Raw genomic sequence first — 144179 nt, 5'->3', positions numbered from 1 at the left:
GCGTGGAGTTGAGAATAGAAAGTGTGGCGAGCACAGCGAGCCACCGAGCCCGAAGCGTGGTGAGCGCCTCGAGGGGACGCGGAACACGAGCCCGAAGAGTGGCGAGCACAGCGCGCCCCGCGAGGGGACGCGGAATACACGTTAAGTAATCCGTGTCCCCTCGCGGGGCTCGCTGCGCTCGCCACGCTTCGGGAGCGTGTTCCGCGTCCCCTCGCCGGGCTCGTAACGCTCGCCACGCTTTGGGCTCGGTGGCTCGCTGCACTCGCCACACTTTCTATTCTCAACTCCACACCGACGTGGATAGTGGGGGTATGAAAAGGTCGGAGGATGCGTACCGCCGCCCCTCGCGGGCTCGCTGTGCCCACCACGCTTCGGGTTGACGTTGATCGTGGGGTGGCGTTAACAATTGGGGGGGCCATTTCACACTTCAGGGTGGGTATTTGGGGTCTGTGGGCCATTTAACATTGTTCCCTATGTGAAATCGGGTCAATTGGGCCATTTAACATTGTTCCCTATGTAAAATCGCGGTAATCGTGTCGGTCGCAACGCATGCGATTTTTTGGGCGCATGTGATGCGACCGACGCAATTTTTTTCCTTGCGATGCCTAAGATCAAAATCGTGGGCGCCGTTCTAGGAAACAAGTACCAAGTTTAGCGCTGGACATTCGAGTGAAGTGACACTTTGTACACTTACAATCTACTCTGTTCTCTTAAGTATGATACAGTATATATAGTAATAGAACCCAAATCTGTTACCCTTGTTGGATTTGCTTCCCTGTCATGCAGCATATTATATGTATTGGTGTAAATAGCCTTTCCATGCATGGTATGGAGAAGCTTATTTTACAAGGACAGAGGCAGTATGGTATACAGTATGTACTGATGGCTTTTCCTATCTCTTAGCAACAGCCAAGATGAAGCACCAACCAATCAGCTTCAATCAACTCCTGTCAACCAATCAGCTCCTGTCAACCAACTGTCATTTCAGACATAGCCTGTGGACTGACAGTTGGGAGCTGCTATGGCAGTATGTTATGTCTCTCCAAGATTAGATATCTCTGCCCCCAAGTTTGAGAACCTCAATGTTTATCTCAGCAGAAGAAGAATTGAACTAAGATTGACAAATACTGGAGTCAGATCGTGTATCATCATTACCATCCTCGCCGATTGAGAAGATGGCGCGGTTCTTGTAAAAGCCTGAAGCAAGCTAAGTAAGTCACATTACTTTTTTGACCTATGCAGACTATACACATTGGGGTAGATGTATGAAGCAGTGATAAAGTGGAGAAGTGAGCCAGGGGAGAAGTTGCCTATGGCAACCAATTAGCTGCTCAGTATAATTTTATAGCATGTTATGTCAATGCTGATTGGTTGCCATGGGCAACTTCTACACATGCTCACTTCTCCGCTCTTATCACTGCTTCATACATCTGCTCCATTGTGAGTTGTGATAATGCTATATACCATTTATTATGTGCTGTAAAATTATGTTGAATTTGGTGTGCATATTGGGCCTAATTCAGCTTGAGTTGTAGTTTTGCGATTACTTGTGGCACCCGGCAAAGGGCAAGGCTGGTCAGCATGCTGGGTTGCCTCCGTGCGATATAATTGCTACACTTTATGATTGCATTGCTAGTATGAGAGTGCTTAGCTAGACAGTGAAGCGTTCGCATGGTAAGGGTAGCTTCCTGGCTGCGCGGTCTACCTGGGAAGCCAGTCGCCAGGCTGCCATGTTTCAAGTCGCAAAGGCTGTTTGTGATATCCTGCAGCCGCAGAGGTCCATCCCAGAAATGGTCCGTAAACACCACTTCATGGCTTGCACATGCGCGCACCCACAGTTTAGCAAATATCTCTAAATAGCGATTTTTGATAATCTACAATTGAACATGAATAAGGCCCATTATACATTGAAGACCAAAATGTATTGCCTTGGACCTAGCTAGGCCTAAATGTCTTGTCCTTGCTTACAGTGTAAGTGTTTTTTGTGTGTGTTTATTTCAAGGTTGCTGACATTAATTATATTCTTATCTCTATGTTCCCAGTATGTTGCATGGGGAGATATACCATATTTGGAGGACAGAGGAGAAGTTGCCCATAGGAACCAATCAGCTTCCAAGTGTCATTTTGCAGGCTGTGCTGTAAAAAATGCCAGAAGATGATAGGGTACTATGAACAATTTCTCCACTTTCTCACCAGAATTGATCATTCTTCCTCTATTGGTTTTCCCATTTGTAAGCAATGTGCCACTGGCGTACGGGTAGGCCTTGCTCTGTGCTGGGCGGCACCTGCAGCATACCACCATTGGTTGTATATTTGCAAATTAGGCCCTATGTGCTCTAATTTTCTGCACTGTAAAAATGGCCTATTTTGCCCAATAAAACTATCGGGATGTCTAATTACAACCAGTTTTCAGAGTCCAGTTTCTCTTGCAGGTTTGGGTTCGGTTAACTAGATTAGAGCGCGCCGTGTTTGGATTCTGCAATGGTTAGGCACCAGGAAAAGGTAAGGTAGCACCTGCTACATTTGCATAGTACATGGCCCTACCCCCAAAAGGAGGTACAGTGGGAATTGGGAGGGAGGAACCTCTTCTTGGGGGCACGGCATGTTTTTCCATCTTGTCTGGAACACCTTAAAATGTTTTGTGCAGTTTCTCTTGCAGGTACGGGCCCAGTAAACTGGATTAGATTGCTTTGTATTTAGATTTTGAATAGGTTTTACACCAGGAAAAGGTAAGGTAGCACCTGCTACACTTTCATAGTACATAGCCCTGCCCCCCCAAAAAGGTACAGTCGGCATTGGGAGGGTGGAACCTCTTTTGGGGGTCATGGCATTTTTCCCACCGTGATTAGAACACCCTAAAACCTTTTGTGCAGTTTCTCTTGCAGGTATTTGTCCAGTTATCTGGATTAAAGCGTTCCTATGTTGGATGTTTCAATGGTTGGGCACCAGGAAAAGGTAAGGTAGCACCTGCTACACTTGCATAGTACATGTCCCTACCCCCAAAAAGAGGTAGAGTGGGAATTGGGAGGGAGGAACCTCTTCTTGGGGGCACGGCATGTTTTTCCATCTTGTCTGGAACACCTTAATACGTTTTGTGCAGTTTCTCTTGCAGGTACGGGCCAAGATAACTGGATCGGAGTGCTTCGTATTTAGATTTTGCATAGGTTGTACACCAGGAAAAGGTAACGTAGCACCTGCTACACTTTCATAGTACATAGCCTTGCCCCAAAAAAAGAGGTACAGTGGGAATTGGGAGGGAGAGACCTCTTCTTGGGGGCAAGGCATGTTTTTCATATAATGTGTAGAACAACTAAAATTATTTTGTGCAGTTTCTCTTGCAGGTATGGTCCTGTTAACCAGATTAGAGCGCGCCGTGTTTCGATTCTGCAATGGTTAGGCAACAGTAGAAGGTAAGGTAGCAACTGCTACACTTTCGTAGTACATAGCCCTGCCCCCCAAAAAAGGTACAGTCGGCATTAGGAGGGTGGAACCTCTTTTGGGGGTCATGGCATTTTTTCTCACCATGATTAAAACACCATAAAACCTTTTGTGCAGTTTCTCTTGCAGGTATTTGTCCAGTTATCTGGATTAAAGCGTGCCTATGTTGGATTTTGCAATGGTTTGGTGCCAGGAAAAGGTAAGGTAGCACCTGCTACACTTGCATAGTACATGGCCCTACCCCCCAAAAAAAGGTACTGTGGGAATTGGGAGGGAGGAACCTCTTCTTGGGCGCAGTGCATTTTTTTCCATTATGTCAGGAATACCTTAAAAACTTTTGTGCAGTTTCTCTTGCAGGTATTTGTCCAGTTATCTGGATTAAAGCGTGCCTATGTTGGATTTTGCAATGGTTGGGTGCCAGGAAAAGCTAAGGTAGCACCTGCTACACTTGCATAGTACATGTCCCTACCCCCAAAAAGAGGTGGAGTTGGAATTGGGAGGGAGGAACCTCTTCTTGGGGGCACGGCATGTTTTTCCATCTTGTCTGGAACACCTTAATACGTTTTGTGCAGTTTCTCTTGCAGGTACAGGCCAAGATAACTGGATCGGAGCGCTTCGTATTTAGATTTTGCATAGGTTGTACACCAGGAAAAGGTAAGGTAGCACCTGCTACACTTTCATAGTACATAGCCCTGCCCCAAAATAAGAGGTACAGTGGGAATTGGGAGGGAGAGACCTCTTCTTGGGGGCAAGGCATGTTTTTCATATAATGTGTAGAACAACCAAAATTATTTTGTGCAGTTTCTCTTGCAGGTATGGGTCCTGTTAACCAAATTAGAGCGCGCCGTGTTTCGATTCTGCAATGGTTAGGCAACAGTAAAAGGTAAGGTAGCAACTGCTACACTTTCGTAGTACATAGCCCTGCCCCCCAAAAAAGGTACAGTCAGCATTAGGAGGGTGGAACCTCTTTTGGGGGTCATGGCATTTTTTCTCACCATGATTAAAACACCATAAAACCTTTTGTGCAGTTTCTCTTGCAGGTATTTGTCCAGTTATCTGGATTAAAGCGTGCCTATGTTGGATTTTGCAATGGTTTGGTGCCAGGAAAAGGTAAGGTAGCACCTGCTACACTTGCATAGTACATGGCCCTACCCCCAAAAGGAGGTACAGTGGGAATTGGGAGGAAGGAAACCTCTTCTTGGGGGCACGGCATGTTTTTCCATCTTGTCTGGAACACCTTAAAATGTTTTGTGCAGTTTCTCTTGCAGGTACGGGCCCAGTAAACTGGATTAGATTGCTTTGTATTTAGATTTTGAATAGGTTTTACACCAGGAAAAGGTAAGGTAGCACCTGCTACACTTTCATAGTACATAGCCCTGCCCCCCCAAAAAGGTACAGTCGGCATTGGGAGGGTGGAACCTCTTTTGGGGGTCATGGCATTTTTCCCACCATGATTAGAACACCCTAAAACCTTTTGTGCAGTTTCTCTTGCAGGTATTTGTCCAGTTATCTGGATTAAAGCGTGCCTATGTTGGATTTTGCAATGGTTGGGCGCCAGGAATAGGTAAGGTAGCACCTGCTACACTTGCATAGTACATGTCCCTACCCCCAAAAAGAGGTAGAGTGGGAATTGGGAGGGAGGAACCTCTTCTTGGGGGCACGGCATGTTTTTCCATCTTGTCTGGAACACCTTAATACGTTTTGTGCAGTTTCTCTTGCAGGTACGGGCCAAGATAACTGGATCGGAGTGCTTTGTATTTAGATTTTGCATAGGTTGTACACCAGGAAAAGGTAACGTAGCACCTGCTACACTTTCATAGTACATAGCCTTTCTCCAAAAAAAGAGGTACAGTGGGAATTGGGAGGGAGAGACCTCTTCTTGGGGGCAAGGCATGTTTTTCATATAATGTGTAGAACAACTAAAATTATTTTGTGCAGTTTCTCTTGCAGGTATGGGTCCTGTTAACCAGATTAGAGCGCGCCGTGTTTCGATTCTGCAATGGTTAGGCAACAGTAGAAGGTAAGGTAGCAACTGCTACACTTTCGTAGTACATAGCCCTGCCCCCCAAAAAAGGTACAGTCGGCATTAGGAGGGTGGAACCTCTTTTGGGGGTCATGGCATTTTTTCTCACCATGATTAAAACACCATAAAACCTTTTGTGCAGTTTCTCTTGCAGGTATTTGTCCAGTTATCTGGATTAAAGCGTGCCTATGTTGGATTTTGCAATGGTTTGGTGCCAGGAAAAGGTAAGGTAGCACCTGCTACACTTGCATAGTACATGGCCCTACCCCCCAAAAAAAGGTACTGTGGGAATTGGGAGGGAGGAACCTCTTCTTGGGCGCAGTGCATTTTTTTCCATTATGTCAGGAATACCTTAAAACCTTTTGTGCAGTTTCTCTTGCAGATATTTGTCCAGTTATCTGTATTAAAGCGTGCCTATGTTGGATTTTGCAATGGTTGGGTGCCAGGAAAAGCTAAGGTAGCACCTGCTACACTTGCATAGTACATGTCCCTACCCCCAAAAAGAGGTGGAGTGGGAATTGGGAGGGAGGAACCTCTTCTTGGGGGCACGGCATGTTTTTCCATCTTGTCTGGAACACCTTAATACGTTTTGTGCAGTTTCTCTTGCAGGTACAGGCCAAGATAACTGGATCGGAGCGCTTCGTATTTAGATTTTGCATAGGTTGTACACCAGGAAAAGGTAAGGTAGCACCTGCTACACTTTCATAGTACATAGCCCTGCCCCAAAATAAGAGGTACAGTGGGAATTGGGAGGGAGAGACCTCTTCTTGGGGGCAAGGAATGTTTTTCATATAATGTGTAGAACAACTAAAATCCTTTTGTGCAGTTTCTCTTGCTGGTATGGGTCCTGTTAACCAGATTAGAGCGCGCAGTGTTTCGATTCTGCAATGGTTAGGCACCGGGAAAAGGTAAGGTAGCACCTTCTACACTTGCATATTACATAGCCCTGCCACCAAAAAGAGGTAAAGTAAGCATTGGGAGGGTGGAATCTCTTTTGGGGGCATGGCATTTTCCCCCACCATGATTTTGTCCAGTTTCTCTTGCAGGTACGGGCCAAGTTAACTGGATTCAAGCGCTTCGTATTTAGATTTTGCATAGGTTGTACACCAGGTAAAGGTAAGGTATCACCTGCTACACTTTCATAGTACATAGCCCTGCCCCAAAAAAGAAATACAGTGGGAATTGGGAGGGAGAAACCTCTTCTTGGGGGCAGTGCATTTTTTTCTATCTTGTCTGGAACACCTTAAATCCTTTTGTGAAGTTTCACTTGCAGGTAAGGGTCCTGTTATCTAGATTAGTGCACGCCTTGTTTGTATTCTGCATAGATTGTACACCAGGAAAAGGTAAGGTAGCACCTGCTACACTTGCATATTACATAGCCCTCCCCCAAAAAGAGGTAAAGTGGAATTGGGAGGGTGGATTCTCTTCTTGGGGGCAAGGCATGTTTTTCATATAATGTGTAGAACAATTTAAATCCTTTTGTGCATTTTCTCTTGCAGGTATCGGTCCTGTTAACTAAATTAGAGTGCGCCCTGTTTCGATTCTGCAATGGTTAGGCAACAGTAGAAGGTAAGGTAGCACCTGCTACACTTTCGTAGTACATCGCCCTGCCCCCCATAAAAGGTACAGTCGGCATTGGGAGGGTGGAACCTCTTTTGGGGGTCATGGCATTTTTTTTCACCATGATTAGAACACCCTAAAACCTTTTGTGCAGTTTCCCTTGCAGGTATTTGTCCAGTTATCTGGATTAAAGCGTGCCTATGTTGGATTTTGCAATGGTTGGGTGCCAGGAAAAGGTAAAGTAGCACCTGCTACACTTGCATAGTACATAGCCCTGCCCCAAAAAGAGGTACAGTGGGAATTGGGAGGGGGGAACCTCTTCTTGAGGGCAAGGCATGTTTTTCCATCTTGTCTGGAACACCTTAATACGTTTTGTGCAGTTTCTCTTGCAGGTACGGGCCAAGTTAACTGGATTGGAGCACTTCGTATTTAGGTTTTTCATAGGTTGTACACCAGGAAAAGGTAAGGTATCACCTGCTACACTTGCATAGTACATATCCGTGCCCCAATAAAGAGGTACAGTGGAATTGGGAGAGTGGAACCTCTTCTTGAGGGCAAGGCATGATTTTTTCCATCATGTCTGAAACACCTTAAATCCTTTTGTGAAGTTTCACTTGCAGGTATGGGTCCTGTTAACTAGATTAGAGCGTGCCATGTTTGTATGTTGCAATGGTTAGGCACCAGGAGAAGGTAAGGTAGCACCTGCTACACTTGCATATTACATAGCCCTGCCACAAAAAATAGGTAAAGTAAGCATTGGGAGGGTGGAATCTCTTTGGGGGGGCATGGCATTTTTTTCCACCACGATTAGAACACCCTAAAACCCATCGTGCAGATTCTCTTGCAGGTATTTGTCCAGTTATCTAGATTAAAGCGTTTCTATGTTGGATTTTGCAATGGTTGGGCGCCAGGAAAAGGTAAGGTAGCACCTGCTACACTTGCATAGTACATGGCCCTACCCCCCCAAAAAAGTACAGTGGGAATTGGGAGGGAGGAACCTTTTCTTGGGGGCAGAGCATTTTTTTCCATCTTTTCTGGAATACCTTAAAAATTTTGTGCAGTTTCTCCTGCAGGTACGGGCCCAGTGAACTGGATTAGAGCTCATCGCATTTAGGTTTTGCATAGGTTGTACACTCGGAAAAGGTAAGGTAGCACCTGCTACACTAGCATAGTACATAGCCCTACCCCAAAAAGTGGTACAGTGGGAATTGGGAGGGCGGAACCTCTTCTTGAGGGCAAGGCATGGTTTTTCCATCATGTCTGGAACACCTTACATCCTTTTGTGTAGTTTCTCTTGCAGGTAAGTGTCCTGTGAACTAGATTAGAGCGTGCCGTGTTTGTTAGGAACCGGGAAAAGGTAAGGTAGCACCTGCTACACTTGCATAGTACATAGCCCTGCCCCAAAAAGACGTACAGTGGGAATTGGGAGGGAGGAACCTCTTCTTGGGGGCAGTGCTTTTTTTCCATTTTGTCTGGAACACCTTAAATCCTTTTGTGCAGTTTCTCTTGCAGGTAAGGGTCCTGTGTACTGGATTAGAGGGAGCCGGGTTTCGATTTTGCAATGGTACGGCACCAGGAGAAGGTAAGGTAGCTCCTGCTACATTTTCATAGCACATATTGCTACCTCCCAATAAAGGTACAGTGGGCATTGGGAGGGTGGAACCTCTTTTGGGGGGTCATGGCATTTTTTTCCACCGTTATTGGAACAACCTAAAACCTTTTGTGCAGTTTCTCTTGCAGGTATTTGTCCAGTTATCTGGATTAAAGCGTGCCTATGTTGGATTTTTCAATGGTTGGGCACCAGGAGAAGGTAAGGTAGCACCTGCTACATTTGCATAGTACATGGGCCTACTCCCAAAAAGAGGTACAGTCGGAATTGGGAGGAAGGAACCTCTTCTTGGGGGCACGGCATGTTTTTCCATCTTGTCTGGAACACCTTAAATCCTTTTGTGAAGTTTCTCTTGCAGGTAAGGGTCCTGTTAACTAGATTAGAGCATGCCTTGTTTGTATTCTGCATAGATTGTACACCAGGATGATACATAACAGACAGAATTAAAACTGGACATAAAATAAGATTATATATCTTAATAAATATTTTATTGTGGAGTATTGTATAAAAACTGTGACATAGTGCCAAACCTGTGGCCAAATCACACTAGAGGAACGCTTACATTATATCCCCCCGGAAAATAAGATATATACCTGTGTAACAACAACAAAGTGTAATACAAGGCAAAATATAAGGCCAATAATAACCACAGAGACCTATAAAAACTGGGTGTGAGATAGAGCCAGAATTAAGGCCATATCACAAATCCAAACTCATCATCGATGTGGAAAAATCTACAATATATACACTATAGGGCACACTTATTAAAGGCAAAATAATTGTGACATAGAGCCAATTTCCTGGCCAAATCACAAAATAAAATTGCCAACAAAAGTGTAACATAAGGCCAAGCGTAAGGCCAAAAATGACCACTAAGACATAAAAACTGGATGTGAAATAGAGCCAAAATTAAGGCCATATCACAAAATCATCTAAGTGGAATAATTTACTAAATATACACTATAAGACCCATTTATCAGGGGCAAACAACTGTGACATAGAGCCAATGTACTGGCCAAATCACAGATAAAATTGCCAAAAAGCCTCCCGTGGGGAATTAATTACAAGTGTGACATAGAGCCGAACCTTCGGCCAAATCACACCAAAAAAGAAAAAGTATATTCCCATAACAGTAAATCAATTAAAGCCACGAGAAACTTGGCCAACACACAGGAATTTTAAAGACCTGAAAGCTGTATGTAAAATAATAGATTGAAATATTCACGTATATTCTGATCTAAACCTAGGGCAGACAATTGAGCTGCCACCATCTATTTAAGCGGTGTGATATGGAACACAAACCAACACACAAGGTATAAGGGAATACTACCCAAACAATACCTAAGTTATAAGGGAATACCACCCGAAAAAGTATTGAAATAAAACATCATCCTATTAGATTCTGCCTACACGTTTTAAACTCTTTCCAACACAAATCTTTATTCTTCCTCACTTTATGTACGTCTGTATGTTGGGATATTTTAACCTCTAATTTTCGCAACTCTTGTGGGTCAATTCCTTGTCAATGAACCAATTAAATAAAGACAACAGGAACCCCCACGGTTTTATTTGAATGAAACAATTTATTTTAACTAATATTGATCCGTGAGGATCAGGAGTGCATCCACAAATAACTGACCTTTTTTCTTCCCCTCCCATTTTTTGATCACTGACCCTCAGTTGGTCAGGATAGCACCCCCGCTACACAACAAATTGAAATAGCGGTTCAAAGCCCGATAATACAGGGCAGAAAGTGTAATAACTGAGTGCAGAACCCCTAAAACCTTTCCTGTCCAGAAGGTAAGGTAGCACCTGCTACATTTGCATAGTACATGGGCCTACTCCCAAAAAGAGGTACAGTGGGAATTGGGAGGGAGGAACCTCTTCTTGGGGGCAGGGCATGTTTTTCGATCTTGTCTGGAACACCTTAATACGTTTTGTGCAGTTTCTCTTGCAGATACGGGCCCAGTGAACTGGATTAGAGCTCATCGCATTTAGGTTTTGCATAGGTTGTACACCCGGAAAAGGTAAGGTAGAACCTTCTACACTTGCATAGTACATAGCCCTGCCCCAAAAAGAGGTACAGTGGGAATTGAGATGGAGGAACCTCTTCTTGGGGGCAGTGCTTTTTTTCCATTTTGTCTGGAACACCTTAAATCCTTTTGTGTAGTTTCTTTTGCAGGTAAGGGTCCTGTGAACTAGATTAGAGCATAGCCCTGCCTTCCACCCCCCCCCCCTTCCTAAAAAAAAAAAGGTGCAGTGGGCATTGGGAGGGTAGAACCTCTTTTGGGGGTCATGGCATTTTTTTCCACCATGATTAGAACATCCTAAAACCTTTTGTGCAGTTTCTCTTTCAGGTATTTGTCCAGTTATCTGGATTAAAGCGTGCCTATGTTGGATTTTGCAATGGTTGGGCGCCAGGAAAAGGTAAGGTAGCACCTGCTACACTTGCATAGTACATAGCCCTGCCCCAAAAAGAGGTATAGTGGGAATTGGGAGGGCTGAACCTCTTCTTGAGGGCAAGGCATGATTTTACCATCATGTCTGGAACACCTTAAATCCTTTTGTGCCGTTTCTCTTGCAGGAAAGGGTCTTGTGAACTAGATTAGAGCATGCCGTGTTTGTATTCTCCAATGGTTAGGAACCGGGAAAAGGTAAGGTAGCACCTGCTACACTTGCATGTTACATAGCCCTGCCACCAAAAAGAGGTAAATTAAGCATTGGGAGGGTGGAATCTCTTTTGGGGGGCATGGCATTTGTTCCCACCATGATTAGAACACCCTAAAACCTTTTGTGCAGTTTCTCTTGCAGGTATTTATCCAGTTATCTAGATTAAAGCGTGCCTACGTTGGATTTTGCAATAGTTGGGCGCCAGGAGAAGGTAAGGTAGCACCTGCTACATTTTCATAGCACATAGTGCTGCCTCCCAATAAATGTACAGTGGGCATTGGGAGGGTGGAACCTCTTTTGGGGGTCATGGCATTTTTTTCCACCATGATTAGAACATCCTAAAACCTTTTGTGCAGTTTCTCTTGCAGGTATTTGTCCAGTTATCTGGATTAAAGCGTGCCTATGTTGGATTTTGCAATGGTTGGGCACCAGGAGAAGGTAAGGTAGCACCTGCTACATTTTCATAGCACATAGTGCTGCCTCCCAATAAATGTACAGTGGGCATTGGGAGGGTGGAACCTCTTTTGGGGGGTCATGGCATTTTTTTCCACCATGATTAGAACACCCTAAAACTTTTTATGCAGTTTCTCTTGCAGGTATTGGTCTAGTTATCTGGATTAAAGCGTGCCGGAGTTCGATTTTGCAATGGTTGGGCGCCAGGAAAAGGTAAGGTAGCACCTGCTACATTTGCATAGTACATGGGCCTACTCCCAAAAAGAGGTACAGTCGGAATTGGGAGGAAGGAACCTCTTCTTGGGGGCACGGCATGTTTTTCCATCTTGTCTGGAACACCTTAATACGTTTTGTGCAGTTTCTCTTGCAGGTACGGGCCAATTTAACTGGATTCAAGCGCTTCGTATTTAGATTTTGCATAGGTTGTACAACAGGAAAAGGTAAGGTAGCACCCGCTACACTTGCATAGTAAATAGCCCTGCCCCAAAAAAGAGGTACAGTGGGAATTGGGAGGGAGAAACCTCTTTTTGGGGGCAGTGCATTTTTTTCCATCTTGTCTGGAACACCTTAAATCCTTTTGTGAAGTTTCTCTTGCAGGTAAGGGTCCTGTTAACTAGATTAGAGCATGCCTTGTTTGTATTCTGCATAGATTGTACACCAGGAAAAGGTAAGGCAGCACCTGCTACACTTGCATATTACATAGCCCTACCCCCAAAAAGAGGTACAGTGGAATTGGGAGGGTGGAACCTCTTCTTGAGGGCAAGGCATGATTTTTCCATCATGTCTGGAACACCTTAAATCCGTTTGTGCAGTTTCTCTTGCAGGTATGGGTCCTGTTAACTAGATTAGAGCGTGCCGTGTTTGTATGTTGCAATGGTTAGGCACCAGGAGAAGGTAAGGTAGCACCTGCTACACTTGCATATTACATAGCCCTGCCAACAAACATAGGTAAAGTAAGTATTGGGAGGGTGGAATCTCTTTTAGGGGGCATGGCATTTTTTTCCACCATGATTAGAACACCCTAAAACCGATTGTGCAGATTCTCTTGCAGGTATTTGTCCAGTTATATAGATTAAAGCGTTCCTATGTTGGATTTTGCAATGGTTGGGCGCCAGGAAAAGGTAAGGTAGCACCTGCTACACTTGCATAGTACATGGCCCTACCCCCCAAAAAAAGTACAGTGGGAATTGGGAGGGAGGAACCTTTTCTTGGGGGCAGAGCATTTTTTTCCATCTTTTATGGAATACCTTAAAACATTTTGTGCAGTTTCTCCTGCAGGTACGGGCCCAAGGAATTGGATTAGAGCTCATTGCATTTAGGTTTTGCATAGGTTGTACACCCGGAAAAGGTAAGGTAGAACCTTCTACACTTGCATAGTACATAGCCCTGCCCCAAAAAGAGGTGCAGTGGGAATTGGGAGGGCGGAACCTCTTCTTGAGGGCAAGGCATGATTTTTCCATCATGTCTGGAACACCTTAAATCCTTTTGTGTAGTTTCTTTTGCAGGTAAGGGTCCTGTGAACTAGATTAGAGTGTGTCGTGTTTTTTAGGAACCGGGAAAAGGTAAGGTAGCACCTGCTACACTTTCCTAGCACATAACCCTGCCACCAAAAAGAGGTAAAGTAAGCATCGGGAGGGTGGAATCTCATTTGAGGGACATGGCATTTTTTCCCACCATGATTAGAACACCCTAAAACCCATTGTGTAGATTCTCTTGCAGGTTCCAGTTATCTAGACTAAAGCGTGCCTATGTTGGATTTTTCAATAGTTGGGCGCCAGGAAAAGGTAAGGTAGCACCTGCTACACTTTCATAGCACATAGCCCTGCCCCCCCCCCCCCCCCCCTAAAAAAAAAGGTGCAGTGGGCATTGGGAGGGTAGAACCTCTTTTGGGGGTCATGGCATTTTTTTCCACCATGATTAGAACATCCTAAAACCTTTTGTGCATTTTCTCTTGCAGGTATTTGTCCAGTTATCTTGATTAAAGCGTGCCTATGTTGGATTTTGCAATAGTTGGGCGCCAGGAAAAGGTAAGGTAGCACCTGCTACACTTGCATAGTACATAGCCCTGCCCCAAAAGGAGGTATAGTGGGAATTGGGAGGGCGGAACCTCTTCTTGAGGGCAAGGCATGATTTTTCCATCATGTCTGGAATACCTTAAATCCGTTTGTGCAGTTTCTCTTGCAGGTATGGGTCCTGTTAACTAGATTAGAGCGTGCCGTGTTTGTATGTTGCAATGGTTAGGCACCAGGAGAAGGTAAGGTAGCACCTGCTACACTTGCATATTACATAGCCCTGCCACCAAACATAGGTAAAGTAAGCATTGGGAGGGTGGAATCTCTTTTGGTGGGCATGGCATTTTTTTCCACCATGATTAGAACACCCTAAAACCGATTGTGCAGATTATCTTGCAGGTATTTGTCCAGTTATATAGATTAAAGCGTTCCTATGTTGGATTTTGCAATGGTTGGGCGCCAGGAAAAGGTAAGGTAGCACCTGCTACACTTGCATAGTACATGGCCCTACCCCCCAAAAAAAGTACAGTGGGAATTGGGAGGGAGGAACCTTTTCTTGGGGGCAGAGCATTTTTTTCCATCTTTTCTGGAATACCTTAAAACATTTTGTGCAGTTTATCCTGCAGGTACGGGCCCAGTGAACTGGATTAGAGCTCATCGCATTTAGGTTTTGCATAGGTTGTACACCCGGAAAATGTAAGGTAGCACCTTCTACACTTGCATAGTACATAGCCCTGCCCCAAAAAGAGGTACAGTGGGAATTGGGATGGAGCAACCTCTTCTTGGGGGCAGTGCTTTTTTTCCATTTTGTCTGGAACACCTTAACTCCTTTTGTGCAGTTTCTCTTGCAGGTAAGGGTCCTGTGAACTGGATTAGAGCGAGCCGGGTTTCGATTTTGCAATGGTATGGCACCCGGAGAAGGTAAGGTAGCACCTGCTACATTTTCATAGCACATAGTGCTGCCTCCCAATAAAGGTACAGTGGGCATTGGGAGGGTGGAACCTCTTTTGAGGGGTCATGGCATTTTTTTCCACCGTGATTGGAACAACCTAAAACCTTTTGTGCAGTTTCTCTTGCCGGTATTTGTCCAGTTATCTGGATTAAAGCGTGTCTATGTTGGATTTTTCAATGGTTGGGCACCAAGAAAAGGTAAGGTAGCACCTGCTACATTTGCATAGTACATGGGCCTACTCCCAAAAAGAGGTACAGTCGTAATTGGGAGGAAGGAACCTCTTCTTGGGGGCACGGCATGTTTTTCCATCTTGTCTGGAATACCTTAATACGTTTTGTGCAGTTTCTCTTGCAGATACGGGCCAAGTTAACTGGATTCAAGCGCTTCGTATTTAGATTTTGCATAGGTTGTACAACAGGAAAAGGTAAGGTAGCACCTGCTACACTTGCATAGTACATAGCCCTGCCCCAAAAAAGAGGTACAGTGGGAATTGGGAGGGAGAAACCTCTTCTTGGGGGCAGTGCATTTTTTTCCATCTTGTCTGGAACACCTTAAATCCGTTTGTGCAGTTTCTCTTGCAGGTATGGGTCCTGTTAACTAGATTAGAGCGTGCCGTGTTTGTATGTTGCAATGGTTAGGCACCAGGAGAAGGTAAGGTAGCACCTGCTACACTTGCATATTACATAGCCCTGCCACCAAACATAGGTAAAGTAAGCATTGGGAGGGTGGAATCTCTTTTGGGGGCATGGCATTTTTTTCCACCATGATTAGAACACCCTAAAACCGATTGTGCAGATTCTCTTGCAGGTATTTGTCCAGTTATATAGATTAAAGCGTTCCTATGTAGGATTTTGCAATGGTTGGGCACCAGGAAAAGGTAAGGTAGCACCTGCTACACTTGCATAGTACATGGCCCTACTCCCAAAAAAAAGTACAGTGGCAATTGGGAGGGAGGAACCTTTTCTTGGTGGCAGAGCATTTTTTTCCATCTTTTCTGGAATACCTTAAAACATTTTGTGCAGTTTCTCCTGCAGGTACGGGCCCAGTGAACTGGATTAGAGCTCATCGCATTTAGGTTTTGCATAGGTTGTACACCCGGAAAATGTAAGGTAGCACCTTCTACACTTGCATAGTACATAGTCCTGCCCCAAAAAGAGGTACAGTGGGAATTGGGATGGAGGAACCTCTTCTTGGGGGCAGTGCTTTTTTTCCATTTTGTCTGGAACACCTTAACTCCTTTTGTGCAGTTTCTCTTGCAGGTAAGGGTCCTGTGAACTGGATTAGAGCGAGCCGGGTTTCGATTTTGCAATGGTATGGCACCCGGAGACGGTAAGGTAGCACCTGCTACATTTTCATAGCACATAGTGCTGCCTCCCAATAAAGGTACAGTGGGCATTGGGAGGGTGGAACCTCTTTTGAGGGGTCATGGCATTTTTTTCCACCGTGATTGGAACAACCTAAAACCTTTTGTGCAGTTTCTCTTGCAGGTATTTGTCCAGTTATCTGGATTAAAGCGTGCCTATGTTGGATTTTTCAATGGTTGGGCACCAGGAAAAGGTAAGGTAGCACCTGCTACATTTGCATAGTACATGGGCCTACTCCCAAAAAGAGGTACAGTCGGAATTGGGAGGAAGGAACCTCTTCTTGGGGGCACGGCATGTTTTTCCATCTTGTCTGGAACACCTTAATACGTTTTGTGCAGTTTCTCTTGCAGATACGGGCCAAGTTAACTGGATTCAAGCGCTTCGTATTTAGATTTTGCATAGGTTGTACAACAGGAAAAGGTAAGGTAGCACCTGCTACACTTGCATAGTACATAGCCCTGCCCCAAAAAAGAGGTACAGTGGGAATTGGGAGGGAGAAACCTCTTTTTGGGGGCAGTGCATTTTTTTCCATCTTGTCTGGAACACTTTAAATCATTTTGTGAAGTTTCTCTTGCAGGTAAGGGTCCTGTTAACTAGATTAGAGCACGCCTTCAGGGGCGTAACTATAGCACCGCAGCCCCCGCCACCGCGGGGGGGGGGGGGGGGCGCTGTGCATGTGGGGGCACCGGGGGCTTCGGTGCTATAGTTACCCCCCCACCCCCCAATCCCCCGCAGACTTACGTATTTTGCTGGTCCCGGCGGCTCCGTTCTTCTGATGAGGACCACCACAAAATGGCCACCCCCATATAGCACACTGTTCTCTGAAACTGTCTGCTGTATGGGGGCGGCCATTTTGTGGTGGTCCTCAGCAGAAGAACGGAGCCGCCGGGACCAGCGCGATAGGTAAGACTGCGGGGGAGGGGGTTAGCATGGGCGGCAGGGCGGCGGGGGGGTACTTGACGGGGCGGCGGCGGGGGGTGGGTATGGGCGCCCCCCCCCCTAACGGCGGGGGGGCACCCAAAACGTAGCTACGCCACTGCACGCCTTGTTTGTATTCTGCATAGATTGTACACCAGGAAAAGGTAAGGCAGCACCTGCTACACTTGCCTATTACATAGCCTTGCCCCCAAAAAGAGGTACAGTGGAATTGGGAGGGTGGAACCTCTTCTTGAGGGCAAGGCATGATTTTTCCATCATGTCTGGAACACCTTAAATCCGTTTGTGCAGTTTCTCTTGCAGGTAAGGGTCTTGTGAACTAGATTAGAGCGTGCCGTGTTTGTATTCTCCAATGGTTAGGAACCGGGAAAAGGTAAGGTAGCACCTGCTACACTTGCATATTACATAGCCCTGCCACCAAAAAGAGGTAAAGTAAGCATTGGGAGGTTGGAATCTCTTTTGGGGGGCATGGCATTTGTTCCCACCATGATTAGAACACCCTAAAACCTTTTGTGCAGTTTCTCTTGCAGGTATTTATCCAGTTATCTAGATTAAAGTGTGCCTATGTTGGATTTTGCAATTGTTGGGCGCCAGGAAAAGGTAAGGTAGCACCTGCTACATTTTCATAGCACCTAGTGCTGCCTCCCAATAAAGGTACAGTGGGCATTGGGAGGGTAGAACCTCTTTTGGGGGTCATGGCATTTTTTTCCACCATGATTAGAACATCCTAAAACCTTTTGTGCAGTTTCTCTTGCAGGTATTTGTCCAGTTATCTGGATTAAAGCGTGCCTATGTTGGATTTTGCAATGGTTGGGCACCAGGAGAAAGTAAGGTAGCACCTGCTACATTTTCATAGCACATAGTGCTGCCTCCCAATAAATGTACAGTGGGCATTGGGAGGGTGGAACCTCTTTTGGGGGGGTCATGGCATTTTTTTCCACCATGATTAGAACACCCTAAAACCTTTTGTGCAGTTTCTCTTGCAGGTATTGGTCCAGTTATCTGGATTAAAGCGTGCCGGTGTTCGATTTTGCAATGGTTGGGCGCCAGGAAAAGGTAAGGTAGCACCTGCTACACTTGCATAGTACATAGCCCTGCCTCAAAAAGAGGTACAGTGGGAATTGGGAGGGCGGAACCTCTTCTTGAGGGCAAGGCATGATTTTACCATCATGTCTGGAACAACTTAAATCCTTTTGTGCCGTTTCTCTTGCAGGTAAGGGTCCTGTGAACTAGATTAGAGCGTGCCGTGTTTGTATTCTCCAATGGTTAGGAACCGGGAAAAGGTAAGGTAGCACCTGCTGCACTTGCATATTACATAGCCCTGCCACCAAAAAGAGGTAAAGTAAGCATTGGGAGGGTGGAATCTCTTTTGGGGGGCATGGCATTTGTTCCCACCATGATTAGAACACCCTAAAACCTTTTGTGCAGTTTCTCTTGCAGGTATTTGTCCAGTTATCTGGATTAAAGCGTGCCTATGTTGGATTTTACAATGGTTGGGCACCAGGAAAAGGTAAGGTAGCACCTGCTACATTTGCATAGTACATGGGCCTACTCCCAAAAAGAGGTACAGTGGGAATTGGGAGGGAGGAACCTCTTCTTGGGGGCACGGCATGTTTTGCCATCTTGTCTGGAAGACCTTAATACGTTTTGTGCAGTTTCTCTTGCAGGTACGGGCCCAGTGAACTGCATTAGAGCTTATCACATTTAGGTTTGCATAGGTTGTACACCCGAACAATGTAAGGTAGCACCTGCTACACTTGCATAGTACATAGCCCTGCCCCAAAAAGAGGTACAGTGGGAATTGGGAGGGCGTAACCTCTTCTTGAGGGCAAGGCATGATTTTTCCATCATGTCTGGAATGGGATGCAGTTGATTTGCCGGCGGTCGGGATCCCGGCGGTCGGAATCCCGACACTGGAATCCCGACCGCCGAAATCCCGAAACTTTCTCCCTCCGTGGGTGTCCACGACACCCATAGAGGGAGAATAAAATAGCGTGCCGAGCGTAGCGAGGCCCCGGGCCCGCTGCGTGGCGAGCTCAGCGAGCCCGCAAGGGGGGGGCGATCCATGTCCCCCCCTTGTCGGGATTTCGGCGGTCGGGATTCCAGTGTCGGGATTCCGACCGCCGGGATCCCGACCGCCGGGAAATCGTATCGGATCCGTCTGGAACACCTTAAATCCTTTTGTGCCGTTTCTCTTGCAGTTAAGGGTCCTGTGAACTAGATTAGAGCGTGCCGTGTTTGTATTCTCCAATGGTTAGGCACCGGGAAAAGGTAAGGTAGCACCTGCTACACTTGCATAGTACATAGCCCTGCCCCAAAAAGAGGTACAGTGGGAATTGGGATGGAGGAACCTCTTCTTGGGGGCAGTGCTTTTTTTCCATTTTGTCTGGAACACCTTAAATCCTTTTGTGCAGTTTCTCTTGCAGGTAAGGGTCCTGTGAACTGGATTAGAGCGAGCCGGGTTTCGATTTTGCAATGGTATGGCACCAGGAGAAGGTAAGGTAGCACCTGCTACATTTTCATAGCACATAGTGCTGCCTCCCAATAAAGGTACAGTGGGCATTGGGAGGGTGGAACCTCTTTTGAGGGGTCATGGCATTTTTTTCCACCGTGATTGGAACAACCTAAAACCTTTTGTGCAGTTTCTCTTGCAGGTATTTGTCCAGTTATCTGGATTAAAGCGTGCCTATGTTGGATTTTTCAATGGTTGGGCACCAGGAAAAGGTAAGGTAGCACCTGCTACATTTGCATAGTACATGGGCCTACTCCCAAAAAGAGGTACAGTCGGAATTGGGAGGAAGGAACCTCTTCTTGGGGGCACGGCATGTTTTTCCATCTTGTCTGGAACACCTTAATACGTTTTGTGCAGTTTCTCTTGCAGGTACGGGCCAAGTTAACTGGATTCAAGCGCTTCGTATTTAGATTTTGCATAGGTTGTACAACAGGAAAAGGTAAGGTAGCACCTGCTACACTTGCATAGTAAATAGCCCTGCCCCAAAAAAGAGGTACAGTGGGAATTGGGAGGGAGAAACCTCTTCTTGGGGGCAGTGCATTTTTTTCCATCTTGTCTGGAACACCTTAAATCCTTTTGTGAAGTTTCTCTTGCAGGTAAGGGTCCTGTTAACTAGATTAGAGCATGCCTTGTTTGTATTCTGCATAGATTGTACACCAGGAAAAGGTAAGGCAGCACCTGCTACACTTGCATATTACATAGCCCTGCCCCCAAAAAGAGGTACAGTGGAATTGGGAGGGTGGAACCTCTTCTTGAGGGCAAGGCATGATTTTTCCATCATGTCTGGAACACCTTAAATCCGTTTGTGCAGTTTCTCTTGCAGGTATGGGTCCTGTTAACTAGATTAGAGCGTGCCGTGTTTGTATGTTGCAATGGTTAGGCACCAGGAGAAGGTAAGGTAGCACCTGCTACACTTGCATATTACATAGCCCTGCCACCAAACATAGGTAAAGTAAGCATTGGGAGGGTGGAATCTCTTTTGGGGGCATGGCATTTTTTTCCACCATGATTAGAACACCCTAAAACCGATTGTGCAGATTCTCTTGCAGGTATTTGTCCAGTTATATAGATTAAAGCGTTCCTATGTTGGATTTTGCAATGGTTGGGCGCCAGGAAAAGGTAAGGTAGCACCTGCTACACTTGCATAGTACATGGCCCTACCCCCCAAAAAAATACAGTGGGAATTGGGAGGGAGGAACCTTTTCTTGGGGGCAGAGCATTTTTTTCCATCTTTTCTGGAATACCTTAAAACATTTTGTGCAGTTTCTCCTGCAGGTACGGGCCCAGTGAACTGGATTAGAGCTCATCGCATTTAGGTTTTGCATAGGTTGTACACCCGGAAAAGGTAAGGTAGAACCTTCTACACTTGCATAGTACATAGCCCTGCCCCAAAAAGAGGTACAGTGGGAATTGGGAGGGCGGAACCTCTTCTTGAGGGCAAGGCATGATTTTTCCATCATGTCTGGAACACCTTAAATCCTTTTGTGTAGTTTCTCTTGCAGGTAAGGGTCCTGTGAACTAGATTAGAGCATGTCGTGTTTGTTAGGAACCGGGAAAAGGTAAGGTAGCACCTGCTACACTTTCATAGCACATAGCCCTGCCACCAAAAAGAGGTAAAGTAAGCATTGGGAGGGTGGAATCTCATTGGAGGGACATGGCATTTTTTCCCACCATTATTAAAACACCCTAAAACCCATTGTGCAGATTCTCTTGCAGGTTCCAGTTATCTAGACTAAAGCGTGCCTATGTTGGATTTTGCAATAGTTGGGCGCCAGGAAAAGGTAAGGTAGCACCTGCTACACTTTCATAGCACATAGCCCTGCCCCCCCCCCCCCTTCCTAAAAAAAAAGGTGCAGTGGGCATTGGGAGGGTAGAACCTCTTTTGGGGGTCATGGCATTTTTTTCCACCATGATTAGAACATCCTAAAACCTTTTGTGCAGTTTCTCTTGCAGGTATTTGTCCAGTTATCTGGATTAAAGCGTGCCTATGTTGGATTTTGCAATGGTTGGGCGCCACGAAAAGGTAAGGTAGCACCTGCTACACTTGCATAGTACATAGCCCTGCCCCAAAAAGAGGTATATTGGGAATTGGGAGGGCGGAACCTCTTCTTGAGGGCAAGGCATGATTTTACCATCATGTCTGGAACACCTTAAATCCTTTTGTGCCGTTTCTCTTGCAGGTAAGGGTCTTGTGAACTAGATTAGAGCGTGCCGTGTTTGTATTCTCCAATGGTTAGGAACCGGGAAAAGGTAAGGTAGCACCTGCTACACTTGCATGTTACATAGCCCTGACACCAAAAAGAGGTAAATTAAGCATTGGGAGGGTGGAATCTCTTTTGGGGGGCATGGCATTTGTTCCCACCATGATTAGAACACCCTAAAACCTTTTGTGCAGTTTCTCTTGCAGGTATTTATCCAGTTATCTAGATTAAAGCGTGCCTATGTTGGATTTTGCAATACTTGGGCGCCAGGAGAAGGTAAGGTAGCACCTGCTACATTTTCATAGCACATAGTGCTGCCTCCCAATAAAGGTACAGTGGGCATTGGGAGGGTAGAACCTCTTTTGGGGGTCATGGCATTTTTTTCCACCATGATCCTAAAACCTTTTGTGCAGTTTCTCTTGCAGGTATTTGTCCAGTTATCTGGATTAAAGCGTGCCTATGTTGGATTTTGCAATGGTTGGGCACCAGGAGAAGGTAAGGTAGCACCTGCTACATTTTCATAGCACATAGTGCTGCCTCCCAATAAATATACAGTGGGCTTTGGGAGGGTGGAACCTCTTTTGGGGGGTCATGGCATTTTTTTCCACCATGATTAGAACACCCTAAAACCTTTTGTGCAGTTTCTCTTGCAGGTATTGGTCCAGTTATCTGGATTAAAGCGTGCCGGTGTTCGATTTTGCAATGGTTGGGCGCCAGGAAAAGGTAAGGTAGCACCTGCTACACTTGCATAGTACATAGCCCTGCCCCAAAAAGAGGTATAGTGGGAATTGGGAGGGCGGAACCTCTTCTTGAGGGCAAGGCATGATTTTACCATCATGTCTGGAACACCTTAAATCATTTTGTGCCGTTTCTCTTGCAGGTAAGAAGGATCTTGTGAACTAGATTAGAGCGTGCAGTGTTTGTATTCTCCAATGGTTAGGAACCGGGAAAAGGTAAGTTAGCACCTGCTACACTTGCATATTACATAGCCCTGCCACCAAAAAGAGGTAAAGTAAGCATTTGGAGGGTGGAATCTCTTTTGGGGGGCATGGCATTTGTTCCACCATTATTAGAACACCCTAAAACCTTTTGTGCAGTTTCTCTTGCAGGTATTTGTCCAGTTATCTGGATTAAAGCGTGCCTATGTTGGATTTTGCAATGGTTGGGCACCAGGAAAAGGTAAGGTAGCACCTGCTACATTTGCATAGTACATGGGCCTACTCCCAAAAAGAGGTACAGTGGGAATTGGGAGGGAGGAACCTCTTCTTGGGGGCACGGCATGTTTTGCCATCTTGTCTGGAACACCTTAATACGTTTTGTGCAGTTTCTCTTGCAGACACGGGCCCAGTGAACTGCATTAGAGCTTATCACATTTAGGTTTGCATAGGTTGTACACCTGAACAATGTAAGGTAGCACCTGCTACACTTACATCGTACATAGCCCTGCCCCAAAAAGAGGTACAGTGGGAATTGGGAGGGCGTAACCTCTTCTTGAGGGCAAGGCATGATTTTTCCATCATGTCTGGAACACCTTAAATCCTTTTGTGCCGTTTCTCTTGCAGTTAAGGGTCCTGTGAACTAGATTAGAGCGTGCCGTGTTTGTATTCTCCAATGGTTAGGCACCGGGAAAAGGTAAGGTAGCACCTGCTACACTTGCATAGTACATAGCCCTGCCACCAAAAAGAGGTAAAGTAAGCATTTGGAGGGTGGAATCTCTTTAGGGGGGCATGGCATTTGTTCCCACCATGATTAGAACACCCTAAAACCTTTTGTGCAATTTCTCTTGCAGGTATTTGTCCAGTTATCTGGATTAAAGCGTGCCTATGTTGGATTTTTCAATGGTTGGGCACCAGGAAAAGGTAAGGTAGCACCTGCTACATTTGCATAGTACATGGGCCTACTCCCAAAAAGAGGTACTGTCGGAATTGGGAGGAAGGAACCTCTTCTTGGGGGCACGGCATGTTTTTCCATCTTGTCTGGAACACCTTAATACGTTTTGTGCAGTTTCTCTTGCAGGTACGGGCCAAGTTAACTGGATTCAAGCGCTTCGTATTTAGATTTTGCATAGGTTGTACAACAGGAAAAGGTAAGGTAGCACCTGCTACACTTGCATAGTAATTAGCCCTGCCCCAAAAAAGAGGTACAGTGGGAATTGGGAGGGAGAAACCTCTTCTTGGGGGCAGTGCATTTTTTTCCATCTGGTCTGGAACACCTTAAATCCTTTTGTGAAGTTTCTCTTGCAGGTAAGGGTCCTGTTAACTAGATTAGAGCATGCCTTGTTTGTATTCTGCATAGATTGTACACCAGGAAAAGGTAAGGCAGCACCTGCTACACTTGCATATTACAAAGCCCTGCCCCCAAAAAGAGGTACAGTGGAATTGGGAGGGTGGAACCTCTTCTTGAGGGCAAGGCATGATTTTTCCATCATGTCTGGAACACCTTAAATCCGTTTGTGCAGTTTCTCTTGCAGGTATGGGTCCTGTTAACTAGATTAGAGCGTGCCGTGTTTGTATGTTGCAATGGTTAGGCACCAGGAGAAGGTAAGGTAGCACCTGCTACACTTGCATATTACATAGCCCTGCCACCAAACATAGGTAAAGTAAGCATTGGGAGGGTGGAATCTCTTTTGGGGGGCATGGCATTTTTTTCCACCATGATTAGAACACCCTAAAACCGATTGTGCAGATTCTCTTGCAGGTATTTGTCCAGTTATATAGATTAAAGCGTTCCTATGTTGGATTTTGCAATGGTTGGGTGCCAGGAAAAGGTAAGGTAGCACCTGCTACACTTGCATAGTACATGGCCCTACCCCCCAAAAAAAGTACAGTGGGAGTTGGGAGGGAGGAACCTTTTCTTGGGGGCAGAGCATTTTTTTCCATCTTTTCTGGAATACCTTAAAACATTTTGTGCAGTTTCTCCTGCAGGTACGGGCCCAGTGAACTGGATTAGAGCTCATCGCATTTAGGTTTTGCATAGGTTGTACACCCGGAAAAGGTAAGGTAGAACCTTCTACACTTGCATAGTACATAGCCCTGCCCCAAAAAGAGGTACAGATGGGTCTGTTCCCATCTTTGCAGGGGATGGCGCTGGCGTCGCCAGCCGCCATCCCCCGCCAGCGCCATGGCGATCGTGAGAAGGGGACGCGCGCGCACGAGAGGCGCGCGCGCCCCCTTCCGACGGCGCTTCCAAACGTTTCCCCGGGTCCCCGCCGGCTTGCCGGCGGTAACCCGGGGTCCCCGCCGCCTGCCCGCATCCCCCCTAACCCCCCCCTAACCCCGTCCGTCTCCCTGAGGCGGAGACGGACAGGGTTTCCGCCACGCTAGCGACGGAGACTGAGGCACGCGCGTCTCAGTCTCCTCGCTGGCGAGGCTGCTGGCGGGTCGCCAGCGCGTACGTTCTGGCGACCCGCCAGCAAGGATGTGCATAGGCACATACTGTACAGTGGGAATTGGGAGGGCGGAACCTCTTCTTGAGGGCAAGGCATGATTTTTCCATCATGTCTGGAACACCTTAAATCCTTTTGTGCCGTTTCTCTTGCAGGTAAGGGTCCTGTGAACTAGATTAGAGCGTGCCGTGTTTGTATTCTCCATTGGTTAGGAACCGGGAAAAGGTAAGGTACTGTAGCACCTGCTACACTTGCATATTACATAGCCCTGCCACCAAAAAGAGGTAAAGTAAGCATTGGGAGGGTGGAATCTCTTTTGGAGGGCATGGCATTTGTTCCCACCATGATTAGAACACCCTAAAACCTTTTGTCCAGTTTCTCTTGCAGGTATTTATCCAGCTATCTGGATTAAAGCGTGCCTATTTTGGATTTTGCAATGGTTGGGCACCAGGAAAAGGTAAGGTAGCACCTGCTACATTTGCATAGTACATGGGCCTACTCCCAAAAAGAGGTACAGTGGGAATTGGGAGGGAGGAACCTCTTCTTGGGGGCACGGCATGTTTTGCCATCTTGTCTGGAACACCTTAATACGTTTTGTGCAGTTTCTCTTGCAGGTACGGGCCCAGTGAACTGCATTAGAGCTTATCACATTTAGGTTTGCATAGGTTGTACACCCGAACAATGTAAGGTAGCACCTGCTACACTTGCATAGTACATAGCCCTGCCCCAAAAAGAGGTACAGTGGGAATTGGGAGGGCGTAACCTCTTCTTGAGGGCAAGGCATGATTTTTCCATCATGTCTGGAACACCTTAAATCCTTTTGTGCCGTTTCTCTTGCAGTTAAGGGTCCTGTGAACTAGATTAGAGCGTGCCGTGTTTGTATTCTCCAATGGTTAGGCACCGGGAAAAGGTAAGGTAGCACCTGCTACACTTGCATATTACATAGCCCTGCCACCAAAAAGAGGTAAAGTAAGCATTGGGAGGGTGGAATCTCTTTTGGGGGGCATGGCATTTTTCCCACCATGATTAGAACACCCTAAAACCTTTTGTGCAGTTTCTCTTGCAGGTATTTATCCAGTTATCTGGATTAAAGCGTGCCTATGTTGGATTTTGCAATGGTTGGGCGCACATTTTGTGCAGTTTCTCTTGCAGGTACGGGCCCAGTGAACTGGATTAGAGCATTTAGGCTTTGCATAGGTTGTAGACCAGGAGAAGGTAAGGTAGCACCTGCTACACTTTCGTAGTACATAGCCCTGCCTCCCCAAAAAAGGTACATTCGGCATTGGGAGGGTGGAACCTCTTTTGGGGGTCATGGCATTTTTTTCCACCATGATTAGAACACCCTAAAACCTTTTTTTCAGTTTCTCTTGCAGTTATTTGTCCAGTTATCTGGATTAAAGTGTGCCTATGTTGGATTTTGCAATGGTTGGGCGCCAGGAAAAGGTAAGGTAGCATCTGCTACACTTGCATAGTGCATAGCCCTGCCCCAAAAAGAGGTACAGTGGGAATTGGGAGGGCGGAACCTCTTCTTGAGGGAAAGGCATGATTTTTCCATCATGTCTGGAACACCTTAAATCCTTTTGTGTAGTTTCTCTTGCAGGTAAGGGTCCTGTGAACTAGATTAGAGCGTGCCGTGTTTGTATTCTCCAATGGTTAGGAACCGGGAATAGGTAAGGTAGCACCTGCTACTCTTCCATATCACATACTGTAGCCCTGCCACCAAAAAGAGGTAAAGTAAGCATTGGGAGGGTGGATTCTCTTTTGGGGGGCATGGCATTTTTTCCCACCATGATTAGAACACCCTAAAACCTTTTGTGCAGTTTCTCTTGCAGGTATTTTTCCAGTTATCTGGATTAAAGCGTGCCTATGTTGGATTTTGCAATGGTTGGGCACCAGGAAAAGGTAAGGTAGCACCTGCTACACTTGCACAGTACATGGCCCTACCCCGCAAAAAAGGTACAGTGGGAATTGGGAGGGAGGAACCTCTTCTTGGGGGCAGATCATTTTTTTCCATTATGTCTGGAATACCTTAAAACATTTTGTGCAGTTTCTCTTGCAGATACGGGCCCAGTGAACTGCATTAGAGCTCATCACATTCGGGCCCAGTGAACTGCATTAGAGCTCATCACATTTAGGTTTTGCATAGGTTGCACACCCGAACAATGTAAGGTAGCACCTGCTACACTTGCATAGTACATAGCCCTGCCCCAAAAAGAGTTACAGTGGGAATTGGGAGGGCGGAACCTCTTCTTGAGGACAAGGCATGCTTTTTCTATCATGTCTGGAACACTTTAAATCCTTTTGTGCTGTTTCTCTTGCAGTTAAGGGTCCTGTGAACTAGATTAGAGCGCGCCGTGTTTGTATTCTCCAATGGTTAGGCACCGGGAAAAGGTAAGGTAGCACCAGCTACACTTTCATATTACATAACCCTGCCCCCCAAAAAAGGTACAGTCGGCATTAGGAGGGTGGAACCTCTTTTGGGAGGCATGGCATTTTTTTCCACCATGATTAGAACACCCTAAAACCTTTTGTGCAGTTTCTCTTGCAGGTATTTGTCCAGTTATCTGGATTAAAGCGTACCTATGTTGGATTTTACAATGGTTGGGCGGCAGGAAAAGGTAAGGTAGCACCTGCTACATTTGCATAGTACATGGCCCTACCCCCAAAAAAGGTACAGTGGGAATTGGGAGGGAGGAACCTCTCCTGGGGGGCTCGGCATGTTTTTCCATTATGTCTGGAATACCTTAAAACATTTTGTGCAGGTTATCTTGCAGGTAAGGGTCCTGTTAACTAGATTAGTGCACACCTTGTTTGTATTCTGCATAGATTGTACACCAGTAAAAGGTAAGGTAGAACCTGCTACACTTGCATATTACATATCCCCGCCCCCAAAAACAGGTACAGTGGAATTGGGAGAGTGGAACCTCTTTTGGGGGTCATGGCATTTTTTTCCACCATGATTAGAACACCCTAAAACCTTTTGTTTAGTTTCTCTCGCAGGTATTTGTCCAGTTATCTGGATTAAAGCGTTCTGGTGTTGGATTTTGCAATGGTTGGGCTCCAGGAAAAGGTAAGGTAGCACCTGCTACACTTGCAAAGTACATGGCCCTACCCCCAAAAAAGGTACAGTGGGAATTGGGAGGGTGGAACCTCTTCTTGTGGGCAAATAATTTTTTTCCATTATGTCTGGAACACCTTAAAACATTTTGTGCAGTTTCTCTTGTAGGTACAGGCCCAGTGAACTGCATTAGAGCTCATCGCATTTAGGTTTTCTTTTTGTTTTTTTTCCATTTGTATCTCAGCTTATATTCATATGCAGAAGTAATACTGTTATACTGTATACGCCCATTGAAGTTTAGGGTACTTGTTTCCTAGAACGGCGCCCATCGCGGGCATCGCATGTACATCGCATGCCATTATAATGGCATGCGATGCGACCGATGCGATGTCCGCGATTTTACATAGAAATGCATGGTAAAATGTAAATCGTGTCGGTCGCATCGCATGCGGCCAAAAAATCGCATGCGATGCGACCAACGCGATTACCGATTTTACATAGGGAACAATGTTAAATGGCCCACAGACCCCAAATAGCCACCCTGAAGTGTGAAATGGCCCCCCCAATTTTTAACGTCACCCCACGATCAACGTCAAGGGCGGTACGCGTCCTCCAACCTTTTCATACCCCCACTATCCACGTCGGCGTGGAGATGAGAATAGAAAGTGTGGCGAGCACAGCGAGCCACCGAGCCCGAAGCGTGTTGTGCGCCGCAAGGGGACGCGGAACACGAGCCCGAAGCGTGGCGAGCGCAGCGCGCCCCGCGCCCCGCGAGGGGACGCGGAATACATGTTAAGTAATCCGTTTCCCCTTGCGGGGCTCGCTGCGCTCGCCACGCTTCGGGAGAGTGTTCCGCGTCCGCTCGCCACGCTTCGGGCTCGCCACACTTTCTGTTCTCAACTCCACACCGATGTGGATAGTGGGGGTATGAAAAGGTCGGAGGATGCGTACCGCCGCCCCTCGCGGGCTCGCTGCGCTCACCACGCTTCGGGTTGACGTTGATCGTGGGGTGGCGTTAACAATTGGGGGGGCCATTTCACACTTTAGGGTGGGTATTTGGGGTCTGTGGGCCATTTAACATTGTTCCCTATGTGAAATCGGGTCAATTGGGCCATTTAACATTGTTCCCTATGTAAAATCGCGGTAATCACGTCGGTCGCATCGCATGCGATTTTTTGGGCACATGCGATGCGACCGAAGCAATTTTTTTCCTTGCGATGCCTAAGATCAAAATCGTGGGCGCCGTTCTAGGAAACAAGTACCAAGTTTAGCGCTGGACATTCGAGTGAAGTGACACTTTGTACACTTACAATCTACTCTGTTCTCTTAAGTATGATACAGTATATACAGTAATAGAACCCAAATCTGTTACCCTTGTTGGATTTGCTGCCCTGTCATGCAGCATATTATATGTATTGGTGTAAATAGCCTTTCCATGCATGGTATGGAGAAGCTTATTTTACAAGGACAGAGGCAGTATGGTATACAGTATGTACTGATGGCTTTTCCTATCTGTTAGCAATAGCCAATATGAAATACCAACCAATCCGCTTCAATCAACTCCTGTCAACCAATCAGCTCCTGTCAACCAACTGTCATTTCAGACATAGCCTGTGGACTGACAGTTGGGAGCTGCTATGGCAGTATGTTATGTCTCTCCAAGATTAGATATCTCTGCCCCCAAGTTTGAGAACCCCAATGTTTATCTCTCAGCAGAACAAGAATTGAACTAAGATTGACAAATACTGGAGTCAGATCGTGTATCATCATTACCATCCTCGTGGATTAAGAAGATGGCGCGGTTCTTGTAAAAGCCTGAAGCAAGCTAAGTAAGTCACATTACTTTTTCGACCTATGCAGACTATACACATTGGGGTAGATGTATGAAGCAGTGATAAAGTGGAGAAGTGAGCCAGGGGAGAAGTTGCCTATGGCAACCAATTAGCTGCTCAGTATAATTTTATAGAATGTTATGCCAATGCTGATTGGTTGCCATGGCAACTTCTATACTTGCTCACTTCTCCGCTCTTATCACTGCTTAATACATCTACCCCATTGTGAGTTGTGATAATGCTATATACCATTTATTATGTGCTGTAAAATTATGTTAAATTTGTTGTGCATATTGGGCCTAATTCAGCTTGAGTTGTAGTTTTGCGATTGCTTGTGCCAGAATGTGTGTGTGTGTGTGTGTGTGGAGGGGTGTGTGGTGGGGTGAGGATGGGGGCACCCGGCACAGGGCTGGTCAGCATGCTGGGTTGCCTCCGTGCGATATAATTGCTACACTTTATGATTGCATTGCTAGTATGAGAGTGCTTAGCTAGACAGTGAAGCGTTCGCATGGTAAGGGTAGCTTCCCGGCTGCGCGGTCTACCTGGGAAGCCAGTCGCCAGGCTGCCATGTTTCAGGTCGCAGAGGCTGTTTGTGATATCCTGCAGCCACAGGGGTCCGTCCCAGAAATGGTCAGTAAACACCACTTCATGGCTTGCACATGCGCGCACCCACAGTTTAGCAAATATTGGCAAATAGTGATTTTTTCTAATCTACAATTGGACATGAATAAGGCCCATTATACAATGAAGACCAAAATGTATTGCCTTGGACCCAGCTAGGCCTAAATATCTTGTCCTTGCTTACAGTGCAAATGTTTTTTGTGTGTGTTGTTGTTCACATTAATTCAATTCTTATCTCAATGTTCCCAGTATGTTGCATGAAGTGGTGTAGCTAGGTGCCATGGTGCCCGGAGCAAGGGCATGTTTTGCGCCCCCCCCCCCCCCCCCCTCCCCCGATTTGTATAAGGCGGGCTCTTGCGGCAGTATATATGTATATACAGTGTGTATATATACTGTGTGTATATATATATATATATATATATATATATATACATACACACACACATATATATATATATATATATATATATATATATATATATATAGGGGGGCACAGGGCAGGGAAACCAGGACTAGGGGGCCACAGGGAAGCAAGGACAGGGCAAGGGGGGGCATAGAGCAGGGAAAGCAGGGCTAGGGGAGCACAGGGAAGGAAGGAAAAGGCTAGGGGGGCACAGGGCAGGGAAGGCAGGGCTAGGGGGGCACAGAGAAGGGAAGACAGGGCTAGGGGGCACAGGGCAGGGAAGGCAGGGTTAGGGGGGCACAGAGAAGAGAAGGCAGGACTAGGGGGCACAGAGAAGGCAGGGCTATTGGGCAGGGAAGGCAGGGCTAGGGGGGCACAGAGAAGGGAAGGCAGGGCTAGGGGGCACAGGGCAAGGAAGGCAGGGTTAGGGGGCACAGAGAATGCAGGGATAGGGGGCACAGGGAATGGAAGGCTGGGCTAGGGGACACAGGGCAGGGCTAGGAGGGCACAGGGAAGGCTGCGCTAGGGGGGCACAGGGCAGGGAAGGCAGGGCTAGGGGGCACAGGGTATGGAAGGCAGGGCTAGGGGGGCACAGGGCAGGGAAGGCAAGGCTAGGGGGCACAGGGTATGGAAGGCAGGGCTAGGGGGCACAGGGCAGGGAAGGCAGGGCTGGGGGGCACAGGGTATGGAAGGCAGGGCTAGGGGGGCACAGGGCAGGGAAGGCAGGGCTAGGGGCACAGGGTATGGAAGGCTGCGCTAGGGGGGCACAGGGCAGGGAAGACAGGGCTAGGGGGCACAGGGTATGGAAGGCAGGGCTAGGGGGGCACAGGGCAGGGAAGGCAGGGCTAGGGGGTACAGGGTATGGAAGGCAGGGCTAGGGGGCACAGGGCAGGGAAGGCAGGGCTAGGGGGGCACAGGGTATGGAAGGCAGGGCTAGGGGGGCACAGGGTATGGAAGGCAGGGCTAGGGGGCACAGGGTATGGAAGGCATGGCTAGGGGGGCACAGGGAAGGCAGGGCTAGGGGGCTCAGGGTATGGAAGGCAGGGCTAGGGGGGCATAGGGCAGGGAAGGCAGGGCTAGGGGGCACAGGGTATGGAAGGCAGGGCTAGGGGGGCACAGGGCAGGGAAGGCAGGGCTAGGGGGCACAGGGTATGGAAGGCAGGGCTAGGGGGGCACAGGGCAGGGAAGGCAGGGCTAGGGGGGCACAGGGTATGGAAGGCAGGGCTAGGGGCACAGGGCAGGGAACACTGGAGTAAAGTTAGGCTGTAAGAGGGTATGGCATTGAAGTGCTAGTTCTTCAACAGCCACTTCAGCCAACTTACGTATGTCTCTTGTTGCCATGGGGCCCGGTTCCTCCTGCAGCAGAGATCATGAAGGAGCCTGCAGGCACACACGGGGAGCTCTGCCCTGCTCCCAGTAGTGCTTTGCAGGAGGCGGGTCTCACACACAGACAGCAGCACTGCGGTTATGGAGAGGCAGCTGAGCTCTCTCCTCCCTCTGCAATCTGCTGCTGTCTCTCCCCAGCGGTGACAGTCTCACACACTGTTGGGGCAGGGACTAATCGCTAGTAACACACAGCTCCCTGATGCTGCTGTGCACTGCAGTGTGAGAAGGAAGTTCATCTCACACTGCACACAGCAGCACCAGGGAGCTGTGTCTTACTAGCGAGCTCCATGCCTCCTCCTCCCCCCCGGGACATGAAAGCTGGGACAGTGGTATCGGCAGTACCCACCCCCCCCCTCGCCGGGTCTGCCTTACGGTGGCTACGCCACTGCGTAGGGGGAGCATTTCAGAACAGCGGGGGGGCGGTGCTTTAGCAGGAGGCTCTGACGCTGGGCAAAGCTGGGAGCGGGGGAGCCGGCGGCAGAGAGCACAGCTCCGGCGCCATGTGATATGTCGGCGCCTGGAGCTAGTGCTCCACCGGCTCCACCCTAGCTACGCCCCTGGTTGCATGGGGAGATATACCATATTTGGAGGACAGAGGAGAAGTTGCCCATAGGAACCAATCAGCTTCCAAGTGTCATTTTGCAGGCTGTGCTGTAAAAAAAGCCAAAGCTGATTGGGTACTATGAACAATTTTTCCACTTTCTCTCCAGAATTAATCATTCTTCCCCTATTGTTTTTTCCCATTTGTAAGCAATGTGCCACTGGCGTGCGGGTAGGCCTTGCTCTGTGCTGGGCGGCACCTGCAGTCTACCGCCATTGGTTGTATATATGCAAATTAGGCCCTATGTGCTCTAATTTTCCACACTGTTAAAATGGCCTATTTTGCCCAATAGTAATATCGGGATGTCTAATTACAACCAGTTTTCAGAGTCCAGAATATGACCCATTGTCCATTGACATAGGGTCCAGGCACTTGTCCGGAATAAGTGCCAGGACTCTATGTTTTAATTAACTTTCACATTTTGAAACTCAGTACAGAAAAAAAAGACATTTAAACATCAGAAAAAAGGTAAATGCAGTGATGCCTCTTCATTCAGTCCATTGAGCAGAATTTCTGGTTTGAATAACAATTTATTTGTCACCCAAATATATCTTTACTATAATTAAAATCAAAAGTGCAAAATGTTTGAACTGAATGTTTTGAAATATTAAATAATTTCAGTACATTTGGGACACTTCCAGTTTTGGGGAGATCCCACAGTCTCCATCCACATGCTACCTTCTTCTTAGTGAACTGGCCACAACATGAGATGGCACCATTCTTGGTAAATACCCTCAGACCCCTCATGATGCCATACATCAGAGGGAGCTTTCAGCACTGGCCATCTGCCCTTTTCTGGAAGGGAGATAGGACAGCAAGCATGGAATACTTGTTTTGCATGCTTTAAGTAAGGTAGAAGCAACCTATCTTTGCCATCCAGGCTCACTGTTATCCGTCATTGTATAAACCCATATATAATACACCTGTTGGAAGTACCCCTGCAGAAGTGCCCGGATGTACCTAGTAGTGTGACCATTTATGTGCAGCTAGTACTATTTGACAGTATGTATCTATAGACCGAAGTTCAGGGAAAACACAGTATGGCCCAGTGTGGAACAATCCCCCCCCCCCCCCCCCTTAATACTAGTGGCAACAGAACAAAGAGGTTACAATATTAAGGAATCAGCATAGAATTTGGACCAAAAATAGAGGAAAAAATGTATTAGCATGTCATCAGCAGAAGCCTGCATTCTGCCATCAAGTTTTTGCCATCTCTTTTTGAAAGTATTGTAAGTATGCATTCCGCGTTCCTGCTGTCACTCCCTGACCTTATATCCCTGCTGTCACTCTCCCTGTCCCTTCTCTCACTCTCTCTGTCCCTGAATGTTGGCTCATACTGTGCAGCATAATGTTAATCTTGGCTCATTCCATAGGATTTTGTGTCATTCTGTGCGGCCTAATGTGAATACTGGCTCATACTGTGTGGCATAATGTGAATTTTGGCTCATACTGTGGGCATAATGTGGGCATAATGTGAATTTTGTTTATTTTGTGTGGTATAGGGGGTTATTCTGGTTGATTCGCAAGGCTGAAAATTCGCAGCCTTGCGAGTCCACCAAACCCCCCCGGCGAACGACCGTTTTGCATAAACATCTATTCGCATGGCTCGGGTAACCGTCCACATCTTTTGATGGTCACGACCATCGAATGATGTTTAGCGTGCACGCCTATAAAAGTGACTTTTTAGTTGCGCACATTTGCGTGCACGCTGGCGTGGATATGGGCAGGCAGCTGACATCTGGTGATGTCAGCTACCCGCCCCCCACACCTGCGTCACTGCCTCATTACCATGAGAATGCCCAGCGTTCTCATGGGAACGCCCATGGAACGCTGGGCGTTCCCATATGGTAATGGGGCAGCCCGGCGCTCCCCGCCCATCTCTGCCTCCCCCCCCCCTCACCCCCGCCGCCATGGATGTGTGCACCCGGCGAACCGAAAGGTCGCCGTGGGTCACGCACCATACGCCTGCACGTGCGCAGATACCTGCCTGTGCATGCGCAGATGCGCAACATCGGTACTGCGTGCGAATGCACGCAGGACCGATGTGATCTGAATGAGGCCCTACTATTGTGGTGCATAATATGTTTAAGGGGAATATGTTGTGGTACACTTAAGAACATGGCCCCTTTTGAGTGTCCACATCCCCTTTTTCAGCACTTGCAGAATATTACTTTTATTTATAGGGGCTCCCAAAAGTTTGTTGTCCAGGGCCCCATAGACCTTAATCCAGGGCTTGACAAAACCCAGTCTCCTGGTCGCCATGGCGACCAGATTTTGCTTCCTGGCGACCAGTTTTGCCAGGAAGCAGTACTCCCCAGTCAGAGCTACTTTAATTAATGACAGTAGCGGGCCCCATGGAGAATTATACTGTTAACCATGGGTCTTCAAACTGTGGCCCTCTAGATGTTGTGAAACTACAAATCCCAGCATGCCTTGCCACAGTTTTGCTATAAGGGGGTGTTAAAACTGTGGCAAGGCATGCTGGGATTTGTAGTTCCACAACATCTGGAGGGCCACAGTTTGAAGACCCATGCTGTTAACTATAATATCCAGCCAGCGCCACAGCAGCCGGCAGAGCGGTGCACAACTCACCCGGCTGCTGCTGTATCAGAGCAGGTCTGCCGCGCCACTATTTAAAAGTTGACCACGGAACTACAGTGGTAGCTCCTGATTGGCTAGGGAGCCGTCTTAACTCTTTAAATAGTCGCGCTGCGGACCTGCAGCAGCAGCCGGATCATTTGTGCGCGGCTCTGCTGGCTGCTGCGGCGCTGAATGTTATAGCTAACAGTATAACCCACCACGGGGCTGCTGATCATGTGGTCCGATGACAGGGGCACCAGAGGCTGCTGCAACTGCTCCTGGATGGAGTCCTGCTATGATTACCCGCCATAGGGACCTGATGCTTATGTGTCTGATAGCAAAGACAACAGAGGCTGCCGTTAGCACCCCTGACAGAATAAACTCTGCCAGGACTTTTTTTTTTTTTAAATATATTTATTAGATTTTCAATTTTTCCATAACATACATTTCACATGAAATATATGAAAACAAGGAAACAAGGAAAACAAGGGAAGGGGGGTTCAAATTTACAAGGCCTTTCTCCATAGCAGTAATGCATATATCATTGATTGCACTACGCATGGTAAATGAAGTTTGAATGATTAACTGTCCGTTAGATGTATGCAATAAGTAACAAATATACATTACACGGTTAAGAGTGACAGTTCACACATCTAAATGCAGCTTTGTGTAATTAATTATCCTTGGATATCTGCATAATCTTATAATGAGAATTATTATGTGTTACATGTGTACTTCAAACCATCTGCAGTGTGGCAATGAAACATATTAGAATGGGGGAAAATCCTGCGGGGTGTAATGTGGAGTAATGAGAAGAGTGTAAAAGGGGGGAAATTAGTGAAACATATCAACTGAGTGGGGGGGAATAAGAGGTAGAAAGGGGGAGGTGGGGGGGGGGGGGATGCCATCCACTGAGTCCTGCAGTCACCTAGGTCCCATTCATTCTGTGGGTGAAGTCATATGGTCATATTTGGATACCTGTCCACCTTTACATGACTTGGAAGGTTTGGGAAGGGGGGGAAGGGGGAGGAATGTGTATCGTGTCTACCTGCCACCTCTCATCACAATTATACAGATTTTACATGTATCATTTCACATACAGTATGTCAGACTCAACATGGACCCTTTAGCAACTGCACCATTATTTCACAGATCTAATTCTTTGAATATGCGGCTTTGGAAGGCCGGTGATTTCATGCCTATGAAGGGTTCCCATTTTCTTCTGAAACTGGAGGATAGTGACTGTGAGACATGTAGGGAGTTGTACCGCTCGTACGACATATATTTCAACACAAGTCCCTCCAGGTCCATTAGATTAGGTATATGTTTATCTATCCACAAAGTCAATATCACTTTCTTCGCTGCTGTGAATAGCGTGGTAAGGAAGGGGATCAACTGTTCTTGTGTTGCGTTTAATTGCCAGACAGTAAAGTCAAGAAATAACAGTGGTATCGGATGTAATGAAACTGTAAGATGAAATGCGGTATTTACATAGCCTACTATCTTATAATATTACTTTTTTATGTGTCCACAGGACCAGGAGTTATGATAAAAGGACGCAGAGTAGTAACCACATTTGATACATCTACCGGGCTCATCTGGGTCGAAATAGCTGCGCTGCTTTTGTGACATGTATGCTCTATGTATAAATTTAAAGTGTACTTCTTGTAATGTAGAGGACTGAAGCAGTCGTGTTGATGACTCATACCGATCAAACATATCTGAACTTTTCAATAAAGGGATATCTTTCGACCAAGAATGAGTGGATTTATTGCACAATACTTGAGCGTTGAGAAGTTGTAATACTTCATAGATTAGTTTAGCTTTGAAAGAGCCCTTCTGTAATTTATCAACCCACGTATGTATTGGTGTATGAGGGTGGGAGAGAATCTGGGATGGGGGTACTGATTGTACATAGTGATGAAGTTGCATAATCGAGAATAGGCTGCTGTGGGGGAGATCAAATTTCTCTTTTAAGGCTGAGAAGGTTATCAATTTGCCGCCTGGGTCAAACACCTTTGATATCAGCTTAAGACCTTTGGCTTGGGTTTGGTTAAATGTAGGGTTATTCACCGCTGGGGGGAACATGGGGTTACCACCAATCGGTATCCATTCCGTCTGAGAATGGGACATCCCCAATATAGCACACACCCTCTTCCATGATGGTGTGTTTGGGAATTTTACCAGGCTCAGAGTGTAGTAATGCTCTGGGACTGTATGGGAAGAACAAGGCACTATCTAGGGCATATATCGAAAAGGTATAATTTTCCACAAGCCACCCAACTGCATATCGTGCTAATAGGGAACATGAGTATTAAATTAAATCCCATCCCTCCTCCCTTCTTAGGGAGTTGTAGCTTAGTTAAAGAGATTCAAGCTTTTTTGTGATTCCAGATAAATTTGGAACAAGCCTGAGTCAATTTTTTAACATCTTGAGTTTTAATTTTGATGGGTAGCATTTGTAGGGCGTACATTATCCTTGGCAATATAACAGTTTTTACCACCTCGACTCTCCCCAATAAGGACAGGGGAAGATCTTTCCAGTCTGTCAGTGTTTTTATTAATTTTTCAATTATCGGGGGAAAATTTACTTTGTTCAGGTTGGATATTGTATTTGGGATCTGTACTCCCAAGTACTTTATATGGCTTGAATTCACTTTTATGGATTTAAGAGCATCTTCTGGAGGGAATGTTGGTGGTGGGCCCTGAATAGCTAGTAATTCTGACTTGTCGATGTTCACCCTGTATCCTGAGAAGCCAACGATTGTCGAGTGCAGAAGACTGTTGGCATTGCATATTGCGGATGGGAGAGAAACAACAACATGTCGTCTGCGAATAATGATACTCGCAGGTCAACTTGCCGTATTAAAATTCCTTGGAATTTAGGGGAGTCCCTGAGTGTAATGGCCAATGGTTCTAGAGCTAGGACGAACAGTAGGGGAGACAGGGGGCATCCCTGTCTCGTGCCTCTTAGAATGGGGAAGGGATGTGACAATATGCTATTACATATGATACTAGAGGAAGAGTTGTTATATAATGTTGAGAGAAGGTCAATGAATTTTCCGGGGAAGGAAAATCGTCGTAACATATGATATAAGTGGTCCCAGTGTAACATGTCGAACGCCTTCTCGGCGTCCAAAGAGAGGATGGCCTTGGGGCACTCCGACACAGCACACTGGGCTTCCCACACCGCTGATAGGACCCTTCTTATATTGATGGAAGAGTTGCATCCCTTAACAAAGCCTGTCTGGTCCGCATGAATCAGTGAGGGTAACATGTTTTTTAAACGTTCTGCAATGATTTTTGTTAAGAGCTTATAATCTATATTCAATAGCGATATAGGTCTGTATGAACTTGGGGAAGACAGATCCCTGCCAGGTTTGGGTAGCACTCGAATATTGGCTGTATTAAAATATAGAGGGATAGTGTTTGAGTTTAATATTTTATTAAAGACTGCTGTTAGGACCGGGGTAATTTTTGCTGATAGTAATTTATAGAAATCTGGGGAAAAACCATCTGGGCCTTGTGCCTTTCCGGATTTTAGCCCTGTGATAGCCCTCGATACTTCTTCTGGGGTTATGTCTTGTATTAGTTTGTCTGAGTTGTCTGGGGACAATTGGGGAGGTACTAGACCATCCCAGAATTTTGTTGCGGCTTCAGAGTCAGATGTTGGTTGTGAGTATAGGGATGTGTAATAATCACACAATGGGCCTTATTTTGGTCTGTGCGGCCGGAGCCGAATATGCGGCCAGGACCGTGCGTCCTAAACCCCGCCTTCTGTACGGATCGCTCACTCCGTCCGAATGCGGTAAGCCGCTGACCGCACAGAGCACGAGTGGATTTCTCATGTATACACCTCCTCCATCTCTGGGAACCTCCCCCATCATTCGATGGTCGCATACCATCGAATGCAGGACCGAGCGGTCAGGCAGCTCCCGCGAGCTCAGACCACTCGGGCATTTCTCAGTGCAAAAGCAGGGATCTTGCCGGGCAGCTGACATCCGGCAATGTCATATGTCCGCCCCCTACACGTGCGTCACGGCCGCATTACCATACGTACGCCCAGCGTTTTCATGGGAACGCCCATGAAACGTGGGGCGTATGCATATGTTAATGAGGCCAAACAGCCCTTCACGCCCCTCTCCTCCCCCTGTTCGTAGTGTAAACAATTCATGCGGAATTTTGACGTATGTCCCTTTCGCACATGCGCAGATATGCCTCTGCACATGCGCAAACACAAAACATCGGCGGAACGAACGCACCAACCAGAATAAGGGCCAATGTTTGTGCTTTATGTGAATTGGAGGTGGCCAGTGTGCCCTGGGCTGTATGTAGGGGGTGAATTGTTGCTGGGGGTCTTTGGCCTTGTAACAGGGAGGAGAGTAATTTACTCGACTTGTTTCCATATTTATGAAAATGAGATGCTTTTGTGAAAGAATATATGGATTCTGATTTCTCAATAATGTTTTCATATAGAGCTTTAGACTCTAGGTATTTTCGTTTGTTGTCTGGTGAGGGTAATGTGTTAAAATTTTGATAATGCTCCGTTAATGAGGATTGGGCCTGTACGTAGTCTTCCCTCATTTTTCGTTTATATGATGACATGTGAAATGATTACTCCTCTAATAGTGGCCTTTGAGGCCTGCCAGAATAAAAGGGGGTCTGATTCCAAGGTGGACAAGTTATTTTGGGCATACTGATCCCACGCTTGTAGCACAGCCTTGGTAATATGCGTAGAGGAGATAATTGTAGGTGGGCATCTCCATATCACCAACGTCGGTTGTGCTAGGGCAAGTTGTATTTTAATATGTACCACTCCATGATCTGAAATTACCACAGGTGCCATGTCTACATACTCTATTCTGGGGAGCATGAAGTGCGATAACAGTATATAATCTATGCGGGACATGTGACCCGTTGCGGCTGACAAGCATGAGTATCCCCTTTCAATAGGGTGCAGAACCCTCCAAGTGTCTAGCAAATTCAGCTCTTTGCATAATGCAGGGATTCCGTATTTCAGAAGAGTCCTAGGCTGTTTGGAAGGGACTTGTTTATCTAGTTGGTTGGATGATATCAAGTTCAAGTCTCCACAGACAATAATAGGGTCATTCAAGTATGGGGTTAAGAGGGACACCATTTTCCTTAGAAATGATTCATAGTACTGGTTGGGAGCATAGACATTTAGACAAATCAAGTTTTTTCTGCCCAAATTTGAAGTGACATAGTACGTATCTGCCCTTTGGGTCTGGTATAATCTTATGTACCGAGATATCTACTGTAGATGAGTTTTGGCTAGTATCAGAACACCACTAGCCTCTAGCCTTAGAGGTGTATGATGCCGAGGCTAATAGTTTCCATTTTAGCATGTTTAATTTAATCACCTCTGTTGGGATCAGATGAGATTCTTGAATGAATACCAGATCAAGTTTTAACTTATTGAGATATATTAAGATCCTTTTGCATTTTATGGGGGAGTTAATAACCCCCACATTCCAGCTTCCTATGTGCTACGCCATATCAGATTATATCTAGGATGTGCGCTGAAGTAACCCACTCCCACATATAAACCAGTGTGTTAGGGTAAAGGGTGGAGCATTCCAAGCTGACTGGCATCCAGGAGGGAGGGTGACATGCCATCCTACAACAAACATATGTGGATGGAAGGGAGGGAATGAAGGGGGAATAATAAAACTTAACATAACAATAACAAAACCTTGTTATGAGACTTCCATGTATCGTTTCGAAGAGATCACACATCTCTCTCATGCGTATTTGCATCTTGTTGCTCCTAAGCCCGACCGGCTCCGCATCAAAGATTTTTCAAATTTAAACAGAAGAGTCACTCATGTAAGAATGTCATTATCGTGGAGTCCTATGCCTTTGAGGAGAGTGATGCGTAAGTCTCTAGGTGAGAAAATTTCCTGCTCGGCATGGTCTCATCGCCCTGTGTTGTAGTCCTGTTGGTTGGGTTTAGGCCCTTAACATAAAAATTAAGAAATGAAGATGAAGAAGAAAATAAAGGCGTCCCTTTATTGTGAGCTTCATGATGAAGTCTAGTAACTGGAATGAACATTTGCAGCTGTCGAAGCTGAGTTTTATATGTCCATGTCAGATAGAGGGTGTTGACCATTGAATTCTGGTACCCTGGTTGAGCAGCCAGAGTTAATTATAGATCCTGACTAGCTTTCATTCACAGTCAGACATTTCGCTGTGTGCTCTGAACGGGGGGGTTCATTTAGGAAGCAATCTGCATCTGCAGCGGTCATAAAGTCCTTGAAGGAGGTACCGTTGTAAATCCACAACTTTGCTGGGTATAACAATGCAAATTTTCTCTCCATTTTGATAAGCCTTGAGCATATTGGGGAGAACTCTTTCCTCTGCTTGGTTAACTCGGCTGAGTAATCTTGGAAGATCAATATAGTGTGGCCTTCCCATTTGATGTTTCTGATTTTTTGTGATGCCGTCCAGAAAAGCTCTTTGTGTACCTCTCCAATCCATTCTTAACGCTGCTGCTAGGCTCATCTTCCTCTCCCGCCGCTCTACCTCCGCCTCCCCCCTCTGTTTATCTCTTCACTGGCTCCCCATTCCTTTCCGAGTTCTCTTTAAACTCCTCACCACCACCTACAAGGCTCTCTCCTCCTCCACAGCTCCCTACCTCTCTTCACTGATCTCTATACACACTCCCTCCCGTCCTCTTCACTCCATCGCTGACCGCCGACTGACCTCTCACCTAATCACCTCCTCCCACTCCCGTGTCCAAGATTTCTCTCGCGCTGCCCCCCTGCACTGGAACAACCTCCCGCCACCCATCAGGCTATCTGATTCCCTTACCTCCTTCAAGCGCTCCCTCAAAACCCACTTTTTTCGACTAGCCTATCCCTCCTCCTAAACCTCTTTTGATCCCTCCTATCCTGCCTCCGTTCCCCTCCGTTCCTACTTATCCTATTGTATTTCATTCGTCCACCCACCTATTTTTAGTATGTTAACTCTTATGAGCAGGGCCCTCCTTCCTCACGTACTCACCCTACCTCATTACCTCACCTGTGCTCCTGTCCTGTTCTTCCCTTCCTCTACTTCATCTTCAGTCTCCTTGACAATTTTGACACCTACTTCTGAACTGATGCTGATTTTAGTTCTACCAGCTATACCCCTATTTATACTGTATCTTTCAACACACCCTGTACGTTACCTTGTAATTTGTTTTTTCTGTTTGCTATGTACGGCGCTGCGGACACTTTGCGGCGCCTTATAAATAAACGTACTACTACTACTACTAATTGAGCGTCTTAAATATAACAGTTCTAGGCCTTGATTCATTCTGAGGTCGCTGAGGGCCGAGCCTGTGCGCCCTTTCTCTTTCCATGTCTGTGCACCTGTCTTTTAATTCCAGCAGCTCCGGCAGGGTATATTTAATAAAGTGGAAAAGGTCTGGACCTTTCATGATCTCTGGAATGCCCACCAGGCGCAAGTTATTCCGTCTGGACCTATTTTCCAAATCTTGGATTTTATTATGGAGGAAAATTAGGTCTTTGGATTGCTGTGCTACTACTGGCTTAACCTCTGCTATGTCTTAGAAGCATTCTCCCAGCCTTCCCTCAGTTTCTAGGACTCTCTTTTGCAGCTGAGCAAGCTGCCTATTAATATTTTCAGTCTGCTCTTGAAATAGAGGTAGTATTGCTGCCCGGATCGCCCCAACCATGTCCCTATATGTGACTGGTGCATGTAAGTCAGGTATTACTGTGTCCTGAAATCCTTGTGCTGCCAGTGAGTAATCATCTCCTGGGGTAGCTGCTTGTGAGATACTTTGAGATGGAGAGGGTGAACTTCTTGCACGCTGAGGCAGTGGGGTAGCTTGGCGCGGAGGGTGCGTGAGCTCCGGTGTCGGCGCCATCTTGGGAGTGGCGAGATTCGCGGCCTTCAGACGATGCGAGCGAGACTTAGATCCTGGCATCTTCGCCAGGAATCTCTCCATGGGCGGCCGGGTGAGTATCGGAGGACGGGCTGTATTGTCTGTGGCGGTGCTGGAGGCTATAGAAGCCATGGGGAGATGATTTTTGAGCCGGTCAGGCAGCGGAGCTCCGTGCCTTGCTTCCTCACATCTAGCTGCCGGAACCGGAAATCTCTGCCAGGACTTACTGCCAGTAGCTTGTGTAAGGCAGCCCCCACCACTGCTTGGGGGAGTGGGGGCTGCTTGGGTGCTGGCTCCTGCACAGAGAAGCCAGACAGAGGAGCCGGGAAGCTGAGCAGTCCTCAGTCCAGAGGGGGCCTACCTGTGAATAAATATACACAGCCGGCCACTGTGCTGTGAGAGGAAGTGCGTGCAGCTTGAGGAGCAGGAGAGCCGTTAGTCAGGCTTTCCCTGATGCTGGCCCCGTCCACCACACTGATGGGTTCCGTGCAGCAGGCCACAGCCCTGCTCTCCCTGCTCCTGTGACCAGCTGCCCTGATGCTGGCCCCGCCCACCATACTGATGGGCTCCGGGCATGCATAAGGCCACAGCCTTGCTCTCCCTGCTCAGTGTTCCTGTAGCCGACTGCTGCTGCCCTGATGCTGGCCCCACACACTCACCACAGTGCCAGTTCCCTGCGCCTCCAAGGAATGGGCAAGCCAGGTGAGTGCTGTATAGTGGGGGAGTGTGGGGCTGTGTTTAATCTACTGTAATGTGGCACTTGCATTACTGTGGTGCTGTGTGTACTGGGGGAGAGGGGTTTGTAATATGATGGGAATTTGTACTTCAGTGTGTTTGGGGGCTGTTTATAATGTGGAATGGGCTGTATATAATGTAATATAGGGGGCTGTGTATAATGTAATATGGGGTGGGCTGTGTATAATGTAATATGAGATGGGCTGTGTGTAATGTAATATGGGGAGGTCTGCGTATAATGTAATATGGGGAGGGCTGCGTATAATGTAATATGGGGTGGGCTGTGTATAATGTAATATGGGGGGCTGTGTATAATGTGATATGTGGGGCTGTGTATAATGTAATATGGGGAGGGCTATGTATAATGTGATATGGGTAGGGCTGTGTTCATTGGGCCAGATTCAGACCTGTTGATCAGTTTAGTCTCCGCCCTGCTCCAGTGAAATCCTGCCTTGCAAATCAATGTGCCCCCTGTGTGACTGGATTTGCAAGGCTGCACATCCGTTTGCACCGACCGGATATTTACAAATCCCATTAGATGCTGCTCGCCGTCGAATTATATTTACACTGGGCATCAGTGATCGCAGCCGCCACGTAGCCCAGGACTTACTAAATGGCTGTGATGAAAATAGGCACACTGTATCCGGCCTGCTTGTCACACACCCTCCCCTAACAGGCTTTGGCACGTTTGGCGTTTTCCCTGTCAATCCCATCGTTTTCTCAGGGACAGCCAGTGGTTTCCTTGGACTCCCAAAAAACGGTCGTTGTTCACCCCACATGCCCACTCAATGACAATTACCTTATAAACGGCAGCCAACAAAAATAATGTCAGGATTTTATTGCAGCATGGCCTCGTGCATGCATACTGCAAACCGTACGCATATGCAGTTCATTGATAATCATCCGCTATGCAAATTTGCAGCCATGCAAGCAGGTCTGAATTGGGCCCATTAAAATATGGTGCTGTGCGTAATATGAGAGAGGGGCTGCTGTACATAATGTGATATGGTACTTTGTGTACGGGGTGTAATATGGGATGGGTGTGTGTAATGGGTGCGGCATCTCTTCAGTGCAGTAACAGAGGTAGTACAGGCAGAGAGCCGGGGGCTGACCACCTGCTAGGAATGACAGAAACGGGGGTCGCAGTGCTAGGCCTTGCCCTTTTCTCAAGGCCACACCCACCTGGCATGTAGCTCCGCACTTCTTGGGGTCGGCTGCGCCTTTGGCGTGGCAGGTTGATATTTGAAACAAGAGACCCAAGTTGCACGGGGCGCTGAAGTGACACATTAGACCAGTAGTTTCCAACCCTGGTCCTCAAGTACCCCCAACAGTGCATGTTTTGCAGGTTTCCACACAGAATCACAAGTGCTATAATTAGCTCCACCTGTGGATCTTTTCTTATTTGCCTGAATATTGAGTGCACCTGCCGGGTGACCTGGAAAACGTGCACGTTGGGGGTACTTGAGGACCAGGGTTGGGAACCACTGCACTAGACAATTAAAATCAATAAAATGATTGGGTACACATAGCATATATTAAATTTGTGCTGTGCAAATTGCACAACAATATTCACAATAAAAATATACACAAAATACAACAATAGATAAACATGAAAAAGAAAATAAAAAATAATAAATGAAAAATAAATAATAAATATGGAAATGAAAATAAAATAAAAATAATAATAAAATAAAAAGAGCAAAATAAAGGCAAATAAATATCTAAATGGGTGGGGAATATTAACCTGGTTAGGTACAAGTTAAACACGTGTTTAGTGTGAATAGAGAGTCAGCCTTGAGTGAGGCGCGAGGCACTGTCCAACAATAAGTGCAATTAGCCGCTTCGGTTTTTTTTTAGAGATTGCTAGAACTTTTAGGCAAGGTATCGTTCCAACTACCAGTGTTTTTTTATGCCAAAGGGTCAATGCTTAGATAACAAGTGCATCCAGCGCTGAGGTAGATAACAAATGCATCCAGCGCTGAGGTACAGTCAGTGTGTCCAAACGGTTATGATAGTGGCAATCAAAGGTATATTACCCGTCCCAGATGTGTGGCTATTCCACCTGAGTGGTGCCGCTGCGGGAAATCTGGAGGTGCACGGTGCTTCTTGGAGGGCTGCGCCGCTCTGGGCTATTGGTGCTGCTCCGGTGGAAATCGCACCTGGCGTGGGTGCCTCTCTCCAGTGTTATTGGGTAGGGTTTTGGCCTCAGTCTCCCCCGGCGGCGGTGTGCCGTTGATCACTGGACTCGCGTGGTGCAGCTACACCTGAGAACTCTGCCACAGTTCGAAGTGTGCTGCCGATTGGAGATGCCCACGGGTCAGACAAGTGATGTGGAGGTACCGGGCGGGCAACTTCTGGGATGGATTCCTGGGAAAACGCGTTTCTCCGCTCACAGGGCGGCTTTCTCAATTCCAGAGTAGGAGTCTGGTGTTCTGGCAGGCATTAAATACCTGCCTTCTCCTTTGTATCAGGTGTTTTAGATTTCAATTAGCTCGTCATGGTTTACTTTGTCAGGACAGATCCAACGATCAATTTGTAATCCATTTGATGTATACGTGCAAATGAAACCACAGACTAATATCAAAGCATACACATAAACATGTAAATTAAGGATGAATAATAAAGGGTAAAAATGATGAGAAAATAGTGATAATAAAGATAAATAAATAAAAAGTAATAAATAATAAAAATGAAAATAATAAAAAAAATGAAAAAATAAAAATAAATAGCATAAAAATAATAATAATAGTAATAAGAAAAACATTTGTGTATATATAAAGATGTATAGCAAGTCGGTTAGAACTTGTTGAATTGCATGCATCAAAGAAATCTTAATACATAAATTAATAATCCTTCAGCGGACCATTCTATCATTATATTCAATTGCAGAGGAGGCATAAGGGCTCGTGCACACACATTGCGCACACACATTTTTCTATATTTTCATATATAGAGAGAAAGAGCAGGGAGCAGGGAGCAACCCAGCCCATACATTATAATACATTTTCCAGCAATGTTACGTCATCTATCGTAGCAGGCTTATTCTGTATACTGTATCAGAGCCTTGTGTTAGTAATATATCAAGATTACTCCTTATTTCTTATTTTGCGCAATTATCTTCATCATATTAGCTGCCTCATATTCAGAATTGGATAAAACTGACCACAGTGGACACTATAGGGACACAATAGAGGAACACTGGACACAATAGGGGAACCTAAATGCCTAAATGCTGTAATAGTCCGATCTTATACCTCTACGGGGAATAGGGAGAAGTAGAGAAAAATATACTAGAAATTTTTGTTAAACGTAGAGAACTCGGAGCAGAAACGCAGATGTATAATTCTTATATCTCCAAAAGGGTGGTAGAGGGTAGAAAGGAGTATGTTAAACGGAGAGAACGGAGAGGAATATTAAATTTATAGGAGACTATTTGGTCTCAAGAGGAGGTCTCAAACAGAGGATCTTAAATAAATTCAAGGTCAATATTTTCATTTAGACCCTGTGGTTTTAGGGATTGCAGTTTCAGGATCCATGCAGCTTCCTGTCTGCACAGCCTCCTGAATCTGTCCCCCCCTCGACTGTTCGCTGAAACATGATATTTCTGATATTTGAAACAAGCAAAAGTTGTGAGGTATGCTATAGTTTTCACCTGCGATTGCAGAACACACCGCTGAGTGTATGTACATGGGTGGAGCTAGACATGCCCTTTGCCGCAGACCACGATATCCCGCTCTCAACGGAGCAGCGCATTTTACTAGCATCTGAACTCTCTCTGAAACTAGTTTTCAAAAGTAGTCAAGTATGAGAGAAAAGAGTGTCCCACCCAGACCCAGTGCACAGTACGCTACACTGACAGCAGGCAGTCTTTTTCTCCTGAGCCCCGCTGGAAGTTGTAGCGCTATGTGCCGGCGGGGCGGGAAGCGCTGCTGATTTTGAAAAGACTAAGAATTCTCTCAGCCAATCAGCTTTCGGCCCGGCCAGTCTTTTTCAAATTCAGTAGCGCTTCCCGCCCCGCCGGCACATAGCGCTAGATTACAAGCTGTTTGCCGCCGCCCGGATCATCCCTGCTGCTGCACATAGGTGAGGAGGTGGGGGTACTGTCGGTCAAACAGTCTGCTGGGGGCAGTGTGCAGCACCCTAGCAGCCAGTCCCGGGGGAGAGGATGTCCAGGTGGCCACGGTGCTGGGGGGAGGGGAGAGTGTTCTACAGGGGATGGGTTCTGCCAGTAAGCTCGCTGATATCTCCCTGCTCTGCTTCCCCAGGGACGCCTCTGCCAATCACAGCGCTCCCAGCCACGCGTGTGGCAGACAGACAACAGTAATTAGAAGCAGGTTGGTGATTCATCTTTTTCTGCAGCCATTCTTTTAAATTAAGTCCCACCAGGGTGGTCAGTGTGGACCAAAGGGGGCACATATAGGCATGTGGTGGGAAGGTACCAGGGGGGGACACAGCGAGGCATGTGGTGGGAAGGTACCAGAGGTGACAAAGAGAGGCCTGTGGTGGGAAGGGACCAGGGGGGGGGACAAAGAGAGGCATGTGGTGAAAAGGGACCAGGAAGGACACAGATGCATATAGTGGGAAGGGACCAGGGGGGACACGGAGAGGCATGTAGTGGAAATGGACCAGGGGGGACATGGAGAGGCATGTAGGGGAAAGGGACATGGGGAGAGACAGAGAGGTAATGTGCATGGTGCATTATGGGGGGGCCTAAAAATATTTTGGCTTGGGGGAACGTCATTTATAGTTACGCCACTGCTTACTGCTCTAGGTACAGTAAACAGCACTGCTTCTATTGGGAATGAGGGGATGGGGAAATGGAGAGGGGGGGGTACAGGGGGGTATAAACAGTGATGCCTGTGACACCCTCTGCTTCTCTCAAACTGCCACTCACTACCTCTCCCTTTCGCCCATTTTCCATCAGTCTCCCTGTCACTCACTGCTTATCCTCTCTGTCACACTCTATCTATCCCTTTCACCCACTGTTGGTCACCCTCTGCCACTCCCTGTTAACCAAGGGTTCTTCCTGTCAGTCACCCCCTGTTTGTCATCCTTTTTCTCTGCAATACCCCCTGCCTCTCCCTGTCCACCTCTACCTTCTCATCCACTATCCTGTAATGGGTCACCCCCCCTTGTAATTTTTTTCTTGATCTGCCCCTGCCTGGTATCAATGTGGCCTAATATGTAACGGACATTATAGCATGTGGTATTATATATAATGGGCATCACAGTGTGTGCCATAAGGTGCAATAGGCATTATGGTGTTTGGTATACCGTGTAATGGGCATTATGGCATGAAGTATAATATGCAATAGGTATTACGGCATGTGGCATAATGTGTAATGGGCATTGCGGCATGTGGTATAATATCTAATGGGTTTTCGACATGTGTAATATGCATTATGGTGTGATGTTTTGGTGCGCACTTTACCTATTTTTAGTTTTCTGACCCCTACACTTTCATCCTGGCTCCTAGATTTTTTTTTTAAATTGCGGAGCCCTGCCTTAATCTAGCCCTGTATGGTCACATAGATCTAGTGAGGCCAAATACTCTTGTCACCATTCTGTACGCCAAAATGTGGTACAATGCAAATACAGGAAAACTTCTAACAGTGTAAAACAGGCATGTCCAAACTATGGCATTCCAGCTGTTGTGAAGCTACAAGTCCCATCATGCCTTTCCACAGTTTTACTATTATGGAATGCTAAAACTATGGCAAGGCATGCTGGGATATGTAGTTTCACAACAGCTGGAGGGCCACAGTTTGGACATGCCTGGTGTAAAACACAGTCTTTGGAATACATCGCATAACAGTATTCCGGCATGGGGGGCGGGGCCAAGTGATGTCAGCCTTGCTCCCGCCTACCTGACGTGTTGCCTCTCTGGGCTTCTCCCAGAGAAGTGAAATTGAAAGTAGGCAAGTATGGCTATTATATGTTTCAATGATTTAAACCACACTTGCAGCAGTTTTTTTAACTGCTCTTATGTATTTTCTTAACTGCTCTTATGTACCATCACAAAATCTGCTAAAAAAAAAAGAGTTTTAGGCCAATAAATTGTGCGCTAATTGACAGCGGCTTAGGGTATACAGACAATGAAGAACCATTTCACATACACATACAATACCAAATCGATGTATGATAATCCCAGAGCGCTATCGATAAATGGCTTTCCTCTCAATTTTTAGTGTGGTACCCAAAAGAGAAAAAGAAGGAAAACCAATCGTGTGATATTGTTACACTACATAGGACGCATCTAAAATACAAGTGAGGTCTGCTCGTACCCGAAGGATTGGTCTACTGAATTTGTAGACAATCACACTTGATTGAGGGGAATCTGGGTTCCACCAATAGATCCTCCTCCTCTCATTAGCCCCCAGGTGCAGATGTTTGCTCCGAAAGATGAGAGAAGAGGGGGGCGTGGCTTGGACTAGCATGTGAGCGGACGCTGTGTCTGTGAGCTCCGCTAGAATCTGTGGCAAAAATCCTGTTTGGAGATCCTGGGCGCTGCCTTGCCCCCCTGTACAGCTGTGTGAGACCCTCCGGATACCTACCAGAGTTCCGACGCAGTCCAGTTTTGCACAGGCACCCCGGTAAGAGATATCCAGGCCGGGCGCGGCGGCGTCTCCCTGTCCCCGGCGCCATCTTGGATCTAGGCGCGTAGACGATCCGGCAGCCTGCGGCGGTGATCCCGCAGCGTGCCTCGCCCGGAAAGTTACCTCCAGCATCTGGGTGGTGGCGGGAGGACTGGCCGGACCCCAGGCGACGTCAGCAGATATACGGGCAGCCGAAGGGAGGCCACGCTAGCCGCGCTGCACAGACGCCACCATCAGACTGCACACGCGGTGTGGGGCTGCGACGGAGGGGGACCCCCACGGAGACGCGGAAGCCAGCCAGCCGGTGAGCTAAAATCAGGAGTGAGACGGGGGGCGAGGAGCTGAGGGGAACAGGCGAGGCTCCCCCCTTATATACGCCACATACCACCTGTGAAACCTCGGAGTACCTGTAGTAGGGGAGGCCTCAGAGGACCAATACAGCCGCCATCTCCTGACACCCTGTGAGGCTGCACTTCCTTAAGGCAGTCTGCAATAGGCATCGGACATAAGCACAGTTGCAGAGACCCTTATCTTACTAACACCAAACGCCTTCCACTACTACAGCACTGCACTGAACTGCCCCTCTGTCCCCTGCTGTACACCCCTTTGCCTACCAAAACACAGACTGCACTTTAATTATAGTGAAGGATCCATCTTGCACCCTTTCTATATCCCATCTGCTGTACTGGACTGTGGGTTCTGACTGCCAACACTACCCACTCAAGACACAGCACTACATAACTCAGCTTCAGACCGGGGGTGGTTATCGAGTACAGAGTGGTGAAGAGACAGCACAGCTCAGTTTCACCCTACCTGTTAAACATGGGCAAGACAGGGCATGCCTCGGCAGCTTCTAAGCTTGAAAAATTCGCCAGAGGCTCACAGTCTACCACCCCGCCGCAACCTGAGGGCTCCCTGCCCCCACCCGGTGGAGACACTGGCTCTGCCTCCGTGGCACCCCCAGCTCAATCCACCCAACAAATCCTTGAGGCGATAGCAGCGTCTGAGCACAGGGTCACAGATAAAATAGGACAAGTTCAGTCAGATATTACCCTGATAAGGCATGATATGCAGAAACTTCGTGAGAGGGTTGGTGAGACGGAACACAGAATATCAGACTTGGAGGACATTGCCACTCCCCTTAAAACCACGGTTGCAGAATTGGCGGCGCAAGTGGACACTGTAAAGGCCAAATTGTCTGATATAGAGGGCCGTCTTAGACGCAATAATGTGCGTCTGGTGGGTCTTCCCGAGAGGGCCGAGGGATCTGCTCCGGAACAATTCCTAGAATCCTGGCTGCTTAAGCTTTTTAGACGTGAGGACTTTACCTCACAGTTCTCGGTCGAACGGGCCCACCGCTTACCTTCTAGGGCCCCGCCACCGGGCGCCCCGGCCCGTACATTTATTGCCCGCTTTCTCAATTACAAGGATCGGGACGCCCTGCTGCGCCTGGCCAGGACACAAGGCCCACTAAAATTTGAGAATCATAATGTATCGGTCTACCCAGACTTTGCAGTCGAGGTCCAGAAATCACGCTCTCTGTTCATTAATATCAAAAAGCGCTTGAGAGAAAGACAGATCCAATACTCCATGATATTTCCGGCTCGCCTTCGTGTGGTACATGCGGACACTACTCACTTCTTTAATACAGCCAGCGAGGCTGAAGCGTGGCTGGAACGCATTCCTAGACCACGGGACTGAACTCTTTGATCTATATCTGATGTCGCTGATACGTAATTCTACTCTGTTGTGGTGGTAATGTTGTGCAGTATGGTTACCAGTTAACATGACGCAGTAGACAGGAGGGTCTTTACAAATTAATATAATGGATATATGTTATATGTTGGGTGGGGATACGCGCCTAGGGTATCCAACGATACCAGTACACAATGTCTAGCGGAGCCCATGCAGGTAAATAGCTTGTAGGAACAACTGTTTCCTATACCCTCTTGGGTTCCATCTGTTAGTGCACAATTTTTTTTTTTTTTTTCTTGTGTAACTTTAGTGTTAGTTAGTTTGGTTTAAGGGAATAGGTATATCTAGTTGGGTAGATATGCAGGGAGGGGGGTTTGCGGGTTTGTTTTGCATAATAGGTTTATTGTGTCTTGGTTTCTATATAAGTGTTGCGAGTAGATATGTGAACATACTGATGTTTAGGAGGGGATGTGGTCTGGGCTTGGGTGGGGGGGCGGATGGGCGGAGAGTCTCTTTGATGGGTCGGGGTTAGGGGCCGATTTTTAGTATAGCAACTGCATATAATAATCTCATGCAAATAGGTCCATGGCTGGTCACGGGGATGGTTTGAGGTTGCTTAGCTGGAATGTAAGGGGGATGAATCACCGTATTAAACGGGCCTTGGTCTTCAATCAGCTTAAAAGCCACAAAGTGGATATTGCCTGTATTTCAGAAACACACATCACAGGTAGCAAAACCCTAGCATTGAAGAAGCCGTGGGTGGGCTTTATGTATCACTCAACCTTCTCGAATAATGCTAGAGGGGTCTCTGTTTTAATTAGAAAAACCGTTAATTTTCAACTGGTTCACAGCCAAATTGATCAGTACGGTAGATACGTTTTCTTAAGAGCCTATGTTAACCGCAAGCTATTAAATATCCTTGCGGTGTACGTACCGCCCCCCTACAACAACGAGGTAATGAAATTAGCTATGTCATTTGTTTCCCTGTCCCCTGGCACCCCAGTGTTATGTTTCGGCGACTTCAACAACTATTTAGATAAGCAGCTAGATAAATGGAACGAACTGACGCCCCCTAGCATCTTACCTCAGGCTCAGCCTACCCCGTTTGCTAGACTGATAGATGAGGTGGGCCTTATAGATATATGGAGAGTTCGAAATCCCCTGACACGCCATTTCTCGTGCCACTCGGCCAGCGTTAATGCCCTATCCAGAATTAACCTCGCTCTCATATCCCCTGACCTATCCCCAAAAATCCTGGAGGTTATCTACCTGCAAAGGGGTATCTCCGATCACTCACCGTTGCTGGTGGTGATGGAGAATCAGGGGACATCCCCATCTGGTAGCTGGAAGCTCAATCCCTTTTGGTTGACATTACTTAAGGACGACAGGGGATTGACGGATGATTGGCAGACTTTCGAGACTTGCAATGAATCATATAACGACCCAACTGTAAAACATGACGCCTTTAAGGCATATATGAGAGGGACTTTTATAAAAAAAATAGCCAACATTAAGAAAACTAGCAGGCGGGAGGAGCTCAGATTGGAGGCGGAGTGCAAATCTAGGGAAGAGGGCTATATTATCTCAAGGACCCCGGCCGACCGCATACTCTGGGATACTTCGAGAAGACAATGGGCTACCTATCTGAGAGACAAGGCCAAGCGTAAATTATTATTCAATCAACATTCTATGTATGCTCAGGCGGAGGTGGGGGGCAGCTACCTGGCGTACCTGAGCAGGGATGAGAGAGGAGCAGGTACCATTCAGTGTGTTAAAAACAGCGATGGTGAACTTATGTACTCCACCCCAGAGATAGCACAGGAATTTAAAATATATTATGAAAAATTATATGCCACCAAAGCCAACTATAGCTTGGAGCAATTAAGCGGCTATCTGGATAAACTTTCTCTGCCCCAGCTGTCATCCTCCTCGGTAGCGGCCTTGGAGGCCCCGATCTCTCATACTGAGATTGAGACTGCATTGGCGTCCTTTCCTAACAGGAAGGCACCCGGGGGAGACGGCATTCCTATTGAAGTTTATAAAAAGTATAGAGAACATTTTATTCCCTATCTGCTGAAATTATATAATGCCCTATTCGAGAAGGGAGCTCTCCCTCTATGAGAGAGGCAACAATTATAGTTATCCCGAAACCAGGCAAGGACCCCACAGCCCCGGAATCCTATCGTCCTATATCTCTTCTCACATCAGATATTAAAATACTAGCAAAGATCCTCACCCTTCGGCTCAACACTGTTATTTCATCGATCATTCACAGTGATCAGACTGGCTTTATGCCTAATAAATCGACCACGCAGAACTTACGCAGACTCTTTTGTCATCTACAGAGAGGGGACGTGGCCGGGTCGGGGGCAGTGGTGGTGTCCTTGGACGCCGCCAAGGCCTTCGACTCGGTCGAATGGTCATATCTGTGGGAGGTCATGCGTAGGTTTGCCTTTGGCCCCAATTTCATAAGTTGGGTAAACCTGCTCTATTTTGAGCCCAAAGCTCGGTTATCTGTTAATGGCAGTCTGTCTGACGGGTTTGAGCTGGGAAGGGGGACCAGGCAGGGCTGCCCGCTCTCCCCGGCTCTGTTTGCTCTTGCAATAGAGCCACTGGCCTGCCTAATTAGGAATAACTCTGCGATTAGGGGGATACGGGTAGGGGGGCATCCAGATGTGGTAGCATTATATGCAGATGATATGTTGCTGTTTCTGGATGATGCTGGCCCCTCCCTGGCGGCCTTACTGGACACAGTCAACACTTTTGGGGTGTTCTCCGGTTTATTAATCAACTGGGACAAATCCAACATTTTCCCACTCTCAGGTAAAGTACCGGAGCACCCACCGGTTAGCTCCCCCCTACAGTGGACTACCCGCTTTAAATACCTAGGCATCTGGATAACCCCTGTTAGTAAAGACTATGTACTCCATAATATAATCCCAATCACGAACACTTTTCAAAATAAAATACATGTCTGGAAAAAACTTCCCCTGTCAGTGACCGGTCGAATTAACCTACTTAAAATGGCTATCCAGCCTAAATACCTGTACGCCCTTCAGCATGCTCCTATATATGTACCTAAAAAAATCTTTACCAAAATTAACAGTTTGATTATCTCCTTTATCTGGGGGAATAGGGCACCTAGGGTGGCTTTCAAAACTCTTATTAGAACCCGTGCTGAGGGAGGGCTAGGCCTTCCAAATCTTCGCTTGTACTATTTGGCATCCCAGTTAGTTCACATTTCGGAATGGATTAGCGGAAAAGGGGGCCCCACTTTCCCTAACATGTGCGATGAACTTTTGGGGGTAGGTCTTCTCCCGTTGCATTTTTTATTGGCAGAAGGCTCAGTAAAGGGACTTCCTCCACTATTTAGACAGTGTAGATTAGTGTGGAAACAGGCCCACGTCATGTTTGACTGGAAAGACATAGATGGCGATGCTCCTCTCTGGGACAACGCTACATTTAGTGAGCTTCTTACCATCTCCGAGGATAATATATGGCGGAGGGCGGGGGTAACTTCTATACAACAGCTATTTGTGGAGGGCACCCTTAAATCCTTTCAACAATTAAGTACGGAATTTCATGTGTCGAATAGGGCCTTCTTCAGGTATTTTCAGTTGAGGCACGCAGTACAGACTCAGTTTCATGGCACCATGCCAGCTATGTCTAACTCACCGGTTAAACAAATGCTACTGGGACTCGGACAACGTAAAAGGGTTTCAACAATATATGCGGTCCTAAACTCTCGGGCGAACCCCGAAACATTAGATAGGCTGAAGGGAGGTTGGGAGGAGGATCTGGGTCCTATTACCGACGAACAATGGACACAAATACTTGAAACGGTCAAAGCCTCGACTCCATGTGTGAGATTTCAACAGATCTCATTCTACATTTTACATAGGTCCTACCGTACCCCATCACTATTATATAGAGCTGGGCTTAGGGACAACTCGAACTGCCCTAGGTGCGGTGCAGAAAACGCCAACTTCTGGCATATGTTGTGGGTGTGCCCTAGGGTGCTTGACTTCTGGGGAAAAGTGTGGAATAGTATACGTTTGACGATGCCCTCTCTCCCTCCATTCACACCCCCCCTGTGTATATTTGCTCTGGACTTGGATGAGACATGCTCCCCTGCTATATATAAGTACGTACTATGTCTAATTACTCTGGCTAAGACAATTGTAGCGCGTAACTGGTGTGCCGTGTCTGCTCCTAGCGTTCAACATTGGAGTGCCCTAGTTAACCAAGTATCAGAGCACGAACGTTTTCTCTTTCAACAACGAGAGTCCCTCCCAAAATATCATGCCAAATGGGACAGCTGGAATGACTCCGCTCTGGCCCTTGGCCCTCCCCCTGATCTGGTTGATGATTAAGTGGCCCCACTACGATATTCAACTGACTCCCCCTTGCCCCCCCCCGACGCCCGACTCACTGGGATGGAACCACACCGGCCTGGACGCGTGTTGTCGCGGCTTGGCCGTGGCCCCCCCCCACCTCCCCGTAACTTTCAACTTTATGCTCGCTAATTAGTCATCCAAATCTAAAAATCTTTACTCTATTTACTGTTCTAGCTTACCAAGTCACTTAGTAACAGGCCGTGTGCCAAATAAGAGACCAAGACACAAATTGTTGTTGTAGGTTAATTTACAATGTATGTTCCTCTTTCTTTTTTTTTTGTTTTCTCTCTTTCTTTTCTTTTCTTCATTGTAATTGTTTTATTGATATATTCAAGTACAAAGTGCATAATGTCCTACTTTTCTATTTTACTCTAGAAAGCCTAAGAAATGCATAATGCAACAGATACTTTACAGGACCATGTAACTGAAATTTTATAGCACTGTGCTACAATGCATTGTCACGCTTGTTATCTTTTTCTTTTCTGTATGTATGTTAAAGGAAAAAAAAAATTTAATAAAAGACATACCTGATTTAAAAAAAAAAAGAAAGATGAGAGAAATAATATTTGTTGCAGTACGTTTTAATAGCAATGACAAATAAAAACAGAATGGCACAGGAAGGACTATAACAGAGGACCCTCACCATAAAGATATGTCTACAGATGGAATGTAGACAAACAGCGCATGAGAGTGTTACCACAGGCGTCCCCGGAATGCTGCTGGTGTCAGGTAAGATCCACAAAATCTGCTACCTTAACACACAAGTGTCCCTGTCATGTTGCCGAAAACTACACACAAATACCAATAGACGACAATGGGGGCTGAGATGGGAAGATATAGCTCACTGTCAGGGTGAATGAAAATGGCTCCATATGTATGTGTAAACGGCATTAGTAGGGGCATTATGTGTGTAAGCCGCACTACAGGGGTAAACGTTTTACCTGGGGCTATCCTAATAGCCCTGATAAACCGACAGAAGCCTCAACTTATAGAGGATTTGCTTCACCTATTCCACTGAAAAGTGATTTTGGCTGTGCGAAAACATGCAGGTTTCTCTAAACATTTGTGTTTATGAAAGTGGGTGTTTTTATTGGCCAATCCAATGGGATATCCCGATTAAAAAACGTTGAAACATCGGAAAAATAAAGATGAATGGCCGTTTTTCACTCTGATGATTTTATTATCTGTTTATATCACTACTATTGCCATACATTCAGTGATATACAGTGCAGGAATGATAATTTACAAGTGTATCTAGTACAAAAACACTACAAAGGATGTGATGTGATAAGGGAGAAGGTCCAGGAGGAGGGGGGTGACACCATGAGTTATCACAACACAACGATTGACACCGCCCCTAGTGATGCCTCTGCTAACATGGCATTAGCTATTGCAGTAAAAAATGACTGCATGAGCAAATATTTTTGTCTTGGGTGAGATATGTTCATGTTATGCAAGTATTTCTTAGATGTACACATACCTCCCAACAGTCCCGATTACCGCGGCAATGTCCCGGTTTTCGGGGACATTCCCGCGTCCCTCCCGCGGCTGGCAGTGTCCCGCGTCGAGGGTGGGGCTGTTGGTAGTCCCCCTGTCGGCTGCTGAACAGTGGGGAATAAACGCTGTGCGCATGCGCACAGCGTCTATTCCCGCAGCCAGGGGGCTGGGGGCATGGCTAGAGGCTCACAGAGCCTCTGGGTCATGCCCCATAGCGGCAAAATGGGGGCGTGGCCTCGCAAGAGAGCCACAAGCATAGGCCACGCCCCTTTGATTGGGCCACACCCCGAAAATTTCAGCGTGCATCCATCCGTCCCGCATTGCTCTACATGTACGTTGGGAGGTATGTGTACATAAGAGGATTTGGATATGGGGATATACTATTCTGGGGCTAATTCAACAAGCCCCGCAGATCTCTGATAATATGCAAATTCTGGAGATCTGCACAAGCACGTATGCGTCCACTGCACATGCGAGAGCACTTAAACTGTGTAAGTGTAAATAGTGACGGGCGGTGATGACGTGACTGGGTGACATAAATCTTTTTCATATAAAAATATTGGTACTTGTTTCCTAGCATGGCGCCCATCGCACACCATACTTAGTGGTGTGCGATGCGATATTCATGTTAACTTAACAGGAGTGCTTGTACAATGAAATATCGCATAGCATTGCATGCCAGGAAATGGCATGCAATGCGATGCGATTTTTAATTTTACAAGCACCCTAATGGGTGCTTATAATGTTAAATGCACTCCCATTGTCAACGCCACCCCCACTATCAACGCCAACCCGAAGCGTGGCGAGTGTAGCGAGCCCGCGATGGGCGGCGGTACCCCTCCTCCGACCTTTTCATACCCCCACTATCCACGTCTCCGGGGGGTTGATGTTAGATAGTGTGGCGAGCGCAGTGTGCCACCGAGCCCGAAACATGGCGAGTGCAGCGAGCATGTAAAGTAATTTGTGTCCCCTCGCGGGGCTCGCCACGCTTCGGGCTCGGTGGCTCGCTATGCTCCCCACACTATCTAAGATCGGCTCCACGCCAACGTGGATAGTGGGGGTATGAAAAGGTTGGAGGACACGTACCCACGCCCATCGCGGGCTCGCTGCGCTCGGCACACTTCGGGTTGGCGTTGATAGTGGGGGTGGCATTGACAATGGGGGTGCATTTAACATTGAAAGCACCCATCAGGGTGCTTGTACAATTAGAAATCGAATCCCATCGCATGCATCACATCGCATGCATCGCATGCTGCTATATTGCATGCAATGCGATTGTATGTACTACGATCAAAATATTGGGCGCCGTGCTCGGAAACGAGTACCAAAATAATTTTTTATCATTTTGACTGAGTTTTGCATTTCCTGTGTTGTAAGAAATATAAGACAATTTTAGTAAATACATTTTCTTTTTGTTTTTTTCCATGTGTATCTCAGCCCATATTCACATGCAGAAGTAATACTATTATCCTGTATACGCCCATTGAAGATTAGCTCTGGGCATTAGAGGGAAGTGACACTTTGTACACTTACAATCTACTCTGTTCTCTTAAGTATAATACAGTATATATAGTAATAGAACCCAAATCTGTTACCCTTGTTGGATTTGCTGCCCTGTCATGCAGCATATTATATGTATTGGTGTAAATAGCCTTTCCATGCATGGTATGGAGAAGCTTATTTTACAAGGACAGAGGCAGTATGGTATACAGTATGTACTGATGGCTTTTCCTATCTCTTAGCAACAGCCAAGATGAAGTACCAACCAATCCGCTTCAATCAACTCCTGTCAACCAATCAGCTCCTGTCAACCAACTGTCATTTCAGACATAGCCTGTGGACTGACAGTTGGGAGCTGCTTAGGCAGTATGTTATGTCTCTCCAAGATTCGATATCTCTGCCCCCAAGTTTGAGAACCTCAATGTTTATCTCTCAGCAGAAGAAGAATTGAACTAAGATTGACAAATACTGGAGTCAGATCGTGTATCATCATTACCATCCTCTCGGATTAAGACGATGGCGCGGTTCTTGTAAAAGCCTGAAGCAAGCTAAGTAAGTCACATTACTTTTTTCGACCTATGCAGTCTATACACATTGGGGTAGATGTATGAAGCAGTGATAAAGTGGAGAAGTGAGCCAGGGGAGAAGTTGCCTAAGGCAACCAATTAGCTGCTCAGTATAATTTTATAGCACGTTATGTCAATGCTGATTGGTTGCCAAGGGCAACCTCTACACCTGCTCACTTCTCCACTCTTATCACTGCTTCATACATCTACCCCATTGTGAGTTGTGATAATGCTATATACCATTTATTATGTGATGTCAAATTATGTTGAATTTGTTGTGCATATTGGGCCTAATTCAGCTTGAGTTGTAGTTTTGCGATTGCTTGTGCCAGAATGTGTGTGTGTGTGGAGGGGTGTGTGTAGTGGGGTGGGGGCACCCGGCACAGTGCAAGGCTGGTCAGCATGCTGGGTTGTCTCCCCACAATGCAATTGCTTCATTTTGTGATCGCATTGCTGGTATGAGAGTGCTTAGCTAGACAGTGAAGCGTTCGCATGGTAAGGGTAGCTTCCTGGCTGCGCGGTCTACCTGGGAAGCCAGTCGCCAGGCTGTCATGTTTCAGGTCGCAAAGGCTGTTTGTGATATCCTGCAGCCACAGAGGTCCGTCCCAGAAATTGTCCATAAACACCACTTCATGGCTTGCACATGCGCGCACCCACAGTTTAGCAAATATCGGCAAATAGTGAATTTTGATAATCTACAATTGAACATGAATAAGGCCCATTATACATTGAAGACCAAAATGTATTGCCTTGGACCCAGCTAGGCCTAAATGTCTTGTCCTTGCTTACAGTGTAAGCGTTTTTTTGTGTGTGTTGACATTAATTATATTCTTATCTCTATGTTCCCAGTATGTTGCATGGGGAGATATACCATATTTGGAGGACAGAGGAGAAGTTGCCCATAGGAACCAATCAGCTTACAAGTGTCATTTTGCAGGTTGTGCTGTAAAAAATGCCAGAAGCTGATTGGGTACTATGAACAAGTTTTCCACTTTCTCACCAGATTTGATCATTCTTCCTCTATTGGTTTTCCCATTTGTAAGCAACGTGCAACTGGCGTACGGGTAGGCCTTGCTCTGTGCTGGGCGGCACCTGCAGCATACCACCATTGGTTGTATATTTGCAATTTAGGTCCTATGTGCTCTAATTTTCCAAATTTGGATTCTGCAATGGTTAGGCACCAGGAAAAGGTAAGGTAGCACCTGCTACACTTGCATAGTACATAGCCCATAGTACAGTGGGCATTGGGAGGGTGGAACCTCTTTTGGGGGTCATGGCATTTTTTTCCACCATGACTAGAACACGCTAAAATCTTTAGTGCAGTTTCTCTTGCAGGTATTTATGAAGTCACAGTATCTGCATTAAAGCGTGCCTATGTTGGATTTTGCAATGGTTGGGCGCCAGGAAAAGGTAAGGTAGCAGCACCTGCTACATTTGCATAGTACATGGCCCTACCCGCAAAACGAGGTACAGTGGGATTTAGGAGGGAGGAACCTCTTCTCGGGGGCAATGCATTTTTTTCCATTATGTCTGGAACACCTTACAACATTTTGTGCAGTTTCTCTTGCAGGTACGGGCCCAGTGAACTGGATTAGAGCTCATTGCATTTAGGTTTTGCATAGGTTGTACAACCGGAAAAGGTAAGGTAGCCAGTGGCAAACGCAGGATTTTCAGAAGGGGGTTTCCAGAGGGGCGGAGCAAAGCACGGAGATGGACACTTAGGTGACCCAGTATATGCCGGGTCAGTTAAAGTAGTATTATAGATAGACCAAATGTATATAAATAATAATAAAAAATATATATACATATACACATATATATATATATATATACATACAGGGGCGTCAACAGCAGTGTAGACCCCTGGGTATAGCATTGTATTGGGGCACCTAGCGATCCTCCAGTGGTAGGGCTGGGGGAAGCTTTGATGTCCCCCGGGTGGTAGGGGTATCATATCAACTGCTCAGCATGTAGGGCCTGGATCAGTAATTTCCACTAATTGCCCCTTTATTGCACAGATGGTGGGAGATGGGGTGGGAGAAGGGGGCACTGGGCTGAATGAAGGGGCCCTGATACATAACTTCCAGGGTGGTAGAGGATGTTTAATATGCAGAGGAGGGGTGTATAGTGGAGTGGGCTTATTATTCATAATTTTCTGGTGGGAGGACAGCTTGCTTCACTGCAGATATCTCCAGTTCCCGGAAATAGATTTCTTAGATTTTAATGGAAATAAAAACTAGAGAATTCCACCTACCAAATGGTACTGGGGACTAGGGGATCAGAGTTCAGGAGGCAGAACAATCTGCCAACGAGAATATAAAACTACATACCAGGTGTGTGGAGATGTAGCAGTAACCAGCTGCTGGAAGGCTGATATCTCTGGTTCTGGGAAAAGTAGAGACAAGCTACTAGTGTCCATCAAAGGGGGAGAGTCCCAGCTTTTGGAATATACGCTCAGACAGAACCTAAAATATCTGACTGGGAAGAGCAATTAACAGGCTTGGATGGGGACCACTGCTTTGAAGTCAGATATCTCCGGTTCCCAAGGGCCGATTTGAAAAATTCTTGTATCCATGGAAAGAGGGGACCTCAGCTTTCAGCCTAGGGCCCTTAAACTCCTGAGGGGGTTTCTGGGTACTCAGAAACCCCCCCTGCGTGCGCTACTGGTAGCACCTGCTACACTTTCATAGTACATAGCCCTGCCACCAAAAAGAGGTAAAGTAAGCATTGGGAGGGTGGAACCTCTTTTGGGGGGCATGGCATTTTTTTCCCACATGATTAGAACACCCTAAAACCTTTTGTGCAGTTTATGTTGCAGGTACGGGCCCAAAGAATTGGATTAGAGCTCGTCGCATTTAGGTTTTGCATAGGTTATACACCCGGAAAAGGTAATGTAGCACCTGCTACACTTGAATAGTACATAGCCCTGCCCCAAATGAGGTAAAGTGGGAATTGGGAACCTCTTCTTGGGGGCAAGGCATGTTTTTCACATAATACCTGTATATGGAAAAACTTAAATCCTTTTGTGCAGTTTCTCTTGCAGGTATGGGTCCTGTGAACTAGATTAGAGCATGCCCTGTTTGTATTCTCCAATGGTTAGGCGCCACGATAAGGTAAGGTAGCACCTGCTACACTTGCATATTACATAGCCCTGCTCCCAAAAAGAGGTACAGTGGAATTGGGAGGGTGGAACCTCTTCTTAGGGGCAAGGCATGTTTTTCATATAGTTTCTTTAAAATGATCTTTAATTTCTTTAATATTAAACTTTAACCTTTTGTGCAGCTTCTCTTGCAGGTATTTATCCAGTTATTTGGAGTAAAGCGTGCCTATGTTGGATTTTGCAATGGTTGGGCGCCAGGAAAAGGTAAGGTAGCACCTGCTACATTTGCATAGTGCATGACCCTACCCCCAAAAAGAGGTTGTGTGGGAATTGGGAGGGAGGAACCTCTTCTTGAGGGCAGTGCATTTTTTTTCATCTTGTCTGGAACACCTTAATTCCTTTGGTTAAGTTTCTCTTGTAGGTAATGGTCCTGTAAACTAGATTAGAGCACCAGGAGAAGGTAAGGTAGCACCTGCTACACTTTCATAGCACATAGCCCTGCCCCCCAAAAAAGTTACAGTGGGCATTGGGAGGGTGGAACCTCTTTTGGGGGTCATGGCATTTTTTTCCACCATGATTAGAACACTCAAAAACTTTTTGTGCAGTTTCTCTAGCAGGTATTTATCCAGTTATCTGGATTAAAGCGTGCCTACGTTGGATTTTGCAATGTTTGGGCGCCAGGAAAAGGTAAGGTAGCATTTGCCACATTTGCATAGTACATGGCCTTAACACCAAAAGGAGGTATAGTGGAATTAGGAGGGAGGAACCTCTTCTTGGGGGCAGTGCATTTTTTTCCATCTTGTCTGGAACACCTTAAAATTTTTGTGCAGTTTCTCTTGCAGGTAAGAGCAAAGTGAACTGGATTAGAGACGAAGCACCTAAAACCTTATTGTGCAGTTTCTCTTGCAGGTATTTATCCAGTTATTTAGATTAAAGCGTGCCTATGTTGGATTTTGCAATGGTTGTGCAACTTGAAAAGGTAAGGTACAGTAGCACCTGTTACATTTGCATAGTACATGGCCCTACCCCAAAAAAGAGGTACAGTGGGAATTGGGAGGGAGGAACCTCTTCTTGGGGGCAGTGCATTTTTTTCCATGTTGTCTAGAACACCTTAAAACTTTTGTGCAGTTTCTCTTGCAGGTACGGTCCCAGTGAACTGGATTAGAGCGCTTCATATTTAGATTTTGCATAGGTTGTACACCAGGAAAAGGTAAGGTATCACCTGCTACATTTGCATATCACATAGCCCTGCCCCCCAAAAAGAGGTACAGTGGGCATTGGGAGGGTGGAAACTCTTTTGGGGGTCAGGGCATTTTTACCACCATGATTAGAACATCCGAAAACCTTTTGTGCAATTTATCTTGCAGGTGTTTGTCCAGTTACCTGAATTAAAACGTGCCTGTTTTGAATTTTGCAATGGTTGGGTGCCAGGAAAAGGTAAGGTAGCACCTGTTACACTTATATAGTACATGGCCCTACCCACAAAAAGAGGTACAGTGTGAATTGGGAGGGAGGAATCTCTTCTTGGAGGCTGTGAATTTTTTTCCATTATGTCTGGAATGCCTTCAAACATTTTGTGCAGTTTCTCTTGCAGGTACTGGCCCATTGAACTGGATTAGAGTGCTTTGTATTTAGATTTTGCATATGTTGTACACCAGGAAAAGGTAAGGTAGCACATGCTACACTTGCATAGTACATATCCCTGCCCCAAAAAGAGGTACAGTGGGCATTGGGAGGGTGGAACCTCTTTTGGGGGGTCATGGCATTTTTTCCACCATGATTAGAACACACTAAAACCTTTTTGTGCAGTTTCTCTTGCAGGTACTTGTCCAGTTATCTGGATTAAAGCGTGCCTGTGTTGGATTTTGCAATGGTTCGGTGCCAGGAAAAGGTAAGGTAGCACCTGCTACACTTGCATAGTACATGGCCCTGCCCCAAAAAGAGGTACAGTGGGAATCGGGAGGGCGGAACCTCTTCTTGAGGGCAAGGCATGATTTTTTTTTATCATGTCTGGAACACCTTAAATCCTTTTGTGCCATTTCTCTTGCAGATAAGGGTTCTGTGAAATACATTAGACCGTGCCGTGTTTGTATTCTCCAATGGTTAGGCACCAGGAAAAGGTAAGGTAGAACCTGATACACTTGCATATTACATAGCCCTGCCACCAAAAAGAGGTAAAGTGAGCATTGGGAGGGTGGAACCTCTCTTGGGGGGCATGGCATTTTTTACCACCGTTGATTAGAACACCCTAAAAAATTTTGTGCAGCTTCTTTTGCAGGTACGGGCCCAGTTAACTGGATTTGAGCGCTTCGTATTTAGATTTTGCATAGGTTTTACACCAGGAAAAGGTAAGGTAGCCCCTGCCCCACAAAAGGAGGTACAGTCGAATTGGGAGGGTGGGACCTCCTTTGGGGGTCATGGTATTTTTTTCCACCATGATTAGAACACCCTAAAACCTTTTTGTGCAGTTTCTCTTCCAGGTATTTGTCCAGTTATCTGGATTAAAGTGTGGCTATGTTGCATTTTGCAATGTTTGGGCACCAGGAAAAGGTAAGGTAGCACCTGCTACAATTGCATAGTTCATGACCCTACCCCAAAAAAGAGGTACAGTGGGAATTGGGAGGGAGGAACCTCTTCTTGGGGGTAGTTCATTTTTTTCCATGTTGACTGGAACACCTTAAAACTTTTGTGAAGCTACTCTTGCAGGTTAGGGTCCTGTTAACTAGATTAGAGCACGCCGTGTTTGTATTCTGCATAGATTGTACACCAGGAAAAGGTAAGGTAGCACCTGCTACACTTGCATATTACAAAGCCCTGCCCCCAAAAAGAGGTACAGTGTAATTGGGAGGGTGGAACCTCTTCTTGGGGGCACGGCATGTTTTTCACATAATGTCTGGAACAATTTAAACCCTTTTGTACAGTTTCTCTTGTAGGTATGGGTTCTGTTAACTAGATTAGAGCGTGCCGTTCTTCAATTCTGCAATGATTAGGCACCAGGAGAAGGTAAGGTAGCACCTGCTACACTTGCATAGTACATAGTCCTGCCCCCCCAAAAAGGTATAGGAAAAATAGAGGGAAAAATCTATTATCATGTCATCAGCAGAAGCCTGTATTCTGCCATCAAGTTTTTGCCATCTCTTTTTGAAAATATTGTAAGTACTGTCACTCCCTGTCCCTATATCCCTGCTGTCACTCTCCCTGTCCCTGCTCTCACTCTCTCTGTCCCTGAATTTTGGCCCATACTGTGCAGCATAATGTTAATCCTGGCCAATTCCATAGGATTTTGCGTCATTCTGTGCGGCCTAATGTGAATATTGGCTCATACCGTGGGCATAATATGAATTCTGGCTCCTACTGTGGGCATAATGTGAATGTTGCTTATTTTGTGTGGTTTAATGTGTAAGGAGCACTAACACTAAATAGTATAAGGGATCCTACTATTGTGGTGCATAATATGTTTAAGGGGAATATGTTGTGCTACACTTAAGAACACAAAGCCCCATTTGAGTGTCCACATCCCCTTTTTCAGCGCTTGCGGAATATCATTTTTATTTATAGGGGCTCCCACAATTTTGTTGTCCAGGGTCCCATAGACCTTAATCTAGCCCTGTATGGTCACATAGATCTAGTGAGGCCAAATACTCATCATTCAGTACGCCAAAATGTGGTACAATGCAAGTACAGGAAAAATTCCAACAGTGTAAAACAGGCATGTCCAAACTATGGTATTCCAGCTGTTGTGAAACTACAAGTCCCATCATGCCTTGCCACAGTTTTACTATTATGGAATGCTAAAACTATGGCAAGGCATGCTGGGATATGTAGTTTCACAACAGCTGGAGGGCCACAGTTAGGGTTGCCACCTCTCCAGGATTTCCTGGATTCTCCCTGAATTGGTGGCAGCCCTCCAGGACGTTTTTGCAGTCTCCTGGATTCTGGTATTCTCCCGGAATCTGGGTGATTTTGAAAGCCTCCACAGCCTCCCAACTGATGGTGCACACTGTCAGTGGCATAGGGAGGGTGGTTCCAGCGGAGCGTGAGCTCCGGGTGCCAGAGAGGCCACAGGGCATGCAAAGTGTGTCTCCAGCACTTGCGTGTTGCGCCGCCCCTCAGCTCCCTCTACCTCCAGAAATATTTAACCTGGGCCGCGGGAGAGGAGAGGACGGAGGAACACTGGGCCTTATTCTAGTTCACTCTTTCTGACAAAATCCTTCTTAGATGGACAAAACCATGTTCACTACAGGTGGGGCAGATGTTACTTGTGCAGAGAGAATTAGATTTGGGTGGGGTTTATCTTTAAAGTGAGATCTATATTGCAGTGCAAAAATAAAGCAGCCAGTATTTTCCCTGCAAAGAAACATAATAACTCACCCAAATCTAATTCTCTCTGCACATTTTACATCTGCCCCCCTGCAGTGCACATGGTTTTGTTCATATAAGAAGGATTTTGTCAGAGTGAACTAGAATAAGGGCCACTGTGCAGCTAACAGCTTAGGATGCTGCAGCAGCGCTTCCTCCAAAACTGAGCCTCAGAGGAGAGATAAACCTGCTGCTGCTGTGTATTAATCCCAGGGGACCTCTGCCGTCTGTGCTGTCAGCTGAGGAAATGGTGAGGCCAGTGTTGAGGGGGAGATTTGTGTGTGTGGACGGTCAGTGTTTGGGGCAGATATGCATGTTAGAGAAGTGAGGGGGTGGGGGAGGTTGCTGTGAAGTTTTTGTCACTGGTGTCTGGGTGAGGGGAGGATGGTATGAGGTATCTCTGTGTAGGAGTTGTCAGTAGGGGAAATGTGTTATTAAATGTAACAATAGGGACGTTAGAAGTCACGCCCACTTTTCTGAAGAGGTCATGCCTGTTTTACAAAGCCATGCCCACTTTTCTGGGAGCGCACGCGCACATGAAAGGGGGGGGAGGAAGATCTCCAGGAATCGAAGATGCCTGAGGTGGCAACCCTAGCCACAGTTTGGAAATGCCTGGTGTAAAACTATTTAATATCAAATATCAGAACGTAATTAAATTCCATTGTGTGACACGTTGTGTGATAACAAATACAGGTTGAGTATCCCTTATCCGAAATACTCGGGACCAGGAGCATTTCGGATAAGGGATTTTTCCGTTTTTTGGAATTATTATTTTAACATACTTACCTGGTCCCCCCGATGGTCCCCCAGCGTCCCCCGGTGTCCACGGTGGCCTTAAGGGTTTTCTTCAGCGGTCCCAGGGGTGCATTAATGTCACCGGCGAGCCTGCTCATCCGCGCAATGCACTCCTGGGACCGCTGAAGAAGATGCTGAAGGCTGCCGTGGACATCGGGGGACTTGGTAAGAATGAAAGAATGGGCAGGGGGGGACCCCCCCCTCCCCGAAGAAAAAATCCATAATGTTCTAAAAAAATATACAGGTTTTGGAATATATCGCATAACAGATCTCCGGAACTGTAATGGGAGCATAGGAGGCAATCCTAGATGTTAATTGCACTCGTATATACGATTCAGCATGTGTCTGTACGCTTTATAATGCCAATCCTTCCCATTCCACTGAAGTTGCTGTCTGTAGTATTTCGCCTCACTTGTCCCATGGGCGTCCCCATAAAAATGCTGGGCATTCCCCTGGAAGGCAGGCGTGGCGTTGCCTGCTCGGACGGCTAAGATCACATGACGTCAGCGCCCTCCTCGTCTTTGTCGATCAGCGGCGGAAATAAAAGTCAGTTCAGACTGATCTTTATTTCTGAACGGGAGAGAAATCATTCTATGGTCAGCGACCACATGCGAGGGGATGTATTATCGTACACATCCCCGCTCATGCTAGCCAGGGGATGCGGGCGGCGCAGGGGGGAGGTGGCGCTGAAGGGGGCCATCTTTTCTGTCTAACTAATATGTTTTACATACGTTTATCACCATCAGTTGCTAAATAGGGGGCCCTTACAAGCTATGGGGCCTACGCCTCTGCTATTATCAGGCTTGCCTACCCTCCCGGAATGGCCGGTATCCTCCCGGAAATCGGGTTCTCCTCCCGGCCCCTCGGAAGGTGGGCCAGTCACGGAATATGAGCCCGAAGTGGCGAGCGCAGTGAGCCCGAAGCGTGGCGAGTGCAGCGAGCCCCAATAGGGGACACGGAATACGAGCCCGAAGCGCTGCAAGCGCAGCGAGCCCCGCGAGGGGACGCGGAATACATGTAAAGTAATCCGTGTCCCCTTGCGGGGCTTGTTGCGCTCGCCACGCTTCGGTCTCGAATTCCACGTCCCCTCACGGGGCTCACTGCGCTCGCCACGCTTCGGGCTCGGTGGTTCGCTGCGTTCGCCACACTATCTGAAATCAACTCTTAGATGTACATAAGAGGATTTGGATATGGGGATATACTATTCTGGGGCTAATTCAACAAGCCCCGCAGATCTTTGATAATCGGCGAATTCTGGAGATCTGCACAAGCACATATGCGCCACTGCACATGCTAGAGCACTTAAACTGTGTATGTGTAAATAGTGACGGGCGGTGATGACGAGACTGGGTGACATAAATCTTTTTCATATAAAAATATTTTATTATAATTTTGACTGAGTTTTGCATTTCCTGTGTTGTAAGAAATATAAGACAATTTTAGTAAATACATTTATTTTTTTTTTTTCATGTGTATCTCAGCTCATATTCACATGCAGCAGTAATACTATTATACTGTATACGCCGCATACCTCCCAACAGTCCCGATTTTATCGGGACAGTCCCGATTGTCAGGGCCTGTCCCGCTGTCCCACCCGCAGGCAGCAGTGTCCCGCGGTGTGGGGGGCTGTTGGGAGTCCCCCCTGTCAGCTGCTAAGCAGCGGGGAATAAACGCTGTGCGCATGCGCACAGCGTCTATTCCCGCAGCCAGGGGGCTGGGGGCATGGCTAGAGGCTCACAGAGCCTCTGGGTCATGCCCCCATAGCGGCAAAATGGGGGCGTGGCCGCGCGGAAGAGCCACGAGTATAGACCACGCCCCCAAATTAGGCCATGCCCCCCCGAAAATTTAGGCGCGCAGCAGCAGCGTCCCTCCTATTGAACTTCCAAAGTTGGGAGGTATGCATTGAAGATTAGCTCTGGGCATTAGAGGGAAGTGACACTTTGTACACTTACAATCTACTCTGTTCTCTTAAGTATGATACAGTATATACAGTAATAGAACCCAAATCTGTTACCCTTCTTGGATTTGCTGCCCTGTCATGCAGCATATTATATGTATTGGTGTAAATAGCCTTTCCATGCATGGTATGGAGAAGCTTATTTTACAAGGACAGAGGCAATATGGTATACAGTATGTACTGATGGCTTTTCCTATCTCTTAGCAACAGCCAAGATGAAGTACCAACCAATCAGCTTCAGTCAACTCCTGTCAACCAATCAGCTCCTGTCAACCAACTGTCATTTCAGACATAGCCTGTGGACTGACAGTTGGGAGCTGCTTAGACAGTATGTTATGTCTCTCCAAGATTCGATATCTCTGCCCCCAAGTTTGAGAACCTCAATGTTTATCTCTCAGCAGAAGAAGAATTGAACTAAGATTGACAAATACTGGAGTCAGATCGTGTATCATCATTACCATCCTCGTGGATTAAGAAGATGGCGCTGTTCTTGTAAAAGCCTGAAGCAAGCTAAGTAAGTTACATTACTTTTTTGACCTATGCAGACTATACACATTGGGGTAGAGGTATGAAGCAGTGATTAAGTGGAGAAGTGAGCCAGGGGAGAAGTTGCCTATGGCAACCAATTAGCTGCTCAGTATAATTTTATAGCATGTTATGCCAATGCTGATTGGTTGCCATGGCAACTTCTACACCTGCTCACTTCTCTGCTCTTATCACTGCTTCATACATCTACCCCATTGTGAGTTGTAATAATGCTATATACCATTTATAATGTGCTGTAAAATTATGTTGAATTTGTTGTGCATATTGGGCCTAATTTAGCTTGAGTTGTAGTTTTGTGATTGCTTGTGCCAGAATGTGTGTGTGTGTGGAGGGGTGTGTGGTGGGGTGAGGATGGGGACACCCAGCACAGGGCTGGTCAGCATGCTGGGTTGCCTCCGTGCGATATAATTGCTTCATTTAGTGATTGCATTGCTAGTATGAGAGTGCTTAGCTAGACAGTGAAGCGTTCGCATGGTAAGGGTAGCTTCCCGGCTGCGCGGTCTACCTGGGAAGCCAGTCGCCAGGCTGCCATGTTTCAGGTTTGTGATATCCTGCAGCCGCAGAGGTCCGTCCCAGAAATGGTCCGTAAACACCACTTCATGGCTTGCACATGCGCGCACCCACAGTTTAGCAAATATCGGCAAATAGTGATTTTTGCTAATCTACAATTGGACATGAATAAGGCCCATTATACATTGAAGACCAAAATGTATTGCCTTGGGCCCAGCTAGGCCTAAATGTCTTGTCCTTGCTTACAGTGCAAGTGTTTTTGTTGTGTGTGTTTATTTCAAGGTTGTTGACATTAATTATATTCTTATCTCTATGTTCCCAGTATGTTGCATGGGGAGATATACCATATTTGGAGGACAGAGGAGAAGTTGCCCATAGGAACCAATCAGCTTCCAAGTGTCATTTTGCAGGCTGTGCTGTAAAAAATGCAAGAAGATGATAGGGTACTATGAACAATTTCTCCACTTTCTCACCAGAATTGATCATTCTTCCTCTATTGGTTTTCCCATTTGTAAGCAATGTGCCACTGGCGTACGGGTAGGCCTTGCTCTGTGCTGGGCGGCACCTGCAGCATACCACCATTGGTTGTATATTTGCAAATTAGGCCCTATGTGCTCTAATTTTCTGCACTGTAAAAATGGCCTATTTTGCCCAATAAAACTATCGGGATGTCTAATTACAACCAGTTTTCAGAGTCCAGTTTCTCTTGCAGGTTTGGGTTCGGTTAACTAGATTAGAGCGCCGTGTTTGGATTCTGCAATGGTTAGGCACCAGGAAAAGGTAAGGTAGCACCTGCTACATTTGCATAGTACATGGCCCTACCCCCAAAAGGAGGTACAGTGGGAATTGGGAGGGAGGAACCTCTTCTTGGGGGCACGGCATGTTTTTCCATCTTGTCTGGAACACCTTAAAATGTTTTGTGCAGTTTCTCTTGCAGGTATGGGCCCAGTAAACTGGATTAGATTGCTTTGTATTTAGATTTTGAATAGGTTTTACACCAGGAAAAGGTAAGGTAGCACCTGCTACACTTTCATAGTACATAGCCCTGCCCCCCAAAAAAGTTACAGTCGGCATTGCGAGGGTGGAACCTCTTTTGGGGGTCATGGCATTTTTTCCCACCATGATTAGAACACCTTAAAACCTTTTGTGCAGTTTCTCTTGCAGGTATTTGTCCAGTTATCTGGATTAAAGCGTGCCTATGTTGGATTTTTCAATGGTTGGGCACCAGGAAAAGGTAAGGTAGCACCTGCTACATTTGCATAGTACATGGGCCTACTCCCAAAAAGAGGTACAGTCGGAATTGGGAGGAAGGAACCTCTTCTTCGGGGCATGGCATGTTTTTCCATCTTGTCTGGAACACCTTAATACGTTTTGTGCAGTTTTACTTGCAGGTACGGGCCAAGTTAACTGGATTCAAGCGCTTCGTATTTAGGTTTTGAATAGGTTTTACACCAGGAAAGGAAAGGTAGCACCTGCTACACTTGCATAGTAAACAGCCCTGCCCCAAAAAAGAGGTAAAGTGGGAATTGGGAGGGAGAAACCTCTTGGGGGCAGTGCTTTTTTTTCCACCGAATAGGAACACCTTCAATCCTTTTGTGAAGTTTCTCTTGCAGGTAAGGGTCCTGTTAATTAGATTAGAGCACGCCTTGTTTGTATTCTGCATAGATTCTACACCAGGAAAAGGTAAGGTAGCACCTTCTGCACTTGCATATTACATAGCCCTGCCCCCAAAAAGAGGTACAGTGGAATTGGGAGGGTGGAACCTCTTCTTGAGGGCAAGACATGATTTTTCCATCATGTCTGGAACACCTTAAATCCATTTGTGCGGTTTCTCTTGCAGGTATGGGTCCTGTTAACTAGATTAGAGCGTGCCGTGTTTGTATGTTGCAATGGTTAGGCACCAGGAGAAGGTAAGGTAGCACCTGCTACACTTGCATATTACATAGCCCTGCCACCAAACATAGGTAAAGTAAGCATTGGGAGGGTGGAATCTCTTTTGGGGGGCATGACATTTTTTCCACCATGATTAGAACACCCTAAAACCGATTGTGCAGATTCTCTTGCAGGTATTTGTCCAGTTATATAGATTAAAGCGTTCCTATGTTGGATTTTGCAATGGTTGGGCGCCAGGAAAAGGTAAGGTAGCACCTGCTACACTTGCATAGTACATGGCCCTACCCCCCAAAAAAAGTACAGTGGGAATTGGGAGGGAGGAACCTTTTCTTGGGGGCAGAGCATTTTTCCATCTTTTCTGGAATACCTTAAAACATTTTGTGCAGTTTCTCCTGCAGGTACGGGCCCAGTGAACTGGATTAGAGCTCATCGCATTTAGGTTTTGCATAGGTTGTACACCCGGAAAAGGTAAGGTAGCACCTGCTACACTTGCATAGTACATAGCCCTGCCCCAAAAAGAGGTACAGTGGGAATTGGGAGGGCGGAACCTCTTCTTGAGGGCAAGGCATGATTTTTCCATCATGTCTGGAACACCTTAAATCCTTTTGTGTAGTTTCTCTTGCAGGTAAGGGTCCTGTGAACTAGATTAGAGCGTGCCGTGTTTGTTAGGAACCGGGAAAAGGTAAGGTAGCACCTGCTACACTTGCATATTACATAGCCCTGCCACCAAAAAGAGGTAAAGTAAGCATTGGGAGTGTGGAATCTCATTTGAGGGGCATGGCATTTGTTCCCACCAAGATTAGAACACCCTAAAACCCATTGTGCAGATTCTCTTGCAGGTTCCAGTTATCTAGATTAAAGCGTGCCTATGTTGGATTTTGCAATAGGTGGGCGCCAGGAAAAGGTAAGGTAGCACCTGCTACACTTTCATAGCACATAGCCCTGCCCCCCCCCCCCCCCCCTAAAAAAAAAGGTACAGTGGGCATTGGGATGGTGGAACCTCGTTTGGGGGTCATGGCATTTTTTTCCACCATGATTAGAACATCCCAAAACCTTTTGTGCAGTTTCTCTTGCAGGTATTTGTCCAGTTATCTGGATTAAAGCGTGCCTATGTTGGATTTTGCAATGGTTGGGCACCAGGAAAAGGTAAGGTAGCACCTGCTACATTTTCATAGCACATAGTGCTGCCTCCCAATAAAGGTACAGTGGGCATTGGGAGGGTAGAACCTCTTTTGGGGGTCATGGCATTTTTTTCCACTATGATTAGAACACCCTAAAACCTTTTGTTCAGTTTCTCTTGCAGGTATTTGTCCAGTTATCTGGATTAAAGCGTGCCTATGTTGGATTTTGCAATGGTTGGGCACCAGGAGAAGGTAAATTAGCACCTGCTACATTTTCATAGCACATAGTGCTGCCTCCCAATAAATGTACAGTGGGCATTGGGAGGGTGGAACCTCTTTTTGGGGGTCATGGCATTTTTTTCCACCATGATTAGAACACCCTAAAACCTTTTGTGCAGTTTCTCTTGCAGGTATTGGTCCAGTTATCTGGATTAAAGCGTGCCGGTGTTTGATTTTGCAATGGTTGGGCGCCAGGAAAAGGTAAGGTAGCACCTGCTACACTTGCATAGTACATAGCCCTGCCCCAAAAAGAGGTACAGTGGGAATTGGGAGGGCGGAACCTCTTCTTGAGGGCAAGGCATGATTTTACCATCATGTCTGGAACACTTTAAATCCTTTTGTGCCGTTTCTCTTGCAGGTAAGGGTCTTGTGAACTAGATTAGAGCGTGCCGTATTTGTATTCTCCAATGGTTAGGAACTGGGAAAAGGCAAGGTAGCACCTGCTACACTTGCATATTACATAGCCCTGCCACCAAAAAGAGGTAAAGTAAGCATTGACAGGGTGGTATCTCTTTTAGGGGGCATGGCATTTGTGTTAGATTGCAGCGCTCAGCGCCTGTCTCCGCATACACTGCTTAGTGTGAGACTTACAGTCTTCCCTTTCCCCCTTGCAGCCAACGTAGTTAAGCGTCACCCTGAGTGACAGGTCGCTTAAGCGAATAGCAGGGCAGAGACCCCTGACCCTGCTGGCAGCGTTACTCTTTCCTGTGAGGAAGTCCCCGCGTTAGAGTGTGCCTCAGATCGTGTGTAAATCCGTCCATGCTGTTTGTAGCTCCACGTGCACCGGAGCGCATAGGAGCAAGTCCCCGCTGTAAACCCGTTACCAGCGTGACCTTTTGCACAGGGAGATCAGTCATCATTGGCAGCAGCGAGACTGGGAGAGATACCGCAGCGTAAACCAGCAGACTGTCATTTACCCTGCACGCGCCAAAACGCTACAGCTAAGTAACAACCAGAGACTGTCGTTACCAAATGTACAAGTTGTATTACTGCTTGAAGTTAACACATGAAGTACTGTTGTAACCTACAAGCCTGCCACTTGAATAAACCCTTCAAACTGGTTATATCTTCTAAGTGTGAGGTCTAACAACCACACTGCACGTACTTATATACACTCTGCCAATAGGTTATGGGCCCAGCACGTCACGTGCGCGAAGATTAACCCCCTGAAGACAAAGTGCTAGCGCAGTACATAAAAGAACACAAAGGAATTATTTCTAAATTGCCATTTGTGGAAGAGTTAACGAGAATGCACAGTACAGGGCATAGCATGAACTTTCCAAAGCTCAAAGGCTCAGAGAATTACACTACATGGAAGTTCGCTATGGAAATGCAGCTTAAGAGGGAGAAGCTATGGAAAGTCACAATAGCCCCAGGAGAAAGTCCAAACCCAGAAGAGGTAGACAAGGCCATTGGCACAATAGGCCTGGCTGTGGAGCAGCATGTTTATTCTACTATCTGTGGGAAGGAGTCCGCTAAGGACATGTGGACAACTCTACAAGGTGCTTATGAAAATAAAGGCTTAATGAGAAGGATAAGTCTGAGACGCACACTGTATGGAACAAAATTGAATGCATGCAAGGACATGAACGATTATATTGATAAAATACTATCGATAGCTCAGCAATTGGCGTGTGTAGGAGCAAAAGTGGATGAGGAAGAAGTAGCAATGGTAATGCTGCAGAATTTGACAGAGGAATTTGACTTTCTGGTTGTCGCACTAGAGTCAAATGAGACCAAGCTTACAACTGAAGTTGTGAGAGCCAAACTACTACAGTTCCAAGAGAGAATCCACAAGGATGCCATAGCTGAAGGTTCTGCCTTAGTAGCAAAGGGTGCGAAACCCAAGAAATGCACATTCAAATGTTATGTGTGCCACAAAGTAGGGCACAAGGCTTCAGAATGCAGGCTGAAGAACACTAGTGGCATGCACAAGCGGCATGATAAGAAGAACGAGTCAGCACTGAATGTAACAGACAAGCCAAGGAGGGATCTCTGGTACATGGACTCGGGAGCCTCTAGACACTTCAGCTGCAACAAGGAGTGGTTCAATTCTTTAACACAGTGTAACCCCACAACAGTTACCGGGATTGGTGAAAAGATCCTTACTGCTTCAAGTGTTGGGACAATCACAGTGAGACTAAGAATTGAGGGACAGACAGTAGTCACAGATATCCAAGACGTCCTGTATGTACCAGAATTGGGAAGTAACCTCATCGCTATCAGCGTACTCGAGGCAAAAGGCTACAGAGTCCAGTTTGCAAAGGGCAAGTGCATGGTGCATAATGAAAGAGGGACTGTAATTGCTTCAGCAACCCGATGCAACCAACTATACGTCCTAGACACAGATGAATGTGTAGCTTTGGCAGCCTCTGCTGAAAATGAGTCCATGGAGCTCTGGCACAGACGTTTGGGACACTTAGGATATGATAATGTCCAGAAATTAGCTGATGGGATGGCAACAGGAATCACAGTGAAAGACACCGGAAGACCTGTGTGCGAGAGTTGCATAAAAGGCAAGCAGACCCGCAACCCATTTCCCAAGTCAGCAGGCAGAGCAGAAACACAACTAGCTCTGGTGCACACAGATGTGTGCGGACCAATGGAAGAGGAGTCAACCAGTGGTTACAAATACTTCATGACTCTCATCGATGACGCCACAAGAATGACACACGTATACTTCATAAAGAAGAAAAGTGAGGTGGTCAAGAAAATTGTGGAGTACAAGAACCTAGTGGAAACTCAGACGGGCCTAAAACTAAAGGTCCTGAGATCCGACAATGGGGGAGAGTACGAAAATGAAGTACTAACCGACTTCCTAAAAAGGCATGGCATAAAGCATCAGCTGACGATGGCCTACACGCCTGAACAGAATGGCGTAAGTGAAAGGGCGAACAGAACAATCGTTGAAAGAGCACGAGCGATGGTGAACGATGCTGGCCTGGAGAAGAGTTTTTGGGCAGAAGCTGTATCTACTGCAGTATACCTGAAAAACAGAACACCTACAGTGGCCGTGAAGGGAAAAACCCCCTTAGGGGCCTGGTCTGGGAAGAAGCCAGACATCAGTCACCTCCGCGTCTTTGGGAGCAGAGCTTATGCGCATATACCAAAGGAGAGAAGGAAGAAACTTGACCCAAAATCAAGACAGTGCATATTGCTAGGCTATTGTGAGGAGAGCAAAGGGTACAGGCTCTGGGATGCAGAGAACAGACGTCTCCTGAAATCAAGAGATGTGATATTTCAAGAAACAGCATCACCCACAAAAGCAAAAGAGCAAGAAAAGCAAGCACTAGTAGAGGTATGTGAAATAGAAAGCATACCTGCAACAGAAAATACTGAAGGAGGAAGCGAACCAACTAAAAGAGCTTCTGTAAGAAGAAACAAGGGCATACCAGCCAGAAGATATGAGGAAGAATATGCGAATATTGTTTTCAGTGAACCTCAGAGTATTCAAGAAGCGAAAGCGTGCAGTGATTGGGCGAAATGGAAATCTGCAATAGACACAGAGTTATCAGCACTGAGAGAGAACGATACTTGGACCATAGTAAATAGGCCAAGCAACCGCAAGACAGTCAAGAACAAGTGGGTCTTCTGCAAGAAGTTAAATTCAGACGGAGAAGTTGCCCGTTACAAAGCCCGTCTTGTTGCTAAGGGATACACACAGAGATCCGGAATTGACTATGGGGAGATATACTCACCTGTTGCGAGGTATAACACTCTCAGATTAGTAATTGCAGTCGCCACTTTACAAGACTTACTGCTATACCAACTAGACTTCGATTCAGCGTTTCTAAATGGAGAACTACTTGAAGAGATCTATATGGAATCACCAGATCATTATGATGAGAATGAACTTCAGACAGAGAAAGTGTGTCTTCTGAAGAAATCCATATATGGCCTAAAGCAGAGTGGTCGTTGCTGGTACATAAAATTGGACACAGTACTACTTGAAATGAATTTTATTAGATCAGAGACTGACCACTGCCTTTATCACAAAACTCTGGGAGAAAAGTTGTTCATCATAGCAGTCTATGTGGATGATATACTTATAGCAGGTCACGAAGATCACATCACAAGTGTGAGAGATCAACTGAAACAGAGATTCAAGTTGAAAGACTTAGGTCCAGCCAATCATCTGTTGGGCATGAGGATTGTTCAAAACTTGCAAAAGGGAACAGTCACAGTCGACCAACAAACGTACATCGAGGCAACAATCTTGAAGTATGGGATGGCAGACTCCAAGTCAGTGAATACACCAATTGACAAAAGCATCAAGATTACAAAAAGTATGTCACCAACCACACAAGAAGAAATAGAGGAAATGCAAGATGTTCCTTACAAGAACGTGGTTGGAAGTCTTATGTATGCAAGTATTGGAACTCGTCCAGACATCACTCATGCAGTCAGTCGGGTGAGCCAATTTGCAATAAATCCTGGAAGACAACATTGGATCGCAGTGAAGAGGATCCTGAGATACCTAAAAGGTACAAGTTCCTTGAAATTAAAATTCGCCAAGACAAGCAATTCAAATTTGAAAGTCTTCTGCGATGCCGACTGGGGAGCAGATGAAGATGATCGTCGTTCCCACACCGGTTACCTGTTCACACTGGCCGGAGCAGCAGTTAGTTGGGCGAGTAGAAAACAACCGACCGTTGCTCTCTCAACAACCGAGGCCGAATACATGGCTCTCACAGAGACATCAAAAGAAGCACTCTGGATCAAAGAGACTTTGTGTGAGTTAGGTCTACTTTATGAAGAAGAGACTATCAGTATCGCATGTGATAACAGGGGAGCAATAGATCTTTCCTGTACTACCAAGCACCATGGAAGGTCAAAGCACATCGCGATAAGACATCACTTCATCAGAGAACTAGTGGAGAACAAGTCCATCGATGTTGAATACATTGCAAGTGAACAGAATGTCGCTGACATGCTTACTAAAGGACTGTCGAGAAACTTGCTTATTAAGTTCGTGAAGGACTGTGGACTTGTCTAAGTTCAAAAATGTTGATTTGAAGTTTTTGATGTTCTGAATGTCTTTTTCTCTCTAACCATATTTTCGGTTACAGGTATTACAAAAGGACAAAGCATTGTATTGAGTTCTTTTATGTAGCCGAAGACAGCCTTAAGCGAGGGGGAGTGTTAGATTGCAGCGCTCAGCGCCTGTCTCCGCATACACTGCTTAGTGTGAGACTTACAGTCTTCCCTTTCCCCCTTGCAGCCAACGTAGTTAAGCGTCACCCTGAGTGACAGGTCGCTTAAGCGAATAGCAGGGCAGAGACCCCTGACCCTGCTGGCAGCGTTACTCTTTCCTGTGAGGAAGTCCCCGCGTTAGAGTGTGCCTCAGATCGTGTGTGACTCCGTCCATGCTGTTTGTAGCTCCACGTGCACCGGAGCGCATAGGAGCAAGTCCCCGCTGTAAACCCGTTACCAGCGTGACCTTTTGCACAGGGAGATCAGTCATCATTGGCAGCAGCGAGACTGGGAGAGATACCGCAGCGTAAACCAGCAGACTGTCATTTACCCTGCACGCGCCAAAACGCTACAGCTAAGTAACAACCAGAGACTGTCGTTACCAAATGTACAAGTTGTATTACTGCTTGAAGTTAACACATGAAGTACTGTTGTAACCTACAAGCCTGCCACTTGAATAAACCCTTCAAACTGGTTATATCTTCTAAGTGTGAGGTCTAACAACCACACTGCACGTACTTATATACACTCTGCCAATAATTTGTTCCCACCATGATTAGAACACCCTAAAACCTTGTGTTCAGTTTCTCTTGCAGGTATTTATCCAGTTATCTAGATTAAAGCGTGCCTATGTTGGATTTTGCAATAGTTGGGCGCCAGGAAAAGGTAAGGTAGCACCTGCTACACTTTCATAGCACATAGCCCTGACCCCCCCCCCCCCCCCTAAAAAAAAAGGTACAGTGGGCATTGGGAGGGTGGAACCTCGTTTGGGGGTCATGGCATTTTTTTCCGCCATAATTAGAACATCCCAAGACCTTTTGTGCAGTTTCTCTTGCAGGTATTTGTCCAGTTATCTGGATTAAAGCGTGCCTATGTTGGATTTTGCAATGGTTGGGCACCAGGGGAAGGTAAGGTAGCACCTGCTACATTTTCATAGCACATAGTGCTGCCTCCCAATAAATGTACAGTGGGCATTGGGTGAGTGGAACCTCTTTTGGGGGTCATGGCATTTTTTTCCACCATGATTAGAACACCCTAAAACCTTTTGTGCAGTTTCTCTTGCAGTTATTGGTCCAGTTATCTGGATTAAAGCGTGCCGGTGTTCGATTTTGCAATGGTTGGGCGCCAGGAAAAGGTAAGGTAGCACCTGCTACACTTGCATAGTACATAGCCCTGCCCCAAAAAGAGGTACAGTGGGAATTGGGAGGGCGGAACCTCTTCTTAAGGGCAAGGCAAGATTTTACCATCATGTCTGGAACACCTTAAATCCTTTTGTGCCGTTTCTCTTGCAGGTAAGGGTCTTGTGAACTAGATTAGAGCGTGCCGTGTTTGTACTCTCCAATGGTTAGGAACCGGGAAAAGGTAAGGTAGCACCTGCTACACTTTGATAGCACATAGCCCTGCCCCCCCCCCCCCCCCCCTCTCCTAAAAAAAAGGTACAGTGGGCATTGGGAGGGTGGAACCTCGTTTGGGGGTCATGGCATTTTTTTCCACCATGATTAGAACATCCCAAAACCTTTTGTGCAGTTTCTCTTGCAGGTATTTGTCCAGTTATCTGGATTAAAGCATGCCTATGTTGGATTTTGCAATGGTTGGGCGCCAGGAAAAGGTAAGGTAGCACCTGCTACATTTTCATAGCACATAGTGCTGCCTCCCAATAAAGGTACAGTGGGCATTGGGAGGGTGGAACCTCGTTTGGGGGTCATGGCATTTTTTTCCGCCATGATTAGAACATCCCAAGACCTTTTGTGCAGTTTCTCTTGCAGGTATTTGTCCAGTTATCTGGATTAAAGCGTGCCTATGTTGGATTTTGCAATGGTTGGGCACCAGGGGAAGGTAAGGTAGCACCTGCTACATTTTCATAGCACATAGTGCTGCCTCCCAATAAATGTACAGTGGGCATTGGGAGGGTGGAACCTCTTTTGGGGGTCATGGCATTTTTTTCCACCATGATTAGAACACCCTAAAACCTTTTGTGCAGTTTCTCTTGCAGGTATTGGTCCAGTTATCTGGATTAAAGCGTGCCGGTGTTCGATTTTGCAATGGTTGGGCGCCAGGAAAAGGTAAGGTAGCACCTGCTACACTTGCATAGTACATAGCCCTGCCCCAAAAAGAGGTACAGTGGGAATTGGGAGGGCGGAACCTCTTCTTAAGGGCAAGGCAAGATTTTACCATCATGTCTGGAACACCTTAAATCCTTTTGTGCCGTTTCTCTTGCAGGTAAGGGTCTTGTGAACTAGATTAGAGTGTGCCGTGTTTGTACTCTCCAATGGTTAGGAACCGGGAAAAGGTAAGGTAGCACCTGCTACACTTGCATATTACATAGCCCTGCCACCAAAAAGTGGTAAAGTAAGCATTGGGAGGGTGGAATCTCTTTTGGGGGGCATGGCATTTGTTCCCACCATGATTAGAACACCCTAAAACCTTTTGTGCAGTTTCTCTTGCAGGTATTTATCCAGTTATCTAGATTAAAGCGTGCCTGTGTTGGATTTTGCAATAGTTGGTCGCCAGGAAAAGATAAGGTAGCACCTGCTACACTTTGATAGCACATAGCCCTGCCCCCCCCCCCCCCCCCCCCCTCCTAAAAAAAAGGTACAGTGGGCATTGGGAGGGTGGAACCTCGTTTGGGGGTCATGGCATTTTTTTCCACCATGATTAGAACATCCCAAAACCTTTTGTGCAGTTTCTCTTGCAGGTATTTGTCCAGTTATCTGGATTAAAGCGTGCCTATGTTGGATTTTGCAATGGTTGGGCACCAGGAGAAGGTAAATTAGCACCTGCTACATTTTCATAGCACATAGTGCTGCCTCCCAATAAATGTACAGTGGGCATTGGGAGGGTGGAACCTCTTTTGGGGGTCATGGCATTTTTTTCCACCATGATTAGAACACCCTAAAACCTTTTGTGCAGTTTCTCTTGCAGGTATTGGTCCAGTTATCTGGATTAAAGCGTGCCGGTGTTTGATTTTGCAATGGTTGGGCGCCAGGAAAAGGTAAGGTAGCACCTGCTACACTTGCATAGTACATAGCCCTGCCCCAAAAAGAGGTACAGTGGGAATTGGGAGGGCGGAACCTCTTCTTGAGGGCAAGGCATGATTTTACCATCATGTCTGGAACACTTTAAATCCTTTTGTGCCGTTTCTCTTGCAGGTAAGGGTCTTGTGAACTAGATTAGAGCGTGCCGTATTTGTATTCTCCAATGGTTAGGAACTGGGAAAAGGCAAGGTAGCACCTGCTACACTTGCATATTACATAGCCCTGCCACCAAAAAGAGGTAAAGTAAGCATTGACAGGGTGGTATCTCTTTTGGGGGGCATGGCATTTGTTCCCACCATGATTAGAACACCCTAAAACCTTGTGTGCAGTTTCTCTTGCAGGTATTTATCCAGTTATCTAGATTAAAGCGTGCCTATGTTGGATTTTGCAATAGTTGGGCGCCAGGAAAAGGTAAGGTAGCACCTGCTACACTTTCATAGCACATAGCCCTGACCCCCCCCCCCCCCCCCTAAAAAAAAAGGTACAGTGGGCATTGGGAGGGTGGAACCTCGTTTGGGGGTCATGGCATTTTTTTCCGCCATGATTAAAACATCCCAAGACCTTTTGTGCAGTTTCTCTTGCAGGTATTTGTCCAGTTATCTGGATTAAAGCGTGCCTATGTTGGATTTTGCAATGGTTGGGCACCAGGGGAAGGTAAGGTAGCACCTGCTACATTTTCATAGCACATAGTGCTGCCTCCCAATAAATGTACAGTGGGCATTGGGAGGGTGGAACCTCTTTTGGGGGTCATGGCATTTTTTTCCACCATGATTAGAACACCCTAAAACCTTTTGTGCAGTTTCTCTTGCAGGTATTGGTCCAGTTATCTGGATTAAAGCGTGCCGGTGTTCGATTTTGCAATGGTTGGGCGCCAGGAAAAGGTAAGGTAGCACCTGCTACACTTGCATAGTACATAGCCCTGCCCCAAAAAGAGGTACAGTGGGAATTGGGAGGGCGGAACCTCTTCTTAAGGGCAAGGCAAGATTTTACCATCATGTCTGGAACACCTTAAATCCTTTTGTGCCGTTTCTCTTGCAGGTAAGGGTCTTGTGAACTAGATTAGAGCGTGCCGTGTTTGTACTCTCCATTGGTTAGGAACCGGGAAAAGGTAAGGTAGCACCTGCTACACTTGCATATTACATAGCCCTGCCACCAAAAAGAGGTAAAGTAAGCATTGGGAGGGTGGAATCTCTTTTGGGGGGCATGGCATTTGTTCCCACCATGATTAGAACACCCTAAAACCTTTTGTGCAGTTTCTCTTGCAGGTATTTATCCAGTTATCTAGATTAAAGCGTGCCTGTGTTGGATTTTGCAATAGTTGGTCGCCAGGAAAAGGTAAGGTAGCACCTGCTACACTTTGATAGCACATAGCCCTGCCCCCCCCCCCCCCCCCCCCCCTCCTAAAAAAAAGGTACAGTGGGCATTGGGAGGGTGGAACCTCGTTTGGGGGTCATGGCATTTTTTTCCACCATGATTAGAACATCCCAAAACCTTTTGTGCAGTTTCTCTTGCAGGTATTTGTCCAGTTATCTGGATTAAAGCATGCCTATGTTGGATTTTGCAATGGTTGGGCGCCAGGAAAAGGTAAGGTAGCACCTGCTACATTTTCATAGCACATAGTGCTGCCTCCCAATAAAGGTACAGTGGGCATTGGGAGGGTAGAACCTCTTTTGGGGGTCATGGCATTTTTTTCCACCATGTTTAGAACATCCCAAAACCTTTTGTGCAGTTTCTCTTGCAGGCAGTGGCGTAACTAGATACATGTGGGCCCCATAGCAAAAGTTTGTAAGGGCCCCTATTTATCACCTAATGCTGAAAAATATATACAGCACATGTAACCTTGACAGGCAAAGTGGGCCCCTCTCAGCTCTGGGCCCCATAGCAGCTGCACCCCCTGCACCAATGGTAGTTACGCCCTTGCTTGCAGGTATTTGTCCAGTTATCTGGATTAAAGCGTGCCTATGTTGGATTTTGCAATGGTTGGGCGCCAGGAAAAGGTAAGGTAGCACCTGCTACATTTTCATAGCACATAGTGCTGCCTCCCAATAAAGGTACAGTGGGCATTGGGAGGGTAGAACCTCTTTTGGGGGTCATGGCATTTTTTTGCACCATGATTAGAACATCCTAAAACCTTTTGTGCAGTTTCTCTTGCAGGTATTTGTCCAGTTATCTGGATTAAAGCGTGCCTATGTTGGATTTTGCAATGGTTGGGCACCAGGAGAAGGTAAGGTAGCACCTGCTACATTTTCATAGCACATAGTGCTGCCTCCCAATAAATGTACAGTGGGCATTGGGAGGGTGGAACCTCTTTTGGGGGGTCATGGCATTTTTTTCCACCATGATTAGAACACCCTAAAACCTTTTGCGCAGTTTCTCTTCCAGGTATTGGTCCAGTTATCTGGATTAAAGCGTGCCGGTGTTTGATTTTGCAATGGTTGGGCGCCAGGAAAAGGTAAGGTAGCACCTGCTACACTTGCATAGTACATAGCCCTGCCCCAAAAAGAGGTACAGTGGGAATTGGGAGGGCGGAACCTCTTCTTGAGGGCAAGGCATGATTTTACCATCATGTCTGGAACACTTTAAATCCTTTTGTGCCGTTTCTCTTGCAGGTAAGGGTCTTGTGAACTAGATTAGAGCGTGCCGTATTTGTATTCTCCAATGGTTAGGAACTGGGAAAAGGCAAGGTAGCACCTGCTACACTTGCATATTACATAGCCCTGCCACCAAAAAGAGGTAAAGTAAGCATTGACAGGGTGGTATCTCTTTTGGGGGGCATGGCATTTGTTCCCACCATGATTAGAACACCCTAAAACCTTGTGTGCAGTTTCTCTTGCAGGTATTTATCCAGTTATCTAGATTAAAGCGTGCCTATGTTGGATTTTGCAATAGTTGGGCGCCAGGAAAAGGTAAGGTAGCACCTGCTACACTTTCATAGCACATAGCCCTGACCCCCCCCCCCTCCCCCTAAAAAAAAAGGTACAGTGGGCATTGGGAGGGTGGAACCTCGTTTGGGGGTCATGGCATTTTTTCCGTCATGATTAAAACATCCCAAGACCTTTTGTGCAGTTTCTCTTGCAGGTATTTGTCCAGTTATCTGGATTAAAGCGTGCCTATGTTGGATTTTGCAATGGTTGGGCACCAGGGGAAGGTAAGGTAGCACCTGCTACATTTTCATAGCACATAGTGCTGCCTCCCAATAAATGTACAGTGGGCATTGGGAAGGTGGAACCTCTTTTGGGGGTCATGGCATTTTTTTCCACCATGATTAGAACACCCTAAAACCTTTTGTGCAGTTTCTCTTGCAGGTATTGGTCCAGTTATCTGGATTAAAGCGTGCCGGTGTTCGATTTTGCAATGGTTGGGCGCCAGGAAAAGGTAAGGTAGCACCTGCTACACTTGCATAGTACATAGCCCTGCCCCAAAAAGAGGTACAGTGGGAATTGGGAGGGCGGAACCTCTTCTTAAGGGCAAGGCAAGATTTTACCATCATGTCTGGAACACCTTAAATCCTTTTGTGCCGTTTCTCTTGCAGGTAAGGGTCTTGTGAACTAGATTAGAGCGTGCCGTGTTTGTACTCTCCATTGGTTAGGAACCGGGAAAAGGTAAGGTAGCACCTGCTACACTTGCATATTACATAGCCCTGCCACCAAAAAGAGGTAAAGTAAGCATTGGGAGGGTGGAATCTCTTTTGGGGGGCATGGCATTTGTTCCCACCATGATTAGAACACCCTAAAACCTTTTGTGCAGTTTCTCTTGCAGGTATTTATCCAGTTATCTAGATTAAAGCGTGCCTGTGTTGGATTTTGCAATAGTTGGTCGCCAGGAAAAGGTAAGGTAGCACCTGCTACACTTTGATAGCACATAGCCCTGCCCCCCCCCCCCCTCCTAAAAAAAAGGTACAGTGGGCATTGGGAGGGTGGAACCTCGTTTGGGGGTCATGGCATTTTTTTCCACCATGATTAGAACATCCCAAAACCTTTTGTGCAGTTTCTCTTGCAGGTATTTGTCCAGTTATCTGGATTAAAGCATGCCTATGTTGGATTTTGCAATGGTTGGGCGCCAGGAAAAGGTAAGGTAGCACCTGCTACATTTTCATAGCACATAGTGCTGCCTCCCAATAAAGGTACAGTGGGCATTGGGAGGGTAGAACCTCTTTTGGGGGTCATGGCATTTTTTTCCACCATGTTTAGAACATCCCAAAACCTTTTGTGCAGTTTCTCTTGCAGGCAGTGGCGTAACTAGATACATGTGGGCCCCATAGCAAAAGTTTGTAAGGGCCCCTATTTATCACCTAATGCTGAAAAATATATACAGCACATGTAACCTTGACAGGCAAAGTGGGCCCCTCTCAGCTCTGGGCCCCATAGCAGCTGCACCCCCTGCACCAATGGTAGTTACGCCCTTGCTTGCAGGTATTTGTCCAGTTATCTGGATTAAAGCGTGCCTATGTTGGATTTTGCAATGGTTGGGCGCCAGGAAAAGGTAAGGTAGCACCTGCTACATTTTCATAGCACATAGTGCTGCCTCCCAATAAAGGTACAGTGGGCATTGGGAGGGTAGAACCTCTTTTGGGGGTCATGGCATTTTTTTGCACCATGATTAGAACATCCTAAAACCTTTTGTGCAGTTTCTCTTGCAGGTATTTGTCCAGTTATCTGGATTAAAGCGTGCCTATGTTGGATTTTGCAATGGTTGGGCACCAGGAGAAGGTAAGGTAGCACCTGCTACATTTTCATAGCACATAGTGCTGCCTCCCAATAAATGTACAGTGGGCATTGGGAGGGTGGAACCTCTTTTGGGGGGTCATGGCATTTTTTTCCACCATGATTAGAACACCCTAAAACCTTTTGCGCAGTTTCTCTTCCAGGTATTGGTCCAGTTATCTGGATTAAAGCGTGCCGGTGTTTTATTTTGCAATGGTTGGGCCCCAGGAAAAGGTAAGGTAGCACCTGCTACACTTGCATAGTACATAGCCCTGCCCCAAAAAGAGGTACAGTGGGAATTGGGAGGGCGGAAACTCTTCTTGAGGGCAAGGCATGATTTTACCATCATGTCTGGAACACTTTAAATCCTTTTGTGCCGTTTCTCTTGCAGGTAAGGGTCTTGTGAACTAGATTAGAGCGTGCCGTATTTGTATTCTCCAATGGTTAGGAACTGGGAAAAGGCAAGGTAGCACCTGCTACACTTGCATATTACATAGCCCTGCCACCAAAAAGAGGTAAAGTAAGCATTGACAGGGTGGTATCTCTTTTGGGGGGCATGGCATTTGTTCCCACCATGATTAGAACACCCTAAAACCTTGTGTGCAGTTTCTCTTGCAGGTATTTATCCAGTTATCTAGATTAAAGCGTGCCTATGTTGGATTTTGCAATAGTTGGGCGCCAGGAAAAGGTAAGGTAGCACCTGTACACTTTCATAGCACATAGTCCTGACCCCCCCCCCCCCCCCCCCCCTAAAAAAAAAGGTACAGTGGGCATTGGGAGGGTGGAACCTCGTTTGGGGGTCATGGCATTTTTTTCCGCCATGATTAGAACATCCCAAGACCTTTTGTGCAGTTTCTCTTGCAGGTATTTGTCCAGTTATCTGGATTAAAGCGTGCCTATGTTGGATTTTGCAATGGTTGGGCACCAGGGGAAGGTAAGGTAGCACCTGCTACATTTTCATAGCACATAGTGCTGCCTCCCAATAAATGTACAGTGGGCATTGGGAGGGTGGAACCTCTTTTGGGGGTCATGGCATTTTTTTCCACCATGATTAGAACACCCTAAAACCTTTTGTGCAGTTTCTCTTGCAGGTATTGGTCCAGTTATCTGGATTAAAGCGTGCCGGTGTTCGATTTTGCAATGGTTGGGCGCCAGGAAAAGGTAAGGTAGCACCTGCTACACTTGCATAGTACATAGCCCTGCCCCAAAAAGAGGTACAGTGGGAATTGGGAGGGCGGAACCTCTTCTTAAGGGCAAGGCAAGATTTTACCATCATGTCTGGAACACCTTAAATCCTTTTGTGCCGTTTCTCTTGCAGGTAAGGGTCTTGTGAACTAGATTAGAGCGTGCCGTGTTTGTACTCTCCATTGGTTAGGAACCGGGAAAAGGTAAGGTAGCACCTGCTACACTTGCATATTACATAGCCCTGCCACCAAAAAGAGGTAAAGTAAGCATTGGGAGGGTGGAATCTCTTTTGGGGGGCATGGCATTTGTTCCCACCATGATTAGAACACCCTAAAACCTTTTGTGCAGTTTCTCTTGCAGGTATTTATCCAGTTATCTAGATTAAAGCGTGCCTGTGTTGGAGTTTGCAATAGTTGGTCGCCAGGAAAAGATAAGGTAGCACCTGCTACACTTTGATAGCACATAGCCCTGCCCCCCCCCCCCCCCCCTCCTAAAAAAAAGGTACAGTGGGCATTGGGAGGGTGGAACCTCGTTTGGGGGTCATGGCATTTTTTTCCACCATGATTAGAACATCCCAAAACCTTTTGTGCAGTTTCTCTTGCAGGTATTTGTCCAGTTATCTGGATTAAAGCATGCCTATGTTGGATTTTGCAATGGTTGGGCGCCAGGAAAAGGTAAGGTAGCACCTGCTACATTTTCATAGCACATAGTGCTGCCTCCCAATAAAGGTACAGTGGGCATTGGGAGGGTAGAACCTCTTTTGGGGGTCATGGCATTTTTTTCCACCATGATTAGAACACCCTAAAACCTTTTGTGCAGTTTCTCTTGCAGGTATTGGTCCAGTTATCTGGATTAAAGCGTGCCGGTGTTTGATTTTGCAATGGTTGGGCGCCAGGAAAAGGTAAGGTAGCACCTGCTACACTTGCATAGTACATAGCCCTGCCCCAAAAAGAGGTACAGTGGGAATTGGGAGGGCGGAACCTCTTCTTGAGGGCAAGGCATGATTTTACCATCATGTCTGGAACACTTTAAATCCTTTTGTGCCGTTTCTCTTGCAGGTAAGGGTCTTGTGAACTAGATTAGAGCGTGCCGTATTTGTATTCTCCAATGGTTAGGAACTGGGAAAAGGCAAGGTAGCACCTGCTACACTTGCATATTACATAGCCCTGCCACCAAAAAGAGGTAAAGTAAGCATTGACAGGGTGGTATCTCTTTTGGGGGGCATGGCATTTGTTCCCACCATGATTAGAACACCCTAAAACCTTGTGTGCAGTTTCTCTTGCAGGTATTTATCCAGTTATCTAGATTAAAGCGTGCCTATGTTGGATTTTGCAATAGTTGGGCGCCAGGAAAAGGTAAGGTAGCACCTGCTACACTTTCATAGCACATAGCCCTGACCCCCCCCCCCCCCTAAAAAAAAAGGTACAGTGGGCATTGGGAGGGTGGAACCTCGTTTGGGGGTCATGGCATTTTTTTCCGCCATGATTAGAACATCCCAAGACCTTTTGTGCAGTTTCTCTTGCAGGTATTTGTCCAGTTATCTGGATTAAAGCGTGCCTATGTTGGATTTTGCAATGGTTGGGCACCAGGGGAAGGTAAGGTAGCACCTGCTACATTTTCATAGCACATAGTGCTGCCTCCCAATAAATGTACAGTGGGCATTGGGAGGGTGGAACCTCTTTTGGGGGTCATGGCATTTTTTTCCACCATGATTAGAACACCCTAAAACCTTTTGTGCAGTTTCTCTTGCAGGTATTGGTCCAGTTATCTGGATTAAAGCGTGCCGGTGTTCGATTTTGCAATGGTTGGGCGCCAGGAAAAGGTAAGGTAGCACCTGCTACACTTGCATAGTACATAGCCCTGCCCCAAAAAGAGGTACAGTGGGAATTGGGAGGGCGGAACCTCTTCTTGAGGGCAAGGCAAGATTTTACCATCATGTCTGGAACACCTTAAATCCTTTTGTGCCGTTTCTCTTGCAGGTAAGGGTCTTGTGAACTAGATTAGAGCGTGCCGTGTTTGTACTCTCCATTGGTTAGGAACCGGGAAAAGGTAAGGTAGCACCTGCTACACTTGCATATTACATAGCCCTGCCACCAAAAAGAGGTAAAGTAAGCATTGGGAGGGTGGAATCTCTTTTGGGGGGCATGGCATTTGTTCCCACCATGATTAGAACACCCTAAAACCTTTTGTGCAGTTTCTCTTGCAGGTATTTATCCAGTTATCTAGATTAAAGCGTGCCTGTGTTGGATTTTGCAATAGTTGGTCGCCAGGAAAAGGTAAGGTAGCACCTGCTACACTTTGATAGCACATAGCCCTGCCCCCCCCCCCCCCCTCCTAAAAAAAAGGTACAGTGGGCATTGGGAGGGTGGAACCTCGTTTGGGGGGTCATGGCATTTTTTTCCACCATGATTAGAACACCCTAAAACCTTTTGTGCAGTTTCTCTTGCAGGTATTGGTCCAGTTATCTGGATTAAAGCGTGCCGGTGTTCAATTTTGCAATGGTTGGGCACCAGGAAAAGGTAAGGTAGCACCTGCTACACTTGCATAGTACATAGCCCTGCCCCAAAAAGAGGTACAGTTGGAACTGGGAGGGCGGAACCTCTTCTTGAGGGCAAGGCATGATTTTACCATCATGTCTGGAACACCTTAAATCCTTTTGTGCCGTTTCTCTTGCAGGTAAGTGTCTTGTGAACTAGATTAGAGCGTGCCGTGTTTGTATTCTCCAATGGTTAGGAACCGGGAAAAGGTAAGGTAGCACCTGCTACACTTGCATATTACATAGCCCTGCCACCAAAAAGAGCATTGGGAGGGTGGAATCTCATTTGAGGGGCATGGCATTTTTTCCCACCATGATTAGAACACCCTAAAACCTTTTGTGCAGTTTCTCTTGCAGGTATTTATCCAGTTATCTAGATTAAAGCGTGACTGTGTGGATTTTGCAATAGTTGGGCGCCAGGAAAAGGTAAGGTAGCACCTGCTACACTTTCATAGCACATAACCCTGGCCCCCCCCTTCCCCCCTAAAGAAAAAGGTACAGTGGGCATTGGGAGGGTGGAACCTCGTTTTGGGGTCATGGCATTTTTTTCCACCATGATTAGAACATCCCAAAACCTTTTGTGCAGTTTCTCTTGCAGGTATTTGTCCAGTTATCTGGATTAAAGCGTGCCTATGTTGGATTTTGCAATGGTTGGGCGCCAGGAAAAGGTAAGGTAGCACCTGCTACATTTTCATAGCACATAGTGCTGCCTCCCAATAAAGGTACAGTGGGCATTGGGAGGGTAGAACCTCTTTTGGGGGTCATGGCATTTTTTTCCACCATGATTAGAACATCCTAAAACCTTTTGTGCAGTTTCTCTAGTAGGTATTTGTCCAGTTATCTGGATTAAAGCGTGCCTATGTTGGATTTTGCAATGGTTGGGCACCAGGAGAAGGTAAGGTAGCACCTGCTACATTTTCATAGCACATAGTGCCGCCTCCCAATAAATATACAGTGGGCATTGGGAGGGTGGAACCTCTTTTTGGGGGTCATGGCATTTTTTTGCACCATGATTAGAACATCCTAAAACCTTTTGTGCAGTTTCTCTTGCAGGTATTTGTCCAGTTATCTGGATTAAAGCGTGCCTATGTTGGATTTTGCAATGGTTGGGCACCAGGAGAAGGTAAGGTAGCACCTGCTACATTTTCATAGCACATAGTGCTGCCTCCCAATAAATGTACAGTGGGCATTGGGAGGGTGGAACCTCTTTTGGGGGGTCATGGCATTTTTTTCCACCATGATTAGAACACCCTAAAACTTTTTGTGCAGTTTCTCTTGCAGGTATTGGTCCAGTTATCTGGATTAAAGCGTGCCGATGTTCGATTTTGCAATGGTTGGGCGCCAGGAAAAGGTAAGGTAGCACCTGCTACACTTGCATAGTAAATAGCCCTGCCCCAAAAAAGAGGTACAGTGGGAATTGGGAGGGCGGAACCTCTTCTTGAGGGCAAGGCATGATTTTACCATCATGTCTGGAACACCTTAAATGCTTTTCTGCCGTTTCTCTTGCAGGTAAGGGTCTTGTGAACTAGATTAGAGCGTGCCGTGTTTGTATTCTCCAATGGCTCGGAACCGGGAAAAGGTAAGATAGCACCTGCTACACTTGCATATTACATAGCCCTGCCACCAAAAAGAGGTAAAGTAAGCATTGGGAGGGTGGAATCTCATTTGGGGGGCATGGCATTTGTTCCCACCATGATTAGAACACCCTAAAACCTTTTGTGCAGTTTCTCTTGCAGGTATTTGTCCAGTTATCTGGATTAAACCGTGCCTATGTTGGATTTTGCAATGGTTGGGCGCCAGGAAAAGGTAAGGTAGCACCTGCTACACTTTCATAGCACATAGCCCTGCCCCCCCCCCCCCCCCCCCTAAAAAAAAGGTACAGTGGGCATTGGGAGGGTGGAACCTCGTTTGGGGGTCATGGCATTTTTTTCCACCATGATTAGAACATCCCAAAACCTTTTGTGCAGTTTCTCTTGCAGGTATTTGTCCAGTTATATGGATTAAAGCGTGCCTATGTTGGATTTTGCAATGGTTGGGCGCCAGGAAAAGGTAAGGTAGCACCTGCTACATTTTCATAGCACATAGTGCTGTCTCCCAATAAAGGTACAGTGGGCATTGGGAGGGTAGAACCTCTTTTGGGGGTCATGGCATTTTTTTCCACCATGATTAGAACATCCTAAAACCTTTTGTGCAGTTTCTCTTGCAGGTATTGGTCCAGTTATCTGGATTAAAGCGTGCCAGTGTTCGATTTTGCAAAGGTTGGGTGCCAGGAAAAGGTAAGGTAGCACCTGCTACACTTGCATAGTACATAGCCCTGCCCCAAAAAGAGATACAGTGGGAATTGGGAGGGCGGAACCTCTTTTTGAGGGCAAGGCATGATTTTACCATCATGTCTGGAACACCTTAAATCCTTTTGTGCCGTTTCTCTTGCAGGTAAGGGTCCTGTGAACTGCATTAGAGCTTATCACATTTAGGTTTGCATAGGTTGTACACCCAAACAATGTAAGGTAGCACCTGCTACACTTGCATAGTACATAGCCCTGCCCCAAAAAGAGGTACAGTGGGAATCGGGAGGGCGTAACCTCTCGCTCTTGTTCCCTTACTGACTACACTATCTCGGCTTTTCCTCTTTCTGACCATCACCTCATCTCCTTCTCCCTCACTGCTTCCCTCTCTCCCACTCCCCCTCCCAAGCGCATTGTCTCACGGCATAAAGTCAACACACTTGATCTTGCTGCCTTCTCAAACACGCTGTGTCCTCTTCTCGCCCCAATCACCGCCATGTCCTGCCCGAACCTCGCCGCCTCCCTCTATAATGACACCCTATCTTCGGCATTGGACTCTGCCTGCCCTCCATCCTCTATCCCCCTTCGATGCTCCAACCCCCAACCGTGGCACTCGCCTATCACCCGATTCCTTAAAAAGTGCTCTCGCACTGCTGAGCGCTTCTGGAAGAAAGCACGCTCCCTCGCGGATTTTCTCCATTTCAAATTCATTCTTTCCTCCTTCAGCTCTGCCCTTGCTCTGGCCAAGGAATCCTACTTTAAGTCCCTCATCCTTTCCCAATCATCCAATCCCTGCAGGCTCTTCGCCACCTTCAACTCCTTGCTCTCCCCCCCTCCTCCAGCTCTTTCGTCCTCCATCGTAGCCGCTGATTTTGCTACCTACTTTTCAACCAAAATCTCCTCTCTCAGGACTGCCATCACTGCTGCCATGACCTCACCCTCTCCCTCCTCCCCTCCTGCATCCCCACTCCCCTCCTTCCAACCCCTGTCCTCATTTTACCCCACCACTGCTGCTGAAGTCCACTCTATCCTTCAATCCGCATCTCCCTCCACCTGCCCGCTCGATCCTATCTCCTCCAATATTATCCGTCGTCTCAGTCCGTCAGTCTGCTCTCACCTGGCTCACCTCTTTAATCTTTCCCTATCCTCTGGGATCTTCCCTTCCTCCTTCAAACATGCTCTTGTCTCCCCAATTCTCAAAAAAACAAATCTGGACCCCAACTCTCCATCCAACTACAGGCCCATCTCCCTCCTCCCTTTTGCCTCCAAGCTCCTAGAACGTCTGACCTATCATCGTCTCCTAAGCCACCTTACTGCTAACTCCATTCTCGACCCCCTCCAATCTGGGTTCCGCCCTTTACATTCCACTGAAACTGCCCTGACCAAAGTCACTAACGATCTAATATCGGCTAAATCCAAAGGCCTCTTCTCTATCCTCATCCAGCTTGATCTGTCGGCTGCCTTTGACACTGTTGACCACCCTCTCCTGCTCAACACCCTCCGCTCCTTTGGCATCACTGGCACGGTATTCTCCTGGTTCACCTCATACCTCTCCGATCGCTCCTTCTCCGTCTCCACTCCGAGCTCCTCCTCTCCTACTACCCCGCAGCCAGTCGGTGTTCCCCAAGGGTCTGTCCTTGGCCCTCTCCTCTTCTCTCTCTACACCACCTCTCTGGGCACCCTCATCAGCTCCTATGGTTTTCATTACCACCTTTATGCTGATGATACCCTAATCTATCTCTCTTCCCCCGACCTATCCCCATCACTCCTGTCCAAGGTCTCCGAATGCCTCACGGCTATCTCAGCCTGGATGACCCAACGCTTCCTGAAGCTAAACATGGCTAAAACTGAACTTCTAATCTTCCATCCCCCGAACATCCCCTCTTCTCCCACTATCTCCATCAGTATTGGTGAAACCGAGATCACCTCCACCGACCAAACGCGCTGCCTCGGTGTCATCATTGACTCCTCCCTCTCTTTCACCCCCCACATTCGTGCTCTTTCACAGTCTTGCCGCTTTCACCTACGCAACATCTCACGCATCAGACCATTCCTCTCCACTGACACGACCAAAATTCTCATTCACTCTCTTGTCATCTCCCGCCTTGACTACTGCAACATCCTTCTCTCTGGGCTACCTCTCACCCGCCTCGCACCTCTCCAATCCATTCTTAACGCTGCTGCTAGGCTCATCTTCCTCTCCCGCCGCTCTACCTCTGCCTCCCCCCTCTGTCTATCTCTTCACTGGCTCCCCATTCCTTTCCAAGTTCTCTTTAAACTCCTCACCACCACCTACAAGGCTCTCTCCTCCTCCACAGCTCCTTACCTCTCTTCACTGATCTCTATCCACACTCCCTCCCGTCCTCTTCGTTCCATCACTGACCGCCGACTGACCTCTCACCTAATCACCTCCTCCCACTCCCGTGTCCAAGACTTCTCTCGCGCTGCCCCCCTGCACTGGAACAACCTCCCGCCACCCATCAGGCTTTCTGATTCCCTTACCTCCTTCAAGCGCTCCCTCAAAACCCACTTTTTTCGACTAGCCTATCCCTCCTCCTAACCTCTTTTGATCCTCCTATCCTGCCTCCGTTCCCCTCCGTTCCTACTTATCCTATTGTTTTTCGTTCGTCCACCCACCTATTTTTAGTATGTTAACTCTTATGAGTAGGGCCCTCCTTCCTCACGTACTCACCCTACCTCATTACCTCACCTGTCCTCCTGTGTTGTTCTTCCCTTCCTCTACTTCATCTTCAGTCTCCTCGACAATTTTGACACCTACTTCTGAACTGATGCTGATTTTAGTTCTACCAGCTATACCCCTATTTATACTGTATTTTTCAACACACCCTGTACGTTACCTCGTAATTTTTTTGTTTGCTATGTACGGCGCTGCGGACACTTTGCGGCGCCTTATAAATAAACGTACTACTACTACTACTAGGGCAAGGCATGATTTTTCCATCATGTCTGGAACACCTTAAATCCTTTTGTGCCGTTTCTCTTGCAGGTAAGGGTCCTGTGAACTAGATTAGAGCGTGCCTTGTTTGTATTCTCCAATGGTTAGGAACCGGGAAAAGGTAAGGTAGCACCTGCTACACTTGCATATTACATAGCCCTGTCACCAAAAAGAGGTAAAGTAAGCATTGGGAGGGTGGAATCTCTTTTGGGGGGCATGGCATTTGTTCCCACCATGATTAGAACACCCTAAAACCTTTTGTGCAGTTTCTCTTGCAGGTATTTATCCAGTTATCTGGATTAAAGCGTGCCTATGTTGGATTTTTCAATGGTTGGGCACCAGGAAAAGGTAAGGTAGCACCTGCTACATTTGCATAGTACATGGGCCTACTCCCAAAAAGAGGTACAGTCGGAATTGGGAGGAAGGAACCTCTTCTTGGGGGCACTGCATGTTTTTCCATCTTGTCTGGAACACCTTAATACGTTTTGTGCAGTTTCTCTTGCAGGTACGGGCCAAGTTAACTGGATTCAAGCACTTCGTATTTAGATTTTGAATAGGTTGTACAACAGGAAAAGGTAAGGTAGCACCTGCTACACTTGCATAGTAAATAGTCCTGCCCCAAAAAAGAGGTACAGTGGGAATTGGGAGGTAGAAACCTCTTCTTGGGGGCAGTGCATTTTTTTTCCATCTTGTCTGGAACACCTTAAATCCTTTTGTGAAGTTTCTCTTGCAGGTAAGGGTCCTGTTAACTAGATTAGAGCACGCCTTGTTTGTATTCTGCATAGATTGTACACCAGGAAAAGGTAAGGCAGCACCTGCTACACTTGCATATTACATAGCCCTGCCCCCAAAAAGAGGTACAGTGGAATTGGGAGGGTGAAACCTCTTCTTGAGGGCAAGGCATGATTTTTCCATCATGTCTGGAACACCTTAAATCCGTTTGTGCAGTTTCTCTTGCAGGTATGGGTCCTGTTAACTAGATTAGAGCGTGCCGTGTTTGTATGTTGCAATGGTTAGGCACCAGGAGAAGGTAAGGTAGCACCTGCTACACTTGCATATTACATAGCCCTGCCACCAAAAAGTGGTAAAGTAAGCATTGGGAGGGTGGAATCTCTTTTGGGGGGCATGGCATTTTTTTCCACCATGATTAGAACACCCTAAAACCGATTGTGCAGATTCTCTTGCAGGTATTTGTCCAGTTATATAGATTAAAGCGTTCCTATGTTGGATTTTGCAATGGTTGGGCGCCAGGAAAAGGTAAGGTAGCACCTGCTACATTTTCATAGCACATAGTGCTGCCTCCCAATAAAAGTACAGTGGGCATTGGGAGGGTAGAACCTCTTTTGGGGGTCATGGCATTTTTTTCCACCATGATTAGAACATCCTAAAACCTTTTGTGCAGTTTCTCTTGCAGGTATTGGTCCAGTTATCTGGATTAAAGCGTGCCGGTGTTCGATTTTGCAATGGTTGGGCGCCAGGAAAAGGTAAGGTAGCACCTGCTACACTTGCATAGTACATAGCCCTGCCCCAAAAAGAGGTACAGTGGGAATTGGGAGGGCGGAACCTCTTCTTGAGGGCAAGGCATGATTTTACCATCATGTCTGGAACACCTTAAATCCTTTTGTGCCAATTCTCTTGCAGGTAAGGGTCCTGTGAACTAGATTAGAGCGTGCCGTGTTTGTATTCTCCAATGGTTAGGAACCGGGAAAAGGTAAGGTAGCACCTGCTACACTTGCATATTACATAGCCCTGCCACCAAAAAGAGGTTTGGGAGGGTGGAATCTCTTTTGGGGGGCATGGCATTTGTTCCCACCATGATTAGAACTCCCTAAAACCCATTGTGCAGATTCTCTTGCAGGTTCCAGTTATCTAGACTAAAGCGTGCCTATGTTGGATTTTGCAATAGTTGGGCGCCAGGAAAAGGTAAGGTAGCACCTGCTACACTTTCATAGCACACAGCCCTGCCCCCCCCCCCCCCCCCCCCCCCTAAAAAAAAAGGTACAGTGGGTATTGGGAGGGTGGAACCTCGTTTGGGGGTTAATGGCATTTTTTTCCACCATGATTAGAACATCCCAAAAACATTTGTGCAGTTTCTCTTGCAGGTATTTGTCCAGTTATCTGGATTAAAGCGTGCCTATGTTGGATTTTGCAATGGTTGGACGCCAGGAAAAGGTAAGGTAGCACCTGCTACATTTTCATAGCACATAGTGCTGCCTCCCAATAAAGGTACAGTGGGCATTGGGAGGGTAGAACCTCTTTTGGGGGTCATGGCATTTTTTTTTTACCATGATTAGAACATTCTAAAACCTTTTGTGCAGTTTCTCTTGCAGGTATTTGTCCAGTTATCTGGATTAAAGCATGCCTAGGTTGGATTTTGCAATGGTTGGGCACCAGGAGAAGGTAAGGAAGCACCTGCTACATTTTCATAGCACATAGTGCTGCCTCACAATAAATGTACAGTGGGCATTGGGAGGGTGGAACCTCTTTTGGGGGGGGTCATGGCATTTTTTTCCACCATGATTAGAACACCCTAAAACTTTTTGTGCAGTTTCTCTTGCAGGTATTGGTCCAGTTATCTGGATTAAAGCGTGCCGGTGTTCGATTTTGCAATGGCTGGGCGCCAGGAAAAGGTAAGGTAGCACCTGCTACACTTGCATAGTACATAGCCCTGCCCCAAAAAGAGATACAGTGGGAATTGGGAGGGCGGAATCTCTTCTTGAGGGCAAGGCATGATTTTACCACCATGTCTGGAACACCTTAAATCCTTTTGTGCCGTTTCTCTTGCAGGTAAGGGTCTTGTGAACTAGATTAGAGCGTGCCGTGTTTGTATTCTCCAATGGTTAGGAACCGGGAAAAGGTAAGGTAGCACCTGCTACACTTGCATATTACATAGCCCTGCCACCAAAAAGAGGTAAAGTAAGCATTGGGAGGGTGGAATCTCTTTTGGGGGGCATGGCATTTTTTCCCACCATGATTAGAACACCCTAAAACCTTTTGTGCAGTTTCTCTTGCAGGTATTTATCCAGTTATCTAGATTGAAGCGTGCCTATGTTGGATTTTGCAATAGTTGGGCGCCAGGAAAAGGTAAGGTAGCACCTGCTACATTTGCATAGTACATTGGCCTACTCCCAAAAAGAGGTACAGTGGGAATTGGGAGGGCGGAACCTCTTCTTGAGGGCAAGGCATGATTTTACCATCATGTCTGGAACACCTTAAATCCTTTTGTGCCGTTTCTCTTGCAGGTAAGGGTCTTGTGAACTAGATTAGAGCGTGCCGTGTTTGTATTCTCCAATGGTTAGGAACCGGGAAAAGGTAAGGTAGCACCTGCTACACTTACATATTACATAGCCCTGCCACCAAAAAGAGGTAAAGTAAGCATTGGGAGGGTGGAATCTCTTTTGGGGGGCATGGCATTTGTTTCTACCATGATTAGAACACCCTAAAACCTCTTGTGCAGTTTCTCTTGCAGGTATTTATCCAGTTATCTAGATTAAAGCGTGCCTATGTTGGATTTTGCAATAGTTGGGCGCCAGGAAAAGGTAAGGTAGCACCTGCTACACTTTCATAGCACATAGCCCTGCCCCCACACCCCACCCCCCCCCCAAAAAAAAAAAAAAAGGTACAGTGGGCATTGGGAGGGTGGAACCTCGTTTGGGGGTCATGGCATTTTTTTCCACCATGATTAGAACACCCTAAAACTTTTTGTGCAGTTTCTCTTGCAGGTATTGGTCCAGTTATCTGGATTAAAGCGTGCCGGTGTTCGATTTTGCAATGGCTGGGCGCCAGGAAAAGGTAAGGTAGCACCTGCTACACTTGCATAGTACATAGCCCTGCCCCAAAAAGAGATACAGTGGGAATTGGGAGGGCGGAATCTCTTCTTGAGGGCAAGGCATGATTTTACCATCATGTCTGGAACACCTTAAATCCTTTTGTGCCAATTCTCTTGCAGGTAAGGGTCCTGTGAACTAGATTAGAGCGTGCCGTGTTTGTATTCTCCAATGGTTAGGAACCGGGAAAAGGTAAGGTAGCACCTGCTACACTTGCATATTACATAGCCCTGCCACCAAAAAGAGATAAAGTAAGCATTGGGAGGGTGGAATCTCTTTTGGGGGGCATGGCATTTGTTCCCACCATGATTAGAACACCCTGAAACCTTTTGTGCAGTTTCTCTTGTAGGTATTTATCCAGCTATCTGGATTAAAGCGTGCCTATGTTGGATTTTTCAATGGTTGGGCACCAGGAAAAGGTAAGGTAGCACCTGCTACATTTGCATAGTACATGGGCCTACTCCCAAAAAGAGGTACAGTGGGAATTGGGAGGGCGGAACCTCTTCTTGAGGGCAAGGCATGATTTTACCATCATGTCTGGAACACCTTAAATCCTTTTGTGCTGTTTCTCTTGCAGGTAAGGGTCTTGTGAACTAGATTAGAGCGTGCCGTGTTTGTATTCTCCAATGGTTAGGAACCGGGAAAAGGTAAGGTAGCACCTGCTACACTTGCATATTACATAGCCCTGCCACCAAAAAGAGGTAAAGTAAGCATTGGGAGGGTGGAATCTCTTTTGGGGGGCATGGCATTTGTTCCCACCATGATTAGAACACCCTAAAACCTCTTGTGCAGTTTCTCTTGCAGGTATTTATCCAGTTATCTAGATTGAAGCGTGCCTATGTTGGATTTTGCAATAGTTGGGCGCCAGGAAAAGGTAAGGTAGCACCTGCTACACTTTCATAGCACATAGCCCTGCCCCCCCCCCAAAAAAAAAAAAAGGTACAGCGGGCATTGGGAGGGTGGAATCTCTTTTGGGGGGCATGGCATTTGTTTCTACCATGATTAGAACACCCTAAAACCTCTTGTGCAGTTTCTCTTGCAGGTATTTATCCAGTTATCTAGATTAAAGCGTGCCTATGTTGGATTTTGCAATAGTTGGGCGCCAGGAAAAGGTAAGGTAGCACCTGCTACACTTTCATAGCACATAGCCCTGCCCCCACCCCCCCCCCCACCCCCCCCCCCAAAAAAAAAAGAAAAAAGGTACAGTGGGCATTGGGAGGGTGGAACCTCGTTTGGGGGTCATGGCATTTTTTTCCACCATGATTAGAACACCCTAAAACTTTTTGTGCAGTTTCTCTTGCAGGTATTGGTCCAGTTATCTGGATTAAAGCGTGCCGGTGTTCGATTTTGCAATGGCTGGGCGCCAGGAAAAGGTAAGGTAGCACCTGCTACACTTGCATAGTACATAGCCCTGCCCCAAAAAGAGATACAGTGGGAATTGGGAGGGCGGAATCTCTTCTTGAGGGCAAGGCATGATTTTACCATCATGTCTGGAACACCTTAAATCCTTTTGTGCCGTTTCTCTTGCAGGTAAGGGTCTTGTGAACTAGATTAGAGCGTGCCGTGTTTGTATTCTCCAATGGTTAGGAACCGGGAAAAGGTAAGGTAGCACCTGCTACACTTGCATATTACATAGCCCTGCCACCAAAAAGAGGTAAAGTAAGCATTGGGAGGGTGGAATCTCTTTTGGGGGGCATGGCATTTATTCCCACCATGATTAGAACACCCTAAAACCTCTTGTGCAGTTTCTCTTGCAGGTATTTATCCAGTTATCTAGATTGAAGCGTGCCTATGTTGGATTTTGCAATAGTTGGGCGCCAGGAAAAGGTAAGGTAGCACCTGCTACACTTTCATAGCACATAGCCCTGCCCCCCCCCCCCAAAAAAAAAAAAAGGTACAGCGGGCATTGGGAGGGTGGAACCTCGTTTGGGGGTCATGGCATTTTTTTCCACCATGATTAGAACACCCTAAAACCTTTTGTGCAGTTTCTCTTGCAGGTATTGGTCCAGTTATCTGGATTAAAGCGTGCCGATGTTCGATTTTGCAATGGTTGGGCGCCAGGAAAAGGTAAGGTAACACCTGCTACACTTGCATAGCACATAGCCCTGCCCCCCCCCCCCTAAAAAAAAAAGGTACAGTGGGCATTGGGAGGGTGGAACCTTGTTTGGGGGTCATGGCATTTTTTTCCACCATGATAAGAACATCCCAAAACCTTTTGTGCAGTTTCTCTTGCAGGTATTTGTCCAGTTATCTGGATTAAAGCGTGCCTATGTTGGATTTTGCAATGGTTGGGCGCCAGGAAAAGGTAAGGTAGCACCTGCTACATTTTCATAGCACATAGTGCTGCCTCCCAATAAAGGTACAGTGGGCATTGGGAGGGTAGAACCTCTTTTTGGGGTCATGGCATTTTTTCCACCATGATTAGAACATCCTAAAACCTTTTGTGCAGTTTCTCTTGCAGGTATTTGTCCAGTTATCTGGATTAAAGCGTGCCTACTGTATGTTGGATTTTTGCAATGGTTGGGCACCAGGAGAAGGTAAGGTAGCACCTGCTACATTTTCATAGCACATAGTGCTGCCTCCCAATAAATGTACAGTGGGCATTGGGAGGGTGGAACCTCTTTTGGGGGGGTCATGGCATTTTTTTCCACCATGATTAGAACACCCTAAAACCTTTTGTGCAGTTTCTCTTGCAGGTATTGGTCCAGTTATCTGGATTAAAGCGTGCCAGTGTTCGATTTTGCAAAGGTTGGGTGCCAGGAAAAGGTAAGGTAGCACCTGCTACACTTGCATAGTACATAGCCCTGCCCCAAAAAGAGATACAGTGGGAATTGGGAGGGCGGAACCTCTTCTTGAGGGCAAGGCATGATTTTACCATCATGTCTGGAACACCTTAAATCCTTTTGTGCCGTTTCTCTTGCAGGTAAGGGTCTTGTGAACTAGATTAGAGCGTGCCGTGTTTGTATTCTCCAATGGTTAGGAACCGGGAAAAGGTAAGGTAGCACCTGCTACACTTACATATTACATAGCCCTGCCACCAAAAAGAGGTAAAGTAAGCATTGGGAGGGTGGAATCTCTTTTGGGGGGCATGGCATTTGTTTCTACCATGATTAGAACACCCTAAAACCTCTTGTGCAGTTTCTCTTGCAGGTATTTATCCAGTTATCTAGATTAAAGCGTGCCTATGTTGGATTTTGCAATAGTTGGGCGCCAGGAAAAGGTAAGGTAGCATCTGCTACACTTTCATAGCACATAGCCCTGCCCCCACCCCCCCCCCCCCCCAAAAAAAAAGAAAAAAAGGTACAGTGGGCATTGGGAGGGTGGAACCTCTTTTGGGGGGGTCATGGCTTTTTTTTCCACCATGATTAGAACACCCTAAAACTTTTTGTGCAGTTTCTCTTGCAGGTATTGGTCCAGTTATCTGGATTAAAGCGTGCCGGTGTTCGATTTTGCAATGGCTGGGCGCCAGGAAAAGGTAAGGTAGCACCTGCTACACTTGCATAGTACATAGCCCTGCCCCAAAAAGAGATACAGTGGGAATTGGGAGGGCGGAATCTCTTCTTGAGGGCAAGGCATGATTTTACCATCATGTCTGGAACACCTTAAATCCTTTTGTGCCAATTCTCTTGCAGGTAAGGGTCCTGTGAACTAGATTAGAGCGTGCCGTGTTTGTATTCTCCAATGGTTAGGAACCGGGAAAAGGTAAGGTAGCACCTGCTACACTTGCATATTACATAGCCCTGCCACCAAAAAGAGGTAAAGTAAGCATTGGGAGGGTGGAATCTCTTTTGGGGGGCATGGCATTTGTTCCCACCATGATTAGAACACCCTGAAACCTTTTGTGCAGTTTCTCTTGTAGGTATTTATCCAGCTATCTGGATTAAAGCGTGCCTATGTTGGATTTTTCAATGGTTGGGCACCAGGAAAAGGTAAGGTAGCACCTGCTACATTTGCATAGTACATGGGCCTACTCCCAAAAAGAGGTACAGTGGGAATTGGGAGGGCGGAACCTCTTCTTGAGGGCAAGGCATGATTTTACCATCATGTCTGGAACACCTTAAATACTTTTGTGCCGTTTCTCTTGCAGGTAAGGGTCTTGTGAACTAGATTAGAGCGTGCCGTGTTTGTATTCTCCAATGGTTAGGAACCGGGAAGAGGTAAGGTAGCACCTGCTACACTTGCATATTACATATCCCTGCCACCAAAAAGAGGTAAAGTAAGCATTGGGAGGGTGGAATCTCTTTTGGGGGGCATGGCATTTGTTCCCACCATGATTAGAACACCCTAAAACCTCTTGTGCAGTTTCTCTTGCAGGTATTTATCCAGTTATCTAAATTGAAGCGTGCCTATGTTGGATTTTGCAATAGTTGGGCGCCAGGAAAAGGTAATGTAGCACCTGCTACACTTTCATAGCACATAGCCCTGCCCCCCCCCCCCCCCCCCAAAAAAAAAGGTACAGCGGGCATTGGGAGGGTGGAACCTCGTTTGGGGGTCATGGCATTTTTTTCCACCATGATTAGAACACCCTAAAACCTTTTGTGCAGTTTCTCTTGCAGGTATTGGTCCAGTTATCTGGATTAAAGCGTGCCGATGTTCGATTTTGCAATGGTTGGGCGCCAGGAAAAGGTAAGGTAACACCTGCTACACTTGCATAGCACATAGCCCTGCCCCCCCCCCCTAAAAAAAAAAGGTACAGTGGGCATTGGGAGGGTGGAACCTTGTTTGGGGGTCATGGCATTTTTTTCCACCATGATAAGAACATCCCAAAACCTTTTGTGCAGTTTCTCTTGCAGGTATTTGTCCAGTTATCTGGATTAAAGCGTGCCTATGTTGGATTTTTGCAATGGTTGGGCACCAGGAGAAGGTAAGGTAGCACCTGCTACATTTTCATAGCACATAGTGCTGCCTCCCAATAAATGTACAGTGGGCATTGGGAGGGTGGAACCTCTTTTGGGGGGGTCATGGCATTTTTTTCCACCATGATTAGAACACCCTAAAACCTTTTGTGCAGTTTCTCTTGCAGGTATTGGTCCAGTTATCTGGATTAAAGCATGCCAGTGTTCGATTTTGCAAAGGTTGGGTGCCAGGAAAAGGTAAGGTAGCACCTGCTACACTTGCATAGTACATAGCCCTGCCCCAAAAAGAGATACAGTGGGAATTGGGAGGGCGGAACCTCTTTTTGAGGGCAAGGCATGATTTTACCATCATATCTGGAACACCTTAAATCCTTTTGTGCCGTTTCTCTTGCAGGTAAGGGTCCTGTGAACTAGATTAGAGCGTGCCGTGTTTGTATTCTCCAATGGTTAGGAACCGGGAAAAGGTAAGGTAGCACCTGCTACACTTGCATATTACATAGCCCTGCCACCAAAAAGAGGTAAAGTAAGCATTGGGAGGGTGGAATCTCTTTTGGAGGGCATGGCATTTGTTCCCACCATGATTAGAACACCCTAAAACCTTTTGTGCAGTTTCTCTTGCTGGTATTTATCCAGCTATCTGGATTAAAGCGTGCCTATGTTGGATTTTGCAATGGTTGGGCACCAGGAAAAGGTAAGGTAGCACCTGCTACATTTGCATAGTACATGGGCCTACTCCCAAAAAGAGGTACAGTGGGAATTGGGAGGGAGGAACCTCTTCTTGGGGGCACGGCATGTTTTGCCATCTTGTCTGGAACACCTTAATACGTTTTGTGCAGTTTCTCTTGCAGGTACGGGCCCAGTGAACTGCATTAGAGCTTATCACATTTAGGTTTGCATAGGTTGTACACCCGAACAATGTAAGGTAACACCTGCTACACTTGCATAGTACATAGCCCTGCCCCAAAAAGAGGTACAGTGGGAATTGGGAGGGCGTAACCTCTTCTTGAGGGCAAGGCATGATTTTTCCATCATGTCTGGAACACCTTAAATCCTTTTGTGCCAATTCTCTTGCAGGTAAGGGTCCTGTGAACTAGATTAGAGCGTGCCGTGTTTGTATTCTCCAATGGTTAGGAACCGGGAAAAGGTAAGGTAGCACCTGCTACACTTGCATATTACATAGCCCTGCCACCAAAAAGAGGTAAAGTAAGCATTGGGAGGGTGGAATCTCTTTTGGGGGGCATGGCATTTGTTCCCACCATGATTAGAACTCCCTAAAACCCATTGTGCAGATTCTCTTGCAGGTTCCAGTTATCTAGACTAAAGCGTGCCTATGTTGGATTTTGCAATAGTTGGGCGCCAGGAAAAGGTAAGGTAGCACCTGCTACACTTTCATAGCACACAGCCCTGCCCCCCCCCCCCCCCCCCCCCCCCCCTAAAAAAAAAGGTACAGTGGAATTGGGAGGCTGGAACCTCTTCTTGAGAGCAAGGCATGATTTTTCCATCATGTCTGGAACACCTTAAATCCGTTTGTGCAGTTTCTCTTGCAGGTATGGGTCCTGTTAACTAGATTAGAGCGTGCCGTGTTTGTATGTTGCAATGGTTAGGCACCAGGAGAAGGTAAGGTAGCACCTGCTACACTTGCATATTACATAGCCCTGCCACCAAAAAGAGGTAAAGTAAGCATTGGGAGGGTGGGATCTCTTTTTGGGGGCATGGCATTTTTTTCCACCATGATTAGAACACCCTAAAACCGATTGTGCAGATTCTCTTGCAGGTATTTGTCCAGTTATATAGATTAAAGCATGCCTATGCTGGATTTTGCAATGGTTGGGCGCCAGGAAAAGGTAAGGTAGCACCTGCTACATTTTCATAGCACATAGTGCTGCCTCCCAATAAAGGTACAGTGGGCATTGGGAGGGTAGAACCTCTTTTGGGGGTCATGGCATTTTTTTCCACCATGATTAGAACATCCTAAAACCTTTTGTGCAGTTTCTCTTGCAGGTATTGGTCCAGTTATCTGGATTAAAGCGTGCCGGTGTTCGATTTTGCAATGGTTGGGCGCCAGGAAAAGGTAAGGTAGCACCTGCTACACTTGCATAGTACATAGCCCTGCCCCAAAAAGAGGTACAGTGGGAATTGGGAGGGCGGAACCTCTTCTTGAGGGCAAGGCATGATTTTACCATCATGTCTGGAACACCTTAAATCCTTTTGTGCCGTTTCTCTTGCAGGTAAGGGTCCTGTGAACTAGATTAGAGCGTGCCGTGTTTGTATTCTCCAATTGTTAGGAACCGGGAAAAGGCAAGGTAGCACCTGCTACACTTGCATAGTACATAGCCCTGCCACCAAAAAGAGGTAAAGTAAGCATTGGGAGGGTGGAATCTCTTTTGGAGGCCATGGCATTTGTTCCCACCATGATTAGAACACCCTAAAACCTTTTGTGCCGTTTCTCTTGCAGGTAAGGGTCCTGTGAACTAGATTAGAGCGTGCCGTGTTTGTATTCTCCAATTGTTAGGAACCGGGAAAAGGCAAGGTAGCACCTGCTACACTTGCATAGTACATAGCCCTGCCACCAAAAAGAGGTAAAGTAAGCATTGGGAGGGTGGAATCTCTTTTGGGGGGCATGGTATTTGTTCCCACCATGATTAGAACACCCTAAAACCTTTTGTGCAGTTTCTCTTGCAGGTATTTATCCAGCTATCTGGATTAAAGCGTGCCTATGTTGGATTTTTCAATAGTTGGGCACCAGGAAAAGGTAAGGTAGCAACTGCTACATTTGCATATTACATGGGCCTACTCCCAAAAAGAGGTACAGTGGGAATTGGGAGGGTGGAACCTCTTCTTGGGGGCACGGCATGTTTTGCCATCTTGTCTGGAACACCTTAAATCCTTTTGTGCCGTTTCTCTTGCAGGTAAGGGTCTTGTGAACTAGATTAGAGCGTGCCGTGTTTGTATTATCCAATGGTTAGGAACCGGGAAAAGGTAAGGTAGCACCTGCTACACTTGCATATTACATAGCCCTGCCACCAAAAAGAGGTAAAGTAAGCATTGGGAGGGTAGAATCTCTTTTGGGGGGCATGGCATTTGTTCCCACCATGATTAGAACACCCTAAAACCCATTGTGCAGATTCTCTTGCTGGTTCCAGTTATCTAGACTAAAGCGTGCCTATGTTGGATTTTGCAATAGTTTGCGCCAGGAAAAGGTAAGGTAGCACCTGCTACACTTTAATAGCACATAGCCGTGCCGCCCCCCCCCCCCCTTCCTAAAAAAAAAGGTACAGTGGGCATTGGGAGGGTGGAACCTCGTTTGGGGGTCATGGCATTTTTTTCCACCATGATTAGAACATCCCAAAAACATTTGTGCAGTTTCTCTTGCAGGTCTTTGTCCAGTTATCTGGATTAAAGCATGCCTATGTTGGATTTTGCAATGGTTGGGCGCCAGGAAAAGGTAAGGTAGCACCTGCTACATTTTCATAACACATAGTGCTGCCTCCCAATAAAGGTACATTGGGCTTTGGGAGGGTAGAACCTCTTTTGGGGGTCACGGCATTTTTTTCCACCATGATTAGAACATCCTAAAACCTTTTGTGCAATTTCTCTTGCAGGTATTGGTCCAGTTATCTGGATTAAAGCGTGCCGGTGTTCGATTTTGCAATGGTTGGGCGCCAGGAAAAGGTAAGGTAGCACGTGCTACACTTGCATAGTACATAGCCCTGCCCCAAAAAGAGGTACAGTGGGAATTGGGAGGGCGGAACCTCTTCTTGAGGGCAAGGCATGATTTTACCATCATGTCTGGAACACCTTAAATCCTTTTGTGCCAATTCTCTTGCAGGTAAGGGTCCTGTGAACTAGATTAGAGCGTGCCGTGTTTGTATTCTTCAATGGTTAGGAACCGGGAAAAGGTAAGGTAGCACCTGCTACACTTGCATATTACATAGCCCTGCCACCAAAAAGAGGTAAAGTAAGCATTGGGAGGGTGGAATCTCTTTTGGGGGGCATGGCATTTGTTCCCACCATGATTAGAACTCCCTAAAACCCATTGTGCAGATTCTCTTGCAGGTTCCAGTTATCTAGACTAAAGCGTGCCTATGTTGGATTTTGCAATAGTTGGGCGCCAGGAAAAGGTAAGGTAGCACCTGCTACACTTTCATAGCACACAGCCCTTTCCCCCCCCCCCCCTAAAAAAAAAGGTACAGTGGGCATTGGGAGGGTGGAACCTCGTTTGGGGGTCATGGCATTTTTTTCCACCATGATTAGAACACCCTAAAACCTTTTGTGCAGTTTCTCTTGCAGGTATTTGTCCAGTTATCTGGATTAAAGCGTGCCTATGTTGGATTTTTCAATGGTTGGGCACCAGGAAAAGGTAAGGTAGCACCTGCTACACTTGCATAGTACATAGCCCTGCCCCAAAAAGAGGTATAGTGGGAATTGGGAGGGCGGAACCTCTTCTTGAGGGCAAGGCATGATTTTACCATCATGTCTGGAACACCTTAAATCCTTTTGTGCCGTTTCTCTTGCAGGTAAGGGTCTTGTGAACTAGATTAGAGCGTGCCGTGTTTGTATTCTCCAATGGTTAGGAACCGGGAAAAGGTAAGGTAGCACCTGCTACACTTACATATTACATAGCCCTGCCACCAAAAAGAGGTAAAGTAAGCATTGGGAGGGTGGAATCTCTTTTGGGGGGCATGGCATTTGTTTCTACCATGATTAGAACACCCTAAAACCTCTTGTGCAGTTTCTCTTGCAGGTATTTATCCAGTTATCTAGATTAAAGCGTGCCTATGTTGGATTTTGCAATAGTTGGGCGCCAGGAAAAGGTAAGGTAGCACCTGCTACACTTTCATAGCACATAGCCCTGCCCCCCACCCCCCCCCCCCCAAAAAAAAAAGGTACAGTGGGCATTGGGAGGGTGGAACCTCGTTTGGGGGTCATGGCATTTTTTTCCACCATGATTAGAACACCCTAAAACTTTTTGTGCAGTTTCTCTTGCAGGTATTGGTCCAGTTATCTGGATTAAAGCGTGCCGGTGTTCGATTTTGCAATGGCTGGGCGCCAGGAAAAGGTAAGGTAGCACCTGCTACACTTGCATAGTACATAGCCCTGCCCCAAAAAGAGATACAGTGGGAATTGGGAGGGCGGAATCTCTTCTTGAGGGCAAGGCATGATTTTACCATCATGTCTGGAACACCTTAAATCCTTTTGTGCCAATTCTCTTGCAGGTAAGGGTCCTGTGAACTAGATTAGAGCGTGCCGTGTTTGTATTCTCCAATGGTTAGGAACCGGGAAAAGGTAAGGTAGCACCTGCTACACTTGCATATTACATAGCCCTGCCACCAAAAAGAGGTAAAGTAAGCATTGGGAGGGTGGAATCTCTTTTGGGGGGCATGGCATTTGTTCCCACCATGATTAGAACACCCTGAAACCTTTTGTGCAGTTTCTCTTGTAGGTATTTATCCAGCTATCTGGATTAAAGCGTGCCAATGTTGGATTTTTCAATGGTTGGGCACCAGGAAAAGGTAAGGTAGCACCTGCTACATTTGCATAGTACATGGGCCTACTCCCCAAAAGAGGTACAGTGGGAATTGGGAGGGCGGAACCTCTTCTTGAGGGCAAGGCATGATTTTACCATCATGTCTGGAACACCATAAATCCTTTTGTGCCGTTTCTCTTGCAGGTAAGGGTCTTGTGAACTAGATTAGAGCGTGCCGTGTTTGTATTCTCCAATGGTTAGGAACCGGGAAAAGGTAAGGTAGCACATGCTACACTTGCATATTACATAGCCCTGCCACCAAAAAGAGGTAAAGTAAGCATTGGGAGGGTGGAATCTCTTTTGGGGGGCATGGCATTTGTTCCCACCATGATTAGAACACCCTAAAACCTCTTGTGCAGTTTCTCTTGCAGGTATTTATCCAGTTATCTAGATTGAAGCGTGCCTATGTTGGATTTTGCAATAGTTGGGCGCCGGGAAAAGGTAAGGTAGCACCTGCTACACTTTGATAGCACATAGCCCTGCCCCCCCCCCCCCCCCCCAAAAAAAAAAAAGGTACAGTGGGCATTGGGAGGGTGGAACCTCGTTTGGGGGTCATGGCATTTTTTTTCCACCATGATTAGAACACCCTAAAACCTTTTGTGCAGTTTCTCTTGCAGGTATTTGTCCAGTTATCTGGATTAAAGCATGCCTATGTTGGATTTTGCAATGGTTGGGCACCAGGAGAAGGTAAGGAAGCACCTGCTACATTTTCATAGCACATAGTGCTGCCTCACAATAAATGTACAGTGGGCATTGGGAGGGTGGAACCTCTTTTGGGGGGGGGTCATGGCATTTTTTTCCACCATGATTAGAACACCCTAAAACCTTTTGTGCAGTTTCTCTTGCAGGTATTGGTCCAGTTATCTGGATTAAAGCGTGCCGGTGTTCGATTTTGCAATGGTTGGGCGCCAGGAAAAGGTAAGGTAGCACCTGCTACACTTGCATAGTACATAGCCCTGCCCCAAAAAGAGATACAGTGGGAATTGGAAGGGCGGAACCTCTTCTTGAGGGCAAGGCATGATTTTACCATCATGTCTGGAACACCTTAAATCCTTTTGTGCCGTTTCTCTTGCAGGTAAGGGTCCTGTGAACTAGATTAGAGCGTGCCGTGTTTGTATTCTGCAATGGTTAGGAACCGGGAAAAGGTAAGGTAGCACCTGCTACACTTGCATATTACATAGCCCTGCCACCAAAAAGAGGTAAAGTAAGCATTGGGAGGGTGGAATCTCTTTTGGGGGCCATGGCATTTGTTCCCACCATGATTAGAACACCCTAAAACCTTTTGTGCAGTTTCTCTTGTAGGTATTTATCCAGCTATCTGGATTAAAGCGTGCCTATGTTGGATTTTTCAATGGTTGGGCACCAGGAAAAGGTAAGGTAGCACCTGCTACATTTGCATAGTACATTGGCCTACTCCCAAAAAGAGGTACAGTGGGAATTGGGAGGGCGGAACCTCTTCTTGAGGGCAAGGCATGATTTTACCATCATGTCTGGAACACCTTAAATCCTTTTGTGCCGTTTCTCTTGCAGGTAAGGGTCTTGTGAACTAGATTAGAGCGTGCCGTGTTTGTATTCTCCAATGGTTAGGAACCGGGAAAAGGTAAGGTAGCACCTGCTACACTTACATATTACATAGCCCTGCCACCAAAAAGAGGTAAAGTAAGCATTGGGAGGGTGGAATCTCTTTTGGGGGCATGGCATTTGTTTCTACCATGATTAGAACACCCTAAAACCTCTTGTGCAGTTTCTCTTGCAGGTATTTATCCAGTTATCTAGATTAAAGCGTGCCTATGTTGGATTTTGCAATAGTTGGGCGCCAGGAAAAGGTAAGGTAGCACCTGCTACACTTTCATAGCACATAGCCCTGCCCCCACCCCCCCCCCCCCCCCCCAAAAAAAAAAGGTACAGTGGGCATTGGGAGGGTGGAACCTCGTTTGGGGGTCATGGCATTTTTTTCCACCATGATTAGAACACCCTAAAACTTTTTGTGCAGTTTCTCTTGCAGGTATTGGTCCAGTTATCTGGATTAAAGCGTGCCGGTGTTCGATTTTGCAATGGCTGGGCGCCAGGAAAAGGTAAGGTAGCACCTGCTACACTTGCATAGTACATAGCCCTGCCCCAAAAAGAGATACAGTGGGAATTGGGAGGGCGGAATCTCTTCTTGAGGGCAAGGCATGATTTTACCATCATGTCTGGAACACCTTAAATCCTTTTGTGCCGTTTCTCTTGCAGGTAAGGGTCTTGTGAACTAGATTAGAGCGTGCCGTGTTTGTATTCTCCAATGGTTAGGAACCGGGAAAAGGTAAGGTAGCACCTGCTACACTTGCATATTACATAGCCCTGCCACCAAAAAGAGGTAAAGTAAGCATTGGGAGGGTGGAATCTCTTTTGGGGGGCATGGCATTTGTTCCCACCATGATTAGAACACCCTGAAACCTTTTGTACAGTTTCTCTTGTAGGTATTTATCCAGCTATCTGGATTAAAGCGTGCCAATGTTGGATTTTTCAATGGTTGGGCACCAGGAAAAGGTAAGGTAGCACCTGCTACATTTGCATAGTACATGGGCCTACTCCCAAAAAGAGGTACAGTGGGAATTGGGAGGGCGGAACCTCTTCTTGAGGGCAAGGCATGATTTTACCATCATGTCTGGAACACCATAAATCCTTTTGTGCCGTTTCTCTTGCAGGTAAGGGTCTTGTGAACTAGATTAGAGCGTGCCGTGTTTGTATTCTCCAATGGTTAGGAACCGGGAAAAGGTAAGGTAGCACCTGCTACACTTGCATATTACATAGCCCTGCCACCAAAAAGAGGTAAAGCAAGCATTGGGAGGGTGGAATCTCTTTTGGGGGGCATGGCATTTGTTCCCACCATGATTAGAACACCCTAAAACCTCTTGTGCAGTTTCTCTTGCAGGTATTTATCCAGTTATCTAGATTGAAGCGTGCCTATGTTGGATTTTGCAATAGTTGGGCGCCAGGAAAAGGTAAGGTAGCACCTGCTACACTTTCATAGCACATAGCCCTGCCCCCCCCCCCCCCCCCCCCCCAAAAAAAAAAAGGTACAGTGGGCATTGGGAGGGTGGAACCTCGTTTGGGGGTCATGGCATTTTTTTCCACCATGATTAGAACACCCTAAAACCTTTTGTGCAGTTTCTCTTGCAGGTATTGGTCCAGTTATCTGGATTAAAGCGTGCCGGTGTTCGATTTTGCAAATGTTGGGCGCCAGGAAAAGGTAAGGTAGCACCTGCTACACTTGCATAGTACATAGCCCTGCCCCAAAAAGAGATACAGTGGGAATTGGGAGGGCGGAACCTCTTCTTGAGGGCAAGGCATGATTTTACCATCATGTCTGGAACACCTTAAATCCTTTTGTGCCGTTTCTCTTGCAGGTAAGGGTCCTGTGAACTAGATTAGAGCGTGCCGTGTTTGTATTCTGCAATGGTTAGGAACCGGGAAAAGGTAAGGTAGCACCTGCTACACTTGCATATTACATAGCCCTGCCACCAAAAAGAGGTAAAGTAAGCATTGGGAGGGTGGAATCTCTTTTGGGGGCCATGGCATTTGTTCCCACCATGATTAGAACACCCTAAAACCTTTTGTGCAGTTTCTCTTGTAGGTATTTATCCAGCTATCTGGATTAAAGCGTGCCTATGTTGGATTTTTCAATGGTTGGGCACCAGGAAAAGGTAAGGTAGCACCTGCTACATTTGCATAGTACATTGGCCTACTCCCAAAAAGAGGTACAGTGGGAATTGGGAGGGCGGAACCTCTTCTTGAGGGCAAGGCATGATTTTACCATCATGTCTGGAACACCTTAAATCCTTTTGTGCCGTTTCTCTTGCAGGTAAGGGTCTTGTGAACTAGATTAGAGCGTGCCGTGTTTGTATTCTCCAATGGTTAGGAACCGGGAAAAGGTAAGGTAGCACCTGCTACACTTACATATTACATAGCCCTGCCACCAAAAAGAGGTAAAGTAAGCATTGGGAGGGTGGAATCTCTTTTGGGGGGCATGGCATTTGTTTCTACCATGATTAGAACACCCTAAAACCTCTTGTGCAGTTTCTCTTGCAGGTATTTATCCAGTTATCTAGATTAAAGCGTGCCTATGTTGGATTTTGCAATAGTTGGGCGCCAGGAAAAGGTAAGGTAGCACCTGCTACACTTTCATAGCACATAGCCCTGCCCCCCCCCCCCCCCCCCCAAAAAAAAAGGTACAGTGGGCATTGGGAGGGTGGAACCTCGTTTGGGGGTCATGATTAGAACACCCTAAAACTTTTTGTGCATTTTCTCTTGCAGGTATTGGTCCAGTTATCTGGATTAAAGCGTGCCGGTGTTCGATTTTGCAATGGCTGGGCGCCAGGAAAAGGTAAGGTAGCACCTGCTACACTTGCATAGTACATAGCCCTGCCCCAAAAAGAGATACAGTGGGAATTGGGAGGGCGGAATCTCTTCTTGAGGGCAAGGCATGATTTTACCATCATGTCTGGAACACCTTAAATCCTTTTGTGCCGTTTCTCTTGCAGGGGTCTTGTGAACTAGATTAGAGCGTGCCGTGTTTGTATTCTCCAATGGTTAGGAACCGGGAAAAGGTAAGGTAGCACCTGCTACACTTGCATATTACATAGCCCTGCCACCAAAAAGAGGTAAAGTAAGCATTGGGAGGGTGGAATCTCTTTTGGGGGGCATGGCATTTGTTCCTACCATGATTAGAACACCCTAAAACCTCTTGTGCAGTTTCTCTTGCAGGTATTTATCCAGATATCTAGATTGAAGCGTGCCTATGTTGGATTTTGCAATAGTTGGGCGCCAGGAAAAGGTAAGGTAGCACCTGCTACACTTTCATAGCACATAGCCCTGCCCCCCCCCCCCCCCCCCCCAAAAAAAAAAAGGTACAGTGGGCATTGGGAGGGTGGAACCTCGTTTGGGGGTCATGGCATTTTTTTCCACCATGATTAGAACACCCTAAAACCTTTTGTGCAGTTTCTCTTGCAGGTATTGGTCCAGTTATCTGGATTAAAGCGTGCCGATGTTCGATTTTGCAATGGTTGGGCGCCAGGAAAAGGTAAGGTAACACCTGCTACACTTGCATAGCACATAGCCCTGCCCCCCCCCCCCCCTAAAAAAAAAAAGGTACAGTGGGCATTGGGAGGGTGGAACCTTGTTTGGGGGTCATGGCATTTTTTTCCACCATGATTAGAACATCCCAAAACCTTTTGTGCAGTTTCTCTTGCAGGTATTTGTCCAGTTATATGGATTAAAGCGTGCCTATATTGGATTTTGCAATGGTTGGGCGCCAGGAAAAGGTAAGGTAGCACCTGCTACACTTGCATAGTACATAGCCCTGCCCCAAAAAGAGATACAGTGGGAATTGGGAGGGCGGAATCTCTTCTTGAGGGCAAGGCATGATTTTACCATCATGTCTGGAACACCTTAAATCCTTTTGTGCCAATTCTCTTGCAGGTAAGGGTCCTGTGAACTAGATTAGAGCGTGCCGTGTTTGTATTCTCCAATGGTTAGGAACCGGGAAAAGGTAAGGTAGCACCTGCTACACTTGCATATTACATAGCCCTGCCACCAAAAAGAGGTAAAGTAAGCATTGGGAGGGTGGAATCTCTTTTGGGGGGCATGGCATTTGTTCCCACCATGATTAGAACACCCTGAAACCTTTTGTGCAGTTTCTCTTGTAGGTATTTATCCAGCTATCTGGATTAAAGCGTGCCTATGTTGGATTTTTCAATGGTTGGGCACCAGGAAAAGGTAAGGTAGCACCTGCTACATTTGCATAGTACATGGGCCTACTCCCAAAAAGAGGTACAGTGGGAATTGGGAGGGCGGAACCTCTTCTTGAGGGCAAGGCATGATTTTACCATCATGTCTGGAACACCATAAATCCTTTTGTGCCGTTTCTCTTGCAGGTAAGGGTCTTGTGAACTAGATTAGAGCGTGCCGTGTTTGTATTCTCCAATGGTTAGGAACCGGGAAAAGGTAAGGTAGCACCTGCTACACTTGCATATTACATAACCCTGCCACCAAAAAGAGGTAAAGTAAGCATTGGGAGGGTGGAATCTCTTTTGGGGGGAATGGCATTTGTTCCCACCATGATTAGAACACCCTAAAACCTCTTGTGCAGTTTCTCTTGCAGGTATTTATCCAGTTATCTAGATTGAAGCGTGCCTATGTTGGATTTTGCAATAGTTGGGCGCCAGGAAAAGGTAAGGTAGCACCTGCTACACTTTCATAGCACATAGCCCTGCCCCCCCCCCCCCCCAAAAAAAAAAAAAATAAAGGTACAGTGGGCATTGGGAGGGTGGAACCTCGTTTGGGGGTCATGGCATTTTTTTCCACCATGATTAGAACACCCTAAAACCTTTTGTGCAGTTTCTCTTGCAGGTATTGGTCCAGTTATCTGGATTAAAGCGTGCCGGTGTTCGATTTTGCAAATGTTGGGCGCCAGGAAAAGGTAAGGTAGCACCTGCTACACTTGCATAGTACATAGCCCTGCCCCAAAAAGAGATACAGTGGGAATTGGGAGGGCGGAACCTCTTCTTGAGGGCAAGGCATGATTTTACCATCATGTCTGGAACACCTTAAATCCTTTTGTGCCGTTTCTCTTGCAGGTAAGGGTCTTGTGAACTAGATTAGAGCGTGCCGTGTTTGTATTCTCCAATGGTTAGGAACCGGGAAAAGGTAAGGTAGCACCTGCTACACTTGCATATTACATAGCCCTGCCACCAAAAAGAGGTAAAGTAAGCATTGGGAGGGTGGAATCTCTTTTGGGGGGCATGGCATTTGTTCCCACCATGATTAGAACACCCTGAAACCTTTTGTGCAGTTTCTCTTGTAGGTATTTATCCAGCTATCTGGATTAAAGCGTGCCAATGTTGGATTTTTCAATGGTTGGGCACCAGGAAAAGGTAAGGTAGCACCTGCTACATTTGCATAGTACATGGGCCTACTCCCCAAAAGAGGTACAGTGGGAATTGGGAGGGCGGAACCTCTTCTTGAGGGCAAGGCATGATTTTACCATCATGTCTGGAACACCATAAATCCTTTTGTGCCGTTTCTCTTGCAGGTAAGGGTCTTGTGAACTAGATTAGAGCGTGCCGTGTTTGTATTCTCCAATGGTTAGGAACCGGGAAAAGGTAAGGTAGCACATGCTACACTTGCATATTACATAGCCCTGCCACCAAAAAGAGGTAAAGTAAGCATTGGGAGGGTGGAATCTCTTTTGGGGGGCATGGCATTTGTTCCCACCATGATTAGAACACCCTAAAACCTCTTGTGCAGTTTCTCTTGCAGGTATTTATCCAGTTATCTAGATTGAAGCGTGCCTATGTTGGATTTTGCAATAGTTGGGCGCCGGGAAAAGGTAAGGTAGCACCTGCTACACTTTGATAGCACATAGCCCTGCCCCCCCCCCCCCCAAAAAAAAAAAAAAGGTACAGTGGGCATTGGGAGGGTGGAACCTCGTTTGGGGGTCATGGCATTTTTTTTCCACCATGATTAGAACACCCTAAAACCTTTTGTGCAGTTTCTCTTGCAGGTATTTGTCCAGTTATCTGGATTAAAGCATGCCTATGTTGGATTTTGCAATGGTTGGGCACCAGGAGAAGGTAAGGAAGCACCTGCTACATTTTCATAGCACATAGTGCTGCCTCACAATAAATGTACAGTGGGCATTGGGAGGGTGGAACCTCTTTTGGGGGGGGGTCATGGCATTTTTTTCCACCATGATTAGAACACCCTAAAACCTTTTGTGCAGTTTCTCTTGCAGGTATTGGTCCAGTTATCTGGATTAAAGCGTGCCGGTGTTCGATTTTGCAATGGTTGGGCGCCAGGAAAAGGTAAGGTAGCACCTGCTACACTTGCATAGTACATAGCCCTGCCCCAAAAAGAGATACAGTGGGAATTGGAAGGGCGGAACCTCTTCTTGAGGGCAAGGCATGATTTTACCATCATGTCTGGAACACCTTAAATCCTTTTGTGCCGTTTCTCTTGCAGGTAAGGGTCCTGTGAACTAGATTAGAGCGTGCCGTGTTTGTATTCTGCAATGGTTAGGAACCGGGAAAAGGTAAGGTAGCACCTGCTACACTTGCATATTACATAGCCCTGCCACCAAAAAGAGGTAAAGTAAGCATTGGGAGGGTGGAATCTCTTTTGGGGGCCATGGCATTTGTTCCCACCATGATTAGAACACCCTAAAACCTTTTGTGCAGTTTCTCTTGTAGGTATTTATCCAGCTATCTGGATTAAAGCGTGCCTATGTTGGATTTTTCAATGGTTGGGCACCAGGAAAAGGTAAGGTAGCACCTGCTACATTTGCATAGTACATTGGCCTACTCCCAAAAAGAGGTACAGTGGGAATTGGGAGGGCGGAACCTCTTCTTGAGGGCAAGGCATGATTTTACCATCATGTCTGGAACACCTTAAATCCTTTTGTGCCGTTTCTCTTGCAGGTAAGGGTCTTGTGAACTAGATTAGAGCGTGCCGTGTTTGTATTCTCCAATGGTTAGGAACCGGGAAAAGGTAAGGTAGCACCTGCTACACTTACATATTACATAGCCCTGCCACCAAAAAGAGGTAAAGTAAGCATTGGGAGGGTGGAATCTCTTTTGGGGGCATGGCATTTGTTTCTACCATGATTAGAACACCCTAAAACCTCTTGTGCAGTTTCTCTTGCAGGTATTTATCCAGTTATCTAGATTAAAGCGTGCCTATGTTGGATTTTGCAATAGTTGGGCGCCAGGAAAAGGTAAGGTAGCACCTGCTACACTTTCATAGCACATAGCCCTGCCCCCACCCCCCCCCCCCCCAAAAAAAAAAAAGGTACAGTGGGCATTGGGAGGGTGGAACCTCGTTTGGGGGTCATGGCATTTTTTTCCACCATGATTAGAACACCCTAAAACTTTTTGTGCAGTTTCTCTTGCAGGTATTGGTCCAGTTATCTGGATTAAAGCGTGCCGGTGTTCGATTTTGCAATGGCTGGGCGCCAGGAAAAGGTAAGGTAGCACCTGCTACACTTGCATAGTACATAGCCCTGCCCCAAAAAGAGATACAGTGGGAATTGGGAGGGCGGAATCTCTTCTTGAGGGCAAGGCATGATTTTACCATCATGTCTGGAACACCTTAAATCCTTTTGTGCCGTTTCTCTTGCAGGTAAGGGTCTTGTGAACTAGATTAGAGCGTGCCGTGTTTGTATTCTCCAATGGTTAGGAACCGGGAAAAGGTAAGGTAGCACCTGCTACACTTGCATATTACATAGCCCTGCCACCAAAAAGAGGTAAAGTAAGCATTGGGAGGGTGGAATCTCTTTTGGGGGGCATGGCATTTGTTCCCACCATGATTAGAACACCCTGAAACCTTTTGTACAGTTTCTCTTGTAGGTATTTATCCAGCTATCTGGATTAAAGCGTGCCAATGTTGGATTTTTCAATGGTTGGGCACCAGGAAAAGGTAAGGTAGCACCTGCTACATTTGCATAGTACATGGGCCTACTCCCAAAAAGAGGTACAGTGGGAATTGGGAGGGCGGAACCTCTTCTTGAGGGCAAGGCATGATTTTACCATCATGTCTGGAACACCATAAATCCTTTTGTGCCGTTTCTCTTGCAGGTAAGGGTCTTGTGAACTAGATTAGAGCGTGCCGTGTTTGTATTCTCCAATGGTTAGGAACCGGGAAAAGGTAAGGTAGCACCTGCTACACTTGCATATTACATAGCCCTGCCACCAAAAAGAGGTAAAGCAAGCATTGGGAGGGTGGAATCTCTTTTGGGGGGCATGGCATTTGTTCCCACCATGATTAGAACACCCTAAAACCTCTTGTGCAGTTTCTCTTGCAGGTATTTATCCAGTTATCTAGATTGAAGCGTGCCTATGTTGGATTTTGCAATAGTTGGGCGCCAGGAAAAGGTAAGGTAGCACCTGCTACACTTTCATAGCACATAGCCCTGCCCCCCCCCCCCCCCCCCAAAAAAAAAAAAGGTACAGTGGGCATTGGGAGGGTGGAACCTCGTTTGGGGGTCATGGCATTTTTTTCCACCATGATTAGAACACCCTAAAACCTTTTGTGCAGTTTCTCTTGCAGGTATTGGTCCAGTTATCTGGATTAAAGCGTGCCGGTGTTCGATTTTGCAAATGTTGGGCGCCAGGAAAAGGTAAGGTAGCACCTGCTACACTTGCATAGTACATAGCCCTGCCCCAAAAAGAGATACAGTGGGAATTGGGAGGGCGGAACCTCTTCTTGAGGGCAAGGCATGATTTTACCATCATGTCTGGAACACCTTAAATCCTTTTGTGCCGTTTCTCTTGCAGGTAAGGGTCCTGTGAACTAGATTAGAGCGTGCCGTGTTTGTATTCTGCAATGGTTAGGAACCGGGAAAAGGTAAGGTAGCACCTGCTACACTTGCATATTACATAGCCCTGCCACCAAAAAGAGGTAAAGTAAGCATTGGGAGGGTGGAATCTCTTTTGGGGGCCATGGCATTTGTTCCCACCATGATTAGAACACCCTAAAACCTTTTGTGCAGTTTCTCTTGTAGGTATTTATCCAGCTATCTGGATTAAAGCGTGCCTATGTTGGATTTTTCAATGGTTGGGCACCAGGAAAAGGTAAGGTAGCACCTGCTACATTTGCATAGTACATTGGCCTACTCCCAAAAAGAGGTACAGTGGGAATTGGGAGGGCGGAACCTCTTCTTGAGGGCAAGGCATGATTTTACCATCATGTCTGGAACACCTTAAATCCTTTTGTGCCGTTTCTCTTGCAGGTAAGGGTCTTGTGAACTAGATTAGAGCGTGCCGTGTTTGTATTCTCCAATGGTTAGGAACCGGGAAAAGGTAAGGTAGCACCTGCTACACTTACATATTACATAGCCCTGCCACCAAAAAGAGGTAAAGTAAGCATTGGGAGGGTGGAATCTCTTTTGGGGGGCATGGCATTTGTTTCTACCATGATTAGAACACCCTAAAACCTCTTGTGCAGTTTCTCTTGCAGGTATTTATCCAGTTATCTAGATTAAAGCGTGCCTATGTTGGATTTTGCAATAGTTGGGCGCCAGGAAAAGGTAAGGTAGCACCTGCTACACTTTCATAGCACATAGCCCTGCCCCCCCCCCCCCCCCAAAAAAAAAGGTACAGTGGGCATTGGGAGGGTGGAACCTCGTTTGGGGGTCATGATTAGAACACCCTAAAACTTTTTGTGCATTTTCTCTTGCAGGTATTGGTCCAGTTATCTGGATTAAAGCGTGCCGGTGTTCGATTTTGCAATGGCTGGGCGCCAGGAAAAGGTAAGGTAGCACCTGCTACACTTGCATAGTACATAGCCCTGCCCCAAAAAGAGATACAGTGGGAATTGGGAGGGCGGAATCTCTTCTTGAGGGCAAGGCATGATTTTACCATCATGTCTGGAACACCTTAAATCCTTTTGTGCCGTTTCTCTTGCAGGGGTCTTGTGAACTAGATTAGAGCGTGCCGTGTTTGTATTCTCCAATGGTTAGGAACCGGGAAAAGGTAAGGTAGCACCTGCTACACTTGCATATTACATAGCCCTGCCACCAAAAAGAGGTAAAGTAAGCATTGGGAGGGTGGAATCTCTTTTGGGGGGCATGGCATTTGTTCCTACCATGATTAGAACACCCTAAAACCTCTTGTGCAGTTTCTCTTGCAGGTATTTATCCAGATATCTAGATTGAAGCGTGCCTATGTTGGATTTTGCAATAGTTGGGCGCCAGGAAAAGGTAAGGTAGCACCTGCTACACTTTCATAGCACATAGCCCTGCCCCCCCCCCCCCCCCCCAAAAAAAAAAAAAGGTACAGTGGGCATTGGGAGGGTGGAACCTCGTTTGGGGGTCATGGCATTTTTTTCCACCATGATTAGAACACCCTAAAACCTTTTGTGCAGTTTCTCTTGCAGGTATTGGTCCAGTTATCTGGATTAAAGCGTGCCGATGTTCGATTTTGCAATGGTTGGGCGCCAGGAAAAGGTAAGGTAACACCTGCTACACTTGCATAGCACATAGCCCTGCCCCCCCCCCCCCCCCCTAAAAAAAAAAAAGGTACAGTGGGCATTGGGAGGGTGGAACCTTGTTTGGGGGTCATGGCATTTTTTTCCACCATGATTAGAACATCCCAAAACCTTTTGTGCAGTTTCTCTTGCAGGTATTTGTCCAGTTATATGGATTAAAGCGTGCCTATATTGGATTTTGCAATGGTTGGGCGCCAGGAAAAGGTAAGGTAGCACCTGCTACACTTGCATAGTACATAGCCCTGCCCCAAAAAGAGATACAGTGGGAATTGGGAGGGCGGAATCTCTTCTTGAGGGCAAGGCATGATTTTACCATCATGTCTGGAACACCTTAAATCCTTTTGTGCCAATTCTCTTGCAGGTAAGGGTCCTGTGAACTAGATTAGAGCGTGCCGTGTTTGTATTCTCCAATGGTTAGGAACCGGGAAAAGGTAAGGTAGCACCTGCTACACTTGCATATTACATAGCCCTGCCACCAAAAAGAGGTAAAGTAAGCATTGGGAGGGTGGAATCTCTTTTGGGGGGCATGGCATTTGTTCCCACCATGATTAGAACACCCTGAAACCTTTTGTGCAGTTTCTCTTGTAGGTATTTATCCAGCTATCTGGATTAAAGCGTGCCTATGTTGGATTTTTCAATGGTTGGGCACCAGGAAAAGGTAAGGTAGCACCTGCTACATTTGCATAGTACATGGGCCTACTCCCAAAAAGAGGTACAGTGGGAATTGGGAGGGCGGAACCTCTTCTTGAGGGCAAGGCATGATTTTACCATCATGTCTGGAACACCATAAATCCTTTTGTGCCGTTTCTCTTGCAGGTAAGGGTCTTGTGAACTAGATTAGAGCGTGCCGTGTTTGTATTCTCCAATGGTTAGGAACCGGGAAAAGGTAAGGTAGCACCTGCTACACTTGCATATTACATAACCCTGCCACCAAAAAGAGGTAAAGTAAGCATTGGGAGGGTGGAATCTCTTTTGGGGGGAATGGCATTTGTTCCCACCATGATTAGAACACCCTAAAACCTCTTGTGCAGTTTCTCTTGCAGGTATTTATCCAGTTATCTAGATTGAAGCGTGCCTATGTTGGATTTTGCAATAGTTGGGCGCCAGGAAAAGGTAAGGTAGCACCTGCTACACTTTCATAGCACATAGCCCTGCCCCCCCCCCCCCCCCAAAAAAATAAAAAATAAAGGTACAGTGGGCATTGGGAGGGTGGAACCTCGTTTGGGGGTCATGGCATTTTTTTCCACCATGATTAGAACACCCTAAAACCTTTTGTGCAGTTTCTCTTGCAGGTATTGGTCCAGTTATCTGGATTAAAGCGTGCCGGTGTTCGATTTTGCAAATGTTGGGCGCCAGGAAAAGGTAAGGTAGCACCTGCTACACTTGCATAGTACATAGCCCTGCCCCAAAAAGAGATACAGTGGGAATTGGGAGGGCGGAACCTCTTCTTGAGGGCAAGGCATGATTTTACCATCATGTCTGGAACACCTTAAATCCTTTTGTGCCAATTCTCTTGCAGGTAAGGGTCCTGTGAACTAGATTAGAGCGTGCCGTGTTTGTATTCTCCAATGGTTAGGAACCGGGAAAAGGTAAGGTAGCACCTGCTACACTTGCATATTACATAGCCCTGCCACCAAAAAGAGATAAAGTAAGCATTGGGAGGGTGGAATCTCTTTTGGGGGGCATGGCATTTGTTCCCACCATGATTAGAACACCCTGAAACCTTTTGTGCAGTTTCTCTTGTAGGTATTTATCCAGCTATCTGGATTAAAGCGTGCCTATGTTGGATTTTTCAATGGTTGGGCACCAGGAAAAGGTAAGGTAGCACCTGCTACATTTGCATAGTACATGGGCCTACTCCCAAAAAGAGGTACAGTGGGAATTGGGAGGGCGGAACCTCTTCTTGAGGGCAAGGCATGATTTTACCATCATGTCTGGAACACCTTAAATCCTTTTGTGCTGTTTCTCTTGCAGGTAAGGGTCTTGTGAACTAGATTAGAGCGTGCCGTGTTTGTATTCTCCAATGGTTAGGAACCGGGAAAAGGTAAGGTAGCACCTGCTACACTTGCATATTACATAGCCCTGCCACCAAAAAGAGGTAAAGTAAGCATTGGGAGGGTGGAATCTCTTTTGGGGGGCATGGCATTTGTTCCCACCATGATTAGAACACCCTAAAACCTCTTGTGCAGTTTCTCTTGCAGGTATTTATCCAGTTATCTAGATTGAAGCGTGCCTATGTTGGATTTTGCAATAGTTGGGCGCCAGGAAAAGGTAAGGTAGCACCTGCTACACTTTCATAGCACATAGCCCTGCCCCCCCCCCAAAAAAAAAAAAGGTACAGCGGGCATTGGGAGGGTGGAATCTCTTTTGGGGGGCATGGCATTTGTTTCTACCATGATTAGAACACCCTAAAACCTCTTGTGCAGTTTCTCTTGCAGGTATTTATCCAGTTATCTAGATTAAAGCGTGCCTATGTTGGATTTTGCAATAGTTGGGCGCCAGGAAAAGGTAAGGTAGCACCTGCTACACTTTCATAGCACATAGCCCTGCCCCCACCCCCCCCCCCCCCCCCCCCCAAAAAAAAAAAAAAAAGGTACAGTGGGCATTGGGAGGGTGGAACCTCGTTTGGGGGTCATGGCATTTTTTTCCACCATGATTAGAACACCCTAAAACTTTTTGTGCAGTTTCTCTTGCAGGTATTGGTCCAGTTATCTGGATTAAAGCGTGCCGGTGTTCGATTTTGCAATGGCTGGGCGCCAGGAAAAGGTAAGGTAGCACCTGCTACACTTGCATAGTACATAGCCCTGCCCCAAAAAGAGATACAGTGGGAATTGGGAGGGCGGAATCTCTTCTTGAGGGCAAGGCATGATTTTACCATCATGTCTGGAACACCTTAAATCCTTTTGTGCCGTTTCTCTTGCAGGTAAGGGTCTTGTGAACTAGATTAGAGCGTGCCGTGTTTGTATTCTCCAATGGTTAGGAACCGGGAAAAGGTAAGGTAGCACCTGCTACACTTGCATATTACATAGCCCTGCCACCAAAAAGAGGTAAAGTAAGCATTGGGAGGGTGGAATCTCTTTTGGGGGGCATGGCATTTATTCCCACCTTGATTAGAACACCCTAAAACCTCTTGTGCAGTTTCTCTTGCAGGTATTTATCCAGTTATCTAGATTGAAGCGTGCCTATGTTGGATTTTGCAATAGTTGGGCGCCAGGAAAAGGTAAGGTAGCACCTGCTACACTTTCATAGCACATAGCCCTGCCCCCCCCCCCCAAAAAACAAAAAAAAGGTACAGCGGGCATTGGGAGGGTGGAACCTCGTTTGGGGGTCATGGCATTTTTTTCCACCATGATTAGAACACCCTAAAACCTTTTGTGCAGTTTCTCTTGCAGGTATTGGTCCAGTTATCTGGATTAAAGCGTGCCGATGTTCGATTTTGCAATGGTTGGGCGCCAGGAAAAGGTAAGGTAACACCTGCTACACTTGCATAGCACATAGCCCTGCCCCCCCCCCCCCTAAAAAAAAAAGGTACAGTGGGCATTGGGAGGGTGGAACCTTGTTTGGGGGTCATGGCATTTTTTTCCACCATGATAAGAACATCCCAAAACCTTTTGTGCAGTTTCTCTTGCAGGTATTTGTCCAGTTATCTGGATTAAAGCGTGCCTATGTTGGATTTTGCAATGGTTGGGCGCCAGGAAAAGGTAAGGTAGCACCTGCTACATTTTCATAGCACATAGTGCTGCCTCCCAATAAAGGTACAGTGGGCATTGGGAGGGTAGAACCTCTTTTTGGGGTCATGGCATTTTTTCCACCATGATTAGAACATCCTAAAACCTTTTGTGCAGTTTCTCTTGCAGGTATTTGTCCAGTTATCTGGATTAAAGCGTGCCTACTGTATGTTGGATTTTTGCAATGGTTGGGCACCAGGAGAAGGTAAGGTAGCACCTGCTACATTTTCATAGCACATAGTGCTGCCTCCCAATAAATGTACAGTGGGCATTGGGAGGGTGGAACCTCTTTTGGGGGGGTCATGGCATTTTTTTCCACCATGATTAGAACACCCTAAAACCTTTTGTGCAGTTTCTCTTGCAGGTATTGGTCCAGTTATCTGGATTAAAGCGTGCCAGTGTTCGATTTTGCAAAGGTTGGGTGCCAGGAAAAGGTAAGGTAGCACCTGCTACACTTGCATAGTACATAGCCCTGCCCCAAAAAGAGATACAGTGGGAATTGGGAGGGCGGAACCTCTTCTTGAGGGCAAGGCATGATTTTACCATCATGTCTGGAACACCTTAAATCCTTTTGTGCCGTTTCTCTTGCAGGTAAGGGTCTTGTGAACTAGATTAGAGCGTGCCGTGTTTGTATTCTCCAATGGTTAGGAACCGGGAAAAGGTAAGGTAGCACCTGCTACACTTACATATTACATAGCCCTGCCACCAAAAAGAGGTAAAGTAAGCATTGGGAGGGTGGAATCTCTTTTGGGGGGCATGGCATTTGTTTCTACCATGATTAGAACACCCTAAAACCTCTTGTGCAGTTTCTCTTGCAGGTATTTATCCAGTTATCTAGATTAAAGCGTGCCTATGTTGGATTTTGCAATAGTTGGGCGCCAGGAAAAGGTAAGGTAGCATCTGCTACACTTTCATAGCACATAGCCCTGCCCCCACCCCCCCCCCCCCCCCCCCCCAAAAAAAAGAAAAAAAGGTACAGTGGGCATTGGGAGGGTGGAACCTCGTTTGGGGGTCATGGCATTTTTTTCCACCATGATTAGAACACCCTAAAACTTTTTGTGCAGTTTCTCTTGCAGGTATTGGTCCAGTTATCTGGATTAAAGCGTGCCGGTGTTCGATTTTGCAATGGCTGGGCGCCAGGAAAAGGTAAGGTAGCACCTGCTACACTTGCATAGTACATAGCCCTGCCCCAAAAAGAGATACAGTGGGAATTGGGAGGGCGGAATCTCTTCTTGAGGGCAAGGCATGATTTTACCATCATGTCTGGAACACCTTAAATCCTTTTGTGCCAATTCTCTTGCAGGTAAGGGTCCTGTGAACTAGATTAGAGCGTGCCGTGTTTGTATTCTCCAATGGTTAGGAACCGGGAAAAGGTAAGGTAGCACCTGCTACACTTGCATATTACATAGCCCTGCCACCAAAAAGAGGTAAAGTAAGCATTGGGAGGGTGGAATCTCTTTTGGGGGGCATGGCATTTGTTCCCACCATGATTAGAACACCCTGAAACCTTTTGTGCAGTTTCTCTTGTAGGTATTTATCCAGCTATCTGGATTAAAGCGTGCCTATGTTGGATTTTTCAATGGTTGGGCACCAGGAAAAGGTAAGGTAGCACCTGCTACATTTGCATAGTACATGGGCCTACTCCCAAAAAGAGGTACAGTGGGAATTGGGAGGGCGGAACCTCTTCTTGAGGGCAAGGCATGATTTTACCATCATGTCTGGAACACCTTAAATACTTTTGTGCCGTTTCTCTTGCAGGTAAGGGTCTTGTGAACTAGATTAGAGCGTGCCGTGTTTGTATTCTCCAATGGTTAGGAACCGGGAAGAGGTAAGGTAGCACCTGCTACACTTGCATATTACATATCCCTGCCACCAAAAAGAGGTAAAGTAAGCATTGGGAGGGTGGAATCTCTTTTGGGGGGCATGGCATTTGTTCCCACCATGATTAGAACACCCTAAAACCTCTTGTGCAGTTTCTCTTGCAGGTATTTATCCAGTTATCTAAATTGAAGCGTGCCTATGTTGGATTTTGCAATAGTTGGGCGCCAGGAAAAGGTAATGTAGCACCTGCTACACTTTCATAGCACATAGCCCTGCCCCCCCCCCCCCCCCCCAAAAAAAAAAGGTACAGCGGGCATTGGGAGGGTGGAACCTCGTTTGGGGGTCATGGCATTTTTTTCCACCATGATTAGAACACCCTAAAACCTTTTGTGCAGTTTCTCTTGCAGGTATTGGTCCAGTTATCTGGATTAAAGCGTGCCGATGTTCGATTTTGCAATGGTTGGGCGCCAGGAAAAGGTAAGGTAACACCTGCTACACTTGCATAGCACATAGCCCTGCCCCCCCCCCCTAAAAAAAAAAGGTACAGTGGGCATTGGGAGGGTGGAACCTTGTTTGGGGGTCATGGCATTTTTTTCCACCATGATAAGAACATCCCAAAACCTTTTGTGCAGTTTCTCTTGCAGGTATTTGTCCAGTTATCTGGATTAAAGCGTGCCTATGTTGGATTTTTGCAATGGTTGGGCACCAGGAGAAGGTAAGGTAGCACCTGCTACATTTTCATAGCACATAGTGCTGCCTCCCAATAAATGTACAGTGGGCATTGGGAGGGTGGAACCTCTTTTGGGGGGGTCATGGCATTTTTTTCCACCATGATTAGAACACCCTAAAACCTTTTGTGCAGTTTCTCTTGCAGGTATTGGTCCAGTTATCTGGATTAAAGCGTGCCAGTGTTCGATTTTGCAAAGGTTGGGTGCCAGGAAAAGGTAAGGTAGCACCTGCTACACTTGCATAGTACATAGCCCTGCCCCAAAAAGAGATACAGTGGGAATTGGGAGGGCGGAACCTCTTTTTGAGGGCAAGGCATGATTTTACCATCATATCTGGAACACCTTAAATCCTTTTGTGCCGTTTCTCTTGCAGGTAAGGGTCCTGTGAACTAGATTAGAGCGTGCCGTGTTTGTATTCTCCAATGGTTAGGAACCGGGAAAAGGTAAGGTAGCACCTGCTACACTTGCATATTACATAGCCCTGCCACCAAAAAGAGGTAAAGTAAGCATTGGGAGGGTGGAATCTCTTTTGGAGGGCATGGCATTTGTTCCCACCATGATTAGAACACCCTAAAACCTTTTGTGCAGTTTCTCTTGCTGGTATTTATCCAGCTATCTGGATTAAAGCGTGCCTATGTTGGATTTTGCAATGGTTGGGCACCAGGAAAAGGTAAGGTAGCACCTGCTACATTTGCATAGTACATGGGCCTACTCCCAAAAAGAGGTACAGTGGGAATTGGGAGGGAGGAACCTCTTCTTGGGGGCACGGCATGTTTTGCCATCTTGTCTGGAACACCTTAATACGTTTTGTGCAGTTTCTCTTGCAGGTACGGGCCCAGTGAACTGCATTAGAGCTTATCACATTTAGGTTTGCATAGGTTGTACACCCGAACAATGTAAGGTAACACCTGCTACACTTGCATAGTACATAGCCCTGCCCCAAAAAGAGGTACAGTGGGAATTGGGAGGGCGTAACCTCTTCTTGAGGGCAAGGCATGATTTTTCCATCATGTCTGGAACACCTTAAATCCTTTTGTGCCAATTCTCTTGCAGGTAAGGGTCCTGTGAACTAGATTAGAGCGTGCCGTGTTTGTATTCTCCAATGGTTAGGAACCGGGAAAAGGTAAGGTAGCACCTGCTACACTTGCATATTACATAGCCCTGCCACCAAAAAGAGGTAAAGTAAGCATTGGGAGGGTGGAATCTCTTTTGGGGGGCATGGCATTTGTTCCCACCATGATTAGAACTCCCTAAAACCCATTGTGCAGATTCTCTTGCAGGTTCCAGTTATCTAGACTAAAGCGTGCCTATGTTGGATTTTGCAATAGTTGGGCGCCAGGAAAAGGTAAGGTAGCACCTGCTACACTTTCATAGCACACAGCCCTGCCCCCCCCCCCCCCCCCCTAAAAAAAAAGGTACAGTGGAATTGGGAGGCTGGAACCTCTTCTTGAGAGCAAGGCATGATTTTTCCATCATGTCTGGAACACCTTAAATCCGTTTGTGCAGTTTCTCTTGCAGGTATGGGTCCTGTTAACTAGATTAGAGCGTGCCGTGTTTGTATGTTGCAATGGTTAGGCACCAGGAGAAGGTAAGGTAGCACCTGCTACACTTGCATATTACATAGCCCTGCCACCAAAAAGAGGTAAAGTAAGCATTGGGAGGGTGGGATCTCTTTTTGGGGGCATGGCATTTTTTTCCACCATGATTAGAACACCCTAAAACCGATTGTGCAGATTCTCTTGCAGGTATTTGTCCAGTTATATAGATTAAAGCATGCCTATGCTGGATTTTGCAATGGTTGGGCGCCAGGAAAAGGTAAGGTAGCACCTGCTACATTTTCATAGCACATAGTGCTGCCTCCCAATAAAGGTACAGTGGGCATTGGGAGGGTAGAACCTCTTTTGGGGGTCATGGCATTTTTTTCCACCATGATTAGAACATCCTAAAACCTTTTGTGCAGTTTCACTTGCAGGTATTGGTCCAGTTATCTGGATTAAAGCGTGCCGGTGTTCGATTTTGCAATGGTTGGGCGCCAGGAAAAGGTAAGGTAGCACCTGCTACACTTGCATAGTACATAGCCCTGCCCCAAAAAGAGGTACAGTGGGAATTGGGAGGGCGGAACCTCTTCTTGAGGGCAAGGCATGATTTTACCATCATGTCTGGAACACCTTAAATCCTTTTGTGCCGTTTCTCTTGCAGGTAAGGGTCCTGTGAACTAGATTAGAGCGTGCCGTGTTTGTATTCTCCAATTGTTAGGAACCGGGAAAAGGCAAGGTAGCACCTGCTACACTTGCATAGTACATAGCCCTGCCACCAAAAAGAGGTAAAGTAAGCATTGGGAGGGTGGAATCTCTTTTGGAGGCCATGGCATTTGTTCCCACCATGATTAGAACACCCTAAAACCTTTTGTGCCGTTTCTCTTGCAGGTAAGGGTCCTGTGAACTAGATTAGAGCGTGCCGTGTTTGTATTCTCCAATTGTTAGGAACCGGGAAAAGGCAAGGTAGCACCTGCTACACTTGCATAGTACATAGCCCTGCCACCAAAAAGAGGTAAAGTAAGCATTGGGAGGGTGGAATCTCTTTTGGGGGGCATGGTATTTGTTCCCACCATGATTAGAACACCCTAAAACCTTTTGTGCAGTTTCTCTTGCAGGTATTTATCCAGCTATCTGGATTAAAGCGTGCCTATGTTGGATTTTTCAATAGTTGGGCACCAGGAAAAGGTAAGGTAGCAACTGCTACATTTGCATATTACATGGGCCTACTCCCAAAAAGAGGTACAGTGGGAATTGGGAGGGTGGAACCTCTTCTTGGGGGCACGGCATGTTTTGCCATCTTGTCTGGAACACCTTAAATCCTTTTGTGCCGTTTCTCTTGCAGGTAAGGGTCTTGTGAACTAGATTAGAGCGTGCCGTGTTTGTATTATCCAATGGTTAGGAACCGGGAAAAGGTAAGGTAGCACCTGCTACACTTGCATATTACATAGCCCTGCCACCAAAAAGAGGTAAAGTAAGCATTGGGAGGGTGGAATCTCTTTTGGGGGGCATGGCATTTGTTCCCACCATGATTAGAACACCCTAAAACCCATTGTGCAGATTCTCTTGCTGGTTCCAGTTATCTAGACTAAAGCGTGCCTATGTTGGATTTTGCAATAGTTTGCGCCAGGAAAAGGTAAGGTAGCACCTGCTACACTTTAATAGCACATAGCCGTGCCGCCCCCCCCCCCTTCCTAAAAAAAAAGGTACAGTGGGCATTGGGAGGGTGGAACCTCGTTTGGGGGTCATGGCATTTTTTTCCACCATGATTAGAACATCCCAAAAACATTTGTGCAGTTTCTCTTGCAGGTCTTTGTCCAGTTATCTGGATTAAAGCATGCCTATGTTGGATTTTGCAATGGTTGGGCGCCAGGAAAAGGTAAGGTAGCACCTGCTACATTTTCATAACACATAGTGCTGCCTCCCAATAAAGGTACATTGGGCTTTGGGAGGGTAGAACCTCTTTTGGGGGTCACGGCATTTTTTTCCACCATGATTAGAACATCCTAAAACCTTTTGTGCAATTTCTCTTGCAGGTATTGGTCCAGTTATCTGGATTAAAGTGTGCCGGTGTTCGATTTTGCAATGGTTGGGCGCCAGGAAAAGGTAAGGTAGCACGTGCTACACTTGCATAGTACATAGCCCTGCCCCAAAAAGAGGTACAGTGGGAATTGGGAGGGCGGAACCTCTTCTTGAGGGCAAGGCATGATTTTACCATCATGTCTGGAACACCTTAAATCCTTTTGTGCCAATTCTCTTGCAGGTAAGGGTCCTGTGAACTAGATTAGAGCGTGCCGTGTTTGTATTCTTCAATGGTTAGGAACCGGGAAAAGGTAAGGTAGCACCTGCTACACTTGCATATTACATAGCCCTGCCACCAAAAAGAGGTAAAGTAAGCATTGGGAGGGTGGAATCTCTTTTGGGGGGCATGGCATTTGTTCCCACCATGATTAGAACTCCCTAAAACCCATTGTGCAGATTCTCTTGCAGGTTCCAGTTATCTAGACTAAAGCGTGCCTATGTTGGATTTTGCAATAGTTGGGCGCCAGGAAAAGGTAAGGTAGCACCTGCTACACTTTCATAGCACACAGCCCTTCCCCCCCCCCCCCTAAAAAAAAAGGTACAGTGGGCATTGGGAGGGTGGAACCTCGTTTGGGGGTCATGGCATTTTTTTCCACCATGATTAGAACACCCTAAAACCTTTTGTGCAGTTTCTCTTGCAGGTATTTGTCCAGTTATCTGGATTAAAGCGTGCCTATGTTGGATTTTTCAATGGTTGGGCACCAGGAAAAGGTAAGGTAGCACCTGCTACACTTGCATAGTACATAGCCCTGCCCCAAAAAGAGGTATAGTGGGAATTGGGAGGGCGGAACCTCTTCTTGAGGGCAAGGCATGATTTTACCATCATGTCTGGAACACCTTAAATCCTTTTGTGCCGTTTCTCTTGCAGGTAAGGGTCTTGTGAACTAGATTAGAGCGTGCCGTGTTTGTATTCTCCAATGGTTAGGAACCGGGAAAAGGTAAGGTAGCACCTGCTACACTTACATATTACATAGCCCTGCCACCAAAAAGAGGTAAAGTAAGCATTGGGAGGGTGGAATCTCTTTTGGGGGGCATGGCATTTGTTTCTACCATGATTAGAACACCCTAAAACCTCTTGTGCAGTTTCTCTTGCAGGTATTTATCCAGTTATCTAGATTAAAGCGTGCCTATGTTGGATTTTGCAATAGTTGGGCGCCAGGAAAAGGTAAGGTAGCACCTGCTACACTTTCATAGCACATAGCCCTGCCCCCCCCCCCCCCCCCCAAAAAAAAAAAAGGTACAGTGGGCATTGGGAGGGTGGAACCTCGTTTGGGGGTCATGGCATTTTTTTCCACCATGATTAGAACACCCTAAAACTTTTTGTGCAGTTTCTCCTGCAGGTATTGGTCCAGTTATCTGGATTAAAGCGTGCCGGTGTTCGATTTTGCAATGGCTGGGCGCCAGGAAAAGGTAAGGTAGCACCTGCTACACTTGCATAGTACATAGCCCTGCCCCAAAAAGAGATACAGTGGGAATTGGGAGGGCGGAATCTCTTCTTGAGGGCAAGGCATGATTTTACCATCATGTCTGGAACACCTTAAATCCTTTTGTGCCAATTCTCTTGCAGGTAAGGGTCCTGTGAACTAGATTAGAGCGTGCCGTGTTTGTATTCTCCAATGGTTAGGAACCGGGAAAAGGTAAGGTAGCACCTGCTACACTTGCATATTACATAGCCCTGCCACCAAAAAGAGGTAAAGTAAGCATTGGGAGGGTGGAATCTCTTTTGGGGGGCATGGCATTTGTTCCCACCATGATTAGAACACCCTGAAACCTTTTGTGCAGTTTCTCTTGTAGGTATTTATCCAGCTATCTGGATTAAAGCGTGCCAATGTTGGATTTTTCAATGGTTGGGCACCAGGAAAAGGTAAGGTAGCACCTGCTACATTTGCATAGTACATGGGCCTACTCCCCAAAAGAGGTACAGTGGGAATTGGGAGGGCGGAACCTCTTCTTGAGGGCAAGGCATGATTTTACCATCATGTCTGGAACACCATAAATCCTTTTGTGCCGTTTCTCTTGCAGGTAAGGGTCTTGTGAACTAGATTAGAGCGTGCCGTGTTTGTATTCTCCAATGGTTAGGAACCGGGAAAAGGTAAGGTAGCACATGCTACACTTGCATATTACATAGCCCTGCCACCAAAAAGAGGTAAAGTAAGCATTGGGAGGGTGGAATCTCTTTTGGGGGGCATGGCATTTGTTCCCACCATGATTAGAACACCCTAAAACCTCTTGTGCAGTTTCTCTTGCAGGTATTTATCCAGTTATCTAGATTGAAGCGTGCCTATGTTGGATTTTGCAATAGTTGGGCGCCGGGAAAAGGTAAGGTAGCACCTGCTACACTTTGATAGCACATAGCCCTGCCCCCCCCCCCCCCCCCCCCAAAAAAAAAAGGTACAGTGGGCATTGGGAGGGTGGAACCTCGTTTGGGGGTCATGGCATTTTTTTTCCACCATGATTAGAACACCCTAAAACCTTTTGTGCAGTTTCTCTTGCAGGTATTTGTCCAGTTATCTGGATTAAAGCATGCCTATGTTGGATTTTGCAATGGTTGGGCACCAGGAGATGGTAAGGAAGCACCTGCTACATTTTCATAGCACATAGTGCTGCCTCACAATAAATGTACAGTGGGCATTGGGAGGGTGGAACCTCTTTTGGGGGGGGGTCATGGCATTTTTTTCCACCATGATTAGAACACCCTAAAACCTTTTGTGCAGTTTCTCTTGCAGGTATTGGTCCAGTTATCTGGATTAAAGCGTGCCGGTGTTCGATTTTGCAATGGTTGGGCGCCAGGAAAAGGTAAGGTAGCACCTGCTACACTTGCATAGTACATAGCCCTGCCCCAAAAAGAGATACAGTGGGAATTGGAAGGGCGGAACCTCTTCTTGAGGGCAAGGCATGATTTTACCATCATGTCTGGAACACCTTAAATCCTTTTGTGCCGTTTCTCTTGCAGGTAAGGGTCCTGTGAACTAGATTAGAGCGTGCCGTGTTTGTATTCTGCAATGGTTAGGAACCGGGAAAAGGTAAGGTAGCACCTGCTACACTTGCATATTACATAGCCCTGCCACCAAAAAGAGGTAAAGTAAGCATTGGGAGGGTGGAATCTCTTTTGGGGGCCATGGCATTTGTTCCCACCATGATTAGAACACCCTAAAACCTTTTGTGCAGTTTCTCTTGTAGGTATTTATCCAGCTATCTGGATTAAAGCGTGCCTATGTTGGATTTTTCAATGGTTGGGCACCAGGAAAAGGTAAGGTAGCACCTGCTACATTTGCATAGTACATTGGCCTACTCCCAAAAAGAGGTACAGTGGGAATTGGGAGGGCGGAACCTCTTCTTGAGGGCAAGGCATGATTTTACCATCATGTCTGGAACACCTTAAATCCTTTTGTGCCGTTTCTCTTGCAGGTAAGGGTCTTGTGAACTAGATTAGAGCGTGCCGTGTTTGTATTCTCCAATGGTTAGGAACCGGGAAAAGGTAAGGTAGCACCTGCTACACTTACATATTACATAGCCCTGCCACCAAAAAGAGGTAAAGTAAGCATTGGGAGGGTGGAATCTCTTTTGGGGGCATGGCATTTGTTTCTACCATGATTAGAACACCCTAAAACCTCTTGTGCAGTTTCTCTTGCAGGTATTTATCCAGTTATCTAGATTAAAGCGTGCCTATGTTGGATTTTGCAATAGTTGGGCGCCAGGAAAAGGTAAGGTAGCACCTGCTACACTTTCATAGCACATAGCCCTGCCCCCACCCCCCCCCCCCCAAAAAAAAAAAAGGTACAGTGGGCATTGGGAGGGTGGAACCTCGTTTGGGGGTCATGGCATTTTTTTCCACCATGATTAGAACACCCTAAAACTTTTTGTGCAGTTTCTCTTGCAGGTATTGGTCCAGTTATCTGGATTAAAGCGTGCCGGTGTTCGATTTTGCAATGGCTGGGCGCCAGGAAAAGGTAAGGTAGCACCTGCTACACTTGCATAGTACATAGCCCTGCCCCAAAAAGAGATACAGTGGGAATTGGGAGGGCGGAATCTCTTCTTGAGGGCAAGGCATGATTTTACCATCATGTCTGGAACACCTTAAATCCTTTTGTGCCGTTTCTCTTGCAGGTAAGGGTCTTGTGAACTAGATTAGAGCGTGCCGTGTTTGTATTCTCCAATGGTTAGGAACCGGGAAAAGGTAAGGTAGCACCTGCTACACTTGCATATTACATAGCCCTGCCACCAAAAAGAGGTAAAGTAAGCATTGGGAGGGTGGAATCTCTTTTGGGGGGCATGGCATTTGTTCCCACCATGATTAGAACACCCTGAAACCTTTTGTACAGTTTCTCTTGTAGGTATTTATCCAGCTATCTGGATTAAAGCGTGCCAATGTTGGATTTTTCAATGGTTGGGCACCAGGAAAAGGTAAGGTAGCACCTGCTACATTTGCATAGTACATGGGCCTACTCCCAAAAAGAGGTACAGTGGGAATTGGGAGGGCGGAACCTCTTCTTGAGGGCAAGGCATGATTTTACCATCATGTCTGGAACACCATAAATCCTTTTGTGCCGTTTCTCTTGCAGGTAAGGGTCTTGTGAACTAGATTAGAGCGTGCCGTGTTTGTATTCTCCAATGGTTAGGAACCGGGAAAAGGTAAGGTAGCACCTGCTACACTTGCATATTACATAGCCCTGCCACCAAAAAGAGGTAAAGCAAGCATTGGGAGGGTGGAATCTCTTTTGGGGGGCATGGCATTTGTTCCCACCATGATTAGAACACCCTAAAACCTCTTGTGCAGTTTCTCTTGCAGGTATTTATCCAGTTATCTAGATTGAAGCGTGCCTATGTTGGATTTTGCAATAGTTAGGCGCCAGGAAAAGGTAAGGTAGCACCTGCTACACTTTCATAGCACATAGCCCTGCCCCCCCCCCCCCCCCCCCCAAAAAAAAAAAAAGGTACAGTGGGCATTGGGAGGGTGGAACCTCGTTTGGGGGTCATGGCATTTTTTTCCACCATGATTAGAACACCCTAAAACCTTTTGTGCAGTTTCTCTTGCAGGTATTGGTCCAGTTATCTGGATTAAAGCGTGCCGGTGTTCGATTTTGCAAATGTTGGGCGCCAGGAAAAGGTAAGGTAGCACCTGCTACACTTGCATAGTACATAGCCCTGCCCCAAAAAGAGATACAGTGGGAATTGGGAGGGCGGAACCTCTTCTTGAGGGCAAGGCATGATTTTACCATCATGTCTGGAACACCTTAAATCCTTTTGTGCCGTTTCTCTTGCAGGTAAGGGTCCTGTGAACTAGATTAGAGCGTGCCGTGTTTGTATTCTGCAATGGTTAGGAACCGGGAAAAGGTAAGGTAGCACCTGCTACACTTGCATATTACATAGCCCTGCCACCAAAAAGAGGTAAAGTAAGCATTGGGAGGGTGGAATCTCTTTTGGGGGCCATGGCATTTGTTCCCACCATGATTAGAACACCCTAAAACCTTTTGTGCAGTTTCTCTTGTAGGTATTTATCCAGCTATCTGGATTAAAGCGTGCCTATGTTGGATTTTTCAATGGTTGGGCACCAGGAAAAGGTAAGGTAGCACCTGCTACATTTGCATAGTACATTGGCCTACTCCCAAAAAGAGGTACAGTGGGAATTGGGAGGGCGGAACCTCTTCTTGAGGGCAAGGCATGATTTTACCATCATGTCTGGAACACCTTAAATCCTTTTGTGCCGTTTCTCTTGCAGGTAAGGGTCTTGTGAACTAGATTAGAGCGTGCCGTGTTTGTATTCTCCAATGGTTAGGAACCGGGAAAAGGTAAGGTAGCACCTGCTACACTTACATATTACATAGCCCTGCCACCAAAAAGAGGTAAAGTAAGCATTGGGAGGGTGGAATCTCTTTTGGGGGGCATGGCATTTGTTTCTACCATGATTAGAACACCCTAAAACCTCTTGTGCAGTTTCTCTTGCAGGTATTTATCCAGTTATCTAGATTAAAGCGTGCCTATGTTGGATTTTGCAATAGTTGGGCGCCAGGAAAAGGTAAGGTAGCACCTGCTACACTTTCATAGCACATAGCCCTGCCCCCCCCCCCCCCCCCCCCCAAAAAAAAGGTACAGTGGGCATTGGGAGGGTGGAACCTCGTTTGGGGGTCATGATTAGAACACCCTAAAACTTTTTGTGCATTTTCTCTTGCAGGTATTGGTCCAGTTATCTGGATTAAAGCGTGCCGGTGTTCGATTTTGCAATGGCTGGGCGCCAGGAAAAGGTAAGGTAGCACCTGCTACACTTGCATAGTACATAGCCCTGCCCCAAAAAGAGATACAGTGGGAATTGGGAGGGCGGAATCTCTTCTTGAGGGCAAGGCATGATTTTACCATCATGTCTGGAACACCTTAAATCCTTTTGTGCCGTTTCTCTTGCAGGGGTCTTGTGAACTAGATTAGAGCGTGCCGTGTTTGTATTCTCCAATGGTTAGGAACCGGGAAAAGGTAAGGTAGCACCTGCTACACTTGCATATTACATAGCCCTGCCACCAAAAAGAGGTAAAGTAAGCATTGGGAGGGTGGAATCTCTTTTGGGGGGCATGGCATTTGTTCCTACCATGATTAGAACACCCTAAAACCTCTTGTGCAGTTTCTCTTGCAGGTATTTATCCAGATATCTAGATTGAAGCGTGCCTATGTTGGATTTTGCAATAGTTGGGCGCCAGGAAAAGGTAAGGTAGCACCTGCTACACTTTCATAGCACATAGCCCTGCCCCCCCCCCCCCCCCCCAAAAAAAAAAAAAAGGTACAGTGGGCATTGGGAGGGTGGAACCTCGTTTGGGGGTCATGGCATTTTTTTCCACCATGATTAGAACACCCTAAAACCTTTTGTGCAGTTTCTCTTGCAGGTATTGGTCCAGTTATCTGGATTAAAGCGTGCCGATGTTCGATTTTGCAATGGTTGGGCGCCAGGAAAAGGTAAGGTAACACCTGCTACACTTGCATAGCACATAGCCCTGCCCCCCCCCCCCCCCCTAAAAAAAAAAGGTACAGTGGGCATTGGGAGGGTGGAACCTTGTTTGGGGGTCATGGCATTTTTTTCCACCATGATTAGAACATCCCAAAACCTTTTGTGCAGTTTCTCTTGCAGGTATTTGTCCAGTTATATGGATTAAAGCGTGCCTATATTGGATTTTGCAATGGTTGGGCGCCAGGAAAAGGTAAGGTAGCACCTGCTACACTTGCATAGTACAAAGCCCTGCCCCAAAAAGAGATACAGTGGGAATTGGGAGGGCGGAATCTCTTCTTGAGGGCAAGGCATGATTTTACCATCATGTCTGGAACACCTTAAATCCTTTTGTGCCAATTCTCTTGCAGGTAAGGGTCCTGTGAACTAGATTAGAGCGTGCCGTGTTTGTATTCTCCAATGGTTAGGAACCAGGAAAAGGTAAGGTAGCACCTGCTACACTTGCATATTACATAGCCCTGCCACCAAAAAGAGGTAAAGTAAGCATTGGGAGGGTGGAATCTCTTTTGGGGGGCATGGCATTTGTTCCCACCATGATTAGAACACCCTGAAACCTTTTGTGCAGTTTCTCTTGTAGGTATTTATCCAGCTATCTGGATTAAAGCGTGCCTATGTTGGATTTTTCAATGGTTGGGCACCAGGAAAAGGTAAGGTAGCACCTGCTACATTTGCATAGTACATGGGCCTACTCCCAAAAAGAGGTACAGTGGGAATTGGGAGGGCGGAACCTCTTCTTGAGGGCAAGGCATGATTTTACCATCATGTCTGGAACACCATAAATCCTTTTGTGCCGTTTCTCTTGCAGGTAAGGGTCTTGTGAACTAGATTAGAGCGTGCCGTGTTTGTATTCTCCAATGGTTAGGAACCGGGAAAAGGTAAGGTAGCACCTGCTACACTTGCATATTACATAACCCTGCCACCAAAAAGAGGTAAAGTAAGCATTGGGAGGGTGGAATCTCTTTTGGGGGGAATGGCATTTGTTCCCACCATGATTAGAACACCCTAAAACCTCTTGTGCAGTTTCTCTTGCAGGTATTTATCCAGTTATCTAGATTGAAGCGTGCCTATGTTGGATTTTGCAATAGTTGGGCGCCAGGAAAAGGTAAGGTAGCACCTGCTACACTTTCATAGCACATAGCCCTGCCCCCCCCCCCCCCCCAAAAAAAAATAAATAAAGGTACAGTGGGCATTGGGAGGGTGGAACCTCGTTTGGGGGTCATGGCATTTTTTTCCACCATGATTAGAACACCCTAAAACCTTTTGTGCAGTTTCTCTTGCAGGTATTGGTCCAGTTATCTGGATTAAAGCGTGCCGGTGTTCGATTTTGCAAATGTTGGGCGCCAGGAAAAGGTAAGGTAGCACCTGCTACACTTGCATAGTACATAGCCCTGCCCCAAAAAGAGATACAGTGGGAATTGGGAGGGCGGAACCTCTTCTTGAGGGCAAGGCATGATTTTACCATCATGTCTGGAACACCTTAAATCCTTTTGTGCCGTTTCTCTTGCAGGTAAGGGTCTTGTGAACTAGATTAGAGCGTGCCGTGTTTGTATTCTCCAATGGTTAGGAACCGGGAAAAGGTAAGGTAGCACCTGCTACACTTGCATATTACATAGCCCTGCCACCAAAAAGAGGTAAAGTAAGCATTGGGAGGGTGGAATCTCTTTTGGGGGGAATGGCATTTGTTCCCACCATGATTAGAACACCCTAAAACCTCTTGTGCAGTTTCTCTTGCAGGTATTTATCCAGTTATCTAGATTAAAGCGTGCCTATGTTGGATTTTGCAATAGTTGGGCGCCAGGAAAAGGTAAGGTAGCACCTGCTACACTTTCATAGCACATAGCCCTGCCCCCCCCCCCCCCCCCCCCAAAAAAAAGGTACAGTGGGCATTGGGAGGGTGGAACCTCGTTTGGGGGTCATGGCATTTTTTTCCACCATGATTAGAACACCCTAAAACTTTTTGTGCATTTTCTCTTGCAGGTATTGGTCCAGTTATCTGGATTAAAGCGTGCCGGTGTTCGATTTTGCAATGGCTGGGCGCCAGGAAAAGGTAAGGTAGCACCTGCTACACTTGCATAGTACATAGCCCTGCCCCAAAAAGAGATACAGTGGGAATTGGGAGGGCGGAACCTCTTCTTGAGGGCAAGGCATGATTTTACCATCATGTCTGGAACACCTTAAATCCTTTTGTGCCGTTTCTCTTGCAGGTACGGGTCTTGTGAACTAGATTAGAGCGTGCCGTGTTTGTATTCTCCAATGGTTAGGAACCGGGAAAAGGTAAGGTAGCACCTGCTACACTTACATATTACATAGCCCTGCCACCAAAAAGAGGTAAAGTAAGCATTGGGAGGGTGGAATCTCTTTTGGGGGGCATGGCATTTGTTTCTACCATGATTAGAACACCCTAAAACCTCTTGTGCAGTTTCTGTTGCAGGTATTTATCCAGTTATCTAGATTAAAGCGTGCCTATGTTGGATTTTGCAATAGTTGGGCGCCAGGAAAAGGTAAGGTAGCACCTGCTACACTTTCATAGCACATAGCCCTGCCCCCACCCCCCCCCCCCCCCCCCCAAAAAAAAAGGTACAGTGGGCATTGGGAGGGTGGAACCTCGTTTGGGGGTCATGGCATTTTTTTCCACCATGATTAGAACACCCTAAAACTTTTTGTGCAGTTTCTCTTGCAGGTATTGGTCCAGTTATCTGGATTAAAGCGTGCCGGTGTTCGATTTTGCAATGGCTAAGCGCCAGGAAAAGGTAAGGTAGCACCTGCTACACTTGCATAGTACATAGCCCTGCCCCAAAAAGAGATACAGTGGGAATTGGGAGGGCGGAATCTCTTCTTAAGGGCAAGGCATGATTTTACCATCATGTCTGGAACACCTTAAATCCTTTTGTGCCAATTCTCTTGCAGGTAAGGGTCCTGTGAACTAGATTAGAGCGTGCCGTGTTTGTATTCTCCAATGGTTAGGAACCGGGAAAAGGTAAGGTAGCACCTGCTACACTTGCATATTACATAGCCCTGCCACCAAAAAGAGGTAAAGTAAGCATTGGGAGGGTGGAATCTCTTTTGGGGGGCATGGCATTTGTTCCCACCATGATTAGAACACCCTGAAACCTTTTGTACAGTTTCTCTTGTAGGTATTTATCCAGCTATCTGGATTAAAGCGTGCCAATGTTGGATTTTTCAATGGTTGGGCACCAGGAAAAGGTAAGGTAGCACCTGCTACATTTGCATAGTACATGGGCCTACTCCCAAAAAGAGGTACAGTGGGAATTGGGAGGGCGGAACCTCTTCTTGAGGGCAAGGCATGATTTTACCATCATGTCTGGAACACCATAAATCCTTTTGTGCCGTTTCTCTTGCAGGTAAGGGTCTTGTGAACTAGATTAGAGCGTGCCGTGTTTGTATTCTCCAATGGTTAGGAACCGGGAAAAGGTAAGGTAGCACCTGCTACACTTGCATATTACATAGCCCTGCCACCAAAAAGAGGTAAAGCAAGCATTGGGAGGGTGGAATCTCTTTTGGGGGGCATGGCATTTGTTCCCACCATGATTAGAACACCCTAAAACCTCTTGTGCAGTTTCTCTTGCAGGTATTTATCCAGTTATCTAGATTGAAGCGTGCCTATGTTGGATTTTGCAATAGTTGGGCGCCAGGAAAAGGTAAGGTAGCACCTGCTACACTTTCATAGCACATAGCCCTGCCCCCCCCCCCCCCCCCCCAAAAAAAAAAAAGGTACAGTGGGCATTGGGAGGGTGGAACCTCGTTTGGGGGTCATGGCATTTTTTTCCACCATGATTAGAACACCCTAAAACCTTTTGTGCAGTTTCTCTTGCAGGTATTGGTCCAGTTATCTGGATTAAAGCGTGCCGGTGTTCGATTTTGCAAATGTTGGGCGCCAGGAAAAGGTAAGGTAGCACCTGCTACACTTGCATAGTACATAGCCCTGCCCCAAAAAGAGATACAGTGGGAATTGGGAGGGCGGAACCTCTTCTTGAGGGCAAGGCATGATTTTACCATCATGTCTGGAACACCTTAAATCCTTTTGTGCCGTTTCTCTTGCAGGTAAGGGTCCTGTGAACTAGATTAGAGCGTGCCGTGTTTGTATTCTGCAATGGTTAAGAA

Source organism: Crinia signifera, chromosome 1, assembly GCF_055691185.1.
Source record: "Crinia signifera chromosome 1, ASM5569118v1, whole genome shotgun sequence".
Lineage (NCBI taxonomy): Eukaryota > Metazoa > Chordata > Amphibia > Anura > Myobatrachidae > Crinia > Crinia signifera.
The sequence above is the reverse complement of the archived record's forward strand: the minus strand, read 5'-3'. Positions refer to the sequence as shown.